Source organism: Coregonus lavaretus (assembly GCF_964263955.1).
Source record: "Coregonus lavaretus genome assembly, chromosome: 17".
In the NCBI taxonomy this organism is placed as follows: domain Eukaryota; kingdom Metazoa; phylum Chordata; class Actinopteri; order Salmoniformes; family Salmonidae; genus Coregonus; species Coregonus lavaretus.
The window spans coordinates 15,864,331-15,984,300 of record NC_140004.1 but is presented as its reverse complement, the minus strand read 5'-3'; the positions used below and the strand labels follow the sequence as shown (position 1 = coordinate 15,984,300).

At 42.4% G+C, this 119,970-nt stretch overlaps 1 protein-coding gene and 1 long non-coding RNA gene across 2 annotated transcripts; one reads left to right on the top strand and one right to left on the bottom strand.

Moving 5' to 3' along the window:
- Positions 1 to 2,743: 2,743 nt before the first annotated feature.
- LOC311144772 (nuclear receptor subfamily 6 group A member 1-A-like) lies at positions 2,744 to 117,327 on the top strand (the record flags this gene model as incomplete). Its single annotated transcript, XM_084180877.1, has 11 exons — positions 2,744 to 2,810; positions 23,774 to 23,821; positions 69,114 to 69,137; positions 106,959 to 107,189; positions 107,837 to 107,892; positions 109,264 to 109,433; positions 109,979 to 110,212; positions 110,461 to 110,715; positions 111,830 to 111,951; positions 112,115 to 112,267; positions 112,407 to 117,327. 11 exons carry the CDS (start codon positions 2,744 to 2,746, stop codon positions 112,544 to 112,546), a joined length of 1,500 nt encoding a protein of 499 aa, XP_084037003.1. The 3' UTR covers positions 112,547 to 117,327.
- Positions 35,369 to 46,979, bottom strand: LOC311144774. The gene is made up of 3 exons (XR_014614532.1): positions 46,801 to 46,979; positions 38,013 to 38,100; positions 35,369 to 35,603 (listed from the first exon to the last, which is right to left on the bottom strand). It is a non-coding gene; the product is annotated as an uncharacterized lncRNA (long non-coding RNA).
- Positions 117,328 to 119,970: the final 2,643 nt, after the last annotated feature.

Sequence of the window (119,970 nt, the reverse complement as noted above, 5' to 3'; positions counted from 1 at the left end):
ATTTTAAAACAGTTACAGAGTTTAATGGCTGTGATAGCAGAAAACTTAGGATGGATCAACAACACTGTAGTTATTCCACAATACTAACCTAAATAACAGAGTGAAAAGAAGAAAGCCTGTACAGAATACAAACATTCCAAAATATGCATCCTGTTTGCAACAAGGCACTAAAGTAATACTGCAAAGAATGTGGCAAAGAAATTAACTTTTTCTCCTGAATACAAAGCATTATGTTTGGGGCAAATCCAAGACATCCCATCACTGAGTACCACTCTTCATATTTTCAAGCATGGTGATGGCTGCATCATATGTTATGGTTATGCTTGTCATCAGCAAGGACTAGGGATTTTTGTATTTTATTAAAAAAAATTGAATAGGGCTATGCAACGGCAAAATCCTAGAGAGAAACCTGGTTCAGTCTGCTTTCCAAAAGACACTGGAAGACAAATTCACCTTTCAGCAGGACAATAACCTAAAACACTATCTACACTGGAGTTGCTTAACAAGACAACATTGAATGGGGCCTAGTTACAGTTTTGACTTAAATTGGTTTGAAAATCTATGGCAAGACTTGAAAATGGCTGTCTGAAAATTATCAACAACCAACTTGACAGTGGATTGAAGAATTCTTTAAAAGAATGACTGGCAAATACTGTACAATCCAGGTGTGCAAAGCTCCTAGAGACTTACCCAAAAAGACTCACAGCTGTAATTGCTGCCAAATGTGTTTCTAACATGTATTGATTCAGGGGGTTGAATACTTATCTAATCAAGATATAGGCTCTATTAGTGTTTTATTTTTCATAAATGTGTGAAAAATGTTAGAATTTTTCTTCAATTTTGACATTACAGAGTATTTCATGTAGATCGTTGACACAAATGTATTAAATCAATTTTAATCCCACTTTGTAAACGCAACAAAATGTGGAAAAAGTCAATAGGGTTGAATACTTTCGAAAGGCACTGACTGTATACAGTAGACAGTTTTAAGTTTCCATTAGTAAGGATTAGAGTTCGATGACAATGCACAAACCATTTACAGTGCCTTGCAAAAGTATTCATCCCCCTTGGCATTTTTCCTATTTTGTTGCATTACAACCTGTAATTTAAATTGATTTTTATTTGGATTTCATGTAATGGACATACACAAAATAGTCCAAATTGGTGAAGTGAAATGAAAAAAAAACTTGTTTCAAAAAATTCGAAACAATAAACTACGGAAAAGTGGTGCGTGCATATGTATTCACCCCCTTTGCTATGAAGCCCCTAAATAAGATCTGGTGCAACCAATTACCTTCAGAAGTCACATAATTAGTTAAATAAAGTCCACCTGTGTGCAATCTAAGTGTCACATGATCTGTCACATGATCTCAGTATATATACACCTGTTCTGAAAGGCCCCAGAGTCTGCAACACCACTAAGCAAGGGGCACACCAAGCAAGCGGGACCATGAAGACGAAGGAGCTCTCCAAACAGGTCAGGGACAAAGTTGTGGAGAAGTACAGATCAGGGTTGGGTTATAAAAAAATATCTGAATCTTTGAATATCCCACAGAGCACCATTAAATCCATTATTTAAAAAATGGAAAGAATATGGCACCACAACAAACCTGCCAAGAGAGGGCTGCCCACCAAAACTCACAGACCAGGCAAGGAGGGCATTAATCAGAGAGGCAACAAAGAGACCAAAGATAACCCTGAAGGAGCTGCAAAGCTCCACAGCGGAGATTGGAGTATCTGTCCATACGACCACTTTAAGCCATACACTCCACAGAGCTGGGCTTTACGGGAAGAGTGGCCAGAAAAAAGCCATTGCTTAAAGTAAAAAATAAGCAAACACGTTTGGTGTTCGCCAAAAGCCATGTGGGAGACTCCCCAAACATATGGAAGAAGGTACTCTGGTCAGATGAGACTCAAATTGAGCTTTTTGGCCAGGGAATAGTTATGCAAGCTTAAGTTCTCTGTTTTTATGTCATATTTCCTGTTCGTTTCACAATAAAAAAATATTTTGCATCTTCAAAGTGGTAGGCATGTTGTGTAAATCAAATGATACAAACCCCCCCAAAAATCAATTTTAATTCCAGGTTGTAAGGCAACAAAATAGGAAAAATGCCAAGGGGGGTGAATACTTTCGCAAGCCACTGTATGCTACGAAGCTTATTTAACAATGGTTTGTTTTGGCCAAATAAACTAAATGGATATCAGAAATATAATGGTGATAGACAAGTGACAACAACATTTAGCATACTTTCCCTCCAGAATCACTCTTCAATGGTCAATCACTGTTGGATTATTATGGGCATTATTTTTCACATACCTTGAATACCATTTTCGATTATCCAAATCAACTTTGTATAACACTTAACAACAATACTTTACCGTTCTAAACTGTTGCATTAATCTGATGGCCAACTAATTGCCAACTCAGCGGAATGATGCAACTATGTGGGTAGCTGCACCACCCCCAACTACAAACACTGCGGCCAAACCCTACATAACCCAGAATTCCTGCTGCAGTGCGTGCGTCATTGCGTAATGTTCAGGGTGCAGGTTTGTGTAGGTATGGGGGTGTGGAAGAACTGTTATTCTTACTGACACTAGAAACCATGGGGCTACGGTCCGTCCAGTGAAGACAGGAGCGCATCAACGCAACGAAGACAGCTAATTGCATTATCGAACTGAAAATAGTGGTAATAGGCGCCCTGTTGATAGAAAGGCGCGCATGCAGCTTTTATGAAGGAGGATGGAGATAGAGAAGAGGACGAATGGGTTCGATTACCCAGAGAGAAACAATGCGAAGTCCGTTAACGGTATGTTTTTCGCATCCTTGCTCCAATTCCATTGGGAATGTATAGTGGATGTGAACATCAGGCTGTTTGCTTTATTAGATTTGGCTACAGTATAGTCCTACTAGTCTACAGGCTACGTTTGATCAAGTTTTTTTATCAGGTTTTGTGGAAAAAACACTTGCAGTCATTGGGGAAAACACAAACATGCATATACATATATACATCTCCTTACATTCATGAGACATTATTATACAATTATTGTAACATAGTTAATCCTTCTGTTTTCAGGCTACATCATATTCGACTTATTCTAGGTGGGGTTTTATAAGGTGAAAAAAATACAGTATCCTTTACATGGGCTGTTAATTGCCTTTCAAAATGTGTCTTACCTATGGGAATTATCTGACCCAGTGTGCTCCCTGCGATCTATATGATAGGCCTACTTTTGTTAGTCAGTCTTGATTCTTGCATATTTCACTGTGATGGGTTTGAGGGTCGTTTGTTGAGAATAGAGGTAGGAATGTTTTTATTTGGACGTGGGCAGTCAGCGTTCTTTTGAAGATCGTAAAAGGTGAACTTTTGAACTTGGAGAACGCCCTGAAGCTATTAGGTTTAGTCACAAAATCCTGTGTTGGCTATTACCAGCACAAAACATGGAAATGGCTGATGACCAAGACAAGGCAGCGAGAGCGAGAGAAAGAAAGAGAGAGAAAAGCATTGCGTTTTAACAATTGAATTAATCCAATTGGAATGACAATTTGGCAAAATTGGCTTAGATCTGTTAATAGACCAATTCTCAATAGAGAGATAAACATATTTGCCATCGTTTTAAATCTAATAAATCAATATATTTAGAGACTATTAAAGAGTAGCTATAGGCCTATATTGTTTGATAATTTTTGGTGAGATAATGGCATCCATAATTGCACTACGTGTGATCTCCTGTCATGGCTATATATTGAGGACCCAATTCACTATTCCTTATAAGGCTATACATCACACATTTGGTTATATTTCGTTTTTTAAATGATTTCTCTCATGCACGAAGGCAGGTTGACAAATATCGACGCGTTGTTTCAGGGGAGGGACATTAGTGTCTCATTCAGGCGCCAGTGCCTCGTGCCCCAGTGTTGGTGTGAAGATGTATTGTCATTTCGAGGATTAAAATTCCTCACGCCTTGACGAGGAATAGTAATCGAAAATGACTGATCGAAATGAAAATATATATCACCTTTTATGTTAGTGGACCGTAAATTAATTGATTAATCTTATTTTGGCAAGCATGAGGCCACTATGCGCTAATTAATGGGTTATCCTAAATAATGTTAAACCGAGTAGGCTACTTAAAATGTAATCAGTTAAATTTATATAGCCTAAGATTTTGATTATTTTCATGTATGACAATTATTTTTTGTGAGTGCAAACATTATTTCAATGACAAATGAGGAGATTCACCAAATAGCCTAAAATATGGGATTAACAGCTCATTTTGGGCGGGTTCGATGGCACTGTCTGATTTACATTCGTGTACAAATGTTACATTTAAGGTATTTAACTTTATTATAGTTACATTTATAATACGTTATTAGAAATTGTGCTTATAAACTGATCATAAACATTATTACATAGTTTGAAATAAAATAAAGTAGTTAATTTAAATTAAAAAGATACAAGGAAGGCATGTTGTTCATATTTATTTGATTAGGCCTAAACCTCGTGATAAATACATTAGTAAACAATAGTATTTTTTACAAATTATTTACAAATTATTTCCAAATCGTTTGCCAATGGTTAATTAACTTGTTAATTATGCAAATGTCAAACATACTTTTAAATAAGTATATCCTGAAAAAAGGGAACTATAAAAAAGGTGTCTAAAAAGACATTAGTGGTCCTGACATATTTTACCTAAGAAGAATAGTTTGTTCCCCCTTAAATAGTTATTTTTTTCAAGGTTCTGATTTCCTCATCAGAGAATTTGAAATGACCCTAAAAGAACCTCACATTTTATGTTCTATTACTGTATAGAAATAAACGTGTCTAGAGAAAGTACATTTTATTCTCAAATGAAAATAGAGAAAATGAAATACTTTTAAAAGACTATTCAATTGCATCAATTTACCATTACCATAATTACTATAAATACTCAAATTGAGGTTTATTTTCAAGATTATGATGAAGACCTCATTGTTGAATTCCCTCTCAGTTAGCTTATTGACAATTTCACACTAAAACAATATTACAATTCAGTATAGCACTATATCAGGTCATTACTGTGCTGACTATGCCAAACCTCTTAATAATACTGTATATTCCTCTGGTGAAGAGCCCTGTTGCACTACAAGCTATACTACAGTATCACCAGTCACCACTGACGTCACAGCTGATATAGGAGAAGTGAAGAATGTGAAAATATTCTAAACACATACTCATTTACTGCTTATCTAATAGCTTTGCTTATCTCTAAATTCATTCCAAGAGAAACTCAATGCCCATTGATCTGAATTGACCAAGTGTCAGGACCTCTACAATTTCCTATAATCAATGCAACAGGTCTATTTTAATGTAATTGTCTTCACATTAAGTTAAATAGGAAAATATGTTTGTGTGGATCTGATGTGGTTTAGCCTCAGGGTGGTAAGAGAGCCTGGCAGGTTTTTGCAGACGCAGTGAAAGAGAGTGCTTTGTCAGCCCTCCACTCTGGTAGGGGCTGGGGGTGGTGGGCAAGGGACCATGGGGCTTTCCTTTCCCTGGGGGGACAAACTGTGTTGTGGGTGGAGAAGGAGGAAGGGCAGGATACGACCCCTGTGGTGCTGCTGAATGATGATTGAAAATTACAGTAGAGGAGGTGGGGTAGCAGAGAGGGGGGACAGGGGCACAGCAGGCAGATGTGATCCATCATGTCCTTTTTACCAGAGAGATTCTTAACACAGACTCCCAGCCATATCTTAACTCCACCTCTTATCTCCCAATCTGTGTCAACCCCACTATCACAAGACACAAGACACTGCGACTCCCACCAACTTCTAGTTCATTTTATTAAAAAAAATATTGTTGAGAGTCAATACTATGAAGGAAAGACTAGTGGTGACAAATGACCGATTAAGTAATTATTCAGATTAATACTAATTAGAGTTGGCCTTTACAGAGATCAGGAAAATAGGGAAATATATATTTTTAGGGCTGAATTATAGGAAAGGAATGACAGAGTGTGTCACTTTGTTGGGTAGAATGGAACAAAACAGGAGGATAGAAGTCATTAGAGAAACAGATCTTTAAGGAAATAATGTGCAGGCATAGTGAGAGGTATTTGCTCTAAGGGAGATCAGCAGGGTTGGGTAGGTTACTTTCTAAATGTAATCCTTTACAGTTACTAGTTTCCTGTCCAAAATTGTAATCAGTAACGTAACTTTTGGATTACCCAAACTCAGTAACGTAATCTGATTACAATACTTTCAGTTGCTTTTAGATTACTTTCCCTGCAGGTTAGCGTTTTCATCATTAATCTTGTTTTGGAGGCAGCTCTCCAGAGTGGTAACTAGCTGGCACAGCCACAAAGTCATAAAATCTGATTTAAAACCTAACCCTAAACTTAACCACACTGATAACCCTAATGCCTAACCCTAACCTTAAATTAAGACCAAAAAGCAAATGTTTGTTTTCATAAATGTTTACAATATAGCCAATTTTGCAGCTGGCCCATATAGCGGAAATTACTCAGTTCTGCCTCAAGGACAAGACTCATCCCAATAGGCTAAATGTCAACCTGCCAGATGTCCACCAGATGCATATGCGTTTTATTTTACTAGATGTCTAACCCACATTTTTCGTACTTGATGTGAAAAAAATGTGCTTCGCTTTTCAACTAGCTAAAAGCTAGCTAGTTGGAGTATGTGTATGTACTTCCGTTTGAACCACCGCATGGTAAAGCGACACACAAGTTGAAAATATTGAATGCATGTGGTACACAGAACGCACCGCAGCCTAGTGCGGCATCCCCCAACGTAGCGTTGCGGACTGCTCCATTGACAATGAATGACTTCCGCCGGAACGCAAAGAGTTTGACACATCTGGTGGACATTAGGCGTAAGAGGGAATAGAAACAGCCAAAAATGAATATAACCAATTTAACATCTTGCAGGATAAATCACATAGAAGGACATAAATTGATGTTGCATTTTACTTTATGGGTTGGTTATGTAGGCTTCTTCTAACCCATCGCGTTCTACTACAGCTAATAATACGAATAGGATTTATCTTTAGATAAAAAAATAAAACGGTCAGATTTCCAGTCATTCCAATTAATTTAATACCCCTTGATCTTCAAGAATAGGAATTCGAAATAGGTCAATATAGATAGATTAACCAAACTGTTTAACCTGAGCATAACCCCCAAAACTAAGGACTAATTAGCGTACTCTGTTGTTTATGATTTTGTTGTCATGGAGTATTGGGCTCATTGCTTCGAGTTGAAAAATAAATACTGCTCTTTGAATTGCATGCTTTGAGCACTACTGAAAAGTCCTATTTGCATGTGAAAAATTAATGCCATATGCTGCATTTGCTATAGGCCTATTGTTTACATTTTTGTTGGTGACACTTTGATATCTCAATAATTTGCAGCTGTTTAAGTCTATCAAAGGTTTGCAAGTTTGAGCATGTGTCCGTTAGGCCTATGGACATTAGATTGAGCAATAAAAGCCCCACTGGTGGTCTTCTTAAATTAAACTCATTTTTGACAGTACAATAGGCCTACCACGGGGGAGTTTTTATTCCATAGGCTGGGATCCACACTATGCAGCTGTTGCAAGAGCGCATTTTTCACTGGCTGTCCACTGGGTCGTATTCATTATGCCAATTCTGTTGCAAAACGTTTCTTAAGCGGAAGCAAACGGAACGAAACGGGGAGGGACCTAATGAATTTGTCCAATAAAAACTCTCGTTTTGCTCTGTTTGCGTCCTTTTGGTTAAACAGTAAACAGTTTCGGTAATGAATACACCACTGGTCGCAAAAACAATGATTGATAGGCAGCTTCAACTTCTTCAATTCAACTATTATTGGGTTAAAATACACACATAGGCCTACATTTGTGAACAGCCATCCACAACAACTACAATCCGTAAAGCGCAAATAGCAAAATGAGAGTGCATCAGTGCGATTCACATCAATGCGCTATTTAGCCTAGATATCAATAATAAGTGATAGGCTATCTGTGTCGCCACTGCTGTCGTCCTTACCTCCAAGTGTTTATTCAAGTTGGATAATCTTTGCATGCCGACAGCATTCGAATCATTGGAAGACAGCTTGGACTGTAGCATATACAAAAGCCTATTCCAGCTCTTTTCATGCCATCCATCAAACACATTTGTGTCATCATAATGCTCTCTGAGTTGTGGTCAGACTTGCTAAGGCTGAACAAACTTAAATGTGCACCTTTTTTCAATGCTGATTTGAATGTCACTGAGAAAACATAAAGATGTCCAAAAACAATGGGGGGGGGGGGGGGGGGGGGGATTATTTCTGAATATAAAAGTTATCTTAGAAGTTATCATCTAGTTTTGTATCTGTAATCTGATTACAATATCTTTGCTGGTAACAGAACAGATTACAGTTACAGTTTTTTTGTAATCCTTTACATGTAACGGATTACATGTAGCCTAATCTGTTTCTCGCCAACCCTGAAGATCAGCCACTTCTATGCTTTATTATACTGTTAAAGGAGATTCATGTGATATACTATATAGAATATATTTTTAAAAGACACAATGCACATCTATTATGGATTTATGTATAAATGTGTGAGAAAATTATTTACCTTCTGAAATGATCAAACAGGACTAACATACATATTTTCAGCAAATCTATTAGATTTTACAGATTTTTACAAATAAATAGAAATGTATATTTTATTTCAGTATTACAGAATACTAATCATATGATATGAGCATGAAGTTCTGTTGATTCCTCACTGTCTTGATAGAGAACGCCTTGGCAAAATTCATCAAACAATGACAGTGACTAAATGTGACCGACCGGCTCGATTCGGTCTTATGTAGCAAAATTTGAAATTATGTTTTTTACATTGGATAAAAGTAGTGACTCAGAGCTAGAAAATGGTACATCATACATTACAATTGAGGAACAATGGGAAAGTAATTCTGCTGTGAAAGTTGATAAACTTGTAACCTCACTTTTGAGAAAATGGCCCTTGAATGTTTTGGTACCTACTGGAGAGCTCTTCTTTGTCTACACCCATTCAGCATTGTTCACACCCTTTTAAGCTTGAGCCCCACCCATCTCTTTAAGGATTCAGGTGAGGCTATGTACTAAACAACCAAATATTTCAAGACTAAAGGCTGGCTAATACTACGGGTGTGTTCGTAAATTTAATCTGGAGGGCCAGTGTGCTCTGGGTGTTCGTAAACTCAGAGCGTTGTTATATTGGCCATTCGTAAATTCAGAAAATTTCACTCTCGGAGCGTTCAGAGCGTATACTGGACTCTCTGGCCGAAAAGTAGGGTTGATCCGAGCGTTCTGACCTAACAACAGCAGTCAAGCACCCAAGCTAACTGGCTCACTATGACCATTTTACTCGCCCTAGCAGAGCTGGTTAGGCTGTTTTTATGTTATCCAGAACGTTGGTGACTGCAACTGTGCTGCTGGCAACAATTTAATTACGCTTTTTTGCCAACGTTTACTGACAACGGGTGTTGAGCGTTCGTAAATTTGTCAGTTATTCTGCGAACGAGAGTGCTCTGAAATCAGAGTAGATAGCCAGAGCGAATTTACCAGCTACGTCTATCGACAGTTGTCACAGTGACATCATAAACATTCTATTGAAATAGTTACTTGCGTAGCGGAGTCTTTTGTTTAGACATGTAGCTAGTTAGCTAAACAATGAACCATAATCCCAACTCATAACGTTACTACCCTGCATGAATCTGCAGGTAGATAACCAACCAGGTTCAATGTTAGCTAGCTAACATTAGGCTATAACTAGCAATGCAAATGGCTCTGAGATACGAATAATATTACTACACAGATCATACATGTAATGTTAACTAGCTAGCCAGACAGCTAATGTTAGCTAGCTAGCTAACAGTACATTTTAACTTGAAATAAAAACGACTTTCTGACAAAATTAAATAATAATAATAATAATATGCCATTTAGCAGACGCTTTTATCCAAAGCGACTTACAGTCATGCGTGCATACATTTTTTGTGTATGGGTGGTCCCGGGGATCGAACCCACTACCTTGGCGTTACAAGCGCCGTGCTCTACCAGCTGAGCTACAGAGGACCACAATTAGAAACGTTTAATATCTGAATGTAGCTAGCTAGATTATCTTACCCGTATACATGGATGGACACTTCTCCCTCTCTGTCACGGATGCCATGGTTGCCCTTAGTTTGAAGATGTAATCCGGAGACAGGTGTTTTACAACAGCCTTCTGTGTGCTTTCTTTTCGACTCCGGCTGCATATTTGCAATCTAACGCCAGAATTTTCTCCATCTCCTAAGCTATCATACTCTAATTCCACTGATTTCAAAACTCGGTCCTCCAGAAAGTGGAGAGCAACACTTATGCAGTTCTACTACGTGATATCTTTAAAAAAGGCCATGTTAGAAAGATTAACTACACATATTGACCAGCTCACATTATAGACAGAAGCGTACTACATGGCAGACCAATCCGAACTCATCTCTCGGCATTTCCAGCCCACTCATTATCTCAGCCAATCATGGCTAGCGGGAAGGTTGCTGTCTTTTTCTGTGGCTAAACCAACTAGGTTCGTAATTTAACAATTTTATTCGTATTTACAGATGGAATACAAGTTTGTTATTAAGGCACATTAAGTTCACATGTTCCAGAAGGCATTTCTCCCCCAAAACGCATTTTGATTTAAAAAAAACATTTACGTTCAAATGGCTCTCCTGTGAAGTAGTGATGCGCGACATACGCCTAGTTTCCTGAAACAAGTCACAAATGATGACCATTCCCTAACATGTACTGTCTCAGCAGAGCTCTGTTAGGAAGGACACAATGTAATGCTGCTTCTGGGTTCTCCTCCTGTCCCTGTGCACGCTAAGTGCCGTTATCGGGCAACACATTCCTCCGGTCATCCCTGTAATGATACAGAGAGCAGAGGATAATTAGATCAACGACTGGTGCCACAGCAACCAGCAGGCTTCAGGAATCAACACTTCACACTGTAGAGTCAATTCAGAACGTACACGACTCACACATAACAATACCGAAATCACAGGACACACCATAGTATCAAGATGTAAATCACATGACACAATCAAGTCATTTTGCGTGATTTGTGTCTGTCTTGCAGTCAACACACTGGAAAGCAAATGTATTTGACTTGAGACTTGAGCTTATGGAGATGTTGCTCTTGAGGCAATAATGGCCAAGTCTCTGTTGACCCCCAAACAACCCAGAAAAGTATTTACAACCTCCACTTGATCCATGAGCTAGAGGAGAGCTAGAGGAGAGCCACTGAGCCGGCCAGGAGGAATAACAAGGCTGGTTACTGACAGGCAGGCAGAGATGTTTTGTTCATTCATCCAGCTAGCAGCCCAGCAGAACACAGAGCAGAACCCTTAGGGGATGGACAAGGAATTAACAGCTGGTATTGAGATGCAGGGGGGCTGGCGTGGGGGGTCATAAAGGCTTTTTGGGGAGGAGGCAGTACAGTAAGGGCATCAAGGCAGTTGGTACAGTGACATCGCAGATGCGTGAGTCTAGGGCCAGGCTTTTGTCAGGGCTCTGTGATATTCAACACGTTGGCCAGCCAGGAGCCGTAAACGTCTACAATTTGAGTTTGAATTTGGGTGGAAGATGAGTTTACAGGGCGCTGTAAAACACTGAACTTGGTATGTAGAGTAGGGATGCCTTTCCTGTGGATCTCACAAATCAGAGCCAGGGTAATGCTACAGGAGACAGTTGTTACGGGCGATAAAAGAGCAGCTTCCCCTGACTCTGACACATTTATTCAAATTAGCCCCTCAAACTTAGTGCAATCAACACTAGAGTAGTGACAGATGTAGTGTACCTGTGTTTGATATAAATCTCTGTTGATAAAGATACGTCTGGTCTCTCACTCATTCATTCTTTTGGAAAGGAAACTGATTTAATTAATGAGACATTCATTTGTTACCTGAGCCATCTGCACTGATTTAGGACAGCACAGTCAATTACTGACTCTGACATTTCACAGTCAACAGCAAAGACACACAGTCACATTCCCAATGACTGTTTTAGCAGGAATCTGCTAGCAATCTGGACTCTCTAAACTTTCGTCCTCATCACTTCACAATCCCCACAAACTCTTCTACAGTACATGATTGGCCAGTGGACATGCTCAAACTCTCTTTGAAAACTTGGAGGACTCAGAGAGGCTCAAAACAAAACTCAAGAAGATAACATGTTCATTATAGTGTCACATGATTGGTGACATAACTTTTCTCTTATTTATTGGCACTCATTTAATAAGATAATTATTATCATATGCCCCTGAGCCATCAGTATGTGTGTGTGTGTGTGTGTGTGTGTATTTGTGTGTGTGTATACTACGCTATCCAGCCCAGCGCGTGGTAATAAAACTCTGACCCCTGTTATGATGAAAGGGAAGTTGATCCTTTGAGCGTGTCGGTCGACCAGCTGTGAATGACCCCCACCCAGCCCCTCTGTGGCTCTGACCAGGGCTTGACCTGAGAGCTGAGCTGAGGGGGCTGGCAGGATTAGGGCAGATAAAGACATACAGTCAGCACCTTTAACCAAATCACCTTCTCTAACAAATTACCTGAACATGTCTAGAGGACAGAAAAAAGTAATAGAAATGAGAGAAAGTGTCATTTACATTTTTCACTCCAGTTATATACTGTAGATTTTAGAATCTCAGATCTACTGAAGACTACATTTAATGTTAATGGGTTGTGTTACTTCTAATTAGTCTCCTAGCTCCAATATCGGTCTCATACTTTAGGATACATTTTAGACTGAGAGCGGGACTTAGGCTGCGTTTACACAGGCAGCCCAATTCGAATATTATTTTCAGATCAGCTCTGAAAAAGATCTAATGTGATTGGTCAAAAGAAAAAATTAGTGGAAAAAAGATCAGAGTCCCTGTTAGAGGGAGTGAGCCGTCCATCCGAGAGTAGGGCAGTATGCATTGTTAGCCTGGAGGGAGCAGAGGGGAGGACAGAGTAGACATTGTGCTGCGTGGTGTTACATACCGGGGTCAGAGGTCAGGTGTAGAGGTCAGAGGGATGACCACAGCACAGCCTGTGGATCTAACACTGGAGTTCCTCCACAATCTGTCACATATCATATCCATGGTGGTGTGGTGAATGGTGTTGGGCACTGTTTCCCGATAGCAATGAAACTTAGGTTTTAACGATGCATCTTTCCTACAATGGCCGAAAATGTTCACTGGCTGAGACAGGTTAAAGAAGGATTTTTAAGCCTTGAGACAATTGAGACATGGATTGTGTAGGTGTGCCATTCAGAGGGTGAATGGACAAGACAAAATATTTAAGTGCCTTTGAACGGGGTATGGTAGTAGGTGCCAGGCTTATAACCGGTTTGAGAGTGTCAAGAATTGCAACGCTGCTGGGTTTTAAACGCTCAACGATTTCCCATGTGTATCAAAAATGGTCCACCACACAAAGGACATTCAGCCAACTTGACACAACTGTGGGAAGCATTGGAGTTGACATGGACTAGCATCCCTGTGGAATGCTTTCGACACCTTGTAGTCTGTGCTCCGACGAATTGAGGCTGTTCTGATCACAAAAGGGGGTGCAAATCAATATTAGGAAAGTGTTCCTAATGTTTTGTACACTCAGTGTAATTATTTCACAATACTGACGACGGATCAGCTCCTAGAGAGATATTACTACCTGGCACATCATTGCGCAGATGTTAGGCTACACATCATTAAATATATTGAGACAAATACAGACAGTAGCCTACAAGTAGCAAAATAGAACTCAATTGATTGAACATGAAATGTATTTCAATATGATTGAAATAGTCATATAGCCTACTGTTTATATTGTTATGCAGTCATCTCAGTTTTAATTTGAAGGATATTTTTATACATCACTTGTTTGTATCAATTTGTAAAGACATTGGCAACTTTGTATTTGTAGTCAACTTTGTTCTGAAGTTATCAGCGCTCACATAGAGATGGATAAACCATGTGATTGTATGTTTAGCGGAGATCTTATGTGTATAGAGTGACGTGGGAGCATCTAACGACGCACCTAGCTGTTCTATGAGTGGTCTGATGCAGGTGTTAGATTATAAGCATTTTCAAGTGCAAAGTTGATAACGATGGTTTTGGGAAACAGCTCGGAGATTTAACGATGCTCCTACGAAGGTTCTAACGATGAACTTAGTCTTAAGATGCTTTTGGTAAAATCGGACCCTGTGATTAACCAACATTTCTGTAATTTTTTGTCTTTTAAACATATCATTGACTTACATCGGTAAATTTGTTTAATTCCGTTTTCTTTTTTTTTCTTTTTGCGAGCTCAATGTGTACATTGCACAGTTTCCTTAGAGATGAATCAGATCAAGCCTGAACTGTGCGATGAAGTAGGGAGTTGCAGTTTCCAACAGGCCAACATTCGACATAGTTTTGCACAGAAAACGTGGTAATTAACTACATTGACCATAGTCCATTCCCTGCCTACTTGTCCGATCTGTGTGTTTCTTTTACACCTGCTAGGCTAGGTTAGTTTGGGGCAGACACGGAGAGGGAGACAGAAGAGTGATTTTGTCAGACAGCATAGGCAGCAGCTCTATAGAGATGAGATGATGACTTGGAATGAAATAATCAAGTCATCAAATAAAATAAATATAATATACACAGTGCCGATTTTAGCATGTAAAACTTGGTGGGGCAAACTCCCCCCAAAAGTGTTTTGATGCATGCCAGCAAAGCCACTACACAATACAACACAACACTAAACAATACATGAATTGCACTATAACGGTGACAAACGGTGCCCACAAACTGTTAGGGCCTACATAAAGCTGTCCCAACAGCAGAGTTCCAACAGCAGTCCCAACACCTTACCACTGCTACACCTGGCTATCAGCGGAGCCTTGTCTGGCAGCGAAACAGTTCATTTAGCCTCATTTACTGCCTTTAAAAAAACATAGTTGTTATGGCTGACTTGCTTAAACAAATGTGGTTTCTATTGACAATTGAGATGTATAAACTATGGCATAAGGGGACGACGAGCGGATAAGAGGCAATCTGTAATTCCGATGAAAACATTAATGAGCGAGCTAGGACGGACGTAGTCAATATAACTATTTGTTCGGCACTTTTGAAATGTACAGCGACAGAATTCAGAACATGGGACGTTCTTACAGTATTCTCCCTGTACACCAAGTCACTGTAGGATAAATAATGGGGGCATATAAGCAGACAATGAAAGCTCTTACAATATTCAATGATTACATTTCTCTAAAACAGGCTACAGGCTACATGTGCACCACCAAGTCAGAACAGTAGGCTAAATTATGAGGGGAAAATTGACCAAATTATTAGGGTGAGACACATGCTACTTACAGCTTACTACACAACATACACTTAGTATTACTTTCTTAGCTACAGTATACATACAGTGGGGAAAAAAGTATTTAGTCAGCCACTATTTGTGCAAGTTCTCCCACTTAAAAAGATGAGAGAGGCCTGTAATTTTCATCATAGGTACACGTCAACTATGAAAGACAAATTGAGAAAAAAAATCCAGAAAATCACATTGTAGGATTTTTTATGAATTTATTTGCAAATTATGGTGGAAAATAAGTATTTGGTCACCTACAAACAAGCAAGATTTCTGGCTCTCACAGACTTGTAACTTCTTCTTTAAGAGGCTCCTCTGTCCTCCACTCGTTACCTGTATTAATGGCATCTGTTTGAACTTGTTATCAGTATAAAAGACACCTGTCCACAACCTCAAACAGTCACACTCCAAACTCCACTATGGCCAAGACCAAAGAGCTGACAAAGGACACCAGAAACAAAATTGTAGACCTGCACCAGGCTGGGAAGACTGAATCTGCAATAGGTAAGCAGCTTGGTTTGAAGAAATCAACTGTGGGAGCAATTATTAGGAAATGGAAGACATACAAGACCACTGATAATCTCCCTCGATCTGGGGCTCCACGCAAGATCTCACCCCGTAGGGTCAAAATGATCACAAGAACGGTGAGCAAAAATCCCAGAATCACACGGGGGGACCTAGTGAATGACCTGCAGAGAGCTGGGACCAAAGTAACAAAGCCTACCATCAGTAACACACTACGCCGCCAGGGACTCAAATCCTGCAGTGCAAGACGTGTCCGCCTGCTTAAGCCAGTACATGTCCAGGGCTGTCTGAAGTTTGCTAGAGTGCATTTGGATGATCCAGAAGAGGATTGGGAGAATGTCATATGGTCAGATGAAACCAAAATAGAACTTTTTGGTAAAAACTCAACTCGTCGTGTTTGGAGGACAAAGAATGCTGAGTTGCATCCAAAGAACACCATACCTACTGTGAAGTATGGGGGTGGAAACATCATGCTTTGGGGCTGTTTTTCTGCAAAGGGACCAGGACGACTGATCCGTGTAAAGGAACGAATGAATTGGGCCATGTATCGTGAGATTTTGATTGAAAACCTCCTTCCATCAGCAAGAGCATTGAAGATGAAACGTGGCTGGGTCTTTCTGCTAAATGGCATATTTTTTCAGCATGACAATGATCCCAAACACACCGCCCGGGCAATGAAGGAGTGGCTTCGTAAGAAGCATTTCAAGGTCCTGGAGTGGCCTAGCCAGTCTCCTGATCTCAATCCCATAGAAAATCTTTGGAGGGAGTTGAAAGTCTGTGTTGCCCAGCGACAGCCCCAAAACATCACTGCTCTAGAGGAGATCTGCATGGAGGAATGGGCCAAAATACCAGCAACAGTGTGTGAAAACCTTGTGAAGACTTACAGAAAACGTTTGACCTGTGTCATTGCCAACAAAGGGTATATAACAAAGTATTGAGAAACTTTTGTTATTGACCAAATACTTATTTTCCACCATAATTTGCAAATAAATTCATTAAAAATCCTACAATGTGATTTTCTGGATTTTTTTTTCTCATTTTGTCTGTCATAGTTGACGTGTACCTATGATGAAAATTACAGGCCTCTCTCATCTTTTTAAGTGGGAGAACTTGCACAATTGGTGGCTGACTAAATACTTTTTTTCCCCACTGTATCTCCCTGGCATATTACATAATTTATGCAGCAGCATACAATACATTTTTGGACTCACCTTGTTGTGCTGTACTCACTTGAACAGGAAGGTGGTGCGGCGGTCCTTCATGGGCGAATTTTGTCATCAAACTTTGTCATCAAAGTCTGGCATTCTCTGGATTTATGGTGCTTTCAAGACAACTGGGAACGCTGAAAAAAACAAGGTCGAATTATTATGACGTCAGTGATCTTCAGGTCGGAGCTCTAGAAAGAGGCCCGAGTTCCCGACTTTCAATTCCGAGTTGGATGACCATTCAAAACGTGTTTTCCCAGTCGGAGCTCGTTTTGTTCTGTGTTTCCAGTTCTCTTGAACTCACTGAAGTCTGAGATTTCCCAGTTCCAAGTTTCCAGTTGCTTTGAACACGGCAGAAGTCATGCTTGGTTGACAGCATGGCCAATGTTGAATGTTTAACCTTTTAAGCTTGGAAAAGAGACCCTTAAACCCAGTCTTGGACCACACACCCACTCCACTGAATAGCAGGCCAGTGATTGCTTTGCAATGCTTGCAGTTAGCCACTGATTCCTTCCAAACCACTCATTATTGAATTTGCGATTTCCAACTTGTTGTGTATTGTTTATTTCCAATGGCCAATGAGCACCGATACGTTTTATCTATAATTGCTCTTCATTATTTATCTTCATATGACAAGGATTGAAAAGGATTTGCCAGTAGATTGTCGACTTGATTCATGATGATGACTGCTAGCTTGCTAGCTAAGATTTTTGATAGTATGATGTTGACATGATCAGTCCAATCAAAGCTACGGTAGATATAACCTGATTTGACATCATTTTATCTGTGGCCAATGACCTTGAGCCTTCTTGGATGGGCACTTCTAATGTAACTCTATGGCAACACCCAAGGGTCTTGAATTTTCGAGCTCTACCCGTAGATTTTACAGCGACATAGTGTCCCCATGAGTGACAGAACACTGAGCCAATCACGGCGCAACTAGAGAACATTACCAACCCCTACACTCCGTATTTTCCGCTGGCTGCCCCACCACCACAGAAAGCACTGAGCTAGGCTGAAACACCTGCATTTTGGAGCTGCCTTCTTCAAGAAAGCAAAAAAGAGACCATGTTTGTATGCGGCTTTATTAACTCAATGATTATTAATTTTTTTACGTTGTTTGCAAACTGATATGTAACACATATTAATGCCAAAATAACATGCAAAACAGGCAACAACAAAAAAGTATTATTATTATTATTAATAATAATAATAATAATAATAATAATTTGCTAAACAGGTGGGGCTCAAAACAGTTGGGGCTCAAAACACCTGCCCTAAATGACGGGTCGCCACTGAATATACAGTGAAATATTTTATTAAAGTAAAGTGTTGTGAATAAATGTACATTTACATTGTGGCGCAGTGGTCTAAGGCACTGCATCGCAGTGCTAGCTGTACCACTAGAGATCCTGGTTCGAATCCAGGCTCTGTCGTAGCCGGCCGCGACCGGGAGACCCATGGGGCGGCGCACAATTGGCCCAGGGTAGGGAAGGGAATGGCCGGCAGGGATGTAGAGCATGGCGTTTGCAAAGCCAGGGTTGTGGGTTTGATTCCCACGGGGGGCCAGTATGAAAAAAATATTGTATTATGTATGCACTAACTGTAAGTCGCTCTGGATAAGAGCGTCTGCTAAATGACTAAAAAGTAAATGTAATGAATAAATGATGGTTAATAAGTGATAAGCAGTAATGGGCAGTCACTACCTTCATTGGACTTTTATTAATTGTTTTATTCTGTGTCGTTACAGCATTCAACCCACATAATGCATAGCGCAATGTTTAAAAAAATTATCGAAACCGAAATCGAAAACCGTGATACTTTTTTCATAATCGAACCGAAACCGAACCGAACCGACCTCAAAAAGCACTAATCGCTCGGCACTAGTGGTGAAGGATCTTAGCCTCTTTGTCGTGTTGGAGAAGAAGGTGTGCCAAGTCCGTAGTAATGGGTTGTGTTATGACTCGCTGAGGAGAGGGCAGAAATAAGTGCATATCAGTAGTTATAAGTGGGGGAAGTAATTTGGGGACCTGTTGGGTAGCACTCCTCTTCGATTTTGGGAGCACTATTCATGTAACAGCCCCAGTCAGGTAACATTGACCCACTTGGTAACAATGACCCACCTCAGCCAAATTACCCTCTCTGACCCACCCCAACTCAGGAAGCACTGACCCTCTTAACTTATTGTCAGGTAATACAAACAGAGCCTACTAATATCAGGTAACGGTGTATCACGCCCCCCTATACAGCTAACCCATCTGTTTCTTCAAGGCTTTCTAGAGCATGGAGCTGAGGGCAAACTGAAACTCTCCTTAAAGACATGCTTCGCTGTCTCTAGGAACAGGATGAATTGAACACTGCCCACAGGCTATTGGTCTGTGACACCACACTGGCTTTTCATAGCAGGTGATTAATGTGCTCCTGTAATGTAGTGGAAACAATTATATATCCATGGCTGCTTCCTCCCCATAATCTCCTGTCACTGTGGGCTGACATATCACAGATGTCACTCACCATTCAGCCATGGAGAATAAATATTTCCCCATGTACAATAAATGTCTTGAGTTCCTAGCAAATTACCTTTTGTTAGGAACTCAAGACATTTACTGTACATGGGGAAATATTTATTCTCCATACTGATTCTACACTCTACGCTGTCCCCATAGGATTACGTTTTTTGGTTCCAGCTAGAAACCTTTTTGGAAAGGGTTCTACATGGAACCGAAAAGGGTTATACCTGGAACCAAAAGGGTTCTACCTGGAACCAAAAATAGTTATTCCAAGGGTTCTCCTATGGGGACAGGCGAAGAACCCTTTTAGGTTATAGATAGCACCTTTTTTGTAGCATTTCAAGTTGAGAATATAACTTTAGCACAAAACTAAGCAACGTATTTGATAGGAATTAAATTAAGTTCAATTCTACTTATATTCTACCAACTATAGCAGGTTAGGGTATACTAGGTTAGTGACAGCCTCCCCACAGCACACATTCCTGAGCTAGAATAGAAGTTAAGCTCACAAGAAAAACAGATACCGTTATACATTAATTTATGTCCGTTCCCTATGTACCGTTCCATTAACCTTGGATAGGCCTACTCTTATCCCCAAAAATGTTGCAGCCCACCGCCCTACACCCATTGAAGTCTATGAGACCTTCGCCGCTTACCGTGGCCCGTCTGTAAGCGCCTTTACCAATGGAGCACGCATTGAGCCGTGCACCTGCACTCGCTCCCATTCCTCAAGGACATGACCACTAAGTGGGCATAACAGACAGAGTGGGCGGATTCGATTATGCTGAGCCGCGGGGAACCGTTCTATGGCCTGTGACGCAAAAGCGGTGGAGGAGCGCCCTTCTCAAATTGAACAGTAATCTGCGTTGCTCAGTTATGTTGTCAACAAGGCAGCATGGTGCATCGTCCAGAAACATACAACTGATTTTCATTGGGAAGGCAGATAAGGCATTTTTTATCAAAAGCAATCACTTTTGTGTGTGAAAACACAGAATCCTACTCATTACTCCACGTGTTTAATTACGTCACTTTTGTTTTGAGCTGACTTCGCCGTGGGGTTTGAACAGGCACCTGGATCACACCCAGGAGGCAGCCCGGTTTCCAAAGGGAATGCAATCAACTTTGACCCGGTGAAAAACACACCTACCCGGGCACCCGGGCCAGATTAATAAAATCCCCTCAGTGACATGGAGCTCTGAGACGCGCAAATTACAAACAAAGGAAACATTACTATAAACAGCACTTCTTTCTCATAACTGTAGCGAGTTTTCATGTGCACCTCAACATCACATCCACTTGGAGGATTGCAAACAGGTAAATTACTTCATTTAATGATATTGAAATGCACAAATAACTTGATCAAACATTTCCTTGATACATGCTTAGTCTACTCATGATACTGGAAAAATAGGATAAGAACAACATATACATTTTGAAGAAATTAATTACTAAATATATGGGGAAAACATGAAGACGCCAAACAATTTGTAATGGGAATGAAATAATGCTTTCTTGACTGAGTCCGCTTTGTCAAATCTATGCCTACCTCCCTCATTTAGCTACTGACATGATCAGTCAATCACTCACTCTTTCACTTTATCCTTACCTCCTTCCCTCTCTCTTTGCATCATTCCTTCTCTCCCTCACTCCTTCCCTCCCTCTATCCGTCCCTCCCTCCCTCTGTGCCAGGCCTCCCAGTGTGACGTGATAGATGTGATAGTGTGTGTTGGTGAGATAAGGCCAGGGCCAGGCTGACAGGTAGGTAGGGGCCACTCTACTCAGATGACAGGGTGGCGTGCCCCTCCACTGGCCAAGCGGAACACTGGCCATCTGGGACAGACGATCTGGGACAGTGATGGACTGACTGATCTAGGGGCTGGGTGGATGTTAATGGAGAGAGGCAGGGTGCTGAAATGGAAAGGGGATGGAATTATGCCATACTAATGGGAGGGGTGGAAGGGGGACTTGCTGCAGTACACTTACTGTTACACTCTGTTGCATGTACATTATCATCTATAACCTCTGCACCAACATGATCTCACACACACACTCTCACCATATGGTTCCTGTTGAAAAGGAATGCTGCTACTGCAAGGCATGTGGAAATAGTAAATTTTTTGTCATACAGTAACATATCTGGAGCCTTGGAGGTCTCTCAAATGAGTTTCGAAGCTCATTGGTTGTGCTTCTCTTAATCCTTGTTCAGAATACCTGTGTAGGTGAAGATCCTAAATGTTTATATTACACATATTCATATATATTACACACATTTATATTAACATTTCTGAGTTGAGTATGGTGCCAAGAGGTTGTTCAATAGGTTGTACTGTATTTACATTAGTGGGGGCTGCGGGGGGAGAGCTGAAGCAGTGGGTTAGCTGGTGTTCCCCAGCCTGTAACCTGGCTAATGTGATTTGCTTTAGCATTGGCCCTACTGCAGTCATTTCATGGAGCTGGTTACCAGAGCTGAGCAGCTAATCAGCATGTGTACTGGTGGTGGTAAACCTGCCCTTGAGGGGATCCTAGAATCCCTAAACTCACAGGAATACTAGAGCTAGAGGGGAAAGAGTTGTGGAAGAAGTCGTTCTCTCTCTCTATCGGAGGACATGTGTATTATAATTTAGAATTACAACAGTAGGAATCATAAATTGATTGGTTGGTTATGGTAATATGCACACCATCTCGCCACTGTGTTCATTTTTTGTAGTTATTTATTTAGGAGCTGAGGCCCCTAAGTATAGATTTCTCTATGAAATACCTTTACAGTATTTTGATTACTTGTGTGAGTTCTGTCAAGCATGCCTGACCTTCTTATCCCTGTGGAGGGAAGAGAAAGCACAAGAGCCAGTATGTTATTTTGATTGTGTGCTGATTGTGTTCCGGAGGTTGCAGAGGTTTTAGAGGTGAAAGGTTAAAGATGCGGCCCTTCTTTGTCAACACACAATAGGCTGCAGCGGAGGAGGCTCTGGCACAGTGAGCTGACAGGACAGGCAGCTGAGATTAAGTTGAGACATGAATAGGTTGGTCTTACTGAAATACACTCAGGATGGCACCTAAATCCTCAGGGAAATTTAGTCTTTAAACTAAGAACATCTGTCCCTTTGAGGTGCAGGGTTTTCTCTTGTCTTCAGGGAGGATAAGTGCTCAGAGCCACTACTGATCCTAAATATCACGGTTTAATATTCTGTTTTTACAGCTATCAATGAATACTACAATGTATATAGTCAATCAGGTGTCAGGACGATTAGAAAAGTAGGGACCACACACTGGAGTCCTTTATAATTTTTCCTTGATGTTTTAGCCAATCTTCTCATTTTGTAATGGTGTTAATTGTAGTTGTAATGGTGTTAATTGTTGGCAATATGGAGTTGTAATGGTGTTCATTGTTGGCAATATGGATTTGAGTGAATGCTTGTTTGTGCTAAATATTGTTTGTGCTATCACATGGTTATACTGCATGTGCTTGTGAGTATGCTGTAATTCACTGATGTGTGTGTGAGTGAGTGAGTGAGTGAGTGAGTGAGTAAGTTAGTGAGTGAGTGAGTGAGTGAGTGAGTGAGTGAGAGAGAGAGAGAGAGAGAGAGAGAGAGAGAGAGAGAGAGAGAGAGAGAGAGAGAGAGAGAGAGAGAGAGAGAGAGAGAGAGAGAGAGAGAGAGAGAGAGTGTGTGTGTGTGTGTCTGAGTTGGGCATATGTGACTGTGTGTCTGTGAGTCTGATATGGGCATGTGTGTGTGTGTGTGTGTTGGTGCAGTGTGTTTGCTTGAGGGACACCATATGCCAGTGTTCAGTGGAGGGTGCAGGGGGTGTCTGGCGTGTGTCGGGTCAGGGGTCTACAGCTGTTGACAGCAGGGCGGTGTGCGGACACGGGCGGGGTGGGTGGTGTCCTATAATGGAGGGATATACCGACAGGGAACTTTACACACACTACTGTTTTGCGTTTGAACGATTGCTTGTCATTGAGTGTGTAAGTGAGAAGTGGACTGGCGTCTAGACCCAATGCACAGCACAGATGGTATGGCACTGATGGACCAATCACAGAGAGGGTCTCACTTCATAGTCAACATGATGAATTACTGTCTACAGCTAAAGCTTCTGTAAGTGATCTCTGATTGTCCCTCTGTCTTCACATTTCTCCTTTGTTTTTCAGGCTTCTACGGTGACCATCCCTTGGAAGCTGAACGAAATGATGGGATAGGTAAGTTGACTTGTTATGTATTTAATACTTCATGATAGGACAAATACATTATGATAAAGTCATTCATGTGATTTCCTGTTGGCAAATCGCCATTGATGTTCTTCCATTAATTTTCAGTTGAAGATTTTAGTTTGGAGTATTGTGACCAATTTGTTCCAGATAGTTAATGTCTAATTGTGACTGGTGATGGTATTTCCAGACATCATTTAATGTCGGGCCTGTTACATTCAACCAACGTGGATGGCAGTGAAAATTGGCTAAATAACGCTCTCTATTGGCGAGATAGAATAGTACATGTACAGGTCCTAGGTGTAGTAGGGAGTTTCCCAGACAGGATACTATCACTCCCCCAGATGTTATCTGAATAAACATTCATCACCGACAATATTATGTTAAATGTAACCCATAGTTTAGGATATGTGGATTTAAAAAACAAAAACAACACTCAAGTAAAGCTATAAACGGGAACTGATTGGGAGCAATGCTATTCTGCTGCCTTACATCACTATGTCCTTTGACCTCATTGATTTTTTGCTGCTTTAATAAATAATGAGTCTGTTTGCTGACTGTATACAACACTCTGTCAATACACAGTGCTCTCTTAAGAACATGCAGAAAAATGAGAGCCACTTTGTGGTTCATCTGGCCTCTGTTTTTTTTTCTTCACTAGTGCAGACAGTTTGCCGGAATCCCAGCTCCTCCTGAAATGCAAAATGTCTGCCCATGTCCGGCTCTCCATCATTCCAATTTCAGGAGAAAATAATTGATAATGTTTTTGCTGTTCCTCTTGCCTATCCAATTACTGGATCTGCATGATAAGCGTGTCTTTAATATAGCATGTGATTCCTTCCATCTCCACCAGGGGGACATGTTCAGCTGAAAATAGAGCAGAAGCTGGCCTACAACATGGTCACAGATTGAATTATAACCCGCGCGGGTAGGTTAAGGATCATGAGAATAAAGAGAAAACAATACCTTAAAAAATCCTTAAATGTATCATTCTTCTGCAATTTATATCTATAGGCTACATTGAGGTTTTTATTTCATTATTTTAGGCTATCTGGCATTAGTGGGTAAGCTTTAAAATGCAGGTTTTAAAATGTTATTTGTTGGACATAAAACACAGTAAAAACTTCAGCAAATCAGCTCCAAGTGATTTTTAATTTTGGGACTCTGTTCCCAAGTATTCCGACACATAATAGAGAGACACGTGATCGTATACAAACGTAAGCAAGGTTTGAAATTATAATGTTTTAGTTACATATTATATCTGTTTGGGCTTCTTGCAATCAATTTAGTCAACAAATTATTTGTAGGGATGTTCTGGCTCCCCATCCGCTCAAGAAAAAACCGGACTGCGGCTGAATCTATTTGACGATCCCTGCTTAACAGTACGTGCACCAAATGCTTTTGGGAACGGCCAGAAAAAGTTAACATCGATCCATGGAGGCAGAAATAACAATACCGGAGTTTAATTCAATAAGAGAAAACCTGCAAAATGGAGAGTTGAAAATAAAGAAATGGTAGGGCCAGAAAAGTAATGTTTGTGAAAGATTTGGTAAAATAGTGTTAAAATAGGATGATAGCAGTGCCGGCTATGTCATGTGTGATGATTGTGATGCGCTATACAAATTTGAAAGTCACAAGACGGGACTTCAAATAGAGCTCGTAAGCTTTTGGTCGTAAAACCCGGAAATTAGTTACCTCTGATTCGTTCAGCCATTCCTATGGGGAAAATGAATGGGGAAAGAATTGGGTTTTGGGATAAATGCTGAAAATAAGGTATGAGGTTAACACAGGCTTAGGAGATCTTATACATTTAGTTATATGAAATAATATCAGTCAGTTAACATGACCTATATGAATTATGAAGCCTCATTGTGCTTTATGTGCTTTTTTTTATTACATAAATGGTTCAAAATTCACTAAAAGTGATTAAGATGATCTCATAGAACAAAACATATAAGATCTCCTAAGCCTGTGTTTACCACAGACCTTATTTTTGGCGTTATCCAAAAACCCTACAAAAACTCCATTCATTTTCCCATAGGCTTTGTCCAACGAACCATGGCGGAGTTAGTGCCTACAAAAAACACCATTACTATTGCTCCCTATAGGCCTATGGTACGTCAAGGAAACTGTAGCCTACTGTTCAGATGTGTTAAATGGAAACTGAAATCTGGACACTGACTGTAGGTCTGACCTCTCACATAGCCTTAATATTAACTTCTGCAGAATTAAGCATTTCTTTCACTAAAATGATACACCAAATGTAGGCAACAGTTTTACTCTGGAACAGAAATATGGAGAAATATGATTGATTTATTTCAGCATCTTTAGAGGCAGATACCATCTGTAGAGGTGCTATATCAGCATCATAAAAGCTGATAGTATTTCAACCACATAAAATATGCATCCAAGCCGAACTGAAATCTTATCAAACATGTTGAGTTGTTTTCAAAGCTTTCTATTTCGTTACAACCGGTCAAACTGATGTCATTTGGACATTTTGTATAGAAAATCTTTTCATTAATTTATTTTTTTGTTATTGTATTTTCTCCCCATCCCTTAACGTCTTTGCTCCGCGTAAGAAGCAGAGATGACTTAGAATACTTAACCAATGACAACTACAGTGAGCTCCAAAACTATTGGGACAGTGACACATTTTTTGTTGTTTTGGCTCTGTACTCCAGCACTTTGGATTTGAAATGATGACTATAAGGTTAAAGTGCAGACTGTCCGCTTTAATATGCGGGTATTTTCATCCATATCTGGTGGACTGTTTAGAAAATACAGCACTTGTTGTACATAGTCACCCCATTTTAGGGGACCAAAAGTATTGGGACAAATTCACTTACAGTGCTATGAAAAAGTATTTGCCCCCTTTCTAATTTTCACTACTTTTGCATATTTGTGATACTGAATGTTATCAGATCTTCAACCAAAACCTAATATTAGATAAAGGGAACATAAGTGAACAAATAACACAACAATTACATATTTATTTCATTTATTTCATAAACAAAGTTATGCAACACCCAATTCCCCTGTGTGAAAAAGTAATTGCCCCCTTACACTCAATAACTGGTTGTGCCACCTTTAGCTGCAATGACTCCAACCAAATGCTTCCTGTAGTTGTTGATCAGTCTCTCACGTCGCTGTGGATGAATTTTGGCCCACTCTTCCATGCAGAACTGCTTTAACTCAGTGACGTGTGGGTTTTCAAGCATGAACTGCTCGTTTCAAGTCCTGCCACAACATCTCAATTGGGATTAGGTCTGGACTTTGACTAGGCCATTCCAAAACTTCCAATTTGTTGCTTTTTAGCAATTTTCATGTAGACTTGATAGTGTGTTTTGGATCATTGTCTTGCTGCATGACCCAGCTGCGCTTCAGCTTCAGCTTCAGCTCACAGACGGATGGTCTGACATTCTCCTGTAGAATTCTCTGATACAGAGCAGAATTCATGGTTCCTTCTATTAAGGCAAGTCGTCCAGGTCCTGAGGCAGCAAAGCATCCCCAAACCATCACACCACCACCACCATGCTTGACCTTTGGTATGATGTTCTTACTGTGGAATGCAGAGTTTGGTTTTCGCAGTTCTGGTTAAAGCAGTTCTGCATGGAAGAGTGGACCAAAATTCCTCCATAGCGACGTGAGAGACTGATCAACAACTACAGGAAGCATTTGGTTGGAGTCATTGCAGCTAAAGGTGGCACAACCAGTTATTGAGTGTAAGGGGGCAATTACTTTTTCACACAGGGGAATTGGGTGTTGCATAACTTTGTTTATGAAATAAATGAAATAAATATGTAATTGTTGTGTTATTTGTTCACTTATGTTCCTTTTATCAAATATTAGGTTTTGGTTGAAGATCTGATAACATTCAGTATCACAAATATGCAAAAGTAGAGAAAATTAGAAAGGGGGCAAATACTTTTTCATAGCACTGTATGTGTATTAACGTAGTCAAAAGTGTAGTATTTGGTCCCATATGCCTAGCACACAATGATTACATCAAGCTTGTGACTCTCTTTGTTTTGGTTGTGTTTCAGATTATTTTGTGCCCAATAGAAATGAATGGTAAATAATATATTGTGTCATTTTGGAGTCACTTATACTGTAAATAAGAATATAATATGTTTCTATATTAATGTGGATGCTACCATGATTATGGATTATCCTGAATAATGATGAGTGAGAAAGTTACAGACGCACAAATATCATACACCCCCCTCACTGTAGATTGAAGCATTCATTCTATCGATTTATTACATTATTCTGGTGAGCAAGAATTTATTTAGTCTTCTAGGGCAACATATAATGACAGAAGAGAAGCTGCATGTATCTAATTATAGACAAGTTGACTAACAAACAGCTTGTTGGAAATTATAAGCAGAAACATATCTAAATCAGACAAAAAAAATCCTGCACCCCCTGTCAAAAAATATTTCTGCCGTCTCTGACTGTAGCCTACAGCGCATTTTCTATATTAGCGGGTTAGGGTCGGGTGCGGGCCTCAGATTTTCACTTTATCACATATAATTGGGCGGTTGTGGATGGGTATTAGCAATTGCGGTCGGGTGCGGGTGAACAACAGCTGCCCTACGGACCACTAGTCACAGCCTCTGTTTCACAGATACAGCAAGATAATGGAATGGAATATTTGCAGATAAGTCTCAAAATATGTCAATTGAACAAATACATGTTAATGAGCCACACACATACAGTAATTTAGATTGCTGTCACTTTTTCTATCTATGAACAATCCCCCCAGTTTTGTAAAGGATCTAGTCAGGCATTTCTTAGTCCCCCTATGACTGTGTCTGTGTTCTATGGGCTGCTGTGGGACCATGTGGTTGCAGCCCCTCTCTCTCCTCTCACCGTGGGGCAACAGGCTGGTGGAAGGGGCAGTGCAGGGATGGGGGGTTTGTCCAATGTTAAGGTCCAGGTTCAGGCGAAGTTCATTTGAGATTGTCACTTCTCTTCGCCCTGGCTGCGGAGCCAGGTGGCACCATCCAGAGGCCAGAGGTTAGACTCAGTTCAGAAACTCATGACCCCGCCGTGACTCCAGGCTGACCTGATTGTGTGCAGCTCTACTCTGTACTGGACTTTCTTAGCAGCCTCTGTGTCCTGGCCCCTATAAACCTGTGGGAGTCAGTAATAAGTGGAAGGAAGCTTGGGGGAACTATTAAACCAGTGCACAGAGAAAGACTGGCATTGTTGCCCCCCTATGGGAGGAGGCATGGATTTATGAGGCAAAGCCTGATTGGGTTGTAAACTTGAGGAGGCGGGATCAGAGAGTACCCGTGGACAACACTAGTCTCCCTCAGCCTATTCACATCCCAGGATGCCTCAGTGCATGGAGTGGGCAGGGGTGATGTGGGGGTCAAGGGGCTGTAGAGTGTGGAGGGGGGCGGAGGCAGGGCTCCTTGAGCTTGTAAACGCTGTGACAGGGGTGGGAATCCAGAGACCCCCATTCAAGGACCAAAACTCAGGTCAGGGGGCAAATAGCTGAGTTAGCAACAGCTGTTTTCAACACTACGCAGTAGATGAAGTCCTAATCTTGCCACCACTCAAACTCTCCTAAAACAGCAGAGCAGGGGAATGTAAATTGAGGAATTTAGAAGTTGTGATCTCTCTTGTTCCTTGTAAATGCTTTCCCCGTCATCTCTGTGAACCTGTAAAAGGCGGATCAGTATTTACTAATGTCAAGCTGATTTATGGATGCACTTTCTTGTAGATAATTGCTGTATATGTGGAATTGTATATTCATATTGTCTTAATTTGTTAGAGCAGAGAAAGTATGGTTAATGACGTTTTATTGAAAATGTGGAAAAGTGGTTGTCCCTCCCTGATGTAAAAAGTGTTTACAACCACGAGCTTGTCTATGGGTGGGTGTCTCATGTGTCACTCACAGCAGCAGGGATGGCTCCACCCCCTGCTCACAGCTAGTCTGACCTGCCTCTGTCCCAGGCTCCAACCCCCCACCCCCTCACCCTACCTACTCTGTCCAATGGACACAGTTGACCAATCACTGCTGATTCTGCTATTTCTGAGGTTATCAGTGGCTTGGAGTGGCTCCCTTTGTCCTATCGTCAATCATTACCAGCTGTCCATTCACTACAGTGGAATTGGGCCGGGAGGACTTTCATTGTTCAACTATGCCCTGAGAGGGTGCCACTGACTCGTCAGTTGGTCGCATTGATCATTATACTATCTCTCATTGTAGCTACTTCAATACAGCTTAGATGACTGAACATATACAGTACATATTTAATTTGGCAAAATCAATGATAAGGATGAAATACAATGTAGTATTAATTGATAACTGTAAAATCAGAATGTGATACCGTGATACAGTTCCTAGTGAAAGTTTACACCTTCCCTTGCACAGTTGTCACATTTTGCTGCTTTAAAATGTAATCTGAAAAGGGATTCAATTCTACCAACTCTGCACAACTCTTAGGGCAACATACACTGTGTGTACAAAACATTAGGAACACCTTCCTAATATTGATTTGCACCCCCTTTTGCCCTCAGAACAGCCTCAATTCATCGGGGCATGGACTACAAGGGATCGAAAGCGTTCCACAGGGATGCTGGCCCATGTTGACTCCAATGCTTCCCAAGGTTGTGTCAAGTTGGCTGGATGTCCTTTGGGTGGTGGACCATTCTTGATACAGACAGGAAACTGTTGAGTGTGAAAAACCCAGCAGCGTTGCAGTTCTTGACACTCTCAATCCGGTGCGCCTGGCACTTAAATATTTTGTTTTGCCCATTCACCCTCTGAATGGCACACAATCCATGTCCCAATTAAGGCTTAAAAATCCTTCTTTAACCTGTCTCCTTCCCTTCATCTACACTGATTGAAGTGGATTTAACAGGCGACATCAATAAGGGATCATAGCTTTCATCTGGATTCACCTGGCCAGTCTATGTCATGGAAAGACAATGTTTTGTACACTCAGTGTATATCCATTGTTTTTATCAAAATTGCTCAAGCTCAGTAAATTTGGTTGGAAATCATTGATGGACAGCAATATTCAAACCTTGTCTCTGATTTCCAAGCAGATTTAAGTCAGGATTGAGACTGGACCCCTCAGGAACACTCAGCACCTATTGGAAAGCCATTCTGGTGTGACTTTGGCATTAAAATGAATGTAAATGTCCCACTGAAAAATAAAACTCTATCCCAGGGTTATTTATTCTGAAGACTTGAGGCAGGGTTTCCTTTAACTATTACCCTGGGCTTTTCTCCTTTCATATTTATTTTGGTCCTGACAAACTACCCAGTCCCTGACGGTGACAAGCATACCCATAATATGATGCTGCCACCATCTGCTTGAAAATCAGAGACAAGGTGTATATTGCTGTCCATCAATGGTTCCCAACCAAATGTACAGAGCTTGAGTCATTTTGAAAAAAAAAACAATGGATATATGTTGCCCTAAGAGTTGTGCAGAGTTGGTAGAATATTATTCAGAATTATTTACAAGATGTAATTGCTGCCAAAGGTGCTTCCACCAAGTATTAACTCTGGGGTGTGAAGACATACGCAACCAAGAGGCCTTCATTTTTTATTTGTTCTTACTTTAGAAAATGTTCTATACTTTTTCTTTCACTTAAAACATGTAGAGCAGGTTGTGTAGATCTTTAAAAAAAATCTAATTTAATCCCCTTTTAGATTTTATTTTAATGCAGCAAAATGTGACAACTGTGCAAGGGGTGTGTAGACTTTCACTAGGCACTGTATGTAGGATCAGTAGTGGCTCTGCGTACTTGTCCTCACTGAAGACAAAAATACATTATGAAAGATCCCTGAACCTCAAAGGGACAGATGTTCTTAGTTTTAAGACTGCAAGACAGCGTCCCTGAGGATTTAGGTGTCATCCTGACAGTGTATTTCAGTAAGAAAAACACTGTCAGTCTCCACTTAATCTGTGCTGCCTGTCCTGCCAGCTCACTGTGCCATCTCAGTGGTTTCCACGGATACTTGGATTTTTATGGTAATGTCAGCACCCAGTACACGCGTGACTAGTTGAATTATGAGTGAGAGGTGTCGGCATGTGGGATGTAGTGTTACAGCTTAGACCTGAGTGGTTCTTCTACTCTCAGAGCAGGGTGCTCTTAGACAATGCTTACCTCAGGATCAACTGTCCATTTCATTCTTTTTTTGTTTCTTCTGTGGCTTTTGTCACTCATCAACCCCTTATTGGCAGACTAAATAGCCTTGGTTTCTCAACTGACTGCCTCGCCTGGTTCACCAACTACTTTTCAGATAGAGTTCAATGTGTCAACTCGGAGGGCCTGTTGTCTGGACCTCTGGCTGTCTCTATGGGGGTGCCACAGGGTTCAATTCTCGGGCCGACTCTATTCTCTGTGTATATCAATGATGTCGCTCTTGCTGCTGGTGACTCTCAGATCCACCTCTACGCAGACGACACCATTTGTATACATCTGGCCCTTCATTGGACACTGTGTTAACAAACCTCCAAACGAGCTTCAATGCCATACAACACTCCTTCTGTGGCCTCCAACTGCTCTTAAATGCTAGTAAAACTAAATGCATGGTCTTCAATCGAACGCTGCTTGCACCCGCCCGCCCGACTAGAATCACTACTCTCGACGGGTCTGACTTAGAATATGTGGACTACAAATACCTAGGTGTCTGGTTAGACCGTAAACTCTCCTTCCAGACTCACATTAAGCATCTTCAATCCAAAGTGAAATCTAGAATCGGCTTCCTGTTTCGCAACAAAGCCTCCTTCACTCATGCTGCTAAACATGCCCTTGTAAAACTGACTATCCTATCGATCCTTGACTTCGGCGATGTCATTTACAAAATAGCTTCCAACACTCAACTCAGCAAATTGGATGTAGTCTATCACAGTGCCATCCGTTTTGTCACCAAAGCCCCATATACTACCCACCATTGTGACCTGTACGCTCTCGTTGGCTGGCCCTCACTACATATTCGTCGCCAAACCCACTGGCTCCAGGTCATCTATAAATCACTTCTAGGCAAATCCCCGCCTTATCTTAGCTCATTGGTCACCATAGCAACACCCACCCGTAGTATACACTCCAGCAGGTATATCTCACTGGTCATCCCCAAAGCCAACACCTCCTTTGGCCGCCATTCCTCCCAGTTCTCTGCTGCAAATGACTGGAACGAACTACAAAAATCTCTGAAGCTGGAGACACTTATCTCCCTCATTAACTTTAAGCATCATTTGTCAGAGCAGCTTACCGATCACTGTACCTGTACACAGCCCATCTGTAATTAGCCCACCCAACTACCTCATCCCCATATTGTTATTTACATTGTTATTTATTTTGCTCATTTGCACCCCAGCATCATCTTCTGCACATCACTCCAGTGTTAATACTAAATTGTAATTATTTAGCACTATGGCCTATTTAATGCCTTACCTCCATAACTTACTACATTTGCACACACTGTATATAGATTTTCTATTTTCTATTGTGTTACTGATTGTAGGTTTTTGTTTACCCCATATGTAACTCTGTGTTGTTGTTGTTTTTATCGCACTGCTTTGCTTTATCTTGGCCAGGTCGCAGTTGTAAATGAGAACTTGTTCTCAACTGGCTTACCTGGTTAATAAAGGTGAAATAAAAATAAATAAACAATGGTTAAATGTAACATCAAAGCGCAGGAACAGCTAAAAGATACACTACTAATTCAGTCTCAATATAAACAGCACATTATTTAATAACATAATACTACTATGTGGACTTATTATTTCCATTATAGTTTTCGGTGGGCATAAAAAAACCATTATTTTATTATCCACCTTCTTGATTTTTAGTCATTGGGTTGAGGGTGTTACACAGCCTGTCCACCCTTGGTAATGTGGTGTTCTAGCCACTAGGGGGTAGTAGTCACATAGTATTGTTTTCACAGGATATACATTATGACTTCCAGTTGTAGGTTGGACTCAGTGAACTCAAAACTCATATGGAAATACTTGGCCTTGTCCCAACACATGCTTTTTCATTGTCCTCACATAACTGGGCGAAGTTTGACGCTCTTTTCGAAAAGTCATTTAAGAACAGACGTTTTTCATTTCCATATATCTACTTTTTATCAGAATGCAGCCAAACCCTTACTGTTGTTTCAGATTAATTCCTTTATTCCTTTGAATTATATCCCTGCATGAAATGGAGTTGATATACAGTGAGGAAGGACAGATGCTTGAGTAGTGTATTTTCTTATTTGAAATCTATGTGTGCTGAAAATGAGACTGAAAGAGTAAATTAATGTATAAAATGTAGCTCTGTGAATTTGACTTTCTTTACTTCTGTATTTTTTTCTTCTTGCGTTTGATTGTCGTCATTCTATTTTTCCTCTAACACAGTGATCACATGTTATCTTTAAAACATAGTCATTTTGTATTAAAGTCGTCTACAAGTGCATCATAATTGAAATAATGTTTCTTTGTCAATGCTTCTGCCAGCCATTTGAGTAATTTAGCAGATACTCTTATCCAGAGCGATTAGGGTTAAGTGCCTTACTCAAGGGCACATCGAAAGATTTTTCACATATTTCACTCAGGAATTTGAACCAGCAACCTTTCAGTTACTGGCCCAATGCTCTTAACCACTAGGCTACTCAGCAGTCTTGGTGTATGTGTGAAGCATCTAAGTGCTGACCTCTGTCCCATCTCTTCATTTTCACCTTTAATAATTTATGATCAGCCCAGATTTGATTCATTCCCCATTTTGTTTAGCCTCTGCTTGATGCAACTTGCGTTGGCGTAAGAATCGGGGTCAAGCCTCGGGATGGGTTTCGGGGTCACCCAGAAGTGGGTCAAGCTGTTCCCAGTGTCAGTCTCTATAACTTCACTGTGTGTGATGACTAAGCCCAATTCCAGGGGGATAAACAGGCAGGTCTTTGTGTGGGTGACTAATGTATGTCACAAACAGTCCCTTCTGAGTAGAGACAGTCTACTCTACTTGCAGTAAACCAGCCTCTGAGGACTTACAGTCTCAGATAAATCTTTAAATTATGTTGTGATGACAGTGCATTTACTGTAATTGGTGTGTGTGAAATGTGTGTCCTCATATTTTAAAACAGTGAGAGGCATTTTATTTTCAATAAATCATTTTCTACGCCATTAGTAGGGTATATGACAGGCCATTATTGTAAATAAGAATTTGCTTTTAATTGACCTGCCTGTTAAAATAAAGTTACATTACAAAATATTTAAAATAAAGGTTGACAGAGTGAAATAATGTACTATAGTTGCCATAGTGGTGTGCTGTGTGCTTTAAGAAGCTAGTTCAGTGACAGGGGAAACCCAGGCTGGTTTTCATTGTTCCCTCAGACACTTTCCCACTGTAAATAAATGATAAAACATGCATTGGGTCTGGCCTGGCTGAAAAACGTCAATGTGTTTGAGATTTCCCAGCATGTTAACATAACCTTACAGGGCAATTACTGGCAGATTATTTCCATATGTCTGTATCTCCTCCAATTACAGAAAGAAAAGGGCAAATTAACTTTCCAAGAATCAAGCATGCTGATTGTTTCACTTTTTATTTGAGGTCAACTTGAACCGAAACTGAAAAATGTGTGAAAACGTGTTGCTCTGTTCCAACCCTGTGATTGTTCTTGCCACAGTGAATCTGCTGAGTTTAAACTTTATTTCAGGCTTTTTTGTTTTGGCATAATGAAAGCGTGAACACTCCCAGCTGTTTGGTGAGGGCTGCAGCCGCCTTCCAATACTGGAGCTGTCTTCATGACCATAGGTCTCCTCTGAAAAAGGAGATTCTTTAATTAAAAGCAACTAAATAAAGGTTACATAAAAAAGGAACTGAAAGGTCCACTAAACAGTTCATCCTGTGACAAAGTGTCTCGCTATCCCCAGTTTCCCTTAACAGAAGGGGAAATCATTCTGAAATAAAAGTACTGTAAACGTGCACTGATCTTATGATGAGAGGATTATGAGTCACTTCGCCAACACACATGATCTACCATAATAACCCAGGGAAATGTCATTACATTGCCTTGCAAAAGTATTCATACCCCTTGGATTTCTTCACATTTTATTGTGTTAGAAAGTGGTATAAAAAGTGATTTAATTGTCATTTTCTTTGTCAACAATCTACACAAAATACTCTTTAATGTCAAAGTGAAAGAGATATATATATATATAGATAAATAAAAAATGCATAACTAAAATATAGTCGTTGCATAAGTATTCAGCCCCTTTGTTTAGGCAAGCCTAAATTAGTTCAGGAGTAAAATTTGGCTTAACAAATCACATAATAAGTTACATTGACTCTGTGTGAAATAATAGTGGTTGACATACCCGTCCTCTGTCCCCCATACATACAACATATGTAAGGTTCCTCAGTCAAGTATCACAGATTCAACTACAAAGACCAGGGAGCTTTTTGAAAGCCCCATTAAGAAGGGCAGTGATTGGTAGATGGGTAACAATAACAAATCAGACATTGAATATCTCTTTAAGCATGGACAAGTTAATAATTATGCTGTGGTATTAAACCACCCAGAGACATCAAAGATACAGTCGTCCTTCTGAACTGAGCTGCAGGACAGGAATGAAACTACTCAGGAATGTTACCATGAGGCCATTGGGGATTTTAAAACAACTACAGAGTTCAATGGCTTTGATGGGAGAAAACTGAGGATGGATCAATAACATTTTAGTGACTCCACAATGATGACCTAAATGACAGAGTGAAAATAAGAATACAAATATACAGAATAAAAATATTCCAAAACATGCATCTTGTATGCAGGCACTAAAGTAATACTGCAAAAAAACACAGCAAAGAAATATACTTTTTGGCCTAAATGAAAAGCCTTATGTTTGGGGAAAATCCAACACAACACATCACAGAGTAACTGCCTCCATATTTTCAAGCATGGAGGTGGATGCATCATGGTATTGGTATGCTTGACATCGGCAATTCTGGGGAGTTTTTAAGGATTCAAATAAATTGGATGAGGAAAACCTGGTTCAGTCTGCTTTACATCAGAGACTGTGAGAGGAATTCACCTTTCAGCAGGACGATAACCTACAACACAAGGCCAAATATACACTGGAGTTACTTACTAAGAAGACAGTGAATATTCCTGAGTGGCCAAATTACAGTTTTGACTAAAATCTGCTTGAAAATCTATGGCAAGACTTTAAAATGTATTAATCTTTAAAAAAAGGTTAGACTTTTTCTTTCACTTTTACATTACAGAGTAGTTTGTGTAAATTGTTGACAAAAAAATTACAATTAAATCAATTTTAATCCCACTTTGTAATAAACAATTTTTTCTAAAGAAATTCAAGGGGTCTGAATACTTTTGCAAGGCACTGTACATGATAAATATAATTACATAGAGTGTTGTATCTTTGCAATGTTGTTTCTACTTCTGGAGAGTACAGTAGAGGCTATAGTAGAACACTGAACATTAGCGCTAGCTGTATGTTTACATGTAATCTGTTCTCCTATCCCATCACTCCCTGCTGAAATAATGGCCTCGAGGTGTTTGTACCGCAGTCTGCATTCATTGATCAGTGAGTTGTTCTCATGTAAACCCACCGACAGCAATGAATGTTTATTGCAGCCTTAAGAGTTGGACCTCTTAACTAGTCCAGTATGGGTGGTAACAGAATATTCTGTACACCAGGGGAGCAAGGGAGATTTAGAGGAAGTGTCTGTCTTCATCCCTCTCTCCTTGCCGAGTGTCTTTTTAACGGTGGCCCTCAGGGTACATTTAACGGTCGATGGTTTTGGACAGATTCTCAAACTCACCGACAGCGTTGAATGTTTACCGAGGGCACCAGAAGGAAATGTCATGTCCTTTAGTTGTCACACTCATGTCTGCAGATCAGCAACCACTCACCCTTGTTCAGCAACCACTGCACCACATAATATTGGCTGCTGTTTCCAGGCCAGCAGATATAGGAGGCCGCTAATTTCTCGTGGCCAGCATGTTCAATGTGGACGGCCAGTTTGTTACCACCCAGGCTGGTGTTGAGTTGCTAACAGATATTGATGGGGTGCCAGCAGGAGAGGAGTGGAGAGTCATGGTGTTGGGTTTCCCGAAACAGTCGTTCCTGCAGCTGTGGTGAATACCATAATCATCTTCCTCTTCTGCTGCTGCTGCGATGAAAATTGTGACTGCTAACAAGACTCTTACCTTACTTAGCCCAGAGCAGCGCCCCTCTCTCCCCCAGCATATTCCATCCTCTCCTCCTCACACACACTACACATCCCAGTCAGCTGTGCTGTGGGGAAAACAGACAGAGAAAAAGGAAAGAGCCTGAATATAAAATCCAAAACAGCACGTCAATCAATCCTCCAAAAATGACTTGGAGAAATGGAATCATGCTGTGATGGTTAGCTAAGCGCGTGTTGTAGAGATCCCCCTACAGCCTAAACCAGTGCACTGTAGCATTGTTAGTAGTTAGTAGTTTGAAGGCTGTTCCCTTTACCCTGCTCTGAACCCCAGCTCTGTATTGCACGGGGAACACAGCATCTTCCTGTTTCAGCCTCTTTGAGGTTGGAAACTCATGCAGTCATGTTTTATTAATGCACACTCCCATTGGGCTGCTCATCTTAACTGTGTAACATGCAGCAGGGATTTGAGACACTTTTCTTGCTTTTGTTCTTTTTTGTAATCTTTGGCACACAAATCTGGCATTTAGGATGGGTGGGGAATACAAAGCCTGGTTCAAATATTGTGGAATATAATGCAACTAATTAGACTGATTTGTTTTGGCTTTAGAACATGTCTTGTATAGAGCAGTGGATTACAGGCTTCCTGTCTCTGTTAGTTCCATCAAACATTAAATAATGATGTTATTGATTGGTTCTCCAGACCTCAGTTTGCTACGGTAGCTTTGTCTCTACACCTTCAGGCTGCTTTAAGAGATCCAAGATTTCAACCAACTGAAGTGTTCAGTTGGTTGAAATAATAGACTATTCATGTCCTTTTGCATTCTGACACAGTTCACTGAGATATCACTATCACTTTACTGCAGTATTCTGTTGTCATGTTTCTCACATTCAATCTAATTTCATATATCCCATGAGCGTTAATATCTGTAGCAATTTAGCTGATTACAGAGGACTTAACTAAAAATGGTTGGAAAAGCATTATTCTCTTATATCTGTACTCATTTCCTAGAGTGTTCCCTCAGTTTCAAGGTAAGAAGTGCTTGTTTCTCAGCATGGTCAGAGATTGTCCTATTCCCAAAATGATCCTGGCGTTGGGTTGGCTGTGGTCCCTATCTTCCTTGGCACTTGTACAATTTACCTGTCTGCCCCAAGACACACAGGGGCTTTTCATTCTGGAATATCTCTTTCCTTTTCCCCTCTATTCATTTGACTGAACTTTTATCCTGTTTGCAAGCAGAACACATTGGCAGTCTGACTCAAATCCCCACATGCTGTACTTCCTTATAAAATAGTTATGTCTGAGACCGCCCAGGCTGCTATCACTGAAACAATCTGTAATTTTCACGAAACTTTGCATTAGTGGGCAAACTGTGAAACCTGACCTGAGAGTTAAGGACTGTTTTGAGTGTATTACTGATACTGAACCAGTTAAACCCTAAGAGAACTAAGAGAGAGACAGTGTCTGTGTGAGGGCCACAGAGTGAACTGGATTGACTGTAACACTGTCACTGAACCCATTTGAACCCTGCACCATCAGCACATTCCATAGGTCAGACAATGAGAAAGCACACAGTGTACTCTCTGACTGGCTGACGTCATGGTGCTCAAGTCCATAAACAGGATCCTGGATTCTAACGTTACCTTTCTGACACTAAGAAACAAGGCCAGACAATCTGTCTTATGAACATTTTATCTAATACATTGTACAGTAGACATGAGGAGACTGCCTTTAAACACTTATATATTTAAATATTCTGCAGCCGTGTTCTTCGGACAGTGGGAATGTGCGAGAGCGTTCTGTCACGTACTGTACCCACTTTTAACCTGACACTTTCAACATAGCCGGGATGCCAGTTCTAAAAATACTCTGCTGAGTTTCTTCAGGCCTGAGACATGCTCTGACATACACATCCCACTACGTCTCTGACTGTCCGTCAGCATTACACAACGACCTGGGACACTGTCATTTAATCTCATAGCTTCTTAACCTTCTACTTTTAAATCAGGGTCACACAGTGTTTCTTGGTAGTCTTAAACAAATCTACTTTGAAACAAAAGTATACACCTCACACACATGGTTATGGGCTTAAAGAAAAGAAGACACCTGTACCATGTCAGATATAGTGTTGAAATGAATTCAATTTTGAGTTTGTATCGCAATATTACACTTTATATACATCACAGAAGACTGAAATATAACAAAACCGTTTGACATAGAAACACTATATTTTTGTCAGTAAATTTTTTTTTTGTTGGTATTAATTATGAAATTATGAAAAATATTAAAAACATTCCACCCATGAGGCCACTAGGTCATTTGACTGCAGGAAAGGGCTACAGCCACATTCAATCACTTTATGGAGTGGTCTGAATTTTGTTAGAAAACGCAATAAAATCCAACAAATATGCCTTAATTGCCATGTCAGGCAGAACATGTGCTGTAAGTCAGATCTGACAAGTTATTAACTGGCAGAATTGCACATCCCTCTTCTAAATTAATTCATTTAATTAGATTTAGTGGTGCAGTGGGAATAATAGTTGATGTCTCTTACAGTTTCATCTAGCTGCTATGGTATAGTTGTAGCGGCAGGGTGTAGTATTATATCATATGGTATGATATTCAGAGGCTCAGGTGGAAGGAAGGACCACCACTGGGTTCCCAGCGCTGAGGGACTACTACTCTGAGATTTCTCCCAGGCAGAGCGCCAAGCCTCAGTCCACCACGCCAAGCCTCCAGAACTCTCCACGTGCCACCGCTGACGCTGCCAAGGCTCCGGGTGTTTATTTCCAACGCTCAGCCCACCAGCCAGAGCCATTTTTTATCTTTAATGCCAGAAAGCACTCAGAGTTAACCCTCGATGCTCTCAGGCAGCACAATCTATCGCTCCATGCAGTCACAGTTAACCTCTTCCTTCACACAAAGGGAAGAGCGTAGCTATCTGTGTAAGAAGACAAATAACTATTTACAGAGGGAGTGTTGTAGTGCAATAGAATGGTACTAGACACTACATCCCTCCCCTCAGTCCTTAGACTGGGCTGTTTGTTATACAATTCAATATCTATCTCCTCACACATCCACTGCAGCTGGTTATCATTCTCCCTTCTCACAGACCCAGACTGGAATGCTCTTTTGTGTAAAACCAGTTGTCAATGTGTTGGGATCGGACAACATCTCTCTCTCTTTCTCTCTACTGATGAAGTGAGATCACTCCCTCTGTCTGCCATCTCATGTCATCTGTTCACTTTTGACCCCACAGTGATCTACTGGATAGGTCCTGTCACCTCAGACTGGCTCTGCTAGAGTGATTCTGAGAAGAATATGTCACCATCCTCTTTCAGATCTGAAGTAGCACTGGCTCGGTTTAATCAAGCTGATGAGTATGTTATAAGCTATTTCATGAGCAATTTTGAAGATAGCTAACAAAGAGGGATGGAGCCCTTTGTGGGTGTCTGCTGGATTTAGCCGTGACATTTCTCTGGTGTCTGCTGTCACGTCTGTCTCAAGGAGCCTTTTTTAATTGGTCAGGTTCACTGGCCCCCTAAACACTGGCTTTGTCACAGTTCTCAGACCAAGATCCACAAATGTGGTCCAATGTATTGTTATCAGAGCTATAGTACAACTGTAAAGTCTATTTGAAGATGCTTTAGTTATGTCGTTAAAGAATGCATAGCCAACATATTTTTCTTAACACAAAAAAAATATGTTTCCTCAAGGTTGACTGCAACAAAGTTACACAACACTTGTTTACGGCGCATAATCCCTGCTTTAATCTATTGTGTAGACGCAGTGCAGTCATCTCCAAGCCCAGAGGGTTAGCGTGTCTCGACTGTTTGCACTCACTGCACTCTGGATCACAATAAATAAGGCATGCAGCTGCCGCCATATCTCCTTCCCCTCCCTCTCTACTCTCCTCCTCCCTCCTCTTCTCCCGCCTGCCTCTCCAACCCCCGCTGGGGGCGCAAAGGAGGGATGTCTCACACAGTGAGATTTAAAATAGCATGGAGGGGCAGGGAGGAGAGGCATCACACGACGAAGCAGTGCTGATTCCATATTTCCGTTATCACTAGGAGCCAGTGGGGTGAGCCAGCATGGGAATGACCTGAATATAGATGGAACTTTCGTTTGTCCTGGAGCTGTGTTACCTTATGGCAGGTATTGACATGCCAAGTCAACCCTTGTTCTCAGTAGAATGAGATTGGTTATTCCACATAAGGCACGAGCAGGATGGCCGTAGATGTTGCCAGGAACCCTTTTGTCTTCTCTGCATGTCAGTAGTTCATGTGTGGGCCTCTGCTCTGACCCAGTGGCATCTTATCCTCTGAGCTTCCTCTAGCAGACAGGCACCTAAGTAGAAACTGACACATCATCCTGTGTAAAACTCAGAGGACAAACCGTGGCCATCCATCAGTGTAAGGACCACGCAAAGAGCTGAGCATCTCTATTCCTCAGGAGTCTGTCTCCGCCTCACAGCGTGAGCCACAGTCCCCGCAGCACACTGATGACAGTGAGGCCTCCGCCTCTTCACAAAGTACACTCTGTCCTGATTACGTAGTCTTTCCCATTCTATGCATGCATAGCTGAGTTTGGGCATAGTCAGGTATTGGCATACCATTTGGCAAGCCAATGCTCAATCAGTGTCACTCATAATATTGCTGATTTGATTTCACTAAAGTAGCACATTACAGCTCTGATGTCTTGTGCTGTTAATAAACCTCCATGCCTTCCTATTGGCTCAAAGTACATGTAGCGATCTGTTGTGGTGTACCCAGTCAGTGGAGCAGAGTTGAGAGCATTGATCCAGAGAGTTAGTTAGTTGCATAGAGTCTTAACCCCCCTTCCAGGCAGTTCCTTCCTCTAGCTGCATGAAGAAATCTCAGCTGAATTCATTTCTCCTTTCAGATTTCTAAGAGGCGTTAAACCTTTCTGGATTAAAGTAGGTAAGCTGACAGGCAGAAGATTGTATTAACTGGTGTGTTGGCACAGCTTTGAATTTTCTCTCCTTCTCGCTGACCTGGTAGACAGCATTGTTGTGTATTTCCATTTTAAATTACAGCAAAAACATCAGCTCTCTCTCTCTCTCTCTCTCTCTCTCTCTCTCTCTCTCTCTCTCTCTCTCTCTCTCTCTCTCTCTCTCTCTCTCTCTCTCTCTCTCTCTCTCTCTCTCTCCTCAAAGCACTGACAGCATACTTCTGTGAACACATAATTTATCATCTGCTAAGCCATGCTGATTATAGAGCTTTCCCCACAGCCCTTATCTGTTGCTGAGCCTGCTTTTCACTCCACAGCTGCCAATTATATCCCGTCCGGCTTGCCTGCAAACAGACCTAGTCTGTCAGCCAGCTGCAAACTGATGGAGGGCTTGGAAATACATGTTATAAGCTTACCAGTACACAGGGAATATAACAATTATGGTTTGATATAGGGACTTGACCTCAGTGAGTGTTACATTGGGTGATAGTTGAATGGCATTACCTTAAACCAGGCGATGGATGCCAGGATGATGGTGATGGTGATGGTGGTGGTGTGACAGTGCTAGGTTATTGGGAGAAGAGCCTGTGGGGAGGGTATGTATTGCATGCAGATCGCGGCTCCCTGGCCTCTAAGCTGATATAATGTGACGTCTGATTGTCAGTGTAATGGGAAGAGACGTGAACATCGGAGCAATGTGGGTCAGAGAGGCAGATGACCAGCCTGCGGCCTGTATCTGCTGCCCCTGTCTAATCTGTTCTAACACAGCCAGACGGGACTCCTAATCGACCCTGATATTCACTGAGCACACAAACACACATTACGCTCTCTGCTCCCTGCTTCAGCATAGCGACGGAGGGGGATGGAGGATTGAGGATGGAGCCTCAGTTTGTGACATACAGCATTTCCATTATACAAAGATTTATGTTTCCTGATTTATCTTTTCTGATAATATAAGATGTTTCGATGAGAAATGTTCAGTGAAACAACAAAATGATTCATCTTCAAAGGAAATAATCAAGACCCGATCCATCTCTTGTAAAACAGCCCAAGAACCATTTAAACATGGATTCTAGCATAGGTAAACAGACTTAAACTGTGTAGGAATAGAAAAGGAAGTTGAGCATCCTCTCTTTTCCTTCTGTGATCTCCGATCTAGCACAGAGCGATGACAAGAGACCCTTCTTATCCACACAGAGTTCCTTTCAGGAAACTAGAAAACCAATTTATGTACACTTACAAGACAAATTAATTTTAAGCATGCCAAATTCAGATTTCACATTTCAGATTTTTCTCATCATCTGGGCGCCTTTTAAGTTGATGTAAGAACCACATTGGTCAGGTCATTCTCCACGGTCTTATAGATTTTAAAATATTTGTGAAGAATTTGAAAATCTACATTTGAAAACTGATGTCTGTGGTGTGGCTACAGTAAGATATATATGTAGAGTGCTGGATTCCAATCCCGTGATCAGGGACAGAGATTGTACTAGCGAGAGAGAGAGAGAGAGAGAGAGAGAGGGACTTTTGCCCACAGTGCACATCTGTGGGGTCTTAACAGCCCCATCATAGCCAGACAGAGGTGACAATGAGGCCTTGAAGTGTGGTGACATTTTCTGCTCGGACTGCTTTTTTACAGCTATGGAAAAGCCCTGGAGAATCTGCCACTGCTTCATCAAAGCCAGTCATTTCCTGTCCATTTCAACCCCCATCCCCCTACCCTGATTCCACGTCTGCTAATCCCACCCCCGCAAACCCTCTGGCCCCCCTGCTGGCGCCCCTGCTGGCACCCCGCCTGCCCGTTCCACTCCATTCTGCTCTGTGCTGCCCTGGGTTGGGCTAGGCTGGCCTAGGCTAGGCTGTGTGGCTATGTGCTTTGTGTCAGCAGGCTTGCGGCTGAGCATTAACAAATCCTCATTGTCCAGCGCGGGAGTGGTGACTCACTGTCTGGTTTCTATTCAAATCCAGGTAAAGGGGCCTGAGAGATCCAGCCTCAGAGCAAAGTCCAGTCCCAGCACAGGGCAGGCTATAGGGCCGGAGGACAGGTTACACAAGCTCTCAAACTCTGCACCCAAACACACACTCATATCTCAGCCTCAAAGATCAACAAGTGATAGTGAGTGATTCACCAACGCTTTGACCCTAAGATGTGCAGTTTTAAAATTGAAGGATATTGAATGTAACTTCTTGTTGCCAGACTTCCCTTGTGGCAACACAGATGTGTATCAGAGTAACAAGACTCTACATGTAAAGGCATCTCAAAGGATTACTTGTACTGGGCCTATATCCTGGGGATGTGGTACACACCAAATACATTTTTTCTGTTGATTTTCTCCAGAGCCATAGCTGTTTTTAACGATGCCTATGGAAGACTCAAAAGCCGTGCTGCCTGTCTTTATTCCACAGCTGTGCAGCTAGAACATTTGTTTTAAAGCTGCTTTTCTAGTGTCATCAATGATGTGTCCATACATTATTGTAGATGTTTTTTAATACTTGTTGTGGTATTTGTATTTGTATTTATTTTTAATTTAAAGTTTTGTCATAAGCGTCTTTAATATCTGTTCTTCTCTCTGTCACTGTGCCTGTTTGTTCATGGGATTTGGACAATATTTTCGGTGTTACTAGTCCCTCTCTCAGACAGCTTTTGTAGTGGATTAAGGGCTTTGGACAAAAGCAGACATGACAAAAAAGATAGCTAGGGACCGGCTGTATTTCCTGTCACTCAATACATTCCAACTCCTCTGTCACACACAAGACGCCGGAAAAAACCCACCAGCCATTCTTGTAATTACACTCTTTTCTCTCTTCCTCTTTCACTGCTGTTTATAAACCTTATTTTCATCCTATGCTGCATTTTTAACTTCTCAGCCTCAGAGCACATTACTACTTCACAGCAGCTTTGTTTTTTCTGTGTACAACAGTGCCATACGGCTAGAGTCAAAGAAAGGGGGGGGGGAGAGAGAGAGAGACTCTTTGAGAAGCCGGTCACAAGTGAAGCATGGTCACCTCTAACCCGGGTCAGGCATCCCCTCCTCAGGCACCCTGAGCAGCAGCTGGCTGTTTGTCTCTCCAGCCACTGCTCTAATGGCTGACATGGCGGTCTGGATGTGGCTGGACGCTTTTGTCCACAGTCCCTCTCAGTCAAATAACTACTAGTGCTACTGGGCACACCCAACATTACCAGGGACCAGTGTTATGAAACACACACAGACATACAGGGAAACGCACAGGGATGCATTCATTCACACACACGTGCGCGCACACACACACACACACACACACACACACACATACTTAAACACACACACTCACACAGACATACTTTGTCTACCACACACAATCTCTCTCTAACTCTCTCTTTCACACAGACCCTCTGTTTAAAGCACACATGCTCTCTTTAAGACACACTGTACCTAGCACGCATACTCTCCAACGCATATACACACGTTATAATAACGACACACAAAGATGCCCTTTTAAAGACAATCCAACACTTACACAATCCTCTTCTTTATAAACAGTCATATTACCAATAGGTAAGTGGAAATAATCATGAAAATAGGGTCATTAATTGCAGTTATAGTACACTCAACTAAGTCATCAGTGAACAAATACAATAAGGCCTTCATTCAGAAATAATGCATAGAACTAAAGCATAAAAGATTGTGCTAATAAGGTGTATAATGGGGAGAATGTGTTCTATTCAGAGCCATGCAGACATCATGCAGAGGAGAGCGACTGGCACCGTTGGCCAGAGGTGAACTGTTACAAAACACAGATTGTAAATGAATAGATACTGGGGGAGAGAGGAAGAGTTCAAGAAATAAGGGATACTCACTGAAATAATAGTTTACAGGTATTCAGTTGAAGTTCTCTACTTGTCTCGTTGATGTTATTGCAGAAAGTCGAAAAGTGTATAGGTGGTAGAAAAAGGAAAGACAAAACGGTTCCATAGCCGGGGAACAGCTAACTTCCCTCAAGTGCACACGTTGAAAAGTTAGTGTGGAACTGAGGGGAATGGGTTCTTCTCTCTCCCTCCCTCCCTCTCCCTCTCCCTCTCCCTCTCCCTCTCCCTCTCCCTCTCCCTCTCCCTCTCCCTCTCCCTCTCTCTCTCTCCCTCTCTCCATGTCTCTGTCCCACACACGCAAACACACATACTCAAACACATTTACACACGCTAACAAAGTATGTCTGTCCGATCTTCTGATCTCCTGCCCAATCTCTCTCTCTTTCTGTCTGTCTCCCACTCTCTCTCTCTCTCTCTCTCTCTCTCTCTCTCTCTCTCTCTCTCTCTCTCTCTCTCTCTCTGTCTCTCTCTTTCACACACACTCTAACTCTCTGTTTTTCCTCCCTGTGTCTCGCCCCACTCTCTCTCACTGTTTCTCTCCCTCTCACACACACAGACGCATACAAACATGCATGCACATCCACACAAAGGAGCTTGGCTACGGAAGTTATTAAACTGCTTCACATTTAATTGCATGAACTATATATGAACCAGTTGATGGACAGGACCACATTTAATCATGTGTGGAAGAGGAAGAGCAGTTATTGGCTGAGCCTTTAAGAGCCAGGGGCTAGTGCTCAGTGATTGGCCAGTGTTCAGACCATTGAAAATAGAGCCCTCTCTATTTAATGGCTGCTGGTGTGGGTGGGGCCTGTGTTTGGGTGATAGACTGGCTCTGAAAAAATATCCTGAGAGTTCTGCTACTCTGCCAGCCAGAACAGCCTATGCAGAGAAGAGGGGAGAAGTGGGGTGATGTTCAGTATTTGTGAAAAGAAGGAATCTGCTCACCAGTATGCAGTTTTATCATTGAAATATGGTCATAATTTTTTTTAATGACACACTTTGGAGTATCAAATGAAGAATATCAACCACAATGTCTTACCCAACTGTTTGAATAAAAAAAGTAATAAAATATATTTAGCATTGATGGTACATGCAAGAAAAATTCTGATCTCATAATAGCTTGAAATAATTATTTTCAGTCTCCTCTGCTTTTGTCCGGTTTCGCTTGCCAAGGATGGAGATTTCTCTCTCCGCCACTCACCCACCCAGTAGAGGCTGGCTAAACCCCTAGAGTCCCACAGAGCCTGACATCTACATGTCTCCCTGTGATGCACTAGCTAGATGCAGACCCAGACTCCTCCCTTTGTGTGTCTTTCCCCCTCTCTCCCTCTCCTTTCTCTTCCCCTCTCTTCCTAGTGATGACGACAGCCTGGGCCCGGGAGTGCTGCCAAGCGCTTTCATTCACACCTGATTAGATCAGAGTGACCTCGATAACATCACTCTGCTCCACGCACTGCGCCACACTGGGACACAAGCCTTTTGTTTGGGTTGAGAAAATACTGTGTCTGCACAAATTGACGCTGAATTAGATGGAGGGGATATTAAAGTAGAAATGTCTAAAGATGTGAGAGGGGAGAATGTGTGCGTTAGAGAAGAGGTGGATAGAATATCTTACAATTGAGGTTATTGTACAGTATTTAATGTAATTTGAAGTGGAATATATATACTGAGTACATGTAGAAAAGTTATAAAGGAAGATGATCTATTGTCTCTGTCCTGGAGTGTTCTCAGTGACTACCCGTCATTCAGGGCAGGTGGCTTGCCTGTTTTGCATGTTATTTTGGAATTAATACGTGCCAGATATCAGTTTGCAAACAATGTAAAAAATAAATATAAACATTGAGTTTAAAAGCTGCATACAAACATGGTCTCTTTTTTGCTTTATTGATTAAGACAGCTCCAAAATGCAGGTGTTTCAGCCTAGCTCAGTGCTTTCTGTGGTGGTGGGGCAGCCAGCGGAAAATATGGCGCGTAGGTGTTGGTAATGTTCTCTAGTTGCGCCGTGATTGATTCAGTGTTCTGTCACTCATGGGGACACTATGTCACTGCCAAGTCTAAGGGTAGAGCTCGAAAATTCAAGCCCCTTGGGTGCTGCCATAGAGTTACATTAGAAGTGCCCATCCAAGAAGGCTCAAGGTCATTGGCCATTGATAAAATGACATCAAGTCACGTTATATCTACAGTAGCTTTGATTGGACTGATCATGTGTTTTTGTTTTGTTTTTTTACATTTAGCAGACGCTCTTATCCAGAGCGACTTACAGGAGCAATTAGGTTTAAGTGCCTTGCTCAAGGGCACATCGACAGATTTTTCACCTAGTCGGCTCGGGGATTAGAACCAGCGACCTTTCGGTTACTGGCACAACGCTCTTAACCACTAAGCTACCTGCCGCCCGTGTGAACATGTGAACATGATACTTTCAAAATCTTAGCTAGCAGTCATCATCATGAATCAAGTCGACAATCTACTGTCAAATCCTTTTTAATCCTTGCCAAATGAAGAGAAATAATGAAGAGATATTATAGATAAAACGTATCGGTGCTCATCGTCCATTGGACATAAACATTACACAACAAGTTGGAAATCGCAAATTCAACAATGAGTGGTTTGGAAGGCATCAGTGGCTAACTGCAGGCATTGCAAAGCAATCACTAGCCTGCTATTCAGTGGAGTGGCTGTGTGGTCCCAAGTCTGGGATTAAGGGTCTCTTTTCCAAGCAAAATTATAAACATTCAACATTGGCCATGCTGTCAATGAAGCATGATTTGTGCCGCGCTCAAAACAGCTGTTAACTCGGAACTACGAAATCTGACTTCAGTGAGTTCAAGACAACTGGGAACTCGGGAAAAATGAGCTCCGACTGGGAAAATACGTTTTGAACGGTCATGTAACTCGGAATTGTAAATCCGGAACTCGGGCCTCTTTCTAGAGATACAACCTGAAGATCACTGACGTCATCATGATTCAACCTTGTTTTTTTCTGAGTTCCCAGTTGTCTTGAATGCACCATAAATCCAGAGTGCCAGACTTTGATAACAAAGTTTGATGGCAAAATTTGCCCACGAAGGACCGCCGTGCCACCTTCCTGTTCATGTGAGCACAGCACAGTCCAAAAATGTCTTATATGCTGCTGCATAATTGCTAGGGAGATATGTATTCTGTAGCTAAGAAAGTAATACATAAGTGTATGTTGTGTACTAAGCTGTTAGTAGCCCATGTGCCTCACCCTAATAATTTGGTCTATTTTCCCCTCTTAATTTTGCCTACTGTTCTGACTTGGTGGTGCACATGTAGCCTATAATCTGTTTTAGAGAAATGTAATCATCAAACATTATAAGAGCTTTCATTGTCTGCTTATATTCCCCCTTTATTTATCCTACGGGTATGACTTGGAGTACAGGGAGAACACTGTAAGAACGGCCCATGTTCTGAATTCTGTCGCTGTACACTTCAAAAGTGCTGAACAAATAGTTATATTGACCACGTCCGTCCTAGCTCGCTCATTAATGTCTTAATCGGAATTAAAGATTGCCTCTTATCCGCTTGTCGTCCCCTTATGCCATAGTTTGTACATCTCAATTGTCAGTAGAACGCACATTTGTTTAAGCAAGCCAGCCATATCAGCGATGGTTTTTAAAAAGACAGTAAATGAGGCTGAATGAACTGTTTCACTGCCAGATAAGGCTCCACTGATAGTCAGGTGTAACAGTGGTAAGGTGTTGGGACTGCTGATGGGACTCTGCTGTTGGGACAGCTTTATGTAGGCCCTAACAGCTTGTGGGCACCGTTTGTCACCGTTATAGTGCAATTCATGTATTGTTTAGTGTTGTGTTGTGTAGTGGCTTTGCTGGCATGCTCTTTTTTTTTGCCCCACCAAGATTTACATGCTAAAATCGCCACTGAGTGTTCTTACACTGAGGCAGTTGTGGAAAAAGTACTAAATTGTCATACTTGAGTAAAAGTAAAGATACCTTAACAGAAAATGACTCAAGTGAAAGTTATCTAGTAAAAAACTACTTTGGTAAAAGTCTAAAAGTATCTTGTTTTAAATGGGAGAAAAGGTACTCAATTGTCATACTTGAGTAAAAGTACAAAGTAAAAGTAAATGATATACATCAAATTCCTTATATTAAGCAAACCAGACGGCACTATTTTCGTATTATTTTTTAAAATTACGAACAGACGGGCACACTCCAACACTCAGACATCATTTACAAACACAGTATTTGTGTTTCGTGAGTCCGCCAGATCAGAGGCAGTAGGGATGACAAAGCGTTATATTGATAGGTGCCATAATTCTGTCTTGCTTGAGCATTCTAAATATAACGAGTACTTTTAGGTGTCAGGGAAAATGTATGGAGTAAAAAGTACATTATTTTCTATAGGAATGTAGTGGAGTAAAAGTAAAAGTAGTCAAAAATATAAATAGTAAAGAAAAGTACAGATACCCCAAAAAACTACTTAAGTAGTACTTAAAAGTATTTTTACTTGAGTACTTTACACCACTGCACTGAGGTGAAAATATTGATTAATGGATCCAGTAATGGCTGAAAATGACTGTCTTTCAATGTTTCTACATTTAGTCAGATTAGAGGAGAGTTTGGGAACCATGGCTGTGTGGCGCACGCGTGTGTGGGTGTAGGTATGTGTGTAGGACATGCCTGACATCAGTGCCATCTGAGACAGCGCTACATCCCAATGACGATGAAAGCTATTTCAGCACAGTGGTTTTATGAGCATGATTGCATCAGTCTTCTTTCTGTAACCCACAGTAACAAATTGGGCAATTCCAAGCCAGCATGGCTGCAAATATTTTTGGTATCACAGATTGTTCTGCCAATTTTCACATAGAAACTTCATTAGGAGGAAGAATATTTAACATGCTTTTTACATTTGTATCACAAACAATTTTTTTGAAAATCATGATGAAAGTGGCAATTTTAGGCCCTTTTTAGACCTGTACATGATACAGACAACATCTTGGTGTCATTATACTCCTTACAGTGTGCTCTAAAATATGGAATACGTCTATATTCTGAAGAAGAAAAAATCACATTAAATTATTCAACATTACAAATATTATTATTATTAATATCTCAAAAGTACCCTTTTTGATTTTGCTTATTTTTTTTGACAAATTGTTTGGAACAATATACTCTTTAAACACATCACATTACCAGGGTGGGCTCTCTGCTACTTTTAAATAAATTATCAATTTTATACATAGAAATGTACATTATAGGTCATTAACCAATCACAGCCCTCCTGTAGGATTGCACATTCAGCAAATCACCAGCAGAGGGACTTCCCTTTGAATCCATTTTCACATTCACTATGTTGGTGGTGCTCATAAAATGTATCATAACTTTAAAAGTAACAGAGAGCCCACTCTGGAAATGTGATGTGCTTGTAGAGTTTATGGTTTAAAACAATATGTCTAAAAATGAACCAAATCAAAAAGGGTACTTTTGAGATATTAAGAAAAGTTTTAATGTTGAATAAATTCATGTGTAAAATATTCAGAATGTAACGATACCCAATATTTTAGAGCACATTATTAGGAGTATAATGACACCAATGTGCAGTGCCCCCGCACATTGACTCTGTACCGGTACCCACTGTATATAGCCTCCCTACTGTTATTCTATTTTACTGCTGATCTTTAATAATTTGTTATTTGTTATTTTTTACTTATCCATTTTTTTTACTTAACTTTTTGTTTTGAATTTTTTAACTGCATTGTTGGTAAAGGGCTTGTAAGTAAGCATTTCACTGTAATGTCTACACCTGTTGTATTCGGCGCATGTGGCAAATAACATTTGATTTGATTTGTCTGTATCATGCAGGTTGGTGGCACCTTACTTGGGGAGGACGGGCTCGTTGTAATGGCTGGAGCAGAATAGGTGAAATGGTATCAAATACATCAAACACGTGGTTTCCATGTGTTTGATGCCATTCTATTTGCTCCGTTCCAGCCATTATTATGAGACGTCCTCCCCTCAGAAGCCTCCACTGGTATCATGTACAGTGAGGGAAAAAAATATTTGATCCCCTGCTGATTTTGTACGTTTGCCCACTGACAAAGACATGATCAGTCTATAATTTTAATGGTAGGTTTATTTGAACAGTGAGAGACAGAATAACAACAAAAAAATCCAGATTCAAAAAATTTATAAATTGATATGCATTTTAATGAGGGAAATAAGTATTTGACCCCTCTGCAAAACATGACTTAGTACTTGGTGGCAAAACCCTTGTTGGCAATCACAGAGGTCAGACATTTCTTGTAGTTAGCCACCAGGTTTGCACACATTTCAGGAGGGATTTTGTCCCACTCCTCTTTGCAGATCTTCTCCAAGTCATTAAGGTTTCGAGGCTGGCGTTTGGCAACTCGAACCTTCAGCTCCCTCCACGTATTTTCTATGGGATTAAGATCTGGAGACTGGCTAGGCCACTCCAGGACCTTAATGTGCTTCTTCTTGAGCCACTCCTTTGTTGCCTTGGCCGTGTGTTTTGGGTCATTGTCATGCTGGAATACCCATACACAACCCATTTTCAATGCCCTGCCTGAGGGAAGGAGGTTCTCACCCAAGATTTGAAGGTTCATGGCCCCGTCCATCGTCCCTTTGATGCGGTGAAGTTGTCCTGTCCCCTTAGCAGAAAAACACCCCCAAAGCATAATGTTTCCACCTCCATGTTTGACGGTGGGGATGATGTTCTTGGGGTCATAGGCAGCATTCCTCCTCCTCCAAACCTGGCGAGTTGAGTTGATGCCAAAGAGCTCGATTTTGGTCTCATCTGACCACAACACTTTCACCCAGTTCTCCTCTGAATCATTCAGATGTTCATTGGCAAACTTCAGACAGGCCTGTATATGTGCTTTCTTGAGCAGGGGGACCTTGCGGGCGCTGCAGGATTTCAGTCCTTCACGGTGTAGTGTGTTACCAATTGTTTTCTTGGTGACTATGGTCCCAGCTGCCTTGAGGTCATTGATAAGATCCTCCCATGTAGTTCTGGGCTAATTCCTCACCGTTCTCATGATCATTGCAACTCCACGAGGTGAGATCTTGCATGGAGCCCCAGGCCGAGGGAGACTGACAGTTATTTTGTGTTTCTTCCATTTGCGAATAATCGCACCAACTGTTTTCACCTTCTCACTAAGCTGCTTGGCGATGGTCTTGTAGCCCATTCCAGCCTTGTGTAGGTCTATAATCTTGTCCCTGACATCCTTGGAGAGCTCTTTGTTCTTGGCCATGGTGGAGAGTTTGGAATCTGATTGATTGCTTCTGTGGACAGGTGTCTTTTATATAGGTAACAAGCTGAGATTAGGAGCACTCCCTTTAAGAGTGTGCTCCTAATCTCAGCTCGTTACCTATATAAAAGACACCTGGGAGACAGAAATCTTTCTGATTGAGAGGGGGTCAAATACTTGTTTCCCTCATTAATATGCAAATCAATTTATAACAATTTTGAAATGCATTTTTCTGGATTTGTTTGTTGTTATTCTGTCTCTCACTGTTCAAATAAACCTACCATTAAAACTATAGACGGATCATTTCTTTGTCAGTGGGCAAACGTACAAAATCAGCAGTGGATCAAATATATTTTTCCCTCACTGTATGGTTCACGGATCATTGGGTCTTACAGGGGGCATGTACAGTGGGGAGAACAAGTATTTGATACACTGCCGATTTTGCAGGTTTTCCTACTTACAAAGCATGTAGAGGTCTGTAATTTGTATGATAGGTACACGTCAACTGTGAGAGACGGAATCTAAAACACAAATCCAGAAAATCACATTGTATGATTTTTAAGTAATTAATTTGCATTTTATTGCATGAAATAAGTATTTGATCACCTACCAACCAGTAAGATTCCGGCTCTCACAGACCTGTTAGTTTTTCTTTAAGAAGCCCTCCTGTTCTCCACTCGTTACCTGTATAAAAGACACCTGTCCACACACTCAATCAAACAGACTCCAACCTCTCCACAATGGCCAAGACCAGAGAGCTGTGTAAGGACATCAGGGATAAAATTGTAGACCTGCACAAGGCTGGGATGGGCTACAGGACAATAGGCAAGCAGCTTGGTGAGAAGGCAACAACTGTTGGTGCAATTATTAGAAAATGGAAGAAGTTCAAGATGACGGTCAATCACCCTCGGCCTGGGGTTCCATGCAAGATCTCACCTCGTGGGGCATCAATGATCATGAGGAAGGTGAGGGATCAGCCCAGAACTACACGGCAGGACCTGGTCAATGACCTGAAGAGAGCTGGGACCACAGTCTCAAAGAAAACCATTAGTAACACATTACGCCGTCATGGATTAAAATCCTGCAGCGCACGCAAGGTCCCCCTGCTCAAGCCAGCGCATGTCCAGGCCCGTCTGAAGTTTGCCAATGACCATCTGGATGATCCAGAGGAGGAATGGGAGAAGGTCATGTGGTCTGATGAGACAAAAATATAGCTTTTTGGTCTAAACTCCACTCGCGGTGTTTGGAGGAAGAAGAAGGATGAGTACAACCCCAAGAACACCATTCCAACCGTGAAGCATGGAGGTGAAAACATCATTCTTTGGGAATTATTTTCTGCAAAGGGGACAGGACGACTGCACCATATTGAGGGGAGGATGGATGGGGCCATGTATCGCGAGATCTTGGCCAACAACCTCCTTCCCTCAGTAAGAGCATTGAAGATGGGTCATGGCTGGGTCTTCCAGCATGACAACGACCCGAAACACACAGCCAGGGCAACTAAGGACTGGCTCCGTAAGAAGCATCTCAAGGTCCTGGAGTGGCCTAGCCAGTCTCCAGACCTGAACCCAATAGAAAATCTTTGGAAGGAGCTGAAAGTCCGTATTGCCCAGCGACAGCCCCGAAACCTGAAGGATCTAGAGAAGGTCTGTATGGAGGAGTGGGCCAAAATCCCTGCTGCAGTATGTGCAAACCTGGTCAAGACCTACAGGAAACGTATGATCTCTGGAATTGCAAACAAAGGTTTCTGTACCAAATATTAAGTTCTGCTTTTCTGATGTATCAAATACTTATGTCATGCAATAAAATGCAAATTAATTACTTAAAAATCATACAATGTGATTTTCTGGATTTTTGTTTTAGATTCCGTCTCTCACAGTTGAAGTGTACCTATCATAAAAATTACGGACCTCTACATGCTTTGTAAGTAGGAAAACCTGCAAAATCGGCAGTGTATCAAATACTTGTTCTCCCCACTGTATACAGTGGGGGAAAAAAGTATTTAGTCAGCCACCAATTGTGCAAGTTCTCCCACTTAAAAATATGAGAGAGGCCTGTAATTTTCATCATAGGTACACGTCAACTATGACAGACAAATTGAGGAAAAAAAATCCAGAAAATCACATTGTAGGATTTTTAATGAATTTATTTGCAAATTATGGTGGAAAATAAGTATTTGGTCACCTACAAACAAGCAAGATTTCTGGCTCTCACAGACCTGTAACTTCTTCTTTAAGAGGCTCCTCTGTCCTCCACTTGTTACCTGTATTAATGGCACCTGTTTGAACTTGTTATCAGTATAAAATACACCTGTCCACAACCTCAAACAGTCACACTCCAAACTCCACTATGGCCAAGACCAAAGAGCTGTCAAAGGACACCAGAAACAAAATTGTAGACCTGCACCAGGCTGGGAAGACTGAATCTGCAATAGGTAAGCAGCTTGGTTTGAAGAAATCAACTGTGGGAGCAATTATTAGGAAATGGAAGACATACAAGACCACTGATAATCTCCCTCGATCTGGGGCTCCACGCAAGATCTCACCCCGTGGGGTCAAAATGATCACAAGAACGGTGAGCAAAAATCCCAGAACCACACGGGGGGACCTAGTGAATGACCTGCAGAGAGCTGGGACCAAAGTAACAAAGCCTACCATCAGTAACACACTACGCCGCCAGGGACTGAAATCCTGCAGTGCTAGACGTGTCCCCCTGCTTAAGCCAGTACATGACCAGGCCCGTCTGAAGTTTGCTAGAGTGCATCCAGAAGAGGATTGGAAGAATGTCATATGGTCAGATGAAACCAAAATATAACTTTTTGGTAAAAACTCAACTCGTTGTGTTTGGAGGACAAAGAATGCTGAGTTGCATCCAAAGAACACCATACCTACTGTGAAGCATGGGGGTGAAAACATCATGCTTTGGGGCTGTTTTTCTGCAAAGGGACCAGGACGACTGATCCGTGTAAAGGAAAGAATGAATGGGGCCATGTATCGTGAGATTTTGAGTGAAAACTTCCTTCCATCAGCAAGGGCATTGAAGATGAAACGTGGCTGGGTCTTTCAGCATGACAATGATCCCAAACACACCGCCCGGGCAACGAAGGAGTGGCTTCGTAAGAAGCATTTCAAGGTCCTGGAGTGGCCTAGCCAGTCTCCAGATCTCAACCCCATAGAAAATCTTTGGAGGGAGTTGAAAGTCCGTGTTGCCCAGCGACAGCCCCAAAACATCACTGCTCTAAAGGAGATCTGCATGGAGGAATGGGCCAAAATACCAGCAACCGTGTGTGAAAACCTTGTGAAGACTTACAGAAAATGTTTGACCTGTGTCATTGCCAACAAAGGGTATATAACAAAGTATTGAGAAACTTTTTTTATTGACCAAATACTTATTTTCCACCATAATTTGCAAATAAATTCATTAAAAATCCTACAATGTGATTTTCTGGATTTTTTTTCCTCATTTTGTCTGTCATAGTTGACATGTACCTATGATGAAAATTACAGGCCTCTCTCATCTTTTTAAGTGGGAGAACTTGCACAATTGGTGGCTGACTAAATACTTTTTTTCCCCACTGTATGTCTAAAAAGGGCCTAGAATGGCCAGTTTCATCATGATTTTCCCAATAATGGTTTGTGTTACAAATATAAAAAGCATATCAAACATCCTTCCTCCCAACGAGGTTTCTATGTGAGAATTGCCAGAACAATCGGAGATAACAAAACATTTTGGGCCATGCTGGTATGGAATCGCCCTATCTTTTCTCTACATTGATATGACTACAACTCTGTTGTTTGCTATCCACGCTATTTATACATTTTTTCTCTTATATATTCCTTTGATGAACTAGTGTGATTTCCACATGCTCAGAGAACCTCTGGTACAGAGCTGAGGTATGGGGGCCGATGGGGAGGAAAGGGGGAGGATAGGGGAGGATAGGGGGACGGGGAGCACGTCCTGCAGCTGTGCCTCTGATGACAGGCCTGTCCTCGACCTGCCCTCCATCAGACTAAACACAGACCTGGAAGGGCTCTCTGTGCTGCCTGGCCCTCGCTGCTTACTGCCACACACCATCCTACAGCTCACATGAAACCTACAGTATAGTACGAACACACGCTAGCGCGCGCACGCACACACACACACTCACACACACATAAGGCCGGGACGATACCAGTATCACAATTTTTTAAATCTATGTCAAAAATGTAAACACAAAGCAGACCAAACAATTTGGTCCTTTAAAAACCTGCAGTATGTAAAATATTGTGTGCGTTAGCTTGGAAAATAAATATGTGTAACTCTGGAAGACAAAATTACAACCAAATAATTGCAGCATTACCGCAAAAATGGAAGAGGAAAGTGGAAGGGGGAAAAAGTAAGGAACTGTCGGCTCTTCATTAAAGACCATAATTGGTTAAAGAAAATTGTGATAAATAGAAAAGTATACCAGTTTAATTTAAGTACCAAAGGATTGATACAATTTTCCCAGCTCTGCAGATTTTGCTGCGAAGAGACAGAATCATTAGATCATTTGTAGCTTGTTTTTGGTCACAGGATTGCAATATTTACCTGGAGCTAACCCTGCAGATAGCACTACTGGGTGATCTGAAAAGTCATAGTCAATCGATCAATAATATAATAATACTTTTAGCAAAAATGTTTATTTTCAATTTACAATCTGTAGAAACAATGAGAATAGAAGGATTCAGAACTTTTTTGAAACATCACAGTACAGTTGAAAAATATATGGCAAATAGAAATCCAATATGGATGGTGTTAAGAGATAGATGGGAGGGGTTGAATGGAGCTGAAGGTTGGGATTAATAACAACTAATAACAACAAGATAACTAATGTAAAAAATACTGTGTCCATAATAAGTATATAAGTTATAGGTTAAGAACTTTTGTGAAAGAGCACAGTTTGAAAGACATGGCATATAGAAGCAAACGGATGGACATCATGAAAATGATTGGAGAGGTTGAGGGTAGAGGAAGTTCAGGAGTAAAAACAAACAAAATAGAACTATTGTAAAATTGACTGTGTCCATAAAATGTACATAGTATGTATAAACTGGAAGTAGAGGCCTAAGCGTTGTTGTTCACTAGTTTACTCCAATTAGGGGAGGGGTGGTGGGTTTGGAAAGTAATAAAGGCAAATATATTTAAAAAAGGATATGTATATATATGTATTTATATGTATGTATGTGTACATGTATGTATTTATATGTGTATGTATGTATGTGTATGTATATGTATGTGTGTATGTATACACTACCGTTCATAAGTTTGGGATCACTTAGAAATGTCCTTGTTTTCGAAAGAAAAGCAATTTTTTGCTATTAAAATAACATACACTGTATTTCTGATCAATTTGATGTTATTTTGATGGACAAAAAATGTGCTTTTCTTTCGAAAACAAGGACATTTCTAAGTGACCCCAAACTTATGAACGGTAGTGTATGTGTGTATATATATATTTTTGTTGTGAAAACTATATGTGGGGGATTGGAAGTGATGCAGACAATTACATTGATGGTAGTTACAATCTATCTGCAATATTAAAGCTGATCTGCCCCCATTTTGATGATGTTTGCTTCCAACATTAGGGATGTTTTCCTAAAGAAGTTAAATCCGCTTTGTGTTTTGTTTCCTTACCACGATACTAACGAGTATCGCAATACTGGTATTGTCTCGGCCCTATACACACACACACAAACACACACTCCCAATGAACATAACACACACACACACACACACACACACACACACACACACACACACACACACACACACACACACACACACACACACACACACACACACACACACACACACACACACACACAGTCTCATGTTTTATGGGGATGTGCTGTTCACCATGTCCTCTTTGATACATCAAAGCATTTTTTAGTGGGTGTGGATGTGGGAATATGGGTTAGTGTGTGCTGCTGGATCACACATTGCCCATGTTGCGTCACACTGAGTTGTGTGTTTCAGGGAAAGGTGCAGTACATCTCTGTTGAGATTCAAATAGTGGACCTGTCCTCTGTGTATTCATTGGCCATTTGAATGGATGGTCCCAGCAGGGTTTTGTGACCACAGCAAATCTGAGAAAGTAATGCCTGCTCTTTCTGGGCCACTGGGAAACTAGGTCACTGGGCTGTCAGTTGTGGCAGTGCATGCATGTGTCTGTGTGTTTAACGTTGTAAAATAGGGCTTTTACATAAGAGTGGGATGGGTTCCACAGATATGCAGTTGCGCTGTTGCAGAGATTCTCTCACACTGCAGTACAACAACCCAGAGAGAGAGAGAGAGAGAGAGAGAGAGAGAGATATATGAAATTCTCTATCCTTGGTTGAGATCCCTAAGAACGTCAGAAAGGCAGGATCTTATTATCATAGTCAATGGGCAGGGTGGAGAGAGAGTGGAGGAGATTAGATGCTTCTGGCCTTTGAAGTATATTTTCCATTCATTGTGTGATGGCAAATTCCATCAAGTATTTGAGGGAGCACTGATAAGGGGTATCTGTTATAATTGCAGTGGCATTAAAAACCCTCGTGAGAAATAATATAAAACTTTTGACTTCTTTTAAATGAAAGAATGTAATTAATTGTCATTAATTTGTATTATTGTAAATCCAAAGAGACCAGCATAACAATGGGCACATAGTTATAGGAATGCATGTCCAAATACACTATACAGTGCCTTCGGAAAGTATTCAGACCCCTTGACTTTTTCCGCATTTTGTTACGTTATAGCCTTATTCTAAAATGGATTATTTAAAAAAAAATCCTCAGCAATCTACACACAATACCCCATAATGACAAACCTAAAACAGGTTTTTAGAAATGTGTGCAAATTTATTAAATATAAAAAACAGAAATACCTTATTTACATAAGTATTCAGACCCTTTGCTATGAGACTCGAAATTGAGCTCAGGTGCGTCCTGTTTCCATTGATCATCCTTGAGATATTTCTACAACTTGATTGGAGTCCACCTGTGGTAAATTCAATTGATTGGACATGATTTGGAAAGGCACACACCTGTCTATATAAGGTCCCACAGATGACAGTGCATGTCAGAACTAAAACCAAGCCATGAGGTCGAAGAAATTGTCCGTAGAGCTCCGAGACAGGATTGTGTCGAGGCACAGATCTGGGGAAGGGTACCAAAAAATGTCTGCAGCATTGAAGGTCCCCAAGAACACAGTGGCCTCCATCATTCTTAAATGGAAGAAGTTTGGAACCACCAAGACTCTTCCTAGAGCTGGCCACCCGGTCAAACTGAGCAATCGGGGGAGAAGGGCCTTGGTCAGGGAGGTGACCATGAACCCAATGGTCACTCTGACAGAGCTCTAGAGTTCCTCTGTGGAGATGGGAGAACCTTCCAGAAGGAAAACCATCTCTGCAGCACTCCACCAATCAGGCCTTTATGGTTAGAGTGGCCAGACGGAAGCCAATCCTCAGTAAAAGGCACATGCCAGCCTGCTTGGAGTTTGCCAAAATGCACCTAAAGACTCTCAGACCATGAGAAACAAGATTCTCTGGTCTGATGAAACCAAGATTTAACTCTTTGTCCTGAATGCCAAGTGTCACGTCTGGAGGAAACCTGGCACCATCCCTACGGTGAAGCATGGCGGTGGCAGCATCATGCTGTGGGGATGTTATTCAGCGACAGGGACTGGGAGACTAATTAGGATCTAGGGAAAGATGAACGGAGCAAAGTACAGAGAGATCCTTGATGAAAACCTGCTCCAGAGTGCTCTGAATGTCCTTGATTGGCCCAGCCAGAGCCTGGACATGAACCCGATGTTACAGCTCTGGAGAGACCTGAAAATAGCTGTGCAGCTTGAGAGGATCTGCAGAGAAGAATGTGAGAAACTCCCCAAATACAGGTGTGCCAAGCTTATAGCATCATACCCAAGAAGACTTGATGCTGTTATCGTTGCCAAAGGTGCTTCAACAAAGTAATGAGTAAAGGGTCTGAATACTTATGTAAATGTAATTTCAGTTTTGTATTTTTAATAAAGTAGCAAACATTTATAAAAACCTGTTTTTGCTTTGTCATTATGGGGTATTGTGTGTAGATTGATGAGGAAAAAAAACAATTGAATCCATTTTAGAATAAGGCTGTAACGTAACAAGTCAGTTCGTAAAATGTCTGCCCCGCTAGAGCTGCCCCGTTCAACTATAAGCACTGTTATTGTGAAGCAACAAAGGCTCAACCGCGAAGTGGTAGGCCACACAAACTCACAGAACGGGACCGCCGAGTGCTGAAGCATGTAGCGTGTAACAATTGTCTGTCCTCGGTTGCAACACTCACTACCAAGTTCCAAACTGTCTCTGGAAGCAATGTCAGCATAATAATTGTTAGTCGGGAGCTTCATGAAATGGGATTCCATGGCCGGGCAGCCACACACAAGCCTAAGATCACCATGCGCAATGCCAAGCGTTGGATGGAGTGGTGTAAAGCTTGTCGCCATTGGACTCTGGAGCAGTGGAAACGCGTTCTCTGGAGTGATGAATCACGCCTCACCATCTGGCAGTCTGACGGACGAATCTGGGTTCGGCGGATGCCAGGAGAATGCTACCTGCCCCAATGCATTGTGCCAACTGTAAAGTTTGGTGGAGGAGGAATAATGGTCTGGGGCTGTTTTTCATGGTACGGGCTAGGCCCCTTAGTTCCAGTGAAAGGAAATATTAAAGCTACAGCATACAAGGACATTCTAGACGATTCTGTGCTTCCAACTTTGTGGCAACAGTTTGGGGAAGGCCCTTTCCTGTTTCAACATGCCAATGCCCCAGTCCACAAAGCGAGGTCCATGCAGAAATGGTTTGTTAAGATCGGTGTGGAAGAACTTGACTGTTCCGCACAGAGCCCTGACCTCAACCCCATCAAACACCTTTGGGATCAATTGGAACGCCGACTGCAAGCCAGGTCTAATTGCCCAACATCAGTGCCCGACCTCACTAATGCTCTTGTGGCTGAATGGAAGCAAGTCCCCGCAGCAATGTTCCAACATCTAGTGGAAGGCCTTCCCAGAAGAATGGAGGCTGTTATAGCAGCAATGGGGGGACCAACTCCATATTAATTCCCATGATTTTGGAATGAGATGTTCGACGAACAGGTGTTCACATAATTTTGGTCATATAGTATATAACATGTAAAAGTCACAGTCCATAATTTGTCTTTTTTCATAGATCCCTTTTACACTTCAATAACTATTTTACCAGAGTGGTGAAATAATTGTTGGTGTTTTCAGGGTTTGATTGGATAGTTTTTGTCCAATATCCAACCCCTTATTTTGTCTTGACTACAGTGGCTTGTGAAAGTATTCACCCCCCTTGCCATTTTTCCTATTTTGTTGCTTTACAACCTGGAATTAAAATGGATTTTTTGGGGGTTTGTATCATTTGATTTACACAACATGCCTACCACTTTGAAGATGCAAAATATTTTTTGCTGTAACACAAATAAACTGAAAACTTGAGCATGCCCCCCCCCAAAGTAAATACTTTGTAGAGACACCTTTTGCAGCAATTACAGCTGCAAGTCTCTTGGGATATATCTCTATAGGCTTGGCACATCTAGCCACTGGGAATTTTGCCCATTCTTCAAGGCAAAACTGCTCCAGCTCCTTCAAGTTGGATGGGTTCCACTGGTGTACAGCAATCTTTAAGTCATACCACAGATTCTCAATTGGATTGAGGTCTGGGCTTTGACTAGGCCATTCCAAGACATTTCAATGTTTCCCCTTAAACCACTCGAGTGTTGCTTTAGCAGTATGCTTAGGGTCATTGTCCTGCTGGAAGGTGAACCTCCGTCCCAGTCTCAAATCTCTGGAAGACTGAAACAGGTTTCCCTCAAGGATTTCCCTGTATTTAGCGCCATCCATCATTCCTTCAATTCTAACCAGTTTCCCAGTCCCTGCCGATGAAAAACTTCCCCATAGCATGATGCTTTCACCACCATGCTTCACTGTGGGGATGGTGTTCTCAGGGTGATGAGAGGTGTTGGGTTTGCGCCAGACATAGCGTTTATTTATAAAGCCCTTTTTACATCAGCAGATGTCACAAAGTGCTATACAGAAACCCAGCCTAAAACCCCAAACAGCAAGCAATGCAATACCTGCCTTACTCTGGCCCCACACCTGACTTACTCTGGCCCCACACCTGACTTACTCTGTCTCCACACCTGACTTACACTGTCTCCACACCTGACTTACTCTGGTCCCATTCTTGACTTACTCTGGGCCCACACCTGACTTACTCTGTCTCCACACCTGACTTACTCTGTCTCCACACCTGACTTACTCTGGTCCCATTCTTGACTTACTCTGGGCCCACACCTGACTTACTCTGTCTCCACACCTGACTTACTCTGTCTCCACACCTGACTTACTCTGGTCCCACACCTGACTTACTCTGGCCCTATACCTGCCTTACTCTGGCCCCACACCTGACTTACTCTGGCCCTATACCTGCCTTACTCTGGCCCTATACCTGCCTTACTCTGGCCCTATACCTGCCTTACTCTGGCCCCACACCTGACTTACTCTGGCCCTATACCTGCCTTACTCTGGCCCTATACCTGACTTACTCTGAGCCCATACCTGATCCAGAGCATACACACTTAACGTCCCTTCTCCAAAAAATATATCTAACAAAGCTGAAAAGAATCAAACCGATATTTTTCACCCCTTCAGCAGCACACATTTAGTCACTGCATGGTTGACATCAGAATGGGAGGAGATATTCTGACTGGGCTTGCTTCATGTGGTTGAGCTAAGTCTTCCACAGTGCACATTTAGAGGCCCAAGAAAGGGAAGCCAACCCAACCAATGTAATACGCATTCCCTTCACTTTTATTTTTGTAATGAGATGGTTGGTCATTGTGTGAAGTCTTTGTTGGTTCCTGGGGTTATTGTACTGTATTGTGTTACAGGGATCCTCCCCTCATGCAGCCTGTGAATTATTGAGATGGTTTGGGGAAGCCGGGTGGCTCAACATGAGGAGTGTATTTTTAGCCTTTAGTCACTAACTGGAGGTCTGAGAAAGAGGTCTTTAGGGGGGACACTCCCTTTTCTCTCCATTCTCTCTTCCATACTCACCCCCACGCTTTTATTTTCTTCCAATCCTTCCCATTCTCTTCCTAGTCCTACTCTCATCTCCTCTGGCTTTCTTTCTCCCTCTCCTCTTCTCTTTTGATTATTATTTTTTGACCATTATTTGTTTTAAATGAGAGGAGAAAATTGAATAAGTGGTGTTCTGATATCAGAAATATATATGCATCTTGTAATTAATTAATATAGTTAATGGTTCAAGGTTCATATGGTTTATAATAGTTCAAGGTTTATATCAAATATTTCAAGACATGGCATGAGGGTGCAGTGAGATACCCGATGGGATGGACGATACTTTTCTCATCAATCATCTTGAAAAAACGAATACTTAAAAACTGGAAATCAACCAGTCCCCCATTGTTAACACAATAGAAAGGTCAAATGCTTTATTATCTATATGTTGAAAGTGTGTGGGCGACGGAGAGAAACAAAATGGTGCAGTTTGAGGCCATGTGGCGGAGAGTGATGGGGGTGCTGGAGATGGGGGTGTGAGCAGGTGGGTCTGTGCAGGGGGGATGTGGATATTTGTGTGCGTCTGTATGTTGTCGTTTGGATATTTGTGTGTGTCTGTATGTTGTCGTTTGTATGTGTATGTTTTGTATTGTAAAAAATCAAATATAAATAAACTTACAGAAAAACAAATATTTCAAATCTGGAAACCTTGAATCGTCATGGTAACAGTAATCCTCCAAGGTGTTCCTCTCTACTCATGGATACAGAATGTTAGCTTTATGAGGAGTCTGCCAATTCTGCCTGTGCGTCTTTGTATGGAAGAGGAGCTGTTGCACATGCAATGCAAATGTTCACAAGAGGCCCTTGGAATAATTAATTGATGCTTTGATACGCGATAATGGAAGTAGTTAGGAATAATTTATATGACAAATATTTTTAGTGTGAGTCTTCACCATCCACATAGTCCCACCCCTCACTACTTCTTGCCTCTATTTCTCTCCCATTGCGCTCTCTCTCTCTCTCCCATTGCATTCTCTCTCTCTGTCGTGTGGCTGAACAGGGACCATTTATAATTCAGCTCCTTCCATAATTCATCCATTCCACTCAATACTCCCCCAATACCTTATTTTCCACCTTGATGCAAATTAGCATAAAATATGTGTCCCACCGACAAAAACAGAACAAACCAAACAAGCATAAAGAAGAGGAGAGAGGAAGTCAGTGCAGTCAGCATTAATTTCCATAGCCCTCTCTCTGTGATTTGATGCTCTGTGACATATTGAGTCTAATTTGTAGCCTAAAGAACTAAACAGCTATAGCCTATTTTGTTGTTCTGTGTTTTGGTGGGTGATGTCACCATTTCTGCATTTTAAGGCTGACCTGTCTTCAGTGGTCAGTGTGAGGATGTCAGTAGTATTTCTCTGGACCGCTAATGGAGGGTTAAGGGGCAGCAGGCCTGAGTAAGGTGGTCAAGCAGAGCTCATAAGCTAAGTCATTATAACAGTGAACTATCTCTGCTCAGCCTCTTTGTCATACCATTCCCCTTTCTCTTGGGTCGTTCCATGTCATTTCAGCAAGCCATGACACCCACCCTCTCAGATTGTTCTGAAATGGTTTCTAAAGTTTGAAACAGATAAGAGAAGCATTCTTGCAACACTATTTTGTTGAAATAGAATTTGATCTCTGAGAAATTAAGCTTATTGATTGCACCCAAATTTGCCATTTTAATTTATAGGATTCATATAATACTCAATAAATGAAAATGTCAAAAGTCACCCACAGACCCCCCACACCCCACGTCAATCTTACCCCGACAACCAATATACAGTATCCGTTCTCTATGTTTGACAAGTAATATGGAGCTGCGGCTTGCAGTATTGTTTCTTCATACTATGTAATGTATTCCCAGGGAATTTGGTGATGGTTATTTTCACCTGTTCAGAGAAGTTAGTCAATGAAGTTATAGGTTTATGTCCCATTATACATCCTGATATTACCAGGTTCTGACCACTAGATGGTCCTGTTAAATTGTTCACCCATCAATATTAAATGGATAGTTCACCCAAATTACAAAATTACATATTGGTTTCCTTACCCTGGAAGCAGTCTATGGACAGCAATTGATGCTTTGGTTTTGTTTACCTTTGCCACTGTTAATTTTTTATTTTTTATTATTATGATTTATTTATTTTACAATACAAAACATACACATACAAATGATAACATACAGAAGCACACAAACATCCACAACATCACCCCTGCCCAGACCCAGCTGCTCACACCCCCATCTCCAGTGCCCGCATCACTCTCCACCACATGGCCTCAAACTGCACCATTTTGTTTCTCTCCACCTTGCCACTGTTTCAAATGCTAACTTTTTAGCATTTCTAGTACAAATCAAATGCAAGTCAAGGGTACCTATATTATCATTTTCAGTGCATTCGGAAAGTATTCAGACCCCTTCACTTTTTCCACATTTTGTTACGTTACGGCTTTATTCTAAAATGTATTAAATTAATTGTTTTCCTCATCAATCTACACACAATACCCCATAATGACAAACAAAATCCTGAAATATCATATTTACATAAGTATTCAGACCCTTTACTCAGTACTTTGTTGAAGCACCTTTGGCAGTGATTACATCCTTGAGTCTTCTTGGGTATGAGGCCACAAGCTTTGCACACCTGTATTTAGGGAGTTTCTCCCATTCTTCTCTGCAGATCCTCTCAAGTTCTGCCAGATTGGATGGGGAGCGTCACTGCATAGCTATTTTCAGGTCTCTCCAGAGGTGTTAGATCGGTTTCAAGTCCAGGATCTGGCTGGGCCACTCAAGGACATTCAGAGACATGTCCTGAAACCACTCCTGTGCTGTCTTGGCTGTGTGCTTAGGGTCGTTGTCCTGTTTGAAGGTGAACTTTCGCCCCAGTCTGAGGTCCTGAGCGCTCAGGAGCAGGTTTTCATCAAGGATCTCTCTGTACTTTGCTCCGTTCATTTTTCCCTCGATCCTGACTAGTCTCCCATTCCCTGCCGCTGAAAAACATCCCCACACCAAGTTTCCTCCAGACGTGACGCTTGGCATTCAGGCCAAAGAGTTCAATCTTGTGCCTCGACACAATCCTGTTTCCAAATCATGTCCAATCAATTTAATTTACCACAGGTGAACTCCAATCAAGTTGTAGAAACATCTCAAGGATGATCAATGGAAACAGGATGCACCTGAGATCAATTTAGTGTCTCATAGCAAAGGGTCTGAATACTTATGTAAATAAGGTATCTGTTTTTTATTTAGAATACATTTGCAAAAATGTCTAAAAAACAGTTTTTTGTTTGTCATTATAGGGTATTGTGTGTAGATTGATGAAGGGAAAAAACATTTGAACACATTTTAGAATAAGGTTGTAATGAAACAAAATGTGGAAAAGGTGAAGTGGTCTGAATACTTTCCCGAATGCACTGTAGATTATTTGTAGTATGGCCTATATCCTTTTTCATTGTAAATTCCTCTATACACTGGCTTTCCTGTGTTATGTTTCCCCCTGATCCCCTGTACTCTGTGTTCAAGTGATCTAAGTTTCAATACGTCTCCATTGGAATGTGTAAAGAGCAAGAACACATATTACTCAATTGTGCTTTCGAGTACGAATGTACAGTTTACTGAATGTTCCAAGACATACCTGTGTCTTGTGTATGCCTGCATACCTGTGCTCTCAGACCATACAGGCCCAGCCTGTCTGCCCAAGAGGCCGGGTGGTACGCTGTGCGTGGCAGCTAGAGACAACGTGGCCAATCAGCTGCGATGGGGGGCCATAAGATGCTTGACAGAATATTAATGAGAAAGAATATGGGTCTTGGCAAGAAAGACTATTGATTATATGAAAAAGGCTGTGTGATCCTTTATATTTGAGTTCAATGGTATTGATACTAATTACTGTGTATTAATATGTGTTCTGTTTCTCTGTTTGTTTTACAGATGGAATGAATGACAGTAATCTTGGTAAGTGGCACAAACACTTTGTTTTTAATTTAATATATTTTCACAAGGAATCATCCTGAACCTCCATTCTAACCATGTTCAGTCACTGAACACACTTGAAGTATATGAGAATGTTAATATCCGTGTTAGAACCTGACAGGATTAATGTCCTGCACCTCATCAGATAAAGCTCCCATCTGGTAAAGTAAACCTCAGCAGAGTTTCTCTCAGAGTGATTCAGAATAAACAGCAGGTCAAGTCAGCTCAGGCCAGGTGTTGCTGTCTCTCAGGTCATTGTGTAACTCAGTCAGTCAGTTCACTTCAGACAGTTAGGTACTTTATGTGCCTGTAAAGTTGAGGCTGTCTGATTATCACAGTAATACAGACTCTGGGATAGCCTACCATCCAGGCATGGAGGCTTTTTACATTCCTGCCTTCCACATGCTGCACACAGGAATGTGACTGGATCTGGGACGTCAGCCACTCAGCCTCAGCCTTCATGCCCAGTCAGGGGTGCGTCACCACTGAGGAGAGGGGTGGGGGTGAGGGGGACTGAAACCAGTTGGACCATCCTGGCTTGGATGAAGCCTGTGTCCATGCCCACCTGATTAGAGGTCTCTCCCAGCCAGCCAGGGTGTAATGACAAAATTGTGATGTTGCCACTTCCTGCTGCCCCGGCTGGGCTAATAGTCATGTTAGCCTTGGGCAGTGTGATTAGCTCCCCACCCGTATCCCAATAAGAGGCAGGAGCTCTGTCATTTCACAGCTAAATCACAGGGCTCTCTGGAGATCACAGCAACTCTAAAGCACTCATGTAGGCTCCTACCCCTCACTCAATATGTAGAGCTTATACTGTACATACTGTATTAACACAGAGGAATTACTGTGACATTGGCGAAACAGAGGTGAACAGACCTCAATGAGGCAAAACGGTGATACTTGCTGATATAGGCCTACTGTGGTCATTTCATCTAACTGTGATTGGAAAAATATATTGCTAATAATATTATTATAATTATAAGATAATTTATGGTTATCATCACATAGATGATTAACAGGCTAGCGTAGCGTAGCATCCATCAGAGCTCCCACTAATCTGCTGTGATTAGCTTAAGCCCTCTACGCCAGGCTTGGGAAGGAAGGACTGAGTGATGAGAAACTATTCTCCACTCAAGAGTTTTGCTTATTTGTCTGGAATTCCTTGTCAAACTGGTAATTACACTGCCATTGGTTTGGATCCTCCCTATGGTGCAGAACTGTGTCCTCACAAGAGCCGCAGACATGCAGGATTCCTCCAATGTCGTGCATAGGCTATGTCATAGAAAAAGCTGTATGCTCTCCTGGTCTTGGCAGAGTAAAAACTACTATGCAGTTTACAAATATTATACTCCGTATTGATCACAAAGGGCCTTTTATATCCACTTTTATATGTTCACTTTGTAGGCTTCATAGGACGATATATAAATATATGGCTCCTTCATTCTTACAATTGGCTTTACTTTAGTTAAAGGGTCATGCTACAGTTGGTGACACCATCTAATAATAATCAGGGCTCGATTATACAATATACATTTATAAATTTTTTATATCAAGAACATGACCTCTTCCGATAAGATTAGTGTCTGCTTAACTTTGCCCTTTAGTGGGCTATGTTGTGTAAGGGCCACAACATGAATAATGTTGGTATTTTGCGAAGCAGGCTGTGCTGAGTGGAGAGCTAACTGGAGCAGGAGAATGGTGCTGTTCGGCGAGGTTCACGGCAGTTATTCCTACAGGCGATGAGCGTGAAAGGAACTAATGCCATCTGACAGTTCTGGAGCGGAAAAGGAGGAGAGGGAGATGAGAGAGAGAGGGGGTTTGAGAAGAGGTAGAGGGGGGATGATGGAGAGGGGGAGGGAGGAGAGTACATGGGGGAAAGTGTTGGATGAGGGAGACAGTGAAATAGGGGATGAGCTAGATATGGAGAAAGCAAGGATGAGCAAGATATCGGAAGAGAGGGATGGAGCAGGAATGAACTAGATAGTGTAGGGACCTCCACTGTTCACCACCGCAAAGAATGTCAAATGGGCTCTATAGATGTTATCAAGACGCATGAAAGGTAGATTGGAATTTAACTCCAATGCATGCAGGCTTAACAGGAAGACAAAGGTTTGAAATGCTCGAGGCAACTCTAACATTTTATCATACATTCAAGCAAATCCAGTGTGGGTAGTATGTGTGATTTAGCTGAGGACAGATTGACTATTAGCCTGTCATTCTGAAATTGAGCCTCTAACAGGATTCTTATGATAAGTCCTCAGGGGGGTTCAGTCTAGAATATTTCTAACAGAGGTGAACATGGTCATTTCATAGGATGCTGGGATCACTCTTAGGGTTGGAAGATAGAGAGAAAATAGAGAGAAAATGGACAGGAATATGGGTGAGGGATAGATCGACTGAGAAAAGAGGGCCAAGACAGCTAGCTAATGAGGATTATAGAGACAGAAAAAAGGGACATGGCAAGTTAGGGAGGGAGAGACAGTTAGAGAAAGGGGAAATTATGGAAGGTGAGAGAAGGATAGACAGAGAGAGGAGAGGGACAGGGAAGAGCGGGAGGATCACACTGTAATTTGGCAGGCTCCAGGCCCACTCAGTTTACAGCTGGCTCCTTTTGAATGAGGAGTAGCAGACAGAGAGCTGCACCCTGCTGTCTGTGAAACCTGTCATTATCCTGTTGGCTGAGAGAAGAAAAAAATTGATTGATGTCTCATCCTTAAAAACATACAAACCTCTCTGCTCCTAAACACCAGACAGCCCAGACGCTTGATACAAAGTCTATCTCTGTCTTTTAGTAGTTTGGGTGGGGGGGAGGGGGGTCTTGCTTTACTTATAGAACACAGTGTTGTAGGCCTAACCCTATTGCATGTGGTGTAGGTTAGGGGCAGTACTAGTCCACCCTGGTTTAAAATGTAGAAATTGAGCGACGATCAGACGATTTCACATCATGGGTGAAGACAATAGCTTTCATCTAGTTTTACCAATGAAGTTCCAAAAATATTTTGTTTTAAAACCATACATTTAGTGAGGTGTTATTACTGGTCTTATAGTAGTACATCTCCAGGGTAGTGATACTACTATAGTGATTCCCTAAAATAGAGACAGCACTGCTCCTCTTTGAAATAAGCAGCGTGTGTTGTTTGATCCCAGGCTTATGGTAAAAGCCAGACTAAAACCCTCAAACACCGTGTCTGTGAGCTGGGCTCATACCCTTTCATCATCTGTCTATCTAGCGTGGTATACCTGTCTGCTGTAGGTGATCATAGGTGGAAGAGATTGTATATTGGAGGTGCCTGTGCATGTCTTTGTTTGTAAAAGAGCGAGTTGATTCACGTTGGAGTTAGCTCTCTCTTGGTCCCCTGAGTGAGTGCACCTGAGAGAGCTTACTATTATCTGTTGCCTCCCTCTGCTGGTGAATCCTCTAAAGTCTGTCATGTTGAGGCTGTAAAGCCCAAACTGAGTTCTCTGCAGCGCTAAACGGCCCTTCCCTCTCCTCATCTGCTTATGTAATATGACATCATGTTGTATTTGTATACTGTGTTAAGGGTTACCAAATACTGATGTGTCAAATATAGCTTTTGTTTCCCACATTGTAGAAAGCTAGTAGTATGGATATTTGAAAGATAAAGTTGTTATTTTTTTGGTTATTTAATAGGCACTCGCACTAACCTGTGATGTTTTTACACACCTATCCCCACATAGCTATAGGCATATGGATTTTCCTCTTTGAGAAACAGATTGATAATTGTTGACATACTGTATGTGTTAGTTACTGTAATAGTATATGAATGTCTCTCACTCAGTACTGTTTAGTATTGCAGTGTACCCAAAGCCAGGGTGTTACCGCTTTACTTGCATTAGCTAGAATTACACTGATAAATAATGTGTGAGTTTCACCACCCTTGACCGACTACCTACTGGACACTGTGGAATGTGTGTGTGTGTGTGTGTGTGTGTGTGTGTGTCTGTGTGTGTACAGTGTCTCTCTCTACAAGACAAGCCTTCTACTGTATGTTCTATGAGGGCCCAGCTGGCTAGGAAGTTAGGGGTAGTGTATCTTCATCCATTACTTGTATGACACCAAATGGTTGTGTCTGTGACTTTACAGGTACAAAAAGAGAAAGAGTTACAGTATGTTGGCAGTAGTATATTGTCACGATCGTCAAAAGGAGCGGACCAATGCGCAGCGTTGCGAGTGAACATGATATTTATTAAATAACGTACTCACGAAAACAAAACAAAAGACGATACGTGAAGTCCTCAAGTTACAAAATACTGACACACGGCACATGTAACAAGGAAACAGGAAACAATAACCCACAAAACAAAGGAGAAAACACACAGAATATATATGGCTCCCAATCAGAGATAACGAGCCGACAGCTGACACTCGTTACCTCCGATTGGGAGTCATAGACCAATCACCATAGACACAACCAAAATGAAACTCACCCATCCCCAACACCACCAAAAGAAATACACCCAAACACATGAAAATGAACAACCCTGGCTCAATTATAAAGTCCATAGAGCCAGAGTGTCACAGTACCCCCCCCTAAAGGTGCGAACTCCGGGCGCACCAACATCAGGACTAGGGGAGGGTCTGGGTGGGCGTCTGTCCACGGTGGCGGCTCTGGCCCCGGTCGTGATCCCCACCCCACCACAGTCACAACCTGCTTCGGTAGCCTCCTCCCAATGACCACCCTCCAACTAACCCCACCTGGACTAAGGGGCAACACCGGACTAAGGGACAGCATCGGCCTAAGGGGCAGCACCGGGATAAGGGGCAGCACCGGGATAAGGGGCAGCACCGGGACAAGGGGCAGCACCGGGCTAAGGGGCAGCACCGGACTAAGGGGCAGCACCGGACTACGGGGCAGCACCGGGCTAAGGGACAGTACCTGACTAAGGGGCAGCACCGGACTAAGGGGCAGTACCAGGCTGAATGGCGGATCCCGGCTGGTCGGCTCTGGCGGATCCCGGCTGGACGGCTCTGGCGGATCCCGGCTGGACGGCTCTGGCGGATCCCGGCTGGACGGCTCTGGCGGATCCTTGCTGGACGGCTCTGGCGGATCCTGGCTAGACGGCTCTGGCGGATCCTGGCTGGACGGCTCTGGCGGATCCTGGCTGGACGGCTCTGGCGGATCCTGGCTAGACGGCTCTGGCGGATCCTGGCTGGACGGCTCTAGCGGATCCTGGCTGGACGGCTCTGGCGGATCCTGGCTGGACGGCTCTGGCGGATCCTGGCTAGACGGCTCTGGCGGATCCTGGCTGGACGGCTCTGGCGGATCCTGGCTGGACGGCTCTGGCGGATCCTGGCTGGACGGCTCTGGCGGATCCAGGCGGGACGGCTCTGGCGGATCCAGGCTGGACGGCTCTGGCGGATCCTGGCGGGACGGCTCTGGCGGATCCAGGCTGGACGGCTCTGGCGGATCCTGGCTGGACGGCTCTGGCGGATCCTGGCTGGACGGCTCTGGCGGATCCTGGCTGGACGGCTCTGGCGGATACTGGCTGGCTGACGGATCTGGCTGCTCATGGCTGGCTGACGGATCTGGCTGCTCATGGCTGGCTGACGGATCTGGCTGCTCATGGCTGGCTGACGGATCTGGCTGCTCATGGCTGGCTGACGGATCTGGCTGCTCATGGCTGGCTGACGGATCTGGCTGCTCATGGCTGGCTGACGGATCTGGCTGCTCATGGCTGGCTGACGGATCTGGCTGCTCATGGCGGGCTGACGGATCTGGCTGCTCATGGCTGGCTGACGGATCTGGCTGCTCATGGCTGGCTGACGGATCTGGCTGCTCATGGCTGGCTGACGGGTCTGGCTGCTCATGGCTGGCTGACGGGTCTGGCTGCTCATGGCTGGCTGACGGATCTGGCTGCTCATGGCTGGCTGACGGATCTGGCTGCTCATGGCTGGCTGACGGATCTGGCTGCTCATGGCTGGCTGACGGATCTGGCTGCTCATGGCTGGCTGACGGATCTGGCTGCTCATGGCTGGCTGACGGATCTGGCTGCTCATGGCTGGCTGACGGATCTGGCTGCTCATGGCTGGCTGACGGATCTGGCTGCTCATGGCTGGCTGACGGATCTGGCTGCTCATGGCTGGCTGACGGATCTGGCTGCTCCTGGCTGGCTGATGGTGCTGGCTGGGAGGCTGGCGGTGGAGGCGGACCCCAGCCTCGGATTGCAGTCATCACCTCCAGCAGGGCGGCTCCCATCTGCAGGAGCTGCTCTTTCTGGTCCCGAACCCGAGCTTCCAGTCTAGTATGGGCTGCGTCGGCTCCTGCTGATTCCATAGCAGGTGTATGATTCTGTCTGGCGGCAGGCTCTAGCGGCTCCTGTCTGGCGGAAGGCTCTAGCGGCTCCGATCTGGCGGACGGCTCTGAAGGCTCATGGCAGACGGACGGCTTTGCAGGCTCAGTACAGACGGGTGGCTTATGCAGCGCTTGGCAGACGGGCAGTTCAGACGCCCTAGGGCAGACGGCAGACTCTGGCCGGCTGGCGACGCACATCGTGGACCTGGTGCGTGGAGTAGGAACAGGCCGGTCCATACCGGGAACACACACCAATGGCCTTAACTGCGGATCAGGAACAGGCCGGACCGGACTGGTAACACACTTCAGTCTCTCATGCCGTGCCACAACAACTTCCCTCCTTCCACTCGCCAATGGCTCCCGTACTCCGTTAGCCTTCTCTCCTTTTCTCCCTGTGGCAGCCTCCTGCTGCCCAGCTGCCCAAGCCATGTGCCCCCCCCAAAAAATTTCTTGGGGTTGCCTCTCTTCCACGGGCTTCCAGCCTCGCCTTCGCGCTGCCTCCTCGTACCACCTCCTCTCGGCTTTGGCTGCCTCCAGCTCTTCACGAGGGAGGCGATATTCTCCCGGTTGTGCCCAAGGATCCTTTCCGTCCAATAACTCTTCCCATGTCCAGACCCTCGGCTCCTGGACACGCTTGTTACGCTGCTTGGTCCTTTTGTGGTGGGTTATTCTGTCACGATCGTCAAAAGGAGCGGACCAATGCGCAGCGTTGCGAGTGAACATGATATTTATTAAATAACGTACTCACGAAAACAAAACAAAAGACGATACGTGAAGTCCTCAAGTTACAAAATACTGACACACGGCACATGTAACAAGGAAACAGGAAACAATAACCCACAAAACAAAGGAGAAAACACACAGAATATATATGGCTCCCAATCAGAGATAACGAGCCGACAGCTGACACTCGTTACCTCCGATTGGGAGTCATAGACCAATCACCATAGACACAACCAAAATGAAACTCACCCATCCCCAACACCACCAAAAGAAATACACCCAAACACATGAAAATGAACAACCCTGGCTCAATTATAAAGTCCATAGAGCCAGAGTGTCACATATATGAACTCACAAAGTCCTGTTCTGTAAAATACCCTGTGTTCTATGATTGATTTGATATTTTCCTTGGGATGAAAAACAGATATTTTCAAATGGATCACAAATGGATTCTAAAGATGCTCTGTTGTGTTTTTACTGTTCAGTTTTACAGTGCCTTCAGAAAGTATTCACACCATTGACTTTTTCCACATTCTGTTGTGTTACAGCCTGAATTTCAAATGGATTAAATTGAGATGTTGTGTCACTGGCCTACACACAATACCCCATAATGTCAAAGTGGAATTTAGTTTTTAGAAATTTTAACAAATTAATACAAAATTAAAAGCTGAAATGTCTTGCGTCAATAAGTATGCAACCCCTTTGTTATGGTAAGCTGAAATAGGTTCAGGAGTAAACATTTACTTAATAAGTTGCATGGACTCAATAGTTAATAGTGTTTAACATGATTTGTTTATGACTACATCTCTGTACCCCACACATAAAAGTATCTTTAAGGTCCCTCAGTCGAGCAGAGAATTTCAAGCACAGATTCAACCACAAAGACCATGGAGGTTTTCCAATGCCTTGCAAAGAAGGGCACCTAAAAATAGCAGACATTGAATATTCCTTGGTGAAGCATGGTGAAGTTATTAATTACACTTTGGCTGGTGTATCAATACACCCAGTCACTACAAAGATACAGGCGTCCTACTTAACTCAGTTGCCATAGAGGAAGGAAACCGCTCAGGGATTTCACCATGAGGCCAATGGTGACTTTAAAACAGTTACAGAGTTTAATGGCTGTGATAGGAGAAAACTGAGGATGGATCAACAACATTGGAGTTACTCTACAGTACTAACCTAAATGACAGAGTGAAAAGAAGGAATCCTGTACAGATAAAAACTATTCCAAAACATGCATCCTGTTTGCAACAAGGCACTAAAGTAAAACTGTAAAAAAATGTGGCAAAGAAATTAATTTGATTCCAAAGCGTTATGTTTGGGGCAAAACCAATACATCACTGAATACCATTCTTCTTATTTAAAGCATGGTGGTGGATGCATCATGTTATGGGTATGCTTGTCATCGGCAAGGACTAGGGAGTTTTTTAGGATAAAAATAAACAGAATACAGCTAAGCACAGGCAAAATCCTAGAGGAAAACCAGGTTCAGTCTGCTTTACAACAAACACTGGGAGACAAATTCACCTTTCAGCAGGACGTGATGCCCAACTTCCATCAACAAGTCTCCTTTGCCACTAGGGGCGATAGAGTCCTAGACCACTGTTACTGTCACGCCCTGGCTCTGGGGACTTTTATATGTTGAGCCAGGGTGTTAGTTTCTATGTGTTAGTTTCTGGGTGTTAGGTTCTATGTTTCGTTTTCTATGTTCTTGTTCTAGTTTATGTGTTTCTATGTTGGCCGGGGTGGTTCCCAATTAGAGACAGCTGTGGCTCGTTGTCTCTGATTGGGAACCATACTTAGGCAGCCTGTTGTGCACTTGTCTTTTGTGGGATCTTGTTCCGGAGAGGTTTGTGTTTGTTAACCTTAGGACTTCACGTATCGTTTTGTCATTGTTTAAAGTACTCATTAAAAGATGTACGCATATCACGCTGCGCCTTGGTCCACTTCTTACGACGATCGTGAGAGAAGATCCCACCAAAACAGGACCAAGCAGCGTTTCCAGGAGCAAACGCCGGAGGTAACGTTGGTAGATGTCCTCCTCGGTTGGGGCCAAGCTTCCTGCTATCCAGGACCTCTATACCAAGCGGTGTCAGAGGAAGGCCCTAACAATTGCCAAAGACTCCAACCACCCTAGTCAAAGACTGTTCTCACTGCTACCACACGTCAAGCGGTACCGGAGCGCCAAGTCTAGGTCCAAAAGGCTTCTTAACAGCTTCTACCCCCAAGCCATAAGACTCCTGAACAGTAATTAAATGGCTACCTGGACTATTTGCATTTAAAAGAGAGATTAACTGTAGATGCAATTAACAAAATACTACCCTTTGTTACTCTAATGTTTACGGAAATGCAAAAAAACGAACAATAAGCTCTATCCAATTGACATATAATTAAATTAACATTTCAGTAAACAACTTTACATGACCACTATTGCTGTGTCCTGGCCTTTGTTTAGTGGTATCACGCCTAATGAATAAACTTATCTCATATATTTCTGATGGTTATTTGTATTCATCTTCTTAGATAAAGTTGTGATCATTCCCTCAAACATTTAATCTGTTTTAAGAAATAACCCAAAAATTACACAAGTAGTCAACTGGTGTTTAACTGATGTTATGTGACAGAAAAGTCCCCCAGCCAGTGTTCTCTCTCTGTGTGCTCAGCCTGTTGTGCAAGAGAAGACAGTGGGCCACATATATAACCTCCCTCATTGTTTAACCAGATAAAGAAGGGCTGTTTGGGATTTAGATTACCAACGATACAGGGAACAGAAGCCATAAACAAGGCCTGGGATATCCATGAGACATGTAGAGATAGCCTCTACCTGACCTGACCTGGGCCTGTTGTAGAACAGTCATAATGCCTCTCCACATCGCCCTAATAACTAGCCAAGGAAATTTCAGGCAACATTATCCCTGCCGTCTCGTGTGACTTCAAGGTTAAAGGCAAAATGGCTGATTATGCTATTCATCTTCAGCGTGTGCGTGGGGGGATGAAGGTACTAAGGTCAAGGGTGACATATGGCCAGTTCCCATGGCCGAGCTCCCCACTCCTCATCGTCAGGCTTGGTTTCCTATTAGCATTGACAAACTGAGGTTATGCCCTTCAAAACATGTAAACAGAGGACATTTCCCTTAGAAGTACAGATTTGCCAAAAACATACAGTACATCCGCCTGTCCTGAGTATATCCTATTAAAGTGTAGAATGTTGCACTGACGGCATGCTAACAATCTCTGTATTTCTATCATATGAAATCAAAGTGCAATAACACAAACAACCACCATTTAACTGAATAGCAGTTGTGATTAGTGCATAAAAACTATAGATTTAATTAATAGTAAAGTCCCTGTGGAGGAACCTTGACACAGTGACATATGGCGTGAAACTCTTTAGGGTATTACTGTAAAGTAATCTGGGAGACGGCGAGACTTGTCTTTTGCTATTACACTACTAGAGCAGGTCTGTCGATGGATCAGTAATCTGCTATACTACTACTACAACTGATTAAAGTTTCAAGTTTTAATGTCACATGCACAAGTACAGTGAAATGCCTTTCTTGCAAGCTCTAAACCCAACAATGCAGTAATCAATAACAATGTAATATAAAAACTATCATAAAGGTAGAACTAAAACACACAAGAAATAAAAATAAGAAATAGGAAGAACACGAGAAAGTAAGTAAGCATACTATATACAGGGTCAGTCAGATCCAGTACCATATTTACCATGTGCAGGGATACTGAAGTGATAGAGGTAGATATGTATAGGGGTAAGGTGACTAGGCATCAGGATATATGATGAACCGAGTAGCAGCAGCTTATATGATGATTGAATGTGAGTGGGTGTGCATGTGTGTAGAGTCAGTGTAAATGTATGTGCATATTATGTGTGTGTGTGAGCAAGTGGTGAAGTGAGTGTTTGTGTGTGTGTTGGTGTCAGTGAGTGTGAAGGGCCCTGTGAGTGTGCATAAAGATAAAATAAAATAGAAGGGTCAACTCAGATAGTCCGTGTAGCCATTTTGTTAGCTATTTAGTTAGCTATTTAACTGTCTTATGGCTTGGGGATAGAAGCTGTTCAGGAGCCTGTTGGTGACAGAATTGATGCACCTGTACCACTTGCCATGTGGAAGCAGAGAGAACAGTCTATGGCTTGGCAGCTGGAGTCTTTAATGATTTTCTGGGCCTTTCTTTCACACCGCCTGATATAGAGATCCTGGATGGCAGGGAGCTCGGCCCCAGTGATGTACAGGGCTGTCCGCACCACCCCCTGTAGCGCCATGTTATCAAGGGCGGTGCAGTTGCCATACCAAGCAGTGATGCAGCCAGTCAAGATGCTCTCAATGGTACAGCTGTAGAACTTTATGAGGTTATGAGGGCCCATGCCAAAGCTTTTCAGCCTCCTGAGGGGGAAGTGGTGCTGTTACGCCTTCTTCATGACTGTGTGTGTGTGTGTGTGGACCATTTTAAGCCCTTAGTGATTTAGACACCGAGGAACTTGAAGCTTTCGATCCGCTCCACTGAAGCCCTGTCAATGTGGATGGGGGCGTGCTCGCACTCCCGTTTTCTGTAGTCTACAATCAGCACCTTGGTATTACTTACGTTGAGGGAGAGGTTGTTGTTCTTGCACCACACTGTCAGGTCACTGACATCCTTCCTGTAGGCTGTCTCATCGTCGCTGGTCATCAGGCCTACCACCGTCGTGCCTTCAGCAAGCTTGATGATGGTGTTGGACTCGTGCATGGCCATGCAGTCTTGGGTGAACAGGGAGTACATGAGGGGACTAAGCACACACCCCTGTGGGGCCCCCGTGTTGAGGGTCAGCGTGGCGGAGGTGATGTTGCCTACCCTCACCACCTGGGCTCGGCCCGTCAGGAAGTCAAGGATCCAGTTGCAGAGGGAGGTGTTCAGTCCCAGGGTCTTAAGCTTGGTGACGAGCTTGGAGGGGACAATGGTGTTGAACGCTGAGCTGTAGTCAATGAACAGCATTCTCACATAGGTATTCCTCTTATCTAGGTGGGTGAGGGCAGTGTGGAGTGCAACTGAGATTGCGTCGTCTATGGATCTGTTGGGGCGGTATGCAAATTAGAGTGGGTCTAGGGTGTCTGGGATGATGGAGTGGATGTGTGCCATAACCAGCCTCTCAAAGCACTTCATGATTACAGATGTGAGTGCTACAGGGTGGTAGTCATCTTAAAAGATGTGGGGATTACAGACTGGGACAAGGAGAGGTTGAAAATTACCCTGAATATGCCTGCAAGCTGTTCTGCGCATGCTCTGAGAATGCGCCGTGGAATACCATCGGGCCTTGTGGGTGTTGACCTGATTAAAGACCTTACTCACGTCGGCCTCGGAGGGCGGGATCCAACCAGTCCTCTGGGTCAGTGGCGGCCCTCACACCCGGCACAAAGTTGTTATTGTCAAAGTGTGCATAAATGCATTGAGTTCGTATGGTAGAGAGGCATCGTTGGGCAGATCACGGCTGGGTCTTCCTTTGTAATCTGTAATAGACGGTAGCCCCTGCCACATGCGGTGGGCATCGGAGCCTGTGTGATATGATTCCACCTTATTCCTATATTGTCCTTTTGCCCGTTTGATGACTCTGTGGAAGTTGTAGCGGGACTTCTTGTACTTGTTGCTGTCCTCAGCCGTAGCCTCAGGGTTGTCTGCGATAGCCCTGTGTGCGGTAGCCCTGTCCTTTAGTTTAGCACCAACCTCTGTGTTAATTCAGGGCTTTTGATTGGGGAAGCAGCGAACCTTCACTGTGGGGACAATGCCGATGCATTTCCTAACGAAGCTGGTGACGGAGGTGGTTAGCTCATCGATGTTATTGGCGGAGTCCCGAAACATATTCCAATCAGCGCTAGCAAAGCAGTCCTTTAGCATAATCTCTGATTCTGATGGCCATTTCTCAATGGAGCGAGTCACAGGTACTTCCTGTTTGAGCTTCTACCTGTAAACAGGAAGCAGGAGTATGGAGACATTATCTGATTTGTCGAATGACAGACGAGGGAGGGCCTTGTATGCTTGCCTGTGGGTAGAATAACAGTGGTCTATGACTTTATCACCCCTAGGAGACATGTTGATGAAAGTTGGGCATCATGTGTCTTGATGTAGAATTTAAATCGCCGGCAACCAGAAAAGCAGCCTCCGGATGAAAGTTTTCTTGCTTGTTTATAGCCTCGTACAGTTCGTAAAGTGCCAACTTGTTACTTTTCTTGTCCTGAGGTGGAATACAACAGTCACGATAACAGCTGAAAACTCCCTCGGGAGGTAGGAGGGTCGGCATTTGACCATCAGGTATTCCAAGACGGGTGAACAATGACACTTCCACTGCGCTCGAGTCAGCACAGCAGTTGTTGTTGATGAAAAGGCAAACTCCTCCCCCTCTCGATTTCCTTGACTCTACTGTCCTGTCCGCATGGTGAATGGAGACTTCATCGAGTTTGATAGCCATGGATATCTTGTTCGAGAGCCATGTTTCAGAAAAGCAGAAAATATTGCAGTTTCGAGAGTCCCATTGGTAGCAAATCCGCGATCTGAGGTCATCCATCTTATTATTATTATTATTATTTTTTATTTTTTATTATTATCAAGTGACTGTACGTTGGCCAGTAGAATGGAGGGAAGAGGTGGCCGGTTTTGCCTTCGCCAGGATCCCCCCCTCTCTTGCCTCTGTAACGCCGGCATTTCCACTTGGGTAGCCCAAAAATTTTAGAAAGAGCCTAGGGCAGATGATTCGAAGTCGAAGCCGGATTTGAGGTAAGTAAGTTCTTGATACTGACTGAGACAACGACGATGACGTACTACTACTACTACTATGACTGATACTAGTACTATGACTGATACTACTACAACTACTACGACTGATACTACTACTACTACTATTACAACTACTAGGGGATAACAATGGTCACTGACAACCCCATCTACACATGATAAGATCTACATTTCTCTGTCCTTGTGTTTTACCTGTTACTTTCCCCAGAAAGAAACCAAAGATTGTCGCTCAAACAGAAGGGGGAACTAACAAAGAGTAACTAACAATCAAAACGAAAAACAGGTGGCGTTCTAGGAGGGATTCTGAAAGGCACTCATGGGGGTGTCCACAAATGCTTCCAACTTAAAGTAAATGGCTTTCTAAAATTGTATTAGCCTGTGTGTTTATGCAACTTTCAAAATGATTCCACCAATCGTATAACTCCTTTGGGTGGATGTCAGTGAAAGAAACTCTACCACAAAAGTGTATTTTGAACGCACAGATATCTTTGCCCTAAAAGACACCCACCATGAGCACCCACTAAATTTGCCCAAGAAGAGGCAATCAAAATAAAACCCACACCAAACTTAAAGACAGGAAGCAAACCAAAAAGTGGAGCAAAATGAAAACAGGGAAGATCAGATAAAGGATTGTTTTTTAGAAATCAAAATAGGAAACGCCAACTAAAGGTGTTAACCCTCCAAATCGCTCAAATCAACTGGAGCACTGGGCCAGCCGCTCTTAAATAGAAGGTTGAAACACCTTCTGACTAACGAGATGACAAGCCAGCACAGGTGTAACACATACTGACTAAGGAGTTGACACCAATCGTTGCACCCAATGTGCTAACGTCCAACCTCAAAATATAAATGGCAAAACCAAAGCCTGTAACTCTCTCTCTCTCTCTCTCTCTCTCTCTCTCTCTCTCTCTCTCTCTCTCTCTCTCTCTCTCTCTCTCTCTCTCTCTCTGTCTCTCAATTCAATTCAAAGCGGCTTTATTGTAATATAAAAAGTGTTTACATTGCCAAAGCAAGTGAAATAAACAATAAACAAAAGTGAGAAGAAACAAATTAAACAACAAAAAACGATTATATATTTTTGTTGTTGTTGTATTTTACCCCTCATTGCTGCAATTCCTCAATGGGCAGGGGGGGCAAAAGTCGAGTCATGCATCCTCCCAAACATGACTTGCCACACCGCGCTTCTTAACACACACCCGCTTAACTCGGCCGCACCAATGTGTCAGAGGAAACACAGTTCAACGGTCAGTCAAAGTGGTCAGGTATTCTGCCACTGTGTACTCTCTGTTTAGGGCCAGATAGCATTCCAATTTGCTCTGTTTTTATGGTTGAAATAATCTACACACAATACCCCATAATGACAAAGCAAAAACAGGTTTTTAGAATTCTTTGCAAATGTATAAAAAACTAAATATAACATTTACATAAGTATTCAGACCCTTTACTCAGTACTTTGTTGAAGCACCTGTGGCAGGAATTACAGCCTTGAGTCTTCTTGGGTATGACGCTACAAGCTTGGCACACCTGTATTTGGGGAGTTTCTACAATTATTCTCTGCAGATCCGCTCAAGCTCTGTCAGGTTGGATGGGAAGCGTCGCTGCATAGCTATTTTCAGGTCTCTTCAGCGATGTTCATTCGGGTTCAAGTCCGGGCTCTGGCTGGGCCACTCATGGACATTCAGAGACTTGTCCCAAAGCTACTGCTGCATTGTCTTGGCTGTGTGCTTAGGGTCGTTGTCCTGTTGGAAGGTGAACATTCACCCAACTTTGAGGTCCTGAGCGCTCTGGAGCAGGTTATTTATCAAGGATCTCTCTGTACTTTGCTCTTTTCATCATTCCCTCGATCCTGACTAGTCTCCCAGTCCCTGCCACTGAAAAACATCCCCACAGCATGACGCTGCCACCACCGTGCTTCATCGTAGGGATGGTATTGGCCAGGTGATGAGCGGTACCTGGTTTCCTCCAGACGTGATGCTTGGTGTTCAGGTCAAATAGTTCAATCTTGGTTTCATCAGACCAGAGAATGTTGTTTCTCATGGTCTGAGAGTCCTTTAGGTGCCTTTTGGCAAACTCCAAGCGGGCTGTCATGTGCCTTTTACTGAGGAATGGCTTCTGTCTGGCTACTCTACCATAAAGGCCTAATTGGTGGAGTGCTGCAGAGATAGTTGTCCTTCTGGAAGGTTCTCCCATCTCCATGAGGGACTCTGGAGCTCTGGCAGAATGACCATGGGGTTCATGGTCACATCCCTGACCAAGGCCCTTCTCTCCTGATTGCTCAGTTTGACCGGGTGGCCAGCTCTAGGAAGAGTTTTGGTGGTTCCAAACTTCTTCAATTTAAAAATGAGGGAGGCTACTGTGTTCTTGGGGACCTTCGATGCTGCAGAAATGTTTTGGTACCCTTCCACAGATCTGTGCATCAACACAATCCTGTCTCGGAGCTCTACGGACAATTCCCTCGACCTCATGGCTTGGTTTTTACTCTGACATATACCGTCAACTGTGGGACCTTATATAGACAGGTGTGTGCCTTTCCAAATCATGTCCAATCAATCGGATTTACCACAGGTGGACTCCAATCAAGTTGTAGAAAAATCTCAAGGATGATCAATGGTAACAGGATGCACCTGAGCTCAATTTTGAGTTGTACAGCAAAGGTTCTGAATACTTATGTAAATGTCATATTTCCGTTTTTTTTATATACATTTGCTACAATTTCTAAAAACCTGTTTTCACTCTTTCCCTTTCCCTTCATTATGGGGTACTGTGTGTAGATTGATGAGGACACTTTTTTATTTAATCAATTTTAGAATAAGGCTGTAACGTAACAAAATGTGGAAAAAGTGAAGAGGTCTGAATACTTTCCGAATGCACTGTAAATGTTGAAGAGGGTGGGGCTCAATCCCTGTCTCACCCCATTTTTTTAAAAACATTTTTTTTATTTAACCTTTATTTAACTAGGCAAATCAGATAAGAACAAATTCTTATTTACAATGACGGCCTACCCTGGCCAAACCGGACAACGCTGGGCCAATTGTGCGCCACCGTATGGGCCGTATGGGCGCCGCCCTATGGCCCTGAGGAAATACATCTATGTGTTTGTTGCCAATTTTAACTGCACACATTTTATAATGTCATATTTTTTTCCTCCATCACCGCTTTCCATTAATTTGTATAGTAGACCCACATGCCAAATTGAGTCAAAAGTTTTTTTGAAATTAAGCATGACTTTGCTTTTGTTTTGGCTTGTTTGTTTGTCAATAAGGGTGTGCAGGGTGTATATGTGGAAGATTCCAGAGCTGAGGATAATGTTGAAGAGTTGAAGAATAGCCCATTTGAATTTGTGGTCTGTATATTCTATCATTTTGTTTAGTAAACCATGAACACTGCAGCCCTTTTGGGGTTGGAGGGGTTGTATTTCATCCTGTAGCTCATCCAATGTAATTGGAGAATCCAATGGATTCTGGTAGTCTTTAATAACTGACTCTAAGTTTTGTAAATTATCATGTATGCGTTTTTATTCTTTGTTATATGGCAGAAAAGTTTCGAGAAGTGGTTTATCCATACATCTCCATTTTGGATAGGTAGCTCTTCGTGTTGTTGTTTGTTTAGTGTGTTCCAATTTTCCCAGAAGTAATTTGATTCTATGGATTCTTCAAGCACATTGAGCTGTTTTCTGACATGCTATTCCTTGTTTTTTCTTAGTGTATTTCTGTACTGTTTTAGTGTTTCCACATAGTGAGAGCGTAAGCCAATGTTTTCTGGTTCTCTGTGTTTTTGGTGGGATATGTTTCTCAATTTATTTTAAAGGTTTTTGCATTCTTCATCAAAGCATTTCTCATTGTTGTTAGTTTTCTTAGGTTTTCTGCTTGAATTTAAATTTGACTGGTTAGCTGATAGGTCAAATAAACTCTTCATGCTTCCTACTGCTAAGTTTACAGCTTCACTATTGCAGCGTTCTCTCTCAGTCTCTCCCTCTCCTCCATGGCATTTGAATGTGAAAAGCCTCTTATGTGTGACTTACTGAGGTAGGTCATTAGCATTGGCATGGGGGGTGGGCTGTGTGACTGTGGGGCTGTGGGGCTGTGTGGGGCTGTGGGAGAGTGAACAAGTGGCTGCAGCATTAGCAGGGGGGAGCTCAGGAGGGTGGGCTGAGACCTGACTGGACAGGACAAGGGTGACCCTAGGAGAGGAGGGTACTGGGTAGAGTATCATTAGGGTAAGACGGGTACAGGGTAGCAGGATAGCAGTAGAGTACGTGGTCCACTGGTTCAGAACTGTACCCTTCATAACATGGCTTCCTAGAGAGGACACTGGAGGGAATGAAGGAGGAAAACCCAGTGGATGGTAAGGCATGAACAAAGAATTAACTAAGAACTAGTTATAGGAGTACACTATACTAAGCAATTCATTGGTGAACTGTATGAGTGGCTGTATGTTGTGATGTTGCTCTGTGGGTTCATTTTGTGGGGTACATTTGTGACATGAAATGTTGGATCATCATTGTGGACGGAAGCATACACCTGCAGGAACAGATAAATATCATTAATATCTTGTACTTTTTATGCCATATCTAGAGGCTTTGTTTTTTTCCTTTGCACTGTTCCTGGTTTGTTACCTAGCACTGACACATTGGTTAACCTCTTAAGGATCTGACCCTTTTTTTCAATTTTCGCCTAAAATGACATACCCAAATCTAACTGCCTGTAGCTCAGAACCTGAAGCAAGGATATGCATATTCTTGATACCATTTGAAAGAAAACACTTTGAAGTTTGTGGAAATGTGAAATTAATGTAGGAGAATATAACACATTAGATCTGGTAAAAGATAATACAAACAAAAAAACAATAGTTTTCAACTTTTTGTTTTGTTCCATCATTTTTGAAATGCAAGAGAAAGGCCACAATATGATATTGCTAGATGTGTGCAAAGTTTCAGATTGATCCAGTGAAGCATTGCAATACTGGACTATTATGTATCAAGTCTGCCCAAATGTGCTGAATTGGTCAATTGATACATTTTCAAGTACATAACTATAGAGAACATACAAAAATGATATGGTAATACAAAATGTAAGTTTACACACTCCCAGGAATGTTATACATGATGGATCATTAGCTTATACACTAACTTTCACACATCTAGATGGCCGGGCGTGTTGGGTGTGGAGCCAGAGACAGCAGGGGTTCAAACTATAATCAAACAAAACTATGCTACATTTTATCTCTGGGACCCTTAGGATGACAAATCAGAGCAAGATTACTGAATGTAAGTACATTATATACCTTCAGAGGTGAATGTATCAAACCAGTTGCCTTGATACGTTTTCTTGTTGTGCACTCTCCTCAAACAATAGCATGGTATCTTTTCACTGTAATAGCTACTGTAAATTAGACAGTGCAGTTAGATTAACAAGAATTTAAGCTTTCTGCCCATATAAGACATGTCTATGTCCTGGAAAGTTTGCTGTTACTTACAACAGTCATGCTAATCACGGGGCGGCAGGTAGCTTAGTGGTTAAGAGCGTTGTGCCAGTAACCGAGAGGTCACTGGTTCTAATCCCCGAGCCGACTAGGTGAAAAATCTGTCGCTGTGCCCTTGAGCAAGGCATTTACCCTAATTGCTCCTGTAAGTCGCTCTGGATAAGAGCGTCTGCTAAATGACTAAAATGTAAATGTAATTAGCGCACGTTTGCTCAACCGTCCTGTATACGGGACACCGATCCCATAGAGGTTAACTATATTTGTATTTTATTGACAAAATGACTCAATTAGGTAATGTCAGTGTATGTTGTCAGATTGAACCTGTGTTTATGCTTGGACATGCACTTTGGTCCTCTGTGAAAAGTGCCAGAGGCAGAGGGAGGGGAGGCTAATTTGGGCAGGGAAAGCATTGTTCAACAGACAAAATAGGACTATCAGTTCCACTCAGATAACCCCTAGCCGTCATTGGACCTCAAGCCAAGCCGTGACCCCATGGCTTGAACTCTGTGGTCATGTGACCAGGCAGTAAAGTGGCCAGTGGTGCTGGCTTAGAAGTCTATGCTCAGAGAGAGGACAGGCTGTGGAGGGAGGAGGTTGTCTGTCGGAGAGAGAGAGCAAGAGGGAGAGAGAGAGAGAAGAGTCATGAGGCCAAGGCTCCCATGCCCTTTGGCTTTTCTTTAGCAGAATCTGTGCTTGAATGGCGTCCTGGCAAACTGGGAGAAGCATGAAATGGATACATGGGAAGGTAAGGGAGGATGGGATGGGAGAGTGAAAGGGGTTGGGTCTATTGCCTTTATGGTCCATACTTTATGCAACCCTAAATCTGCATGTATAAATGAGAGAACAGACTAGCATTTAGTTGGGGCGAATCATTTTGGTTTCCTTTTTTACCATCACCAGATTCACTAGCATTTGGCTTAGCACTTTGTTTTCATTTCATATGTTTAGCAATAGATGAGGATGATTCTGGAGTTGAAAAAATAATAAATCAATGAATGATGTTGTTGTTCCACTGAGGATATAAAATATTTATTTCAAACAACATGAAATTGAGAGAAGTAGAATGAACAGAATGTTTTTTTGTTAAATGAAATTTAGACAATGGTTTTGTCAAATTATTTTCTTTGTTTCCTATTTTCTTCTTGGGAAAAAGGACTGGTTACAAACCCATTACGTAATGATATTTTGACCAGTTTTTTACTTTTGTTGCCATTATACTTGCCAAGGTATACATGTGATATATTTGTTATTGCAAATATGTTTTTGTATTTTGTTGAATAATCAATTAATTTTTTATGAATTAGTGAATACATATTTAAATATTGTTCAACATCTTTTCAGAGTACTTCAATATATTTCATTATGTGTGTTAATTTGAGTGTAGTAGAGTATTTGTGTGTATTGGTATGTATAGTTGATTATGTTGTTGTGTACTGCTGAGTGAAGTTACATATGTATTGATCTGTGGTATGTGTCTGTGGCCCATCTGGAAAAGGTTTTGTCCCCAGTCAGCATTGTTTATGTGATAGAGGAGAGGTTAGGATTACTCCACTGGGCAGTTTTAACCTCCTGGGTTAGCCCAGCTTTGACTACCTTCCCAAACCTAACACAGTTTCACTTTATTTCATCACATTTTAATTTGTCAGGGTATGATAAGTAGCTAATGTCCTGCCTCTCACTGACTATTGGATATTTTATCATCTTTCATGTTGATATAAATCCCTTTAGAATTTTTTGAAGTGTGAATTCATTTTAGTTGCTCATTTACAGCCCAAACCAATCCATTCAGTCAGTCCCACTAACTGTCATGTCCTTAGACTGTGCAGAGGACTCAGACCTCTGCAATGTTCTCACCAATTGGATTATGTCACATTTATCTTTTCCGAGTTACAAATCAATGTAGTGGTTGTGGGGACACTTTTTTTGGTGTGGAATGTTTTTTCAACGTGGAATCAGTAATATTTCTTCATACATGACTCACAACTCAGTGTTACCACAGTTTCCACCAGGCAGTGTTCTAGAGACACCATGTTGAATGGACAACCAGATCAACAGCTCTTTGCTGGGTATTATTTGTTTGATAATGGTTATAAATGTTTACATTTTAGTCATCTAGCAGACACTCTTATCCCAAGCAATTTACAGTAGTGAGCGCATACATTTTCATACTTTTTTCCCCCCATACTGGTCCCCCGTGGGATTCAAACCCACAACCCTGGCGTTGCAAGTGCCACACTCTACCAACTGAGCCACATGGGTATGTGATAGTCATTGTGATCATTAGTCTAGTGGTTTAACTATCAGCAAGCTTCATCTGAGTTGTTCCCTTTCCGAATTCTCTGGGAACATTTCTCTCATGTTTCCTATTGTCTTTTAAAGGTGCACTATGCATAAATCGCTCCGCCATTTCCTGGTTGCAGAAATTCAAATAGTTCCCCTAATTTAGGTTTATGTGACCAAACAAGCAAGTATAGTGTAGATAATCATTGTACCATCTAAACCACTGTGAAATATATTTTCCACCCAAAAATATTGTATTTTAAACTGTTTGAAGCTGGTGTACCAAACCGAAATTAAAAGACGCAAAACGAAACTTAAGAACAAGAAGCATAGAAATAACGCACATAGAACAGATCTACTGCTTTTTCTACTTGCTTTCAATGAGATTGACAGACTAATAACTCACATTCCTATGTGAGTTTGGTCAGGTCGCCCAAAAAGTTACATATTGCAGCTTTAAGTGTCGTATTTTCAGGGAAGGGAAGGGTTACTGTATCTGCTCATTCCCCCCATGCTAATCCTATCCAGTCAGCATTGGAGGTTGTGTTGCTCTACCAGCTCAGTTGGTAGCGCATGGCACTTGCAACGCCAGGGTTGTGGGTTCGATTCCCACGGGGGGCCAGTATGAAAATGTATGCACTCACTAACTGTAAGTCGCTCTAGATAAGAGCGTCTGCTAATTTTTTTTATAATAATAAATAAAAAAGGTGTTTCTTCTGCAGCTGAAGGAGGGTTAAGTCCAATCAGTCTTTTATCATGTAAAGGAGCCCGCTGATGCCTTTCCTGTCTCTCAACACACCACGTCACTCTGGACTTGCCAGGAAGTCCCTTTTCTTACAAATTCTGGGTGGGGGGAGTGTGTGTGTGTGTGTGTGTGGATGAGGGGGTAGGGGGATAGAGGCTGTGTGTGTGAAGATCAATAACAGTGGGGGAGGTCAGGAATCGTGGCTTCTGTAATACAGGCTAAATATAGCCAATGCCAACACCTCTTATTATGGCCATCTAGGGTCTTTTAATTCAAACCTTTATGTGAGTTCTGATCCAGACAAATCAAACCATCAAGTCCACCATATCTCAGACCTTTGTCTCCAAGGGGAGTGTTATTTAAACTGCCAGTACCCATCCCCCGATGCATACGCACTTTAAATCTAACACAAACACCATCTGATACCCCTTATGAACAAAGGACCTAGTTTAACCTGATAACTTTATAGATTTTTGAAATCTTATTTCAACCACCTACACAAACGCGCGCACATAGAAGTAATATAAAGTGCTTGATTGCATTATAGTGTGTATTTCCTGATACAGGAAGAGTCTGGTCGTGGGAAAGATGGGTGGGAGTTAGCCTGCTGAGCCTGTTAGCCAGCTTATGCTGTCTCTAGCAAGCCTCCAGTCATACTGAGGAGTGCTGGGGAAAACAGACTTTTATTAAAGAGGGGGTTTATATGGCCCAGTGTTACAAGCGCCTGTGTTGTTAAATACCACCATGTGGTTCATATCAGGTTGTGCTGACTGTTTAGGCTCCACATTAACAAGTACACTATCAAACTGCTGCACTGGACTTCTGCCAGCACACTCATGTTTGACAATAAATAAATAGTATTTAAACATGCAAAATGGCCTACGTTTGTTGAAACCTTACATTTTGACTTTTATTGAACACTATAGTAATTATATAATCGCTCAGACATAGTGTGCCCCAGTCTGTGAAGAGCATCAATTAGATTTGTGTCAATGGTCATGTTGAATTTAAAGATTCGATTAGGGGCCTTTTCTTGATGGATTTTAGGGAAGGATTTGTAACTGTTGCCAGGACTGAGAACCCAAGGAGCTATGATGCAGAGAAATAGCCAAACACATCATTGCTTTACTTATATTCGTGTGTATTGGGTATATGCTGTGAAATTGTTAGGTATTCCTTATTAGATATACTGCACTGTCGGAGCTAGAAACACAAGCATTTCGCTACACCCGAAATAACATCTGCTAAACACGTGAATGTGACCAATAAAATTTGATTTTAATATTGATTACATTCCAATAATGAGATCAAAGACCTTAAAATGTACCTTTAGGAAATCAATGGCCCTCTCAAACGTGTTTGTGTTAGGGCAGTATGTGTCAGTTGAAAGGAGAAAACATAGTGAGCTCTGTTGTTCGTATTTCTATCTGTTGTCTCAAGACTTGTTGCTGTTTAGGACAAAAGAGAATGCAAGACAGCATTACCCTTCATGCTGTTACTGATTCATTTGTGAACGTAATAAATGTTTTGGAATGAGCTGGATTATGGAAATCAGAAACAACATTCACTTTGATGGAATCTCTGAAATAGGCCCTGTGTAGCTCAGTTGGTAGAGCATGGCGCTTGCAACGGCAGGGTTGTGGGTTCGTTTCCCACGGGGGGCCAGTATTACTTTTTTAAAATGTATGCACTCACTAACTGTAAGTCGCTCTGGATAAGAGCGTCTGCTAAATGACTAAAATGTAAATATCTAACAAACGAGTGACTAATTCAGTATTAATTAGCATATAATTAACATGGTATTTGGCTGGAGTCTAATTACCCAATGCTAATGACCCAGGCTGTAATCTCTTGTAGAATCTCAGCCCGCCACCCTGAGACAGTACTGTGTGAGGGGGGTTAAATGTTCTCCAGTATGCGATGTCAACAGGCCACCATTGACATGACTATGAGCCAAATCTGCAACTGCATAGAAGTAAAAAGATTAACATAAATAATATAATATGCCATTTAGCAGACGCTTTTATCCAAAGCGACTTACAGTCATGCGTGCATACATTTTTGTGTATGGGTGGTCCCGGGGATCGAACCCACTACCTTGGCGTTACAAGCGCCGTGCTCTACCAGCTGAGCTACAGAGGACCACATAACACTATGGAGACTCAGTTAGAGACCAAACAGCATGGTGGCTGACTGTTGGAAATGTGTATCTCTGGCCCATATTGGTTATATCTTCCTACTATCTCACAGAGATAGATAGAAAGAGTGGGAGCGAGAGAGAGTCGTCATGTACTGAACTTAGGAGAAAGTATGCACCCTTTCCTCCCATAAAGGAGTAGAGAGAGATGTAAAGAAGGAGGGGAGGGAGGAAGGGAGGGAGGTAGGAGGGGAGGTAACAGTGGAAAAGTACAGCAGATCCCTTCAACCCCCGCTGCCTCTCAGCTGGTGATGATTGTGATGGAAACACAAGACAAAACCGCTGAGTGAAATACCCTTCAGCAGGCCTTGTGGTGAGGTGGAGGAGGGAGGGACGGAGGGAGAGGAGGCGGTCCCAGGATCCAGACTGTAGAGAGAGAGGGGGTGGAGTTCAAGATGAAGCAAAGGCCTGACTTTACAACTCTCCCACATGTCCCATCACTTGGTATTTATCACCCCCATTACATGATCCATGATGAGCTGGGGGAGGGGAGGGGAGGTGACCAGAACCAGAACAGAACCAGTCTGATGGACTGGACCACTGACAGCCATACAGGGAGGGGTGTGTGAGGTGGAGCCAGAGTTTGATGTGACATTGAGATCAAGTGTGTGAAGGTGTGAAGCAGGCTGATTATATGGTGGCCATGCACTTGAAAGAGAGGGTGACAGATTTGGCAAATAAGACTCTGCTGGTGTGAATGAAGGAAATAACGGTCATTGTGTTTTTCTCATTGAAGGAAGTCAGGCATTTCACATGTGATGCTCAATTAAATATATGGTTTTGATGCATTCTTTGAATTACCACATGTGCTAAAATAAAACTGACAAATGGCTTAAGGTGTCAGCATGCTTCAGTTCGGCTGTCTGCTAGCCGACTTCCGAATGAGTGCGCTCGCATGCTCCCGAAAAGATGTTTGCTTGAAAAATGAAAAAAAAGGGGGAAAGCAGCAATATTACCCCGGGACAGTCGAGGGCGATGAGCTGGTAATAGCCATCTATGGCCAAACAATGAAGTGACGACACACCTAAACAAGGAAGACACAAGAATAAAATAGTGTACAGAGAGACAGTTGACTGGCGAGAACATTTAATTTGTCTTAATTGCCCGGGATCTACTAGATTTGATGTACCTAGCAACACATAATAGGCGAGATACGGAGACAGAGAAGATGCCCGCTACAGGTTCACAATGGTGGATGTAGGGGCATATGGCCGAGAGAGCTTTCAAGAGAGTTATTTTGGGTCCAAACTGCTGCAGAAGACCCTAGATTTACCACCGCCAGCTGTCCTGCCAGGTACCACAACGCCAAGTCCTCATGTTTTCCTGGGAGATGCAGCTTTCCCCCTACATGAGAACCTCATGCGCCCTTATCCAGGTATGTTGATAATAGAATGTTGCAATCAATTTCACTTTTTCTGTTTCTAATTTCCATTGTTACTGCATACATGTATGCACCTCTATATGAGAAGTGCCATTTTATCAAGGCTTTTGGAATAGGGTTCCTGGAAAATGGTATGGTGTTTTTGTTAACCACATATATATATCTGACATTCTCTTTTTACCTCTCATTCACAGGTGTCCATCTCAATAAACCTGGGCGTACCTGGGACTACCACCACTCTCATTGTCGGAGAGTCAGAGAATGCATTCGGCATCATGGCTGCAAGGATGAGGATTCTTGATTGACGCACAGACTCAGCTCTTTGAACCAGTAGAGTTGTATTCTTGTTAATAAAATGAAACCTGATTCTGGGATGTCTCAGTGTGCAGTAATTTAGATTAGATTAGATTGAACTAGACCACAAGTAGAAGAAAGCCTATGAAGTCTGTGGCACACAGCTCTTCTGTACGTTGTCAGCATTTGATGTTCAAATAGAATGCATTGAAACACCTTGTATTGAGATGAAGAAATGCCAACAGAGCTTTTTCAAATCAAATTGTATTTGTCACATGCGCCGAATACAACAGGTGTAGACCTTACCGTGAAATGCTTACTTACAAGCCCTTAACCAACAATGCCATTTTAAGAAAATAGAGTTAAGAAAATATTTACTAAATAAACTAAAGAAAGAAAAAAGTAACAATAAAAGAACAATAACGAGGCTACATACAGGGGGTACCGGTACCGAGTCAATTAACATTTATTCTTGCTTCTGAAAGTGAACTACAATACAAAAGTGTGGGCTGAGAACAAACATGTAAACAAGTGTCTATGGAATAAAATGTAAGCGTCGGTGTAGTTACAAATATTTCTGAATATAAATATTTCTGAACAATAGTACAACAGTGTCTGTCTGCTATGAACAGACATGTAAACAATAAAAGGGTCAAATATAAAGTGTCAAGAGTGTAGATACAAATATTTATGAGCAATAAATATTTCTGAACAATAGTAAGACTGTGTCTTATGAACAGACATGTAAATAACAAAAGTGTCTATGGAATAAAATGGAAGTGTCTGGTGTCTTACTCCTGAGATGTGGTCCCAGTGAAACTGGATGAAGATCTTTTCTTTAATGAGTCCAACGCGAAGGATACACTGCTTCTCCGAGACCAGCCTCAAATCCCCGTCATTCGTGTGCAGAAAAGAGGAATACAGGGGGTGGAGATCAGGGTGCCTTGTTAGAATTTGTCGGCAACTGGGTAACCCGCCTCTACCATCCGTTCTATTGGCCAGCGTGCAATCACTGGAAAATAAACTGGATGATCTCCATTCGAGACTATCCTACCAACGGGACATTAAAAACTGTAATATCTTATGTTTCCCCGAGTCGTGGCTGAACGACGACACGGACAATATACATTTGGCTGGGTTTTCCGCGCATCGGCAGGACAGAACAGCTACGTCTTGTGGGGGTGTGTGTCTGTCAATAACAGCTGGTACGCGATGTCTAATATTAAGGAAGTCTCGAAGTATTGCTCGCCTGAGGTAGAGTACCTCATGATAAACTGTAGACCACACTATCTACCAAGAGAGTTTTCATCTATATTTTTCATAGCCGTCTATTTACCACCTCAAAACGATGCTGGCACTAAGACCGCACTCAACGAGCTGTATAAGGCAATAAGCAAACAAGAACATGCCCATCAGAAGCGGCGCTCCTGGTGTCCGGGGACTTTAATGCAGGCAAACTTAAATCCGTTTTACCTAATTTCTACCAGCATGTCACATGTGCAACCAGAGGGGAAAAAACTCTAGACCACCTTTACTCCACACACAGAGACGCATTCAAAGCACTCCCTCGCCCTCCATTTGGCAAATCTGACCATAATTCTATCCTCCTGATTCCTGCTTACAAGCAAAAACTAAAGCAGGAAGTACCAGTGACTCGCTCAATACGGAAGTGGTCAGATGACACGGATGCTACGCTACAGGACTGTTTTGCTAGCACAGACTGGAATATTTTCTGAGATTCATCCAATGGCATTGAGGAGTATACCACCTCAGTCACCGGCTTCATCAATAAGTGCATCGACGACGTCGTCCCCACAGTGACCATACGTACATATCCCAACCAGAAGCCATGTTTTACAGGCAACATCCGCACCGAGCTAAAGGCTAGAGCCGGCGCTTTCAAGGAGTGGGACACTAATACGGACGCTTATAAGAAATCCCGCTATGCCCTCAGACGAACCATCAAACAGGCAAAGCGTCAATACAGGACTAAGATTGAATTCTACTACACCGGCTCTGTGCCCAAGAAAGCAAAGGTAACCTGCCTAAATGACTACCGCCCCATAGCACTCACGTCGGTAGCCATGAAGCGCTTTGAAAGGCTGGTCATGGCTCACATCAACACCATCATCCCGGGAACCCTAGACCCACTTCAATTTGCATACCGCCCCAACAGAACCACAGATGACACAATCTCAATTGCACTCCACACTGCCCTTTCCCACCTGGACAAAAGGAACACCTATGTGAGAATGTTGTTAATTGACTACAGCTCAGCGTTCAACACCATAGTGCCCACAAAGCTCATCACTAAGCTAAGGACCCTGGGACTAAACACCTCCCTCTGCAACTGGATGCTGGACTTCCTGATGGGCCGCCCCCAGGTGGTAAGGGTAGGTAACAACACATCTGCCACGCTGATCCTCAACACGGGGGCCCCTCAGGGGTGTGTGCTTAGTCCCCTCCGGTACTCCCTGTTCAACCACGACTGTGTGGCCAAGCACGACTCCAACACCATCATTAAGGTTGCTGACGACACAACAGTGGTAGGCCTGGTCACCGACAATGATGAGACAGCCTATAGGGAGGAGGTCAGAGACCTGGCAGTGTGGTGCCAGAGCAACAACCTCTCCCTCAACGTGAGCAAGACAAAGGAGATGATCGTGGATTACAGGAAAAGGAGGGCCGAACACGCCCCCATTCACATCGACAGGGCTGTAGTGGAGTGGGTTGAGAATTTCAAGTTCCTTGGTGTCCACATCACCAACAAACTATCATGGTCCAAACACACCAAGACAGTCATGAAGAGGGCACGACAACACCCTTTCCCCCTCAGGAGACTGAAAAGATTTGACATGGGTCCCCAGATCCTCAAAAAGTTATACAGTTGCATCATTGAGAGCATTCTGACCGGTTGCATCACCGCCTGGTATGGCAACTGCTCGGCATCCGACCGTAAGGCGCTACAGAGGGTAGTGCGTACGGCCAAGCTTCCTGCCATCCAGGACCTACTGTATATACTAGGCGGTGTCAGAGGAAGGCCCAAAAAATTGTCAAAGACTCCAGTCACCCAAGTCATAGATTGTTCTCTCTACTACCGCAAGGCAAGCAGTACCGGAGTGCCAAGTGTAGGTCCAAAAGGCTCCTTAACAGCTTCTTCCCCCAAGCCATAAGACTGCTGACAGCCACCCAGACTATTTACATTGACCCCCCCCCCCCCCCTTTGTTTTTACACTGCTGCTTGACCCCTGTATTTAGCCTCATTATTATTATTTTATTGTGTTACTTGGTATTTTATTTTTTACTTGAGTTTATTTTGTAACATTTTCTTAACTCTATTTCTTGAACTGCAGTGTTGGTTAAGGTCTCGTAAGTAAGCATTTCACAGTAAGGTCTACACCTGTTGTATTCGGCGCATGTGACAAATACAATTTGATTTGATTTGAACAACAGATCAAGTTGTTAATTTCACTGTGGTCCCAGTCGTTCGGTTCATGTTCTCTTCTTGAAGTCATGCACAAACTCATGCAGCTGGTGATCAAATTCCTCCCAGAGTTTTGGCGAGAGTTCATTCATTAAATCAGCTATAGGTGTGGAGAGGATGAGAAGAGGTGGGAAATTAGGAGTGTCTGGAGAGCAGTGTGCTTGGTGAGGAGAGGATGAAAAAGGACAACAGAAGAGAGCTGGTGGCTCAGTGCACGATGTTCTCCAGCTCTTGAGATATGTCTTCAATCATTTGCATCCCTTTTTGTAAGTGATGTGTCAAGGACTGAGTCTGCAGCTCTTTTCTCCCTTCTTCTCACACCCTTGCTACTACTGCTGCTGCTCTGTAGCATCAGTGAGGAGCAAACCAGTGGAGTAGGTATTGTAGGTGGGCCCAGGATAGAGCTTCCCAGGTCCTGAATGGAGATTGTTTCTAATTCTGCACTGCAACTCAGTGCGGGAGATGGGCTGGGAGCCGATCACCAGTCAGTACTGGGGGCAGAGGTAGTGCTTGGGGCCGGTGAACAGGCATTGCTGGGGCGCAGAGAACAAAACCAGGTGCTCCATTCACTGATGATTGTGCCTTGAAAATAAACAAGTAGAGGGCTATTTAGAACACATATCCAAAACATTAATGTACATCAAATATCATTAAACGAGATTACAACAGACTATACAATGTTGCAACCATTTGAGCAGAGTTGAGTAGGCCTGGCCTAGCTACTCAACTCTGCTCAATAGTTTGCAACATTTTGACTAGCTGGACCATGCTACCAAACTTTGACTTTGGTGATACCATTGTGGAATGCTTTTGGTTTTCTTTCTATGACAAAATGATGTTTGATCAGAATTTGTAAAGATATTTAGTTTAGTTGGTTGGCTTGCTTTCCCTGCATGAGTATGCTGCTAGGCTACCTAGCCACTAGAGAGCCAAGTAGCTAGCACTAGCTGGCTAGCTATTGTTAGCAAAACATGGCTACTCTTTGCGTCGACTACATTAGAAAATAGATCAACATACCCCATCCTTTGGTGAAGACGGCATGTTGCTTTCAGTCTTCCCATGCTTCACGTACCGAACAAGCCAGCAGCAACATTTCTGGAGTAGTCTTTCCACCGGCATCTCCACTGTGACCTTTGTTTCTTTTCTTTGCCTTGACGAACTAGTCACGAACCCTGCCCCACTTTTTTGAAAAAGTGGTTGAGTCGGACCCCAGCGTCTCCGCAATCTCCCTCCATTAATTGGCATTTACATGCTGGTCTTTATATAATGCATGGCTAGAATCATACTGGTGAAGGTACTTTTGTACCTCCTCAGTCAATCGATGCTCGAAGTTGTCGTTCGCCATGTTGAATCCACACTGAGTTTCGGGCTGAATCAACATGAAGCAGAAACTCGGGTCACCCCTACAGTTGACCAATCATGGACAAAGGGGCGTAGACTTCGGCTTCAAAACTTCGGCTGGCCCATGAGAATTTATTTTGTGTGCCTGAACAGTCAACAAAACCATAACCGAACCCCAAAACGAACAAAAACATCACAAAATGTCGTCATAATATATGCACGAACTGTACCGAACCGTTTCGGTTGGGAAGCATGTGGACGCCTTTATTGAGGAGGAGAGGATCCATAGTGTAAAGCAGGGCTCTCCAATCATGTTCCTGGAGTGCTACCATCCTGTAGGTTTTTGCCCCAACCCTAATCTAGCGCACCTGATTCTAATAATTAGCTGGTTGATATACTGAATCAGGTCAGTTAAAACTGGGGTTGGATTGAAAACCTACAGAAGGGATGTTCTCCGTGGTGTAAACCTATGTGATCTTGGACATGCTTTAAGGCAGTTGAATCTCTCACATGCTCTCACAGCTTGTGTTTGAAGTAAAATAGCAAAACAAAGCAGGGTTTTGTGCGATCTATAACTTATATGCAGGGACGGCCTGTTCAATAGGGCGATATGGGCGACGCACTGCCAAACGGGAAAAGGAAGGGATTTTTTTTCTAATCAATTATATCACGGCAACAGTAGTTATCAGTGTTCACGTCTGATCTGCCAGCCACTAAATGTCAAATCAGGCTAAAGTCGTGCTTCAAATGGCCCCGCCCGTTTTTGGGGCGATTTCAGTCAAGTTGAAAATCGCCCAGAAGTCTCTCATAGCCTGTCATGTAAAATCTATTTTTTTCAAATTTCAAAGCTTTCAATACATTCTCTATGGGTGTCTGTGGGCTTGCACTTACGCGCTTTCGTCATACGTGACGTAACCATGAACGTAACTAAGACAATAGCGGCTAGCAGCGTCTCTGTTGCGACCTGCAGTGTGGCGTTATTTTATGTTTTTAATTTGTAGACTTAGTTTACAAACATTCTGCCAACCATGGATTTCCAGTGGTTGGTTTTGGACTGATCTTGTTGATCGTGTACATACCCGCTACGAACGGACTAAATAATGAAAACGCTGCTGGCAGCGGAATCCCAATACAGCTGGGAGACTTGGCTGGATGACAGAGTCCCGGACAGAGAAGTGGAGCCGGCCGGCTTCACCCTGGTCAGAGCGGACCGCGATCCTGGTAAGAGAGCGACTCTGTACCCCGACATTGAACTGCTTTCTGTGTCATTGCGACCTTACTATCTGCCCCGTGAGTTCCCCCAATTGTTTGTTACCGTTGTGTACTGTTGATAATCACAAGTTTACTGGAGAACTGAGACCAAGTAGAGACTTTGGACAGGGTGGATATGGTATAATAAAGGCAGTTTATTCAGAGGTAAAGATATCTGGAATCGCGTGCACGGACTCGTTCGTCAAACTCTTAGGGAGAAGAGAGCCCCGAAAACATTGTGTGCAGACATTTTATACAATAAATGATGTAGGTTGAATCTAGTAGTTCTGATCTTCTGATTGGTCCTGATGAGTTGGGCGAGGTCCCCTCCACTGTTGCATTGGCTCTGAGTCGGTTTCTCTGTCTTCAAATGTTCAGCCTAAAGAGAGGGGATTTTTGTGTGTGTGTGTGTGTGTGTGTTTAACAGTGATGATGTGTGTGTGTGTGTGTGTGTGTGTTATCAGTGATGATGTGTGTGTGTGTGTGTGTCCTCAGAGCAAGAACTCGTGAGTTGGAAGAACTGAGAGACCTATGGCGTGGGTGTTGTCCTTGGCCACCTGCTGACAAGGCTGACAAGATAGGACTCTTTTGTCCATTGTTATAGGATAGGAACAGCATTGATTGAAAACAAACGCCCAACACAAAATGGGTCATGCACAAGATTTTAGTCAGACCAAGCTATAACATTATATATTTACTACGACAGTACATTCAACCAAAAGCTAATATAACAAAGGCATCAGAGATTATTTATAATCTGTCACAGAAACTGGAATCCATCTCCCCAGATCAGTCAATAAATGCTTCTGGTATTGACTTATAATCTGCCCCTGTCTTCATGTTGTTGCTGGACATATCTTTTTTAAAATGTGTGTAGGTCACCTAAATCATCAGAAAAATTGCCCCTCCTGAGAATTTTTTCAGGAGCCGCCACTGCTTATATGCAAGACAATGCAGGTGGCCATTTTGAGAAAGAGAATGGAGAGAGCTCTCACAGTTAAAATAAAGGGGGAAAGTATGTGGGTCCTGTCCTCTTTTCTGCCAGGCTTAGTAGAGGTGTTATTCTATTACACACAGAACAGTGGCTTAATGACTGAAAGGCTCTTGATTTAGACCTTAAGCTGAGTCTTCACTGATACCTCCACCCTTCCTTCAGCATCAAGCTTTGTCCTCATTATGCTCCAAGAGCCCACTTTAATTAGGCTAAAGTCACTTTATATGGAATCATTATAATAGAGTATTATAGGACATCTACATTTTCAGGATATCAAGTTCTTACATGCTGCAATATGTAGTAGTGTGTGAAAGCATACTGATGATACTTATTTAGATATGTTTGTTACTGCACTCTGGAGTTACTTCTGGCAGGACGTTTCTCTGTATTACGTTGTTAACTGTATTGCAGTGTGAAAGACAGTCATTACATGAGTGTTCCTTATGGACCAAAAATAATAGTGGTGTCAAAAAATAATCTATTACAAACTTCAACAAGTTTGTTTTGAGTAAGAGCTCCTCACTGTTCTCAGGTTGGTGGTATGTTCACGTTAATGACTAAGGATTACATTTGAATCCATTGGCGGGAGCCGAGTGACCCTTTTGTGTACAGTATGACAACCCCAGAAGAGCCTCCCGAGGAGACAGAACTTAAAACTCATAGGTAATCCCATTGGGCTTTAGAGGTCTTCCATTCACCATTCAGTAGATCTGGGAGAGGCTTTATACTTCTTTACATTTCCCCAGCTAATTGCCTCTAGTACATGAACCTTACCCTGGGCTCTGAAAGCCCACTCTGCTCCTTCTAGTAAGAGGAAACTTACCCTGGGCTCTGAAAGCACACTGCAGCTTCTAGTATGCTTAGAGCAGGGATGGACATATTGGACCTCTCTCATCTATTTGACAGGATTATGTCTGACTCGGTTGCAGCTATATTTAAGTGATATAGAAGATGAGGTTACCACTCAGTAGTAGTAGTTTATTGTTTAATCATTGGGTGTGCCCTTGTAGACAGTACCTGTTTTGGTTTATACTATAGAGGCCTAAAGTTTCTATCTGCCATTTTATTAGCTTTTGGCCAATCTCATACGTTCATGATAATCAGTGCTTGATTTGGACTGAAATAGGATCCGGGACTCATTTTGGGGGCCGGTTCTGTTTATATTTAGGTGCAGGAGCTCTACAATACTTTTGAGCTAATATTCTATAAGAGGAACAGGAGCTCAAGCAGTATCCCAAGTCAAGCACTGATGATAATAAATGTGTAAGGCAAAGAAAGCCTTTGAACAGTATGGATTGGCATGGGTTTGATGACCTTGTTGCTTTAGATCACTGCACCCATGACTCCCTCTTATATCTGATGGGTTAGTCCATGACTGGAAGAGCCTGTATGAGGGGAAGGTTCATTGCCATGTGAAGTATGGGTTGACCAAAGAGCGTTGGTAAGAGACTTACCTCAGAGCAGCTAGGGTTAATCTATGGGTTCAGGAGAAGGTAGCATTAAACAGGCCCACTATAGCAGAGTTCTCACCAGTCTCCTTCAGGACTGGGTTATGGGACCAACAACCCAGTCTTCATTACTCACTGTTGGTAGAATCCAGGGAAAGTAGTTCAGTCTGCTCTCAGTGCGCTCACTAACTATGGAAGCGCATCACAGGAGGCTGCTGAGGGGAGGACGGCCCATAATAATGGCTGGAAGGGAGTGAATGGAATGGTATCAAACACATGGAACCCTTGTGTTTGATGTGTTCGATAACTTTCAATGTATTCCATTCCAGCCATTACTATCAGCCCGTCCTCCCCAATTAAGGTGCCACCGGCCGCCGGTGGAGCGCACACACTGCACCAAATGTCGATCTGACGCTGCCGTTCGCTCGCCGTTTGCTCGGTGGGGTGTGTTTTCGGGATCACCCGCCGCCGGTGGGCGTCTGACTAGTGACATGTTCATGTAAATCTACATGTAGAATCGGTTTGCAGTCAGTTTGCAAATTATGGCTGGCACTCAGAGGTGCTAAGTACTCTCGGCCAGCAAACGCTACCGGTGTGTCCGTGCTTTATGGACTCCAGTTCTAATCCTGGTGTAATAGGTGACAATGGAGGTGAAGACAAGGGTTCTGGATGTTTCTCTCTATATCTTTACGAAATCTCCTAATGCAGTCTCCCATGTTGATCTGTAAAACTTCACTTTGATAACTTGACTGTTTATATTTTCCCAGTAGTGGTCACCTGTTTTTCAGGATGAACCAGTTGATGTTACTTTATTTGGGGAATTCGGTTTGAAGCACACTCCCTACTTAGTAATGGATGATGAGAAAGTGGGGACAACAAACCCCATGTAATTGCTGATTGACCAACAGAAACTGGGATGGGCTGCCTTGTTAACTGATATCATAATTAGGAGGCTAAGCCAGTAAGGGTTGGATTGTTGTGTGTTATCTCTTCTTCTGGCAGCCGTTGCTTTGCTGGGCTATTCACTGTAACCATGGCGTCAACCCATCTGTTCAGAGCTTTTATGAGGGGGGATGGTGCGGGGGTTGAGGTGTGTGTGTGTTTGTGTGTTGGTGGACGGGGGTTGATCGATAGGGTAGCACTAAAACTGTGGACAGCAGAGAGTAGGGAATGTAGGTTTTCAGTCTAATTCATTCTCTGCCCGCATAGTGTTTTATTATCTAGCCTAGAGGTAGATGGGGATTATACCAGTTAAGATTTTTAACAGCTTTTTAAAGTTTGGTGTCCTCAAAGTGTGCTGGTCTGCAGATTGTGCAGTTTCTGTGGTGATTAGTAAAGTAATTAAGAATGTCAGGAGTTCACAGAGGATTGTAAATCTTCAATGTAAAGCTATAATCCTTAGTTGCTCAATCTCTTTTTGGACTTGTAAATGAATTACATGTACCATTGATTCTTGAAGAATATAAACTATAAATGCCTCATGAGCTTAGTTCAACTCTATAGTACCCGATCAGAAACCAAAATATAAGATTGTTTTACTCCAATGTTTGTAATCAACGTAAATGTAAACTGTATAGCCTCAAAAGATGGTTAACACTATACATTTGGGATCGTGTATGGTCAGTTCTTGTATCTGTAACTCTGTCTATGAATTTGAGAGTGGTTACATTTCTCCAGCCCCATCCCTTAGCTTTTTTGCAGAACAGGGGTGGGGAGAGAACACTTTGTTATTGTTTCCATTAAGGATTCTAGCTTTAAATACATCTCTCTATGATCCAAACTCCAACACACATACCCAATGGAACGTATGCACACACAGACACATGCAAGCAAGAAATGTCACTCTATAGAGATGAATGTAAAGCCAAAAGCTATTTAGCATCAGTGGTATTGGTATTTGGGGATAAGGGTGACTGTAGTAAGCTAGGTGTTTTGAACTTTATTCTGTTTTCACATCTGGGTCTCTCGTGGCCACCACATGTTGTTAATCTGCTGGCTAACCTTAAACTCAGAGCACTGTGTAATTTAACCAACTATTTTTGAATGTGCTTCATTTGGACATCCTGTTCCACTACTTCCTCAAAGGCTGCCCTTCCCTCTAGCCTCTACCCAAGCACATGTGTTCCAAGTTACTGCCCTCACTTGGTCTTAACAACATTTCACATTTTGAAACTCTCAGCAAAAAAGCTGCACCATATACCCTTAGAGGAAACAAGGTTAAGGCTAAAATGTAAAGGCTCTGGTCTGCACTGTGTTTATCTTCTAAGGAAGACAGCTGTGATATGAACCTACTGAGGGGCTGCTGAGGGGAAGACGGCTCATAATAATGGCTGGATTGGAGTGAATGGAATGGTATCAAACATATGGAAACCATGTGTTTGATGTGTTCGATACCATTCCATTTATTCAATTTCAGCAATACTATGAGCCCGTCCTCCCCATTTAAGGTGCCACTGGCTGCCTGTGCAGTTGGAGAATAATTAACAGTTAGTTGGTCTGATATATTTAAACAAACATAAATTCCCTTGTCACAAATTCCAGTGTGTTACGCTCACGGTGAGAGATTTAGACCTTATGTGGGCTTATGTGGAAAGAGGAGTGAATCTAGTCAGGTTTCACCGAGTGGTGTTAGACTATAGACACACTGAAGAGTTGAAATGACGCCGCCACTGTGTCCAAGGGAAAAGAGAGCCTGTAAGCAAATCACCAGGCAGCCCAGCGTGTGTCTTTTAGCCTGGTCCTCTCTCTGCTCAGACCTACTGAATAAAACATTCAAGATGTCTGCACTCTCTGTGCCTATTCTCCCTCCTAACATCCAGCTGGTTACATTTGTTGGCTACCCTAAGTTACACGACGATGGTTGGAGCTGTAGGATACATATGCTTGGTGAGGACTTATGGCAATGGGTTTCTTTTCAGATCCGAGCACAATTTTGATCATGCTGCATTTTCTCCTTAGACATTGTTCTTTATTAAGTCCAATTTGTCATTGATGTACTTTGAATGTTGTGATGTGTGGATATGATATGTGGCAGGTGTCTGTTGGTTTTCTGTCTTCTGCTCTAACAAGTCACTCTGTCTCTTCTGTCAGATGTTGCAGCAGACCCGCGTGTTTGCCTTATCTGTGGAGACCGCGCCACAGGCCTGCACTATGGCATCATCTCCTGCGAGGGCTGCAAGGGCTTCTTCAAGCGCAGCATCTGCAACAAGCGAGTGTACCGCTGCAGCCGTGACAAGAACTGCGAGATGTCGCGCAAGCAGCGCAACCGCTGTCAATACTGCCGCCTGCTCAAGTGTCTACAGATGGGAATGAACCGCAAAGGTAAGAGGACACCGAAGAGGCAAGAGTGACGAGCAGACGAGAGCCACACATGCAGAGGCCTAGAATGCTGACCTGAATGTACTGTACTGGAACCATAGTAGATTGTTCTAGAACCACAGATTTCATTGTAAGAGTTCCTTGAGGGTTTCGAATATATTGCACAGCCACAAAGTCAAAATTGTAGAAATTCATGAAAATAAAACAAATATTAATTTAAGGTTAGGCATAAGGTTATCAGTGTGGTTAGGGTTAGGGTTAAGGCTAAAGTTTAACATCAAATTTTAAGAAGATAAATTGTAGAAATAGAGGGGTTTTATGACTTTGTGGCAGCCTTAACTAGTAAATACCCCACTCTCTTGTCAACTCGCAACACCGCCCAGCTCTGTAGTTATGTAGATAGTGCCCTCTGCTGCATTGACTGTGTAGGTGAACTTTCACATTTTACTGTACTCTTTCCTGATTATCTCCTGTGGCACAATCAGAGCAGCCACCAGGGAGAGTTCCAATGTTGCTATGACAACCTCCCTAGGAATTGTACTGTACTTTGGTGTTTTTATGTCTTGAAACCCAAACATAGTATTTAAAGAAAAAACATACAGTTTGTTCCTCTTATTGTGATGCTTATGGCTGTTCTGTGTGTTTTCCAGCAATCAGGGAAGATGGGATGCCAGGAGGGAGAAACAAAAGCATTGGACCTGTCCAGGCAAATATTCACTGTGCTATTTGATATTTCAGAATTGTTATACATTTTATTTATATCCATTTAAATGTCATTTGCTTACTACGAATTGTTATGTAAAAATGCTGGTAATTTCTAACGCATTGCCCTGAACTGCAATGAATAGAAATGGAATTGAACCCATCCCTGACAGTGATTTCATGCTCACATTAATTTATAATTTCATTAGCTGGCTTTAAGCAAGATAATCGGGCAAATCAGCATCCACAATTGCTTGCAGCACCAGTCATTATTTACAGTGTTCAATTCAATCTATGTCATTAACATTAAATGAAGGATTAGCCATGCTTTTCAAATATAATTTTGTATAGCTAAGATGTAGGTCGTTCTATGTCATTTCAGCAAGTCATGACACCCACCATCTCAGATTGTTCTGAAATCGTGTCTGTATTTAGAAACAGATAAGATAAGCATTCCGGAAGCATTATTTAGTAGAAATATAATTAGATCTCTGAGAAATTAAGCTAATTGATTGCACACAAATTGGCTATTTTAATTTATAGGATTCATATAATATTCAATAATTATAGTACCTAACATCCGATTTGGACCAAACTTTTTTGTAACAATGAGTAAGACATAAGGAATGGCTTTTGACAATTTCTTTGGATTCCTCATGTCTAACTCATTGTTAGAAAAAAGTTTGGTCCAAATCAGATGTTAGGTACTATATTTATTAAATATTATATGAATCCTATAAATTAAAATGGCCAATTTGGGTGCAATCAATTAGCTTATTTTCTGAGTGATGAAATTATATGTCAACAATATAATGTTGCAGGGATACTAATCTTATTTGTTTCTAACAACAGAAACTTTTTGAGGTGGAATGACCCCTGTGTGCGTGGGTGGGTGTGTGCGCATGTGCATGGTGTGTCCTTGTGCCTCTGTGGAACAAGTTGTCCTAGGATAATTATACCCTGGACAACAGTGCTATGTTAATCCATTCAGATGCCTGAAAACAATGCTGTAGTATTAACAGCTAAAGACTTGAAGTACCCAGGGGAATTAATTATAATAGTTAATGGACTTGCCAATGCCATGACTCTTTACATATTCTCTCTCTCTCTCTCTCTCTCTCTCTCTCTCTCTCTCTCTCTCTCTCTCTCTCTCTCTCTCTCTCTCTCTCTCTCTCTCTCTCTCTCTCTCTCTCTCTGTCTCTCTCTCTCTCTCTCTCTGTCTCTGTCTCTGTCTCTGTCTCTCTCTCTCTGTCTCTCTCTCTCTCTCTCTCTCTCTCTCTCTCTCTCTCTCTCTCTCTCTCTCTCTCTCTCTCTCTCTCTCTCTCTCTCTCTCTCTCTCTCTCTCTCTCTCTCTCTCTCTCTCTCTCTCTCTCAGATCACAGATGACGAGATTGAGCGGATCATGTCGGGACAGGAGTTTAAGGAGGAAGCCAGTCTCCCGGAGCACAGCTGGAGCAACAACGGTGACAGTAGTGACCACAGTTCCCCTAGCAATGGCGCCTCCGAGGGCAACCAGCCATCACCCGCATCCACTCTGTCATCCAAGTGAGTTAGCAATTTGTCTACATGAGGGCGCATCGTAGCCATTGTCAACAGTTTGTCCATTTATGAAATAATTAACTGCCCCTGACATTCCCATTGCCAAGTTAGTAAGGTGTTTGCCACTAGAAGAATGCCTGAATGCGATCTATTCAGACTTAGCAGTGATATCTGTACAATGAATTCATACCAGTATCTGCTGTTCTTGCTATGGAGACATGCATAGTGTATATCTACAAGCAGCAAGGCCAAATATAGTGGTGGTATCTATTTTAGTCTCTCTCTGTGTAAACATCAACTTATCTATATCAGCCATGTACTCTGATTATGTTAGAAATGCACAGAAATAGTTATTTATCAAATAAAATCTCAACAACATGAGCACACTTGCCAGATACCAGAACAGTATAATTTCTGGCATTTAGTGTAAGTACAGTATGTAATTGAACGACTATTGTGAGTGAAGTATCTTGCGGCAGTGACAGTTCTACTGTGTTTTCCATAATGTCTGAAGTGTTAGTGTGTTTGACCATTGTGTTTTGTCTGTCCAGTCGCTCTGTAGAGATGAATGGTGGCTACACGGCTGCTCTCAGGGACCAGTACATCAACACCCCCATGAACACCCCATACCAGCTGCTACCTCACCTCTTCAGCTACCATGCCCAGTCAGGCCTGCTGCCCCCCCAGCCCCGCAGCCTCTACCCCCAGTCACACCCCCTGGTGCTGCAGCTAGTTGCTGCAGAGGACCTGGCTCCACTGGCCACCCCCATGCTGATAGAGGACGGGTGAGTAGGCCTGCTTAACCTGAAATATCTGCTGAGCACTCAAACTGTGGCATGTTTTTGATCTACCAATTCCAGCAGACATCTATTTGGAAATGTGTTTTAGAAATGTGTGTTCCATTTTACAATATTAATTTTCTGACCATGTGACCAGGTCAGCTACAAATCCTGGCCCAATACAATAATATGAACAGCATGCTGTTATGAATTCTGTTGATATTCACATCCATGCCTCTCTGTCTCCCTGTCAGGTACAAGGTGACTCAGGTGGAGTTGTTTGCACTGCTGTGTCGTCTGGCCGACGAGCTGCTGTTCCGTCAAATCTCGTGGATCAAGAAGCTGCCGTTCTTCTGTGAGTTGTCCATCGAGGACTACACCTGTCTGCTCAGCTCCACCTGGCAGGAACTCATCCTGCTCTCCTGCCTCACCATCTACAGTGCGCAGATCTTTGGAGACCTGGCTGACGTCACCGCCAAGTACACGCCCTCTGATGACGAGCTGCAAGGGTGAGTATTGCCAGACAGTGGGATCACTGTTAGGGTTAAACAATGATACTAGGGTTAACCATAACCGCTGGCCTTGTGTTCATAGGTTTATTTTGGAATCATTGTATGGAAAGAGACCATTTAGCTGGGAGACCCTCCTCTTCTGCTTTTGTGTAGGCATTCATGCATCAGAGGTTAGAAGGCAATAGTGTTTGCTTACCTATACTTATGTTATTGTAGTATTTTTGGGAGGTGTGGTGGCTGAATATGGCTCTAAAGAGAAGGGATGATGTCAAAATTGAAGTTGTGTTTCCTTCTGCAACAACAGTCTCCTACGGAGACCACCGTTCCACTCTGTGGATTCACAATCTATAAAGGCTATGATATTTCTACCATTACATCGGGGTATATTGGTTTTGGAAGTGTGCCAGTGAACTGGCCCGTGAAGTGGACGACTCCTCAGGACTGTGGCTAGCACTGTCTGGGCCATTATGAAATACAGGTCTGTCCCTCTGTCCCAGATTGGCCATAATACTGTGAGGGCTTAGTTGTGTGTAAATCAGACCAGAATTATCTGACCTTTTGGCACACTTGTTCCTAATTTTCTATTGGATTTACGACTGGGTTGTGTTGCAATGGCCCATTTGCCTGCAGTTTGCACATACAAGGAGAAGGTGTCTGATTTACTAAGGCAGTGCTAAACGGTGTGTAGGCACATTTACTAAAGATATAGTTAAAGAGATCAAGATTTAAGAGGAGCTGTAGAGACGGGTATAGAGATTGATGAGTTCAGTTATTCAGTTTGACATGTTTAAGTACATGCTCCATCCTTAAAGCTAAAGGAAATGTTTAGTCAGAGAGATTAATGTCCTTAATCACTTGTAGTGGATCAGGCATAATCCACTTCTTCCCCCTTTTGCTCATCTTCTTAGTATGGTCATGATTTAATCAACTCTCACATTATCATGAATCTACTCTCCCTTCACTTTTTATTTCTTTGTGATTTTCCACTTCTGTAGCTGTGTGTACGAGAGCTGGTAGTCTTGTTGATTTTGTGGGTTGTTTGTGAGTGTGTGTGCGTGCGTGCGTATCACATTTCACAATCTCACCATGTTTTTGTATACGTCCCCCCCAGGTTCAGTGAGAATGGCATGGAGGTGATGGAGAGGTTGATCTATCTGTTCCGCAAGTTCCACCAGTTGAAGGTCAGCAACGAGGAGTATGCCTGCATGAAAGCCATCAACTTCCTGAACCAAGGTAACACACACACGCACACAGTCAGACACAGCACTGTTCCAACAGGAATTTTAAAACGGCTCTGCTGCTCAGATGCTTTATTGAATAAAAAGGATACAAACATCACACATACATGAACAGTAGCTAATGTCCTCTCCTCAATGTGTTCCTGTCTGTTGGGCAGATATCCGTGGTCTGACTAACATCTCCCAGTTGGAGCAGCTGAACAAGCGTTACTGGTACGTGTGTCAGGACTACACTGAGTACAAGTACCCTCACCAGCCCAAACGCTTCCCTGAGATCATGATGTGTCTGCCAGAGATCCGCTTCATGGCAGGTAAGTTGGGGCATCTATTACATCAGGGATTGGCATGGCGGGCGGTGTATTATGAAATGCTAATGTAAAGGTCCATAACAAAGTAGGCGATAGGATAATTGTTCTGTACTCACGCCCTGTGAAACATGTTTCTTTCCAGGCAAGCTGGTGAATGTTCCCCTGGAACAGCTCCCCCTCTTGTTCAAAGCAGTCTTGCACTCCTGCAAATCCAGCCTAATCAGCTACAGGACAGGAAGTTCCCCCTGTCTGACTTCTACGGGTACCTCCCCTGGGAACTGAGCCCCGCCCTCCTGGCTCTAGGACCGCCCCTTTACTCAGAGCTGGCCTGGGGGACAGGGCAAGGGACTGGTCCTCCTTCCTGTGAATGTGACAAGCAGCTAGTTTTTAAAAACTTTTTTTTCTCTATATATTTATTACACGACAGAGCTGAATGTATGCTGATTTACACTGTGCACATGCTTCTGTACAAACTAAATGCACATAGATGCATTGGTCTTTGGAGTTTACAAGTGTGTATCCGATTGCTCAATGTGTCGGTGTTGCCATTGTTAGAACTAGATTTGAAAGGTTTATTTTATTTGGATGGGGGCGGGTATAAATTAGTAGTGTTTTGAGACTACCTCAGGAAGATGTTGTTGCTATTTTCAGGTACATTTTTCTCACTGTTTTGAAATGAAGAGTTGCCCAGTCTGAATCAAATCCCTGTAAATGCTTTAAACTCCTGAATCATAGATTGGTAAGTAGGCCTTTACCATGAAATTGACCAAACGCATTGCTGTATTTTGAACCAAAGATAGAAAAGCATTCACCCCTGCAATCAGCAAATGAATGTTCAGTACTGGTGTATTGTCCCAATTCTTGTAGTATGTTTCTATACTGTGTTACACACACTCTCTCTTACAGAACCCACAGACAGACATCCTGTAAGGGATGGGCTGGTCAGTTTGAACATTCCTAGACTTTCAGTGAGGTGACATTTAGTGGGATTGTGGGATCTTCGTAGAAATCGAGCATACGGGTATTTTCTACAATCATAGACTGCAGAACAAATTGAATTGCAGGGGAAGTTTGTTATTAGCTATATTGATTTTTTTGTTGTTGACCAAAGTGTTATGCAAAGCTTTTTCAAGCAGCACCCATAGATGTGTGATGAGCCGATAGCTCAATGTAATGATTTCTTATCAATGAAGGACCAGAATAAGAAATGAATCAATCTGCATCGGAGCCAGAGGGGAGACCTTCTGCTGACAGACAGACACAGTATAGCTGGTTCCCATTCTAACCCCTAACGCTGAAACACCACAGACAAAAGCCCCACTGTCTTCCCTCCTAGTCCATGTAGCACCCATCTATTGCTCCAGACATACAACTTTTAGCCCTCCACTGGTACTCCCTTGCCCAATCCTTAGCCTCTGCACATGCTCATTGGGTTGGTGGTCCAGTCCGCACAGTTAGGCTAGAAGGAAATGCTGGCCTGCTCATTTTTACTACTACATCTTTAGACGGTGTTGGGTTCAGAATGCTCAGGTGACAAATTTTTGGCTGTAAAAGAGTAGAGATAGAGGAGACATTAGGGGCTTGTCCATTAATCTGGACAGACTAGAGGTTACTTCCAGCTTGCACATCATCTGAGACAGATATGCACATTGTTTTAAAAAAAACATACAGAGAAAAAGGTTCTTTATTTTCTAAGTATGAAATGATCATTTCAACCACTTGAAGTGTCTTTTTTGATCATTCAAGTTTTAGCTGTTTCACAGCAACCATTGTTTCAAAATAATTTGGGGCAATGCAGCCCTTAAAACGACTCTCTTTTATGCGTGCTGTGGTAAGGCAGGAGACATTCTTTGACCATAACCTTGGCAAAGTGCCCACCCTGCATGCTCCTCTCTCTCAGGTCCTTTTGGACCTGTATTTAAACAGGGTAAAGTGAGTATTATGTATTGCATTCAGGAGTTACTCAGTGATCACTATGCTGATGGACTTGTAGGATTTGTAGTCGTAGGATTCTGGACATTGTAGGTCCTTTTAGAAAGTGTTTTCTTTTTCAAATATTTTTCTGTTTCATGAAAGTGAATGTGTTGGTTTTAAGGGCATGTTATAAGACTTGCAGAACAGATTTAAAACAACTGGTGAACCATTGCTCCCAGTTCAGTGTTGAGCTGATTTGGCTGAAGGTGGTCTGAGACAGGGAAGAAATGCCAGAGATGTCCCTTTTCCAAACTGAGCATACTCAAAATAACCTCAACTATCAGGTCTACTGTAGGTCTAGCCTGGTCTGTCTATCTCAGCCTTAACACTGTACTACCTTAGCCTCAAAGGAAAACTCCACCCAAAAACTATCTTTTGGTATTTGTTTCATTTGTCCGTTGTTGACATAGTGCCAAAATGTGTTGCTTGTCAGCAATCAAGTTTTCAAGATATGTAACTTTCAAAATACAGAAATCATCCCCATATGATGCATCTCTGGGTGGAACGTTCCTTTAGCACTGTACTATCTCATGCCCTGAACCACCCTTTGAATACTTTCACCAATGGAGTGTTCTTTGTTTCAGTAGTTTTCAAGTAGCCACCTTTCCATGTTTTGTTTTTATACATTTTCAATGTTATTGTTAAAGCTAGAATCCTTAATTAAAACAATAACAAAGTGTCACCCCGCCTTAGTTTTGGTAAAAGGCTGAGGGATGGGAGAAATGTAACCACTCTCAAATGCATAGACAGAGCTATGGATGCAAGGACTGGCCATCCATTATATAAATTATAGTTTTAACAATGTTTTGAGGCTATACCGTGTTTGTTTACATTTACATTACAATTCTTTCTGATGGATGTTGGATGTGATTCTATCAACTCATTCCCTTGTCTCTGCTGTAACTTGAGTTCCAAAATAATATAGTGTTTATGGTAGTGATATTACAATTCAAAAATGTTTATGGATTGATCACTTTTACTATTACCAAAAACATGTTACAGATTTGATGAATAAAATGATATCTGCAGACAGTGAATTAACTCAGCAGAAGACAGGCACCTGTGAAACCGGTAAATATTATGCATATTTATGCATGATCCTTCACATGCAAAGCCTTTACTGTATTCCCCAGTGTCCTTTGGGTCTGAGGTGTGGAGTTTTCAACTCAGATATTAGAAGGTAGTCACACACTGTGGCTTCCTACTTCTCTTTCAGTTGACCATCTGTGAATAAAGCAGAGAACATTGAGGTGTGCCAGTAGTCATGGTGGGGAGCAGCCAGCCACTGGTCTGGGGGGCTCAGTGCATATGGCACTCTTAAACTCAGGGATCAGAACTTCTTAGGGGACATGTGTTTGAGACCCTAGCCCAGTGTTGCTGCTGCCATACAGTGTCACTCTGGCCATCATACATGAATATAGGGACCCTAAGTGGCAGATTCTTCCTTGCGGTCTCTTTTCAAATCAAACGTCACATTGCTGCCTTGCTGCCAACACCTGTCATGTTTTGAAATACTTGTAATACAAACTCATTATCATTCTTATTATTTTCTGGAATGTTTTTACAGATAATGGATATGTAATTTGCAATTTCTATACTGATACTACCTCTTTTTTTGTGTCATCACGTTGCTTACCTTCACACAGGTAATGTAAAAAAAAATATCTTATTTATTGGTTTCATTGCACCAATGTTATGTTATTTTGTGTCTCTTATTTCATCCAGTTACCTCTCACTGTTACCTATTTTGCATGTAAATGTTTCCTCATATGTTTTTCCGTGCTACCTCAGGACAAACTAGCCTCACCCTCAGTGGGTGGGAGTCAGTTTGACCACCTTGCCAGTTTACATTTACTCTGACCACTTCTTTCTGTGATCGATCATGTAGTTTATAACATCACACAAAGTGATCAATGAAAACAGATGAAACTGATGACTTAGCTACTAGCACATCATGACCATACATTACCAATCATTACCACACCTGATTACCATATCAAATAATTTATATGGGAATCTCGACATACTGTATGTATTCACATGCCTTAGGCGGTTACCATTTGTTCACTTTTCTGTGGTCGTTTTATCAATACTTCCCATTTTACTGGTGAATCAGTGTTTCTTTGATCACTTTATATAGCATCATATAACCCAGTATGATATTCCAATCAATGTATTGTGTTCATTCACTATATTTATATAGTTTTCAAGATGGTGTGTACCAAACAATGTAAATGCGAAGTGTAAAGAGTTAAAAGGGTTAAATGAGCAGTATCATGTTTGATATTTAAAATGCTGCTTGTGAGTGATTATTAATTAGAATGTAACTTTGGCCCTTCTGCCATATCCTGTTGTTAACATGCTTTTCCTCACTCATCTCAACAATGAATGGTGAATGGTTTTCTGTTATAACAGTGTTATTACAAGCTTATTCAGTGTTATTACAATTCATTCATGGAAGCTCCTTATTAAGGAGCCCACAATGGGGCAACTAGAGTAGATAAAATCATATCATATCTCAGGGAACAACGTCTTAAAGTATTTCCATTGAATCTGCACAACTGGATATGCAGATTAAATACATTACATTTTTATCTGCCATGTTTTTTTTCTTCGTTAAAGGGATACTTTAAGGGATCCCCAGAGTCAGATGAACTCATGGATACCATTTTTATGTCTCTGCATCCAGTATGAAGGAAGTTAGAGGTAGTTTAACGAGCCAATGCTAAGTAGCATTAGCGCAATGAATGGAAGTCAATGTCAACAACTAGCATGCTAGCTGTTACCATAGACGTCCAGTCATTGCGCTAATGCTAGTTAGAAATTGCGCTAACGCTAGTTAGCAACTTTCTTCAAATTGCACACAGAGACATAAACATGGTATCCACAAGTTAATCTGACTGGGGAAGTAGATAAAGGGCTTCATTTCCAAAATCCCAAAGTATCCCTTTAAATCTTTTGAAAAACCTCTCTCCTCTGCTTTTCTTACTTTAACTACCTGTGACAAATGTGATCCATATGTGTTAAACGCATGTTTAGAAATTGTTAGGACTTGAAACCAAATAAATGTGAACGTTATGCAACTGTGAGATTGTTGTCATGTCTAGCATTATTTAACAGATAGTGAACAGTGTGACGAGTCTCTATGCTTCCTTTAGGTATGATGCTTATTTGCTATAAAAAAAATGACAGTTGCTATCTGATCATTCTATCTGAAAGTATTAAGCTTACCAAGACATGTACATGTACATCTAGGGTTTTAGGGACACACTCTCGCTCTGGCATTTGAAGCCAGTCAGCAGATTTTGGATGGTCCTAATCTGTGTGTCCCTGACCCATCCCCCAACACCCAGCCTAATTTGTTTTGCAGACTGAGACAGCCTATCATTCACACACACACACACACACACACACACACACACACACAAAACAAACTGTTCCTGCATGTCAAATTAGAGAGAGAAAGATCTGTATCTAGACAACATGTATTATGATAATCTACATTTAGGGTGTAACTAAAATGCAGGGCCAGAGACAGGACCAGCTAAGGCTATAGGGAACTGCAATGCATATTTAAATGTAAAGCAATTAATCTCTATGTCGTCCTTAATATAGTCAGAGAAGAGGAGGAGATAGAGGCGAAACACACACACGATCGCCAGTGACATGGTCCATTTTAGGTTATCTGGAGATTGATTGATGGTTATCAGTAGAGCTGCTGCTTGCATCATGTCTGTGATCCGGCCCAGGAATGGGCCATGGGCAGAGGAGGACCTACTTATCTACTCAAGGCTGAGTGAGGCGAGGCGGGGGGATTTTGACAGGCTGTTCTAGCAGCAGCCCCTCTTCTCTCCCCTAACAGGATCCCCTCCCTCACTGACTGACCTCCACTCTCAGGCCCACTCAAGGCTGGGGGTGTGGAGTCCCTTTCAATGGAGACATATCATGCAAAGCGTATGAAGGGGAAAATGTATCCTATGCGTGGATTGTGTTGAATATGATGGTGTATACCTAACATAATAGCAACTCCCATCAATACCACTATTTGCATATACCACTCATAATAGAGAAATTGGCCATACCAAGACAAATGCAGTATACACAATTCAATGCATTATGATAACACTATAAAAGTCACAAAATCATTATCATTGTCAAGACCAAAATATTCTGAACCAAATATGGTTATAGTATTATTTGTGCAGCTCCCAGTCAGGAGAGGGTTGAGAGATCTTAATTGCAGGCCCTGGCAGCGTTAGGTTTTCGTTGGCCCACCATAGCGGGAGCTGCCCTTTAGAAATACCACCCTCTGAGCCAGGTTTATCTTATCATAACTAAAAGTCCAATATCCTATCTCTTTGATAAGAGCCAGAGGTTTGATAAACACAGAGTTAGAGCTGAGATAGAAGAGCACAGTACCACAGACTTAGGGGAGGACTACTGCTTTGATTAAGATGTAAAGACAACCTCAAGGAAATGACACATCTTTACTTGTTTTGCCAAGGGGTTTCATCATAACAAGCTTTTGGGATTCATGCACATATTCCTTCTCCAACTGCACTATCATTTGTCAAGTTTGTTCACTCAATGCCTTGCCGATGTATACTTTTACTGTAATATGAATTTGTTGGTAGCAGTGGTGGTGTTGGTGTTTAATTTAACTAGCCACATGACACCTGCCTGTGCTTTAGGTTGAACCCATTTACGTTACTCTTGGAGACACGTCAAAGCTAGGGCTGACCCCCTCACCAAAATGAGAGAGATACAAGTGAAGAGAGTGCGAGGGGGATGGAGAAAGTGAGGTAGGAAAAAATAATTAGAGAGGGTGGATAAAGACATAGATAAAAGAGAGAGAGAAAATGAGAGAGATTGAGAGAGAGAGAGAGATTGAGAGAGAGAGAGAGAGAGAGAGAGAGAGAGAGAGAGAGAGAGAGAGAGAGAGAGAGAGAGAGAGAGAGAGAGAGAGATCATTTCGGGAGCATGGACTGTAGGAAATGGCAGAGGCATCAGAGAAATGTGAGGGAACAAGGTTAGATCCCTCTGAAAGTGTGTCAGTTGGCGGAGGGTGAGGAATGGTGGGACTGTTATCGTAAGGCAGCGGGGCTAGAGTGCGCCAGGGTCAAGGGGAACAAGATGATAGGGCTCCCCCAGGGAGAGTGAGGAGATGTGGAGAGGGGGGAGACAAGAGAGGGAGAGGACCACACCTGGAGAAAGCACGCTTCAGGAGCGTGGCAGAAAGGACACAGGCCAATAAAGCCAAGTGGACACTGATAGGCCTGTACTGTCAAGGTTGAAAGACCCTTGAATCTCCATAATGTTCTTCTGGTTGTTAAAGAAGAAATCTGCAGTTTAAACAATAACAAAGTTGGGCCTGGAGAATTTAATTTAACCAGGCAAGTCAGTTAAGAACAAATTCTTATTTACAGTGACAGCCTACCCCAACGATGCGGTGCCAATTGTGCGCCACCCTATGGGACTCCCAATCACGGCCGGTTGTGATACAGCCTGGAATCGAACCAGGGTCTGTAGTGACGCCTCCAGCGCTGAGAAGCAGTGCCTTAGACCGCTGTGCCACTCGGGAGCCCTACATGTAACCACTGTCAAATTCATAGACAGAGCTATGAATGCACAGACTGACCGTCCATGATATCAAAATAATAATCGAACCATGTTTTGGGGCTATATTGCTTACAAACAATGGAGTAAAACAAGCTTATATTTTGGGTTCTTAC